Source organism: Callionymus lyra, chromosome 5 (genome assembly GCF_982586985.1).
Source record: "Callionymus lyra chromosome 5, fCalLyr1.hap1.1, whole genome shotgun sequence".
NCBI classification, from domain to species: domain Eukaryota; kingdom Metazoa; phylum Chordata; class Actinopteri; order Syngnathiformes; family Callionymidae; genus Callionymus; species Callionymus lyra.
This window is the reverse complement of record NC_141822.1, coordinates 33,297,875-33,441,645: the sequence shown is the minus strand read 5'-3', so window position 1 is coordinate 33,441,645 and position 143,771 is coordinate 33,297,875. Positions and strand designations below refer to the sequence as shown.

At 40.7% G+C, this 143,771-nt stretch overlaps 9 protein-coding genes, 1 non-coding gene and 1 pseudogene across 12 annotated transcripts in view; 4 read left to right on the top strand and 7 right to left on the bottom strand.

Annotated features, from left to right (window-relative positions):
- LOC148080399 (neuronal membrane glycoprotein M6-b-like) overlaps window positions 1–13,170 on the top strand; it is a 19,791-nt gene extending 6,621 nt beyond the window's left edge. Inside the window, exons 2-7 of one of the 2 annotated variants that reach the window (XM_087792089.1) lie at window positions 4,750–4,936; window positions 5,342–5,501; window positions 5,605–5,767; window positions 8,564–8,637; window positions 8,712–8,777; window positions 11,018–13,170. In XM_087792089.1, coding sequence (XP_087648215.1) covers window positions 4,750–4,936; window positions 5,342–5,501; window positions 5,605–5,767; window positions 8,564–8,637; window positions 8,712–8,777; window positions 11,018–11,167 — 800 coding nt within the window. In that variant the 3' untranslated portion in view covers window positions 11,168–13,170. Of the gene's footprint in view, window positions 1–4,749; window positions 4,937–5,341; window positions 5,502–5,604; window positions 5,768–8,563; window positions 8,638–8,711; window positions 8,778–10,299; window positions 10,996–11,017 lie in introns of those variants that run through there. The other variant, XM_087792090.1, reaches the window with a different exon arrangement.
- A 1,302-nt stretch (window positions 13,171–14,472) lies between these two features.
- On the bottom strand, window positions 14,473–17,068 carry LOC148080398 (ras-related protein Rab-9A-like). The gene is made up of 2 exons (XM_087792092.1): window positions 16,935–17,068; window positions 14,473–15,584 (listed from the first exon to the last, which is right to left on the bottom strand). The coding sequence occupies exon 2, from the start codon at window positions 15,562–15,564 to the stop codon at window positions 14,950–14,952; it is 615 nt and encodes a 204-aa protein (XP_087648218.1). The 5' UTR covers window positions 15,565–15,584; window positions 16,935–17,068; the 3' UTR covers window positions 14,473–14,949.
- Window positions 17,069–21,126: 4,058 nt separating this feature from the next.
- Window positions 21,127–22,592, bottom strand: tceanc (transcription elongation factor A N-terminal and central domain containing). The gene is made up of 2 exons (XM_087792091.1): window positions 22,528–22,592; window positions 21,127–22,466 (listed from the first exon to the last, which is right to left on the bottom strand). The coding sequence occupies exon 2, from the start codon at window positions 22,459–22,461 to the stop codon at window positions 21,583–21,585; it is 879 nt and encodes a 292-aa protein (XP_087648217.1). The 5' UTR covers window positions 22,462–22,466; window positions 22,528–22,592; the 3' UTR covers window positions 21,127–21,582.
- Window positions 22,593–47,339: 24,747 nt separating this feature from the next.
- On the bottom strand, window positions 47,340–48,704 carry LOC148080396 (thymosin beta-12). The gene is made up of 3 exons (XM_087792088.1): window positions 48,589–48,704; window positions 48,089–48,201; window positions 47,340–48,021 (listed from the first exon to the last, which is right to left on the bottom strand). Exons 2-3 carry the CDS (start codon window positions 48,186–48,188, stop codon window positions 47,990–47,992), a joined length of 132 nt encoding a protein of 43 aa, XP_087648214.1. The 5' UTR covers window positions 48,189–48,201; window positions 48,589–48,704; the 3' UTR covers window positions 47,340–47,989.
- Window positions 48,705–49,280: 576 nt separating this feature from the next.
- LOC148080395 (ribose-phosphate pyrophosphokinase 2) lies at window positions 49,281–57,994 on the bottom strand. Its single transcript, XM_087792087.1, has 7 exons — window positions 57,733–57,994; window positions 55,559–55,742; window positions 53,405–53,503; window positions 52,015–52,139; window positions 51,772–51,945; window positions 50,132–50,291; window positions 49,281–50,064 (listed from the first exon to the last, which is right to left on the bottom strand). Exons 1-7 carry the CDS (start codon window positions 57,852–57,854, stop codon window positions 49,972–49,974), a joined length of 957 nt encoding a protein of 318 aa, XP_087648213.1. The 5' UTR covers window positions 57,855–57,994; the 3' UTR covers window positions 49,281–49,971.
- A 2,270-nt stretch (window positions 57,995–60,264) lies between these two features.
- LOC148080394 (histone deacetylase 4-like) lies at window positions 60,265–94,921 on the bottom strand. Of its 2 annotated transcripts, none has more exons than XM_087792085.1 (25): window positions 94,648–94,921; window positions 84,042–84,358; window positions 81,517–81,667; window positions 80,215–80,338; window positions 79,385–79,503; window positions 74,702–74,830; window positions 74,506–74,615; window positions 73,594–73,728; window positions 73,320–73,512; window positions 71,408–71,631; window positions 67,532–67,738; window positions 67,260–67,458; window positions 66,419–66,552; window positions 66,260–66,362; window positions 66,141–66,187; window positions 65,517–65,624; window positions 65,350–65,405; window positions 65,197–65,284; window positions 65,012–65,131; window positions 64,842–64,939; window positions 64,661–64,779; window positions 64,452–64,585; window positions 63,178–63,262; window positions 62,961–63,105; window positions 60,265–62,212 (listed from the first exon to the last, which is right to left on the bottom strand). In XM_087792085.1, the coding sequence occupies exons 1-25, from the start codon at window positions 94,760–94,762 to the stop codon at window positions 62,170–62,172; spliced, it is 3,303 nt and encodes a 1,100-aa protein (XP_087648211.1). In that variant the 5' UTR covers window positions 94,763–94,921; the 3' UTR covers window positions 60,265–62,169. The 2 variants fall into 2 exon arrangements, with proteins under 2 accessions (XP_087648211.1, XP_087648212.1); XM_087792086.1 differs by having other exon boundaries at window positions 67,260–67,455; window positions 94,648–94,920.
- Window positions 94,922–114,086: 19,165 nt separating this feature from the next.
- Window positions 114,087–119,571, top strand: aamp (angio associated migratory cell protein). The gene is made up of 11 exons (XM_087792664.1): window positions 114,087–114,287; window positions 114,443–114,583; window positions 114,644–114,763; window positions 116,086–116,225; window positions 116,296–116,440; window positions 116,520–116,603; window positions 116,695–116,810; window positions 116,883–116,971; window positions 117,029–117,119; window positions 118,730–118,884; window positions 118,988–119,571. Exons 1-11 carry the CDS (start codon window positions 114,206–114,208, stop codon window positions 119,061–119,063), a joined length of 1,239 nt encoding a protein of 412 aa, XP_087648790.1. The 5' UTR covers window positions 114,087–114,205; the 3' UTR covers window positions 119,064–119,571.
- A 3,658-nt stretch (window positions 119,572–123,229) lies between these two features.
- On the bottom strand, window positions 123,230–125,482 carry LOC148080392 (tubulin alpha-1A chain-like). The gene is made up of 4 exons (XM_087792084.1): window positions 125,449–125,482; window positions 124,563–124,782; window positions 124,332–124,480; window positions 123,230–124,257 (listed from the first exon to the last, which is right to left on the bottom strand). Exons 1-4 carry the CDS (start codon window positions 125,449–125,451, stop codon window positions 123,277–123,279), a joined length of 1,353 nt encoding a protein of 450 aa, XP_087648210.1. The 5' UTR covers window positions 125,452–125,482; the 3' UTR covers window positions 123,230–123,276.
- Window positions 125,483–130,528: 5,046 nt separating this feature from the next.
- LOC148080391 (U2 spliceosomal RNA) lies at window positions 130,529–130,729 on the top strand (annotated as a pseudogene).
- Window positions 130,730–131,167: 438 nt separating this feature from the next.
- On the top strand, window positions 131,168–131,332 carry LOC148080390 (U1 spliceosomal RNA). The gene has a single exon (XR_015711386.1). It is a non-coding gene; the product is annotated as a U1 spliceosomal RNA (small nuclear RNA).
- Window positions 131,333–132,289: 957 nt separating this feature from the next.
- On the bottom strand, window positions 132,290–133,638 carry LOC148080389 (gamma-crystallin 2-like). The gene is made up of 3 exons (XM_087792082.1): window positions 133,622–133,638; window positions 132,646–132,888; window positions 132,290–132,559 (listed from the first exon to the last, which is right to left on the bottom strand). Exons 1-3 carry the CDS (start codon window positions 133,628–133,630, stop codon window positions 132,290–132,292), a joined length of 522 nt encoding a protein of 173 aa, XP_087648208.1. The 5' UTR covers window positions 133,631–133,638.
- Between the last annotated feature and the right edge of the window lie 10,133 nt (window positions 133,639–143,771).

Here is a 143,771-nt window from a genome sequence, read left to right as displayed (position 1 = left end):
TTTTGGAGACCAGGTTGTCTTTCTGAGAACAGTATGGCAAAGTGATTTTTCAAAGTGATGGCCAACAGTGGGGTTACTGCCATCTCTGATTAGCTCTTTTCCAAGAATAATAATAATAATAATAATCTTTGCTTAAAGGTTAAGCTGTTACAACTTACAGGATTCATATTATAGGTTTTCTTAGGCGGGTTAGGAAAAACAAATATTTTAGCAGTTGTCTGGAGAAAGGTTTTTTTTAACTCAATAAGGAGGAATTCTGTGATTTTCAAGGTCAAAAACTATGGACAAAAGAGAGAAAAAGATGTCAGAGTGCTGATTCTTTTCTTTGACTGTTTCAGATCACATTCATGTAATAGATCACTGGAGATGGAAAATTATAAAATCACAAATAATGTGACTGACTGCAAGAAACCTATATTGCACAGGTTTTGTGTTCTTGTTCTTTCTGTCCCGACTCAAAAAATTTTGTTAAGGGTTTCCTCAGAGTAGTTGTGCTAAACTGAGCTAAGCTAAGTTGTTGCCAACGGTGTTAACTAAATATCCCCGATCCATTATTCATTCTTGACTTTCTAGAGTCATTTAGGCTCCATCGATACATTGATCCCTCTTGATCTATCCAAACTGGGACCCTTAGTGTCCCTTGAAATAACTCGAATTATTCGAGTGTTCTCAAAAGTCCACAACACCAAATAGTGATAAATACGTTTATAACCCGTCTTCTATGACAGAACATGCTATTAGACTCAATTACGTATGGACAGATGCTGACCTCCTGTCCCACAAATGCTGAAGATTAGGGTCAATACGAAAGGCGGGTTAGGAAAACATGGAGGTAAGAGATAGTTGTGAGTGGATGGCACAAGTCTATTTTTGGTTAATAGTCCTAGTTGAATGCCCAAAGTATTTTTTATAATCTTTAATCTCTGCATCTGTCGTTAATGTCACTGGGTCACTTTCACCTTCGGGGGTTTGTTTACTACGATCTGACTGCTGCCAAATCACTTCAACTGAGCATTAGGCCTCGACTCTGATGACTGATGACAACAGGTCTATATATTCCACCACTAGTTAATTTCATGTATTTTACCGTCTATCTTACCTTGTTTCTGCGCTCAACCAGGCACACATGTTTTTTTTTCTTTTTTTTCTAGAAATTAAGGAATACTTTCCTTTTTATCACCTCATCTGCATTTGATTTCTTAAGCTGTTTGTCTTATTGTACCATTTCTTGATTTAGTAGCAATTTCAGTTTTTACTATAGCCAAACAAATGCTCAATTGACGGTTAATGGTTTTGGTATCTTTTTACAGTTTCACAAGCAGTATCCAAAGTAGTAGTATTAATAAAGTATTGACATTATTCCCAGTATTTTTAGAGAAAAACATAAATGGGGTTGTCTCTTAAAAAAAAAGAAGCTCAATTTGCAAGGGAAAAACATGAGAGAACACTACAGAGGGCAACTTTACCATGTAGGAAATGGGATGATTTGACACCACTGACTGGAACCAGGGAGTTAAGTTGTGACTGTATGAGTGTTAATTGCCGGTTTGTTCCAGCAGATTATCAAAGTATAAAAAATCTTATTCAAACAGGGATAATGACAGAGATTGAATTAATTTTTCCTAAAGAAATGAATTGAATGAGATGGTAGAAAAATGTAATCGTTGCTTTTATATGCACTTATGTCATTTACGTGTCACTGCTGACATATTTACTTTGGTTAGAGTGTAGCGGTCACATCTTTTCCGCTTCTGGGAACATCTTTTCGGGTGAATTGGGAACCTTGTTACAACTGTGCAGACTGACCTCTCATGCCTCTTAAGAATGTTGGAGAGGAAGAGTCACTATAAAGTAGTTAGCTGCTGAACTGGGTCGTGGGTAGTAACATGTTACCATGGAAACTCCGACTTGCCAACTCTGAGGCCTATAAAATGTTTCCACATGCACCTTCTCATCACTTTCTCGCTTCTTTTCAGGTTTATTCTACCTCTCCTCGCCTTCGTTACTGTCACCACTTCTATTTTAACAATATTTTAATTCAATAGAAGCATCAAATTTTCCTGCTGAATTACATTAACAGTAACAATAATAATTTAAGTTGCTTGTTGAATTCCAAATGTGTTTCCATCCATACTTAGCTTTGCTTATCCTGATTGTTGAGATGAACGGGGCAGCAGTGACAGTTATAATTCACATTGTACAAGAGTTTAGTTTCAATGACCCGGTAACTGCAGCTACAGCTTGATCATATTTTATAAGTGCATGCAACAAGGTGGAGAAGGAAGAGTAATGGCCTAAACTCATTGTGTCTCATAAATCCTGCTCAATTCCCTGTTTGAATGCCAGTAGTTCATGCTGCTGCTGACCACCATAGAGGGGTCAAAGTGAGTCTGAAAAGCAGGTTCAGTACAGGCGGAGCAAGCGAGAGGGTACTTTAGCGAGTGAATTCATCCATGATGCTGCATCGAGGCCAAGGCTGAGGCAGCCTGAAGACATTGCTGCAGAAGTCATAAAACATTGAAATGCACTCATGGAGAGTTTTATTTAGAACAGATGGTCCCAGTCTCTTTACTCTGCCTGGATTTATCATTTCAAAGAGAGATGAAATTTTAAACAGAAGGATAACCTCAGAGATTAACCTTTTAAAGCAGGATGTATTGTCAGTGTAGGGAAGCGCACGTCATCTTCACACTTTTCTCGACAATGATGCTCCTCAGGCCCAGCCTGTTATGCACTCTGGATTTAAGATCCATCCATTGCTTTCAGCTGCTTGTCCCCTTCTGCCTACTTCTTTCATTAACATTAATAGGATTTAGATCCATTATGCAACAAGCCGCTGCTCCGTTATGCAACTCTGAGTGTTTGTCAGCACAAGTTCTTAAACATGAAGACATGATCTTTTCATGAGTTCCAGCCATGTTTACAATCAAGTATAGGAAAACTCACTTGTAACCCTTACATAGCACATCCCTCTTTTATTTTCAGTCAACTTTAATGTCTTAGCACATCTACCACCCGGCCTGCTGGGACCGAACATAATAAACTAATAACTTTTTAAAACCTGTGCCCATGGAGAGCATTATATGTTTTTGGTTTTCTTTATATTTGAGACTGATTGGTTTTCATTTTGTGCTTTGAACTTAAATGTGCACATTTGTGTCATTTGGTTGCACCAATTTGAAACCAAAAACAGCTGTTGTTTTGTTTCTGGATTGTTCTATAGTATATATTATATTATAGCACAAACACAGGGGAAGTTAAACAACATCTGTGGCCATTTGGAGTTTGTTTACTATTTTTTATTGAAACTCCAGCATAAAAGGTTTTTTTTCCTTAAAATCTACAATACAAGATGAACACAAAACCCTTTTTAAATGTAAGAATTAATAACACACAAGCACCTTTTGCAACTAATTTCCAAATATTTATTATATATATACAATTTCTGTGCAGACTTTGTTTTGGTGTATATTAGGAATGAGGATATAGCCTACTCACTTTATATCATTGCATGGTGACAAGGACAACATGTGGGTTCAGGGGTTACTTGGTGTTTCCCTTTTACATTTTACACTTCTTTACTTATATCTGTAGAGTTGTGATCTTGAATTTACTGCTCAAAGCTGACGACCAATGTCAAAAGTCAATAACAGCAAGTCATTGGACACATTACTTCTGTATCACTGCATTAAATGATTTTTCATTGTTAATTTCAGCAGAAAGAAATCAATTAATCCTTTTAATTTGTCAATAGATGCACCACTTTAGACATAGATGCCCTCCAGAGTGCCATCCAATATTTCACCGACAATGATGCGTGCGGTAGAAATGGATTCCTGTGTGTGGATTCTGTATCATCTAATATCAGAGCGAAGCTCACCAGTATTTAAGTTTGCATGTCTGCAACACCAAATCTCCGCTTCCATCCTAATAAACCTAATTTCCCAAAGGAGATCTTCAGAGGGATAAATAAAGTCAATATCTGACTGAACTTGTGTGTTTTCCTGGAATCGGATCTCCTGAAAACCTAGTTGAGCCTGTGCAGGTAGAGGAGCTTCCTCCTGGAATACTGGAGCCTGTGAGCTGGAGAGTTTGAATCGGGCCACATTGTCATGGAAACTACATAAAAGACATCCTTTTTTCCTTACTTTCTGCTTTGCTACACAAGCTATTTTTATCTTTGTTATGTAACGTACAACTCTTGTTCTCAATTCAATGTTTTATCCCCTCCTCTTCATCGCTCTTCATCCTCTCAACTCTGATTAGCAGTATCTCCCACACCATAGTCCAAAGTACTGAATTCAACTTCCTACATGATCATTGCCCTCATTATCATGCCCCATTACTGCTCATCATTCCAAAGTCTGTTGGGGATTCGTCCCAAAACACAGACTCATCCTAATCATGTTGTCATCAATTATTTAAAAAATGTCTTTATTTATTCATTCAAGCATTGTATAGCAGTATTCAACTAAAAAAAACCTGAAAGAGATTTAATAATGTGCTGTAGTGCAGCAAACATGTATTATTTAACACTCACATCTCGTCTGCTACAGAAGTGCTTCTGCAGGTCTAATGATTTTCCTGCACACAACATCTTGTCTCAGTTACTTCTTGTTGTTTGAAAGTCTGTGGAATGGGAACTATGTCCTGTCCCTTGTCACTTTTATAAATGTATGACACTCACTACACTGAACTATTGTTTGAGATGAATTACTTGACTCACTTGACTGCCGTTCTCGCCTCCAGGGTTCTGCGATTGCTGCATCAAATGTCTTGGCGGGCTCCCTTACGCTTCGCTGTTGGCTACCATCTTGTGCTTAACAGGCCTAGCTCTGTTTTGCTCCTGTGGCCACATAGCCCTGACTAACACCTTGACTGTAGTGGAGACCCACTTCTCCACCGTAAAAACTGACCATGTCCAACTTACCAAAATGTGAGTACATCTGCTTTCTTACCAGATATGTCAGATATGTCAGTCTGTATCATCATTGTGATGCCTGTTTCAGATGACAGTTCAATTGAACTTAAAAGTTTTTGTAGGCCATTTGTTCACCTTTTTCCAATGAGTACATGGATACACCAAGTTAATAGTTAAGTCAATCATACAATAATAAATGAATAAATAAATACATTTCAACAAGAATAATTGATGTTACTGTATGTTACATAAATGCACTAAATTGTTGTTGTGTGCTTACATACCCCAACATGCAGCTAGTTAACCTAGCTTCTCTTTGTTAGATTGAATCTGTTGCATAAAGTATCTTAAAGTAACCTAAGATTTTAAATTCCAATCTGTAAAACAATACATTTACTCTGCTATTATTTGTGTTTTTAGGATCAAGGTCTTTCTATACTGTATCTATGGAATCGCTAGCTTCTTCTTCGTCTACTGCATCCTTCTCCTGTCCGAAGGCTTCTATACAACAAGAGCCATCAAGAAGGAGCTTCAGAGCGAATTCAAGACCACCTTCTTTGGACGTTTTATCACAGTCCTCGTGTGTACTCTTTAGCTTATTCATATAGTGACACTTTCAAATGAAAATGTTCTATCTGTTCCCTTTATCTTCTAGGCATCACTAACAATTGTTTTGCTTTCAGTTTGTGTTCCTGAGCTATGTCCTGGCCTTGACCTTCATCGGCGTCCTTGGCTTCACTTCCATTCCATATTTCCTCTTCTACAACATGCAGAAATCCTGCAATGCCGTGACTAACACTGCTGTGGCTGATGTCACCTCAATCTGCGTGGATGTGCGGCAGTACGGTGAGAGGAATCTTCATTAATCAGGCAAAAAACAAGACCAAATACAAACTTCATGTATAGTTATTATAAATATATATATATATATATATATATATACATATACATACATATATATATATATATATATATATATATATATATACATATATATATATATATATATATATATATACATATACATACATATATATATATATATATATATATATATATATATATACATATATATGGGTATGATTTTAGGTTAACCAATGAATCAGCACAGAGATAGTGTGGGACTGATCTGAGCATTATTACTGCCCCATCAACGCCCAAGCCTTGTCCGTCATTCGCTCTGCTCTAGTATATTATGACGGGGCATGATTTAGTTCCAATCAATTTGCAACAGGTATCAGCCAAACATCCATCCTCATTCAAATATTTGTCACCCTTGACAAAACGTCTTTGTGAACAGCAGCAGCATGTGGGTGCTAAGAGTATTAATCACGCCAGAGATGGACAGTTCAGCACAGTGTGTAGCACCTCCATTTGTGCCAAACCTTTATGTGAAGTTTTGTGTGAATGAAAGAGTGAAGTACTATCTTCTTCTCACTATAACCACAAACGTTTTTATTATTTTATCAGTGCCGCTATTGGAATCGATATTCTGATGTCAATTTTGGAATTTAAGAACATGTTTGAGTGGATGTGAATCTCCACACGCTAGCTTGCATACTATGAAACCAGCCTGGATGTGTGGGAGTGACAGTGCCTTGTGAATAGATGGATGAAAGGAGGTGTTTAGTGGATGTGTAAATGTGGAAGAAGGGATGGATGACTAGATGGTTGCGATCATGGATGGAAGGATATGAAAAACTGAGTGGTAGATGTGATGGATTACTTGAGGAAGATGAGTTGACAAAAGAAAGATGGGTGTAGATTAAAAGAATTGTGGTGGATGTAGAGGAGGATTAATTGAAAGATAAAGGTAGAGAATGTGTAGGTACGTACATGATGGGTGGCTTAAGGGATGGTGCACAAACATGTGAGTGTATTGATGAGTGCCTGAGATAAAGAGATAAATGATTATCATGCATGGATGACAAGATAGTTGATTGAGTGCTAGATTAGGATGCGATGAAAGGCAAATGATTGTGGGACTTTATAGAAAGATGGATGAGATTATGGATCATGATCAGATGGAAGTAAACCACTCCCCTGTCATCAGTGTGAAATAAGGAGCTGTGACCTACATCAGGGAGACAGCTGGCCTGTGAACAAAGCAGGATGAGGATCACATATGCTTTATTGTCAGTTTACTCCACTACACTGCATTTTGTACTAACCCCAATTATCCTGATGGTAACGATCCCTGAGCTTTTTTTTCTATCACTTAGTCAGACTTATGGATAATAAGCTCCAGATCTTGTTGTGACATCCTCTTCCATAGTTTAGAAATGTTTTCAGTTGAAAGAAACAGTTTCTGGTCAGTGTTCTACAGTGTTGAACTAGAGACATGTCTTTGTCCAATACAACACCCAGGTTTCTCAGGCTCAGTTTGACAGACTGGCCTAAGTCACCCAAGTATTGACTCAACCCTGGAACCTTATCATCAGGCGCAATAACCAGTGTTTCAGTTTTGTCCACATTTAGCTGCAAAGTGTTTTCACTCAGCCATTGTTTCATTTCTAGAGAGAAATTGACTAAACTGTTCAGCCTCTCGGTCTCAGTTGGATCAAATGAGTAGTAGAAGTGTCAGCAAAAATGTGATAAGAAACATCAGGAATGAATTTATCCAGGGAAATCAAGTACAGCAAAAATAATAAAGGACCCAAAACAGAACCTTGAGGGACTCAGATCTGCAGATTTAATTTGATTGGCAAATACACTGAAACTGCGCCCAGAAAGGTATGGCGAGAACCACTGTAACACAGACCCAGACAGTCTCACATCCCTCAGTCTTCTCAGCAGGATCTGGTGATCAACTGTGTCAAAGGCTGAGGACAGATCAAAGAGAACCATAACAGTGTAATGACCAGAATCAAACTTTCAGTAAGGTTGTCTCCGTAGAGTGATGTTTGAAGAAGCCCGACTGAAACTTCTCATGGATGTCGCTCTGATCCAGGAACAACGATAACTGCTCAGACACGCCTTCTTCAAGATATTGGACAAGAATGGAAGCTTAGAAATAGTCCTGAAATGACTGAGGTCAGTCGGGTCTAAGCCTGGCTTTTTGAGTAAAGGCTCCACAATGGCATGTTTTAATGCATTGGGAAAATCCCCTGTGGAAAGGGAGAGGTTCACCATTTTAGTAACCCAGGGGCCAATTACTTTAATAAAGAGCCTACAAGGAAGGACGTCGTACGAGCAAGAAGAGGGTAAATCTTGCTCACCAGTGCCAAAATATCAGCCAGAGTTATAGGCTTAAAGAAAGCCCACAAGGTGGAGACAGGCTCAGTGACAGCAGGGGTTCCAAGCAAAAGTGGGGGAATTTCTATTTGATCAATTTTGTCATTGAAAAATCTAAACAATGCATTGCTGTCAGCTTCACAGAAGACAGGGGTGATTGGAGCAGGACACACGAGGGAATTGATCGTTTCATACAACACTTTGGGCTTTTTCTTATTTACTGATCCATTTTCCGAATGTAATCAGATCTGGCAGTTCGCATCATCACATCTTGATCATGTTAAGGACAAGCTGCATCACATCATCAAACAGCTCTTTAACAGTAGCAGATGACACACACTCACAGACGCACAGGGGTCCAAGCATCAAGAAAGCTTTTAATATATATGTCACTATTCTTCCTTGCAGGTTTCATTCCTTGGAAGGCCACCCCAGGAAAAGTTTGTGGAGCTGTACTAGTAAACGTCTGTGAGAGCACTGAGGTGAGAGGCACTGAGCAGAACCTATTCTGTTCTTCTCTGTTCACGTCACTAACCTGGTCTCTCCTCCCTCAAAGTTCTTCTTGTCCTACCACCTCTTCATGGTTGCACTGGCCGGCTCTGCAGCAACTGTCATTTCGCTGGTAAGTAGGAAATCTCCTGATTCCACTGTGCTGGAAATATGCATGTTACCATGGTGTTTTACCATCGCCATAGCAACTCCTCTCATCAGTCAGTCTTTCACCCACAGTTCAATGTCCTCACTGTGTGTTGTGAGTTAGTGGGACTAGAGGGTCCAAGCATCAAGAAAGCTTTTAATATAAAAAATGTAGGGTTGTCAATAGATTAAAAAAATAAATCTCACATTTTGAATTCTGGACAAACACACCACTATAAAAAGAGCTACAGTATATGGTTTAAAGCCTGCTACTTTACGTGTTACTTTTAATTCTGTAAAAATCAGGACAGAATAAAATCAAGAGCCATTTTCTTATAAATGAATGTCCTGAAAACCCAAAACCAATAAACCTGTTTAATGATGTGATGCAGCTAATCATTAACATGAATGTATTCAAGATATAATAGATAATGTTTATTCATGTGTTAATAAACGTTATGTATTTTATCTTGAACAACTCATTAAATGATTGCCTCAAATCTTTAACACTAGCAGATGACACAAACACAGATGCAGACACTCACAAGGGCACGCACACACACATACACACAGACATAAGCTCAAACACGCAGACACACACCTGGATGAAGACACAGATGCACAGTGACACAGAGGGCGGCAACTGGAATGTCATTGATTCCGACACAAACGGTAGTAACCAGTTAATGGCCTCAACATGACAAATAGAGTGTAACTACCTTTGTAACAACAGGTGTTATAAAGTTGAAAAATTAGATATTCAGACAGAAACATTATTATTAAATACATTTTTTTTCTGATATATCAACGCAGCAGTAAAAAGTATATATTTAAAGAAAAATCTCAATGTCCTTCGTTTACAATCATCAACTGAAAAGTTGCTAATAAAACAATAGCTTTACATGTAACGTTCAAATCCAGCTTTTTTTTATTTAAATTTAAATTTTTAATTAAATTTTATTTAAATATGTAAGCACTTTTTTCGGACGAAACCCTCTTCTCTCAAAGCCGTTTTTAAAAAGAAATACCTGCTCAAGTCAAAGGGTTGAACTTGAAAAAAAGTAGTGGCAATCTAAAAAATTCCGTACATAATAAGATAAAAAATAAGATTAAAAAAGTATTCTTGATATGGTGTAAAGCACTCTGGCACTAGATAATATAACAATATAACAGTATATATATTTTTAAAGCTTTTTGAAGAATGTTTAAGCACCATTTAAAAAAACATTTTCTTAAGAAGCTAAGAAATTAATCAAATTTTAATCTTTTATGATGGTGTCAAATCCAGAAATATTGGAAGACCCATAAAGCACAGGAGAGTGCTTTTAGCCTGATGCCATCTAAGTTAAGAAGTGAGTTTATCCTGCACTCTCCTGTGAAATACATACTATGATACAGCTATTAATTAATGAATAGGAGATTTAAAAGGACACATCCAATGCATTGTTGTCCTTAAAATGTCTGTTGTGTGGACAAAATATAATAAAGTCTTCTTTTTTGTGCTTCAGATTCACTTTTTGATGGTAATGTCGGCCAACTTTGCCTACTTGAAGAGTGCCATTACTCCACAATAAGAAGGTCCTGGGTTTGAACCTGGCTTGGACCATTTCAGTGGGAAGTTTGCATGATCTTCCCCATAATTGTGTGGGTTTCCTCCGAGTACTCCGGTTTCTTCCCACCATGTAAAAACATGTCTGCAGGTTCATTGGAGACTAAGTTGGACCTTGGAATGTATGAAATGGCGACAATGGTCTCTGCCATGGGGCGAAACCTAGCTGCCACTGACTAGAGCTCATGCCAGAGTAGGACAGATTCAAGAGGAGGATAAGAGTAAGAGCAATGCGCTGGTCGTGGAAGACAACCTAATCGTTCAGGCAGGACGTCAGATGTATGCACTTGTCGATTCCTTCTCCTCTCTGAGAGTCGTGGGGAGGGGTGAACAACACTGGCATTGTCGTAGGACTGATCAAGTGTTCATAGAGAGAAGAGTGCTGTGAGTCAGCAACTTTGACCTCCTCCCCACATTTGGACTTCGTGTTTGTCTCTAAATTTTAATCCAACCTGTAACTTCACCTGCAGCATCACCTGCACATTTGTCTTGAGTCATACCATATTTGTATGTATTGTGTGTTTTTGTGCAGCTTATTGTGACACTTCCTCTGCAGAGGATCAATAAATTTTATTGGCGACAGGAGAATGAAAAACTATATTTCTTCTTTGCCTCAGATTCACTATCTGATGATTTTGTCGGCCAACTGGGCCTACCTGAAGAGCGCCGCGGCCACGCACGCGTACCAGGACATCAAGACCAAGGACGACCAGGATGTGGAGGCTGAAGCGCGCTCCAAGGAGGCCCAGAACTCCTCCTACTCATAAGGGCCTGCCACTCGGTCCTCACTTTCCCCTTCCACCTCACAACACTCATTCTCCACCCTCTCTCCATCAAGCCACCGTCATCCCACTCCCACCCTCCTCCGACCCTCCACCCTCCTCCTCATGCTTTGGAAGTGTAGGTGCACTCTAGCGGCAGAAGGGAGGAGGATGGAAGATCAGAGAAGGCTGACCCAGACAGAGGGGGAGGTAGAAAGGGAGAGCTCGCCTCACTCAGGGCTCCAACAATGTACGGCTGTGATGGCCTCGCGCCCTGAGCCGGCACAGCCTCTCCACCCACAGCGCGTTAAAAAATACAAAACATTGTTTACTGTCAGCTTCAGCCACAGGAAGCCAGACAGCGACCAACTTGCTGTTATTTTTGGTGTTTTATATGCATATATGTAAATGAATATATTGTGAGAATGCGTGAGATTGTTGTTGTTTTTTTAATACTCTGAAATGTATGCCAGGTTCTCTTTTTGTGATTTATTTCGTTTACTTCCCTCTTCATTGATCATTTCAACTGCTTAATATGCTGTTGCAACATCACTCAAAAGGGAATTGAACTCAAATGAACCCGTCCACAGAGACTGACCTGCACCATCCCATCTTGAGCTGTCTCGATCTAGGTGTTATCTCTTGCCTTTGAACCAGTGAGACGTTTGGTGAGATGACAGTGATTTGACCACCCAGAGACAGAGGTCACTCACAGCAGAATATTTAAGGCTCTACCAGTTTCCTTTATGATGTTTCCTCAGCATTGGTTAGGATTGATGTCTGCCAACAGACCCAAAGTGATTCGTAGGGCCTTGTAAAAGATGATCCAAGCTAAAGCAGATTCCATGTGGTTCAGAAAGGTGGTCGTTGGCGAGGAAGTCTAGATTTAAACGTACTCCTTCTAGCTGAAGAAGACACAACCGGCAACACCTGCCATGAAGTATCAATATCGCTTTTCTAAATATCTTTTGTTGCCTTCACCAGCGATTGCAGAATTTTGACAAAAACATTCCTTTTAACATACAACATACAAACACCTCAGGTATTAAACCAAATCTATTTTAATTATGCCTTTTCCCACTTTTTTGACATAATAGCACTTAACCACGGTGAGTTGGCACATCCTGTCATGTGACACACAATCAATCTCATTTTCTCTAAATTCCTCCTTTGTTGATGAAACGTCACGTGTAAATAGCCTCATATCACCTCATCAGTGTTTGGCCATGCTCTTATTTTCCCCTCATAAATGTAAATGTACCTTTTGAAGTTCAATACTAGTTCTGTTTGATATGTATTGATTGATTGATTATTGTAGTGTAATTGCTGCAATGAAAGGCAAGCGGTGGAGTGGTTGATGCATTGAGGTGCTTATGTTGTTCAATATAAAAACAGTTTAGGATGATGTCTCTTGTGATTCAGTAACTATAAGATTTTGTGATTTTCTTTTTTTCTAAACCAACTAGTTCCACTTAAATATGAGCCACAGACTGTTCTGGATGTTTACACTGAATCAAACCACCAGGAACATGCACTCATTTTATAACCCAGTATAACCAAACATCAATTCTATTGTGTAATCATGGATGGTTCGTATTTCCTGAAGAAAATTAAGCATGTCAGTATCGTCCAGGTGTGCAGCCGTCTCTGTATAAAAAAGGACTATATTGCCACGTGTGTTCTGTTTGAATCTTTGTTTGGCAGCAGGTTTATGTAAAAAAAAAAAAAAACACTTGAATTTCCTCTAAGCCGGTGCGTGTAAGGGTGTTGTATTTCCTCGTTACTTGCATGAAGGAGACATGACTGTCTTTGCAGTTGTCAGGTGATGTGTAGTCAACTATGATAGGCCCCCCTCTTTTCTAAATCTCCATTGTAATTTGATGGCATTGTAGACCCCTATAGGTGTTCCATTCTGCTTTTACTTTCGGTTTCAATACTTCTCTAATACGTCTTATATGGTGATGATTTTTGTAACCTTCTCTAGTAAAACCAATATTTTTATTATTGTGCCACTGTTGTCGCCTGCTTCTTTATTTGTGTCAAAATTGTATTTGCATCGTCAACATGATTGAAGAATGAGCCTAGAAGAAAATGACTTGAAAAAATGACATTGATGATAACTTAAATTTCAAAATAATTTGAATGAAGTCAAAGCATTTATTTGTTGGCAACTCTCAAACAAGCCTTCAGGCCTGTAAGTGAACCATTTTACCTCTGTATTTATATGTCAAGGCAAAAGTGTTGAAATGAAAAATGCATGGACTATTACAAAATTCAAGAGCAAATTTATCTCTTGATTTAAAAGCTGTTAATGTGAGACGTAAGAGCAATTTGTGCTTCAAGAGTAAACATTTTAGTTTACTACACAAAACACAACATGTCAGATTTTATTGTAGAAATCCACCAGGAAAACTTAATCTGAACTATTGGGTTTCTATGTAGCTTCTTCAACTTAATTCTACATATGTGGTCTAAAAGGTGCAGGTAGAACAAAATGTCAAGAGTGTAAAACAAGAGTCGATTCAGAGTGTGTTTTAATTATCAATGTCTATTTGTCAAATAATTTTCAAATAACCCCAAATGATAAATCCATCACATGTACAGTTCCCCTCCCTTTCTTATATTATTATTTTTTATTGTTATTTTATCTTGACTTTTTTTTTGTTATGTATATTTATTTTTATTTTTTTGTTATGCCGATATTTGTGGAGGGACGGCAAAGAAAGAATTTCATTGCATAGGGAAACGTGTTTCTCGATGTATATGACAATAAACACTTTGAATTGAATTGAATTGAATGATAACTGTGAAAGAACACTGTAGCCCAAATAAAGTGAGATACAATATCTAGAGAATAACATACTTTCACAAAGAGACTTTCATTTTTGGAGAAACTATAAATCCTGTTTATAAGAAAGAGAAAACAAAACTAGATCATGACTCTGGGTGTGGCATGTTGAGGCGAGTTAAATTTGTCTTAAAACGAAAGCAAATATTACCTACATCAATCACAAGACAGCTTGGGGTCATGTGGTGAATCTAGTGCATCATCCTCTGCAACACCACCAGACTGGATCAAAATATATGTCCTGGCAGTGTTCTATTCATAACAGTTCTAAAATTAAAAAATCCTTTTTTCTTTTCCGTACATGGTAAAGTATGCGACACTTTCTCTACCGACCTCTAGTGGACACATTAAATAGTTCTGTCCTGTTGTGGGGAAGCTCAGTAGACCAACGGCCTTGAGCACGTACACCATCTAGTGGACAGTCAGCTGACTGATCTGGAAGCAGCACATTGATAGACAAGCGTGAGGAGTAAAAAGTAAATTTATTCAAACGAGTAAAGGGTCATACTTGACATGTTCCTCGTTCTCGTCATGCTCTGGTGGTTTTCAAGGGAAATGTTATATTTAAAAACAGTAAACAGGTGTTGTTAACAGAAGAGTCACTTCTCCTTCCGTCAGCAGACGTTCAGTTATCATTAGATGAACAGCAGACTCTTCTGGAGCTCATGTTTCTGAACCCGAAGTCTTCACTTCTCCCTGGATTCTTCCACTTAAATGTTAGTTTCTTATCTATCCCAGATGTACATCAAGAGAGCAACAAGTGTCTCCAGAGTTCTACCCTGAGATGGATTCTGAAAGAAACCAAGATCGTGGCTCAATGATTTGGGCTTTGTGATCTAATATTCAGAACCCGTATTGGATTTGGTGTGGCCATGGTGGCTCGACAGTTTTAGCACTCGGGTCCACACCTGCAGCCTTCAGATCATTGAGTGTAGGCAGCTCAACAGCAGCCGGAGTCCGACGGACTCTTCTTCTGCAGCTCCACTGTGTTGGTGTGGATGAGGTGATCGGCTCTGTCGTCGGTCAACAGAATCCGACGCACCGCCTCCTCAAAAGCCGAGGCTACGTTGGTAGCGTCTTTGGCACTGGTCTCGAAGTAAGGAAGGCCGCCATTCTCCTGACACCACTGTTGAGCATCTTCACAAGACACCTGCCGCTCCGACACGTCCAGTTTGTTTCCCAGCACCACGAAGGGGAAGTCGTCGGGCTCCTTGACGTCGGCATAGTAGGCGAACTCCTTCTTCCAGTTGGCCAGGTTCAGGAAGCTCTGGCTGTCATCCACGCTGAAGGTGAGCAGGCAGCAGTCGGAGCCGCGGTAGAACGGCGTGCGAAGGCTGCGGAAGCGTTCCTGACCCGCCGTGTCCCAGATCTGCAGAGTGACGCTCCGACCGTCCACCTCCAGCTCCCGGTTGAGGAACTCCACGCCGATGGTGTGGAAGAGGTGCGAGTCGAACTTGTTGGTGACATATCGGTTCATGAGGGAGGACTTTCCCACGCCACCGTCGCCCAGAAGGATGACCTTCAGGAGGGTCGACTTGGCTGCCATGGCTGACATTTTAGTTCACTTGACTATAACTGAGGAAAGAGGAAATGAAAGATTAAAAGAAGGAAGTATAAAATTGTTTTGATAGACAGCGGGCCAGAACGAGAAGACTTTCATAGTAGCAGCTAATCCAGATCTCTCATGACCGCCACTGGTGAAACCACCCGAGCAGTCCATCACATGCACATGATCACAGGACCAGTGAGTTGTCCACAACAGAAGGAAACTGCATGACTTGCAAGATTAACCCTGGAGAGTTCATTCATAAAAGCTCAGAGTGGAAGACTTTTCTGCCACGAACGAAGGCATAATGGTTAGACTTTGTTTGCGCTGCTGTGTGCTGAACTCTCAGACACGTCGCCAAGTCTCCGCCAGTTAAACTTTACTCATTTGCACTTTGCTTCCCTTGTTTTTCTTTAACCAGAGTTTGCTCTTCGGCTGATCGCTGTCATCTCAAAGTATATCTTGAATATTTTCATTGTTAGCGTGAGGAGCTTCAGATGTGTTTGATCGCTTCATAAAATAAACATTTGTCCACAGGAATATGCTGGGTGGGTTGACTCCTGTTCAACTGTTGGCAAATCAACACAGATATGTATTTGCAGATTTTCCTTTATATATGAAGGAAATATAGAAATATTATTTGATAAAAGAGTGAAGAACGGACTGCAACCGTTAGAAAGACTTGAAGTATAATTACATTAAAGGCAAAAATGTTAGAGAGATTACATTAAGATTTAGCTGAACTAACTCAAAAAGGGCCAAACCAAGTTCAAAGGTAGACTGAAAATATGTTTGCAGACAGTTCAATATCACTTGGGATCACATGTTTAATGTGGAATTGAAATCCTAACATGTCGTAAAAAATCACCAGTTTCAGATTGAAAAGTGTGAGTTATTGCAGGGTAACCTCTGAACTCACCCCTGGATCTGCCTCCTGCGACAGTCTTGAAGTTTGAACGGTTCTAGAGGGAGCTGGACGAATGGATGCGTCTCGTCTGTTAACCTTTGCTTTTGCTCCACTTTTGGATTTTATTTCGCTACTTCTATGATGCTGGCACGTGAGGTCACGCGATAACAACATGTCAGACGGCTCGTACCAGCCGAGACCACAACATCACGCCTGGCTTCACGAGAAAACCTACAAACTCAGTGGACATTTTTAAGGACAAAAACTGCTACGTCGGCAAAAGTTAAGTCAGCTGACTCGCTGCTATTCTCAGCTACTTTTTTAAAATCTGAATCGTTGCTTCTACATTTGCAAGTGAAACACTTAGGATGAAACAATGATTGACATTTGACACTTAAGAGCACGTTTAACTATGATTTCAAATTCCAGTCGACTGAGTAGAACGAGTAAATAAAAACCTTGTGTATGTTACCTGAGCATGAGCAGATCTCCTCCCGATCCTGGTCCACTCTTCATTCACACTCACGCGCATGATATCCGGGGGCGACGTGAAGCTCCGGAATTCCCGAGCACCTCCCGAGCCCCAGCACCCGCCGGTGACGCTCATATGACCGGCCGGAGCCACGCCCCCTCCCTCGTGCCTCACTCGTGCCGTCACCAGGGTCGTCCTGTGGAGCAGAACCCCAAGTCTAGGTGCTTTTCAAACGACATAAAAGCACCTAAATCCCGGGGATAGATGACACTTAAACGCATTTAGAATGTATAGCAAGAAGTGTGTGAACACACACACTGTGTGAAGATAAGATGGTAACTATCAGTCTGAGGAGGAGTGTGTGGGACGAGAAACACAACAAATACAGATAATGTCGAACATTCCTTTTCACCGAGGCGCTCTGCTAAGATTGGGGGGTTTCAAAAGGTGTTCAAACAAAACAAGTTAACATGGATGACATTTAATTTAATTAACAGATGTACTGTCAATGTTGGTGGGTCCTCCTACAGAATTGGTCAATATGTAAAGCTCTGAGGAAATGTTAAGATTAGTAAGAGTATATTTAAAAGTAGCACAACTGAGTTGAGTCACCCAGTTTGTCACTGTCACAAACATGTCTACTGACTCCTTCAAGAAACACCTGAAGACATTTTTATTTGTGCAGGCTTTTCCTTGATCTTCTGGAACTCCTGTGTTGTTCTCAGATTTATCTTGACCTTTAAAGTATATATTTTAGTGAATATTGTTTTGATTGTTTAAGCGCTTTGTGAGCCTGGTCTGGAAAAGCGCTATATAAATACAAATTACTTACTTACCTACTTACAAGTAGTTGATTATTACCAGGGACAATTTCTCCATCATGTACCATGTAGAATCAATACCATCTATTTCGAATTGTTTTCATTTATTTCATAATTAAACGCTTTTCATTGACACAAAACTGTAAAAAGTAAAACTTCTAGTTTAAAACTCATCATTCATGTTGTTCATATAACGCTGTAGCTCTTCTATGTTCTGGTTATTACAAAGACACTATTTCATGAAGATACATGCAGGAGCCAAGGTCTCAGGCTGGAAAGTTCACACAAAAAGTTTCTCTTCTTGGTAGTTAGAGTCTTAAATGTACTCTTGCAACCTTGTAACACACAATAGATTGAGAAATAAAAATAAATATACAGTGGGGCAAAAAAGTATTTAGTCAGCCACCAATTGTACAATTTCTCCCATTTAAAATAATGACAGAGGTCTGTAATTTTCATCATAGGTACACTTCAAATGTGAGAGACAGAATGTATCCAGGAATTCACATTGTAGGATTTTTAAAGAATTTATTTGTAAATTATGGTGGAAAATAAGTATTTGGTCAATAACAAAAATTCAACTCAATACTTTGTAATATAACCTTTGTTGGCAATAACAGAGGTCAAACGATTTCTATAGGTCTTTACCAGGTTTGCACACACAGTAGCTGGTATTTTGGCCCATTCCTCCATGCAGATCTTCTCGAGAGCAGTGATGTTTTGGGGCTGTCACCGAGCAACACGGACTTTCAACTCCCTCCACAGATTTTCTATGGGGTTGAGGTCTGGAGACTGGCTAGGCCACTCCAGGACTTTCAAATGCTTCTTACGGAGCCACTCCTTCGTTGCCCGGGCGGTGTGTTTGGGATCATTGTCATGCTGGAAGACCCAGCCACGTTTCATCTTCAAAGCTCTCACTGATGGAAGGAGGTTTTGGCTCAAAATCTCACGATACATGGCCCCATTCATTCTTTCCTTAACACGGATCAGTCGTCCTGTCCCCTTAGCAGAAAAACAGCCCCAAAGCATGATGTTTCCAACCCCATGCTTCACAGTAGGTATGGTGTTCTTGGGATGCAACTCAGTATTCTTCATCCTCCAAACACGACGAGTTGAGTTTATACCAAAACGTTCTACTTTGATTTCATCTGACCACATGACATTCTCCCAATCCTCTGCTGTATCATCCATGTGCCCTCTGGCAAACTTCAGACGGGCCTGGACATGGAATGGCTTAAGCAGGGGGACACGTCTGGCACTGCAGGATTTGATTCCCTGTCGTTGTAGTGTGTTACTGATGGTAACCTTTGTTACTTTGGTCCCAGCTCTCTGCAGGTCATTCACCAGGTCCCCCCGTGTGGTTCTGGGATTTTTGCTCACCGTTCTCATGATCATTTTGACCCCACGGGATGAGATCTTGCGTGGAGCCCCAAATCGAGGGAGATTATCAGTGGTCTTGTAGGTCTTCCATTTTCTGATAATTGCTCCCAAAGTTGATTTTTTCACACAAAGTTGCTTGCCTATTGTAGATTCACTCTTCCCAGTCTGGTGCAGGTCTACAATTATTTTCCTGGTGTCCTTCGACAGCTCTTTGGTCTTGGCCATAGTGGAGTTTGGAGTCTGACTGTTTGAGGCTGTGGACAGGTGTCCTTTATACAGATAACGACTTCAGACAGGTGCCATTAATACAGGTAAGGAGTGGAGGACAGAAGAGCTTCTTAAAGAAGTTACAGGTCTGTGAGAGCCAGAGATCTTCCTTGTTTGAAGTGACCAAATACTTATTTTCCACCATAATTTACAAATAAATTCTTTAAAAATCCTACAATGTGGATTCCTGGATTTTTATTCTGTCTCTCACAGTTGAAGTGTACCTATGATGAAAATTACAGACCTCTGTCATTATTTTAAGTGGGAGAACTTGCACAATCGGTGGCTGACTAAATACTTTTTTGCCCCACTGTAAGTGTTAAAACATAACTCAGCTTTCTCTATTTGTATATGTTTTCAAATTAGAACCTAAACTCTGTAAATATCCAACTAAATACATTTACATAAATACTATATTTTGTCAAATTGAGAACACGTATTAGTATAAAACATCAAATGTTTTGCATTAAATTATGTTTCAAATTGACGGCATCTTTCTGTTAAAGGGTGGTAAAGATGGATTCACTTGCTCTATGGAACAGAATAGCATGTGTGTTATTCATAATATGAAGGTTTTGTCGAATTACCCAGTAACACGTTAAGAGTAAATGTTTGACAATGTACTCACACTGGTGCCTTCTGGATGTCTGACACATCCGAGCAAACCGCTGGTGGCGAGTATGACTTAAGAAAGATAAATATTAGTTCCAGAGCTTTGTAACATAACACAATAAAGGTTATTTGAAGGATACACTTTCGATAACAGCAGCAGCTACACAAGTACTTGGCTGATGACATTAGCTGCCATGATTCAACTTCTACTCTCGTAAAGAAAACACTTTCACTTTTGTCTGTTATAAAACTTCTCCGTAGGTACCTCTTTCACAGCAGCTTTTCCTTCTAAAGCTATAAACATTTCTACACAAGTGTCACAGAGTTCAGTCAGTTTGCCACGTCGACTAAGTTAGGGCAGCAATGGATGATGGGTATTCCACCACAGTAGGATCTCGGCAGATTACTGACTCACATGCTGACAGAGGTCACATGGCTTTGCTCCAAAGAAGCATTATTGTTGTTGCACGACACAAAATCAGTGTGAAGAATTTATTGGGAATTTGTCTTATACACAACAACAAATAAGTTTCCCCACAATCCCTACATGAGTAAAACATACTAATAGATGCAAGACTGAAAGTTCCCTGGAAGTAACCTAAAGCACCAGGAGCTCCACCTCTGCTGAAACGTTGTCATGTCAGCACAAAAACACTTCATTTAGTGTTTTATTGATCTACAGTCAGACCAAACAGATAGTTGGGTTTTTCCATAGACATGTTACCGGTTTACAATTCTTCCCTATCTGCCGTGGCTAGCCAAGAGATTAAATGATTGGAGATTTTCGAGTAAAGAGAGCTGACAATTTCATTAAATACAAGTAGAAATTGTATTCTTAAAAATATAATAACTTGGTAATAAGAGTGCCACTAATTTAAGAATACAAGTGATGCCTCGTAAACTGGTCTGGCTAAGAAGTTGAAGAGGATTATGACGATTCAAAGGAACATAAGCCTTCAATAATAACATTATAATAATAATTATTATTGGTTTGTTGATTAAAGCCTGACATCTAGTGGCGCCGGAAACAATCACTGGCATGGGTGGATTGTTTTTCCTTTCTCTTTTAAAAAAAAAAACAGGAAAGAAAAAAACAATATTTTGGGATCAGATAAAGCCAAAGGTAGTATGTAGATTTAATAACATTAAATATCAAAAAAGTACCTAGAACACATATATATATATAAAAATTAAAAAAAATACAATTCAACAATTTCATTGTTGACTTATTCATTTTCTGACTGTTATAACTCAAAACAAAAAATGAAAACAAAAATGAACGTTGTCTGCTTGACCCTCAATGTGAGTTGTCAAGTACAGAATCTGAACCCCAAATTCACAATATCAGAAGCATCAGACTGGTCGTCACTCAGATTGTTTTGGACAATTCCATCCCCAGCTGTGAATCTACAGTCCAAAACCAAAGCTTAGAAATTACATTTTAACGTACATTTGAAGTTGGATTTCCAGTCCTTACCAAAGGTCCAACAGTTTTTACTGTAAACATGTGGTCGGCTCCTCAACATCTATTACACCTATTAAGTCTGATTGTCTCCAGTGGGGGGAGGTCAGAGACAGACCCAGCTGCTGTGGTACCATTGCTGGCCACACCCAGAACAGGTCACATAGGTCATGGAGTCGTCATCAGGGCCTCCGGGCCGCACCCACGATGGCAGGAACAGTGCCCCCCGGGACACTTGGGTAACCCTGCAGTCTGTGCCGCTGCATCGTTTGCACCTGATCTTCTGGGTCTTAATACCTTCTGGACCTTGAGGAAGCTGCCTCTCGTTCAGACCCTGAGAGCAGAACTCCTCTCGGAGCTGCCGGAGCTCCGGAGCGGCCATGTCCTCTGCAGTCATCCGGGCAAAGGCTTCAGGAGAGATGCAGGAGGTCAGCAGGCCGTGGCGGAGGTGGTTCTTAGGGTTCCTCAGGTTGGCCACTTTGCTTCTCACACAAGATTTGTACTTGAGTTCACTGCTTTGGTGCAGGTTTTGGATGTGAAGCTCAATTTCTGCAGCCAGGTCAGCTGCCTGGTTCTGGTCCAGAGGGTCCGGTTGCAGGGCGGCCAGAAGGAGCTGCACACATTTGGACCTGATGGGTGACAAACACTCTTCTTTCTCAGATGAGGAGGCTGAAGGTTGTTCTTCAGGACCAGAGTTCTCTTGTTGAGCTGAGACAGTCTCAGCAGACCTTCTTCTTCCTTCATGTTGTCTCAGTTCTCTCTTCCACTTGCACAACAAACTCTTGACCATCCGCCTCACATCAACGCTACAGCTGCTCCTCAGAACTCTGAACAGAACCTGCACCGTGTCCGTCTCCTCCAGTAGCTCTGAGGTGATGCTGGACTTCTCCAGGTTCCTCAGGAGGACCTTCATGTCCCCGTGCTCTTGGTCAGCAGACAGCTTCTCTATTTGACGAGCACAGAGGATCAGCTCAGACGCTTTCATGATCACTGAAGAGAAGATAAATATTATTAACAGAATAAAATGTCTTTCTTTGTACGCAGAAATCACCTGAGAACGTTTCAGACAACAGCAAAACAAGGCGCACCGACGGAAGCCGCCATGTTGTTCGTATATTTTTTGTGTCGTAATATAAACTGACCACTAGATGGTGCTACCGTCTATTTAATGTGCAGGAAAAGTTTAGACCGCAAGTGTAACGGCTCTCTGACGTGTAACATTCATCCAAAGAATTATGTTTGGTTTATTAGCCTTAAACTGTTGGCGTTTGGACACCTTATTAAATATGAAAGATATTCTGACTATTGAACAATTTGTCGATGAAGTGCGTTTTTAGATTTGGCGCGTAAACAACTGTGTAGATAAGAATCTAAAAAAAAACATTTTCACTCCCATGACACATTTTTACTGTCACATCAACGCAATCTTTAAAACAAGATAAAGTTTTATCGTTAGACTTGTTTGGAAGCATGAATTGATGGTGATCTTGTTGTAACCCAGCAAGCAAACACATGTTTATATTGTATAGTGGTAATATAATAATATATGCAATATATTGAATATATAATTGCCATTACACAAGGCATTACACATTATTTCTAGTGTACACATATGTTAGACTTTTATCGAGCTTGTCACCGTGCTATCGTGCCACACCCATATTTTAACTACCTTTTCAGGGCAGTACCTGCAATAACACAGGTCAGTATTTCTTTTGTGTATTGTTACTTTTGTACCTCAGTCGGCATATCACCTGGAAACATGATAATCATTATTAAACAAGCGATGTAATGTTTCACTCATATTTCCAGATGTTTGCACATATTGAGCATACTAGCTCGGCTGCGGTAGGTGACTCTCCCAGACAGTTAGATGAAATAAAGTGTGGAACATTTTTTCCAAAACTAAAACACTATAATTTACATCTGCAGTGATTTTGTGCTTTTCCAAAGTGGGATTAGCTCTTTGGGGGAGGATTTTGGCTTCTCAGATTATTTTATTTAGCATGACAAAACTGATGTTAGCCAGTGAACTGCTACATGGTTGCTGGATTAACCCCAGCCAGGATTACATATTATATAAATATTTGGCATATCAATACTGAAGCTTCAGGGTGGGGGGCTGTGGACCAGGGATTTTCATCTATATGAAGTGAGTTGAACATGCAGAGACATGTATGACTAATACATTCTTACTTCAGGGGCAACATGATGAGACAGGTCCAAATGTCTGAGGCCAGGAAAGTTTGTGATAATAGATGTTTGTGAGGGACACAGTTCACAGCAGCGTAAAAGTGCAGCCCTGGGCCACATTCCTCTGTAAACATAAAAAAAAGTAAACAGTGATCAACTTTAATTGTTTGGTGTTGTGTTTTAATCATTTAGCATTTGGTCTTTTCCTCTTTTACAAATTATGTTTTCATGACAGTTTCAGCTCATTCATTTGATGCAATTATACATCCATGTAATGAATGGGATTCATGGTATGACATTTTGGTTAGTAATATTACCAACAAACTACCCTGCCTCTTGTTGTAAAACATACGGGAACTATAGATAACTATTTTTAACTACTGTGTTTGAGATGATATCATTGGGTTGCTAATCTTTAAATGCTTACTATCCTGACATTGTTTGATGGAAGTTCAAGTGAGTTAAAATCGATAAATTAAAAAGTGAAGAATGATACCACAAGTGTGTAAAAATGTAAATACCAATATCTTCATCTAGAATTGGCCAAATCTGGAGTGTGATGAAAAATGTTGCATTACATCCTTCTCTCGTCTGTTAGCTTTACTTTCAACCACCAACAACTTTACACCTTTTCCAACTCCTCCTGATCCTCATCGCGGCTGCCTTATCAGCAAAACATGTGTAACTTTTGTGTCTGAGTGCAGAGCCGTGATATGTCCTCATAACATGGCTTATCTTAACAAGTAACGATTCAAGACAAAAGTGGGCAAAGTGCATCAAGGGACTGTTTATATGTTGCCCACATGAGGTTAAAGTGGAACTAAGACTGATTATGTTATCATGGTTCTGACAACTAAAATAATACTTTTATTAGAGTTTATTTATTTATATTAGTTGAAGTCAGTTTTCTTTATTTTTATTATGTGTTTGCCCCTCCCCCTCATGTCAAATAAATCTAAATCCAATGTTGTTATTTTATTCTTATTTCTCACAAACCTGCATGTTGTAGAGAAAATAAATGTTCTGTGTGCCTTTTGTGAGATGATGTCTCGTGTGACGTCAGGTGTTACAAGTTAACACTTTGTGCTCTTCTTTGTGCGGTTCTTGTCTCGTGACTTCTGAAGTGTGTTAGCTGAGAGGGAGTGTATCTATAGACGAATACACAGGTTGATGATCACACACGCTTACATAATCGTAGGTATGACATCACTGTCGTGCAGCTGGATCCAACATCTGCAGCAGCACAGAAAGGAACAACATACTCTGACTCTTTACATAAGAGCGGCTGCAGGTCTTCGACTCCACCATTCTCCTCCTTGCTTGTGTGTTCTGACCCGCTTCATGTGTGTTTGTTTGTGTCTTTGCTGCGACATCAATGTGTCTCTGCTGTGTGATGTGCTGTTTTATCAATCGTGTGTCTGATTTGTTGTGTTTTCTCTGTGTTGTGTTGCATTGCCGTGCGCCTGTGTGTCTGGTTCTGAACATTGTAACGTCTGAATGTCTGCAACCTTTCCTTCAATAATAGCCAGACGAACAGGATCAGTCTCAGATTCCTGTCCTGGGGTCCAGCTTCCTGCCACTTTCCCGGACGCTTTAGATGTAGAGACACTGCATGGATATGGAAATAAGAAGCAACTCTGTGACCTCAAGACTCTTTCCATGCTGGTCAGACACAAGTGGAAGTCACAAAGACGTGTGTCCTCTGAATGATGAGAGGGAATCACTTTACAACAAGTCCGACCATCAACCTCAGCTGCAGAGCTCATTGACCATTTTCACAGCAGTGGAGAGTGTGTGTGGGTGTGTGCGTGTGTGCATGTGTGTGTAGATGTGCGTGGTTCTGCTTTCCTTGAAGAGAATGTATATACACCGTTAATAGTTGCATCAAATAGTTTTACTGCGTATTGTCTTCTTTGTCTTTATCTTAAGCTGATACATCTGACCAGCCTCTGCTCTTACATCCCTAGAGGGGGCGCTATTTTCCATGTGCAGTTTCATCAACAAGGAAGTGAAGTCTTGCAGTATCACATCCTGCTTTTGTTGTTGTCTCCACCCCCTGTTCTTATTTGAAAAAAAAGACTGAGGCATGTGTACATACACACACACACACACATGTGCACACACACCCCTGACAAACACAAAGGAAAGAGGGTCTTCAGGTCAAAGTAGTCAGTTTCTTCATGTGCAAACATCCATGCTGACATGTGTGTGTGTGTGCTCTGTGAATGTGTGTGTGGCAGTACAAAGAATAATTCGATGTTCAACGCTCATGAGCCCCCCACCCCTGAAACACATGCGTGCCCCCCACCCTGACCTTGACAATGATGTCTGGTGACGGCTAGAGCCCCCTAGGACCCCGGGCAGACTATCAGGAGACAGAGAATGATCAGGAAGTTGTCGCACCTCACAAAGGAAGTGGCTAGTAACCACAGAGACTTCTGAATACGTCGTAGAAATGTCAGAATGCCTCCACATGTTATAGCGATAAAGATTTGAATCCCATCAGGACCCCCCTCTAACAATGACGCATACTATGGGCTTTGCGTTCTTGAACAAATGGCAGGCATAATGGGAAACCCCTCCAGCTGAGGTGTGCCCTGATATAAATATCTTCAGTCCAGCAGGCCTGCAGTCATGTGATGACAGTGGACCACAACTGTGCTCCACTTCAGCTGCTGCCCAGTAAGTCACAAGTAACCCCCCAGAGTCCCTGCAGGAGTGGACGGAACAATTTTATGAAAGTGAGTTTGAAAAAGAAGAAAACTAAATCTGAGAGAATATTCTTATTTTAATAAAACATCGTTCTGTGTATTCACAAGAGGAGCTAAAACTGGTCGCTAGAATTTGGGATGTTAGCAAAGAGGATTGACTTATTTACGGCATTTAACACAGAAAGATTCAGAGAGTGGGTAAAGTGCATGTAAAAACAGTCATGCAAGTGTTTCTCATGGCTATCTAACAGTTCAATTTATAGTGCAACTCCACTAATAACTTAAAATCATTTTGTAAAGACCCTATTTTTCCTATTCTCTTTCGACTTGTGCTTTTTATTGGTATTGTTTAAAAAAATGTTTTTAGTGCTTTTATATCATATTTTTAAATGAAATGTCAAAAACCATTTATTTTATGGAGTTGTCATTTTAAATTGTAAAATATATGAAATATGCATTGTTTTTCCTTCTTTTGAATTTCTGAATAAAATTATTTAAAAAATGAAATGTAAAGAAAATGATAAAAGACTAAAGAAAATGTGTGTCTTCTTTTCTATCACTCTATAAAAGTCATTATATTCAATTCTTCATTTAAACCTTCTTTCAGACATTTAATTGAAATTAGACAGTGGGAAGATGTTTGTATTTGGTGCCATTGAAACCAGATTTAGATGGTTTTGACCAGTGTTGTTGAAGATGACACTGAGGACCATGACAAGAGTTGCTACAGGAGCATCTAGAACAAAGAAGAAAGGGTTGAAGGGGAGGGGGAGATGGAGGGAATACAGCAGACTAGTGCCGGGAACTGTTGAGGTTCTCTACTGGAAAATATGAGGGGTTCAAACCTGAGCTCTTGTGTGTGCACCTTGAGGACAAGCTGCTATCAGCAGGGAGTGTGAGATAAGAGCAGTGGGTGGGCACGCCCACCGTGTAATAACTCACTGACACAAAGAGTCTTTGTGTTGTCTGAGCAGCTCCATATCTCACCCAGATAAGAGATGTCACAGTTATAAACTTTTTCACACAACCCTCAACTGACTGTTGTGTAATGACTGTCATCATCTTCCGTTCAGGACTGTGGTGAAATTCCACGTCCTGCAGTCAATATATTCATGTGTGTGTGGACCACCACTCCCCTCACTCCCTGATTATTCCACAACATTCCTCCCCTTCTTCCTGACGATAACACACAATGTTCTTACCCACATTTACTCTTTATACGAGCACTTATTACAGATAATGATCCTTCTACTAGCATACTTTCTTATGTTTATTCTAACCTGCCTCTTAACCTGCCGACTGATAATGACTTACTGACTCTGTCAATGTATTGCTTTCAAATGACCTCCGCTCACTATTATCAAGTGATCACTCCTGACCACTCTGGTGGTCACTCCTACAGAGCTGACGTCTGACCTGAGCGCTTCACCACATCAGCCCTCCTCAGCTGCATACGGGTGACTTCAGTCTGAGGTCCTTTGTTGCTGGTCTGGCAGGAAGTCCAGTGCATACTTCAAAGTGTCAACATTGAGAACAGGAAGTGACCAAACTGTGGTGCTGCACAGTCCTGCACAATCCTGAGGAAACAACAACGAGCAGGAAGCTGCTGCTTAACGCAGATCTGGCCCAGAGAATTTTCTGGGATGGTGGGATGGTGGGATATGGATCGGATATGGATATGTTGTCATCGCTTCTGTGTGCAGAGGAACACTTTTCGTTCGTTCCTGCATTTATCTGGAGTTGAGGATCGTTCATTTCAGTGAGGTTAATTTCCGCAAAATGGTCCATCACTTCTTCTTGTCTTTGTGTCAGAGCTACTGTCTCAACAACACACACTCCAGCAGGTCTTAGTCTGATACTCTGGCTGCTTCTGTCACTGAGAGTCCTTCCACCGTGCCGGCACTCTCCTCTTCACCTTAGTCCCAGTCCATTACTCTCTATGACTGATCCAAGACACTGGACCTCGTCTGTTTTATCCCTTATATTATCTACTTTGCTACAGTAGTAAACAGTACAGATTGACCCTAATGGCCTCCTATAGTATAATACACTTTATATAGACTCCTTTCCACCCACTCTGGTCAAATACAACCCACTTGGGTCTACTCAAGCCAACAACGACCCCCACTATAGTCAAGTAAGTTCCATTACAGTCCAGTGAGGTCCACTAATGTCCATTATGGTCCACTATAGTCCAGTGAGGTCCACTAATGTCCACTATGGTCCACTATAGTCCAGTGAGGTTCACCACTGTCAATTATGATCGACTATAGTCCAGTGAGGTTCACTACTGTCAATTATGATCGACTATAGTCCAGTGAGGTTCACTACTGTCCATTATGGTCCACTATAGTCCAGTGAGGTTCACTACTGTCAATTATGATCGACTATAGTCCAGTGAGGTTCACTACTGTCCATTATGGTCCACTATAGTCCAGTGAGGTTCACTACTGTCAATTATGGTCCACTATAGTCCAGTGAGGTTCACTACTGTCCATTATGGTCCACTATAGTCCAGTGAGGTTCACTACTGTCCATTATGGTCCACTATAGTCCAGTGAGGTTCACTACTGTCAATTATGGTCCACTATAGTCCAGTGAGGTTCACTACTGTCCATTATGGTCCACTAATGTCCATTATGGTCCACTATAGTCCAGTGGGGTTCACTACATTCCATTATGGTCCACTTTAGTCCAGTGAGTTTCACTACTGTCAATTATTGTCCACTATAGTCCAGTGAGGTTCACTACTGTCAATTATGATCGACTATAGTCCAGTGAGGTTCACTACTGTCAATTATGGTCCACTATAGTCCAGTGAGGTTCACTAATGTCCATTATGGTCCACTATAGTCCAGTGAGGTTCACTACTGTCAATTATGGTCCACTATAGTCCAGTGAGGTTCACTACTGTCAATTATGATCGACTATAGTCCAGTGAGGTTCACTACTGTCCATTATGGTCCACTATAGTCCAGTGAGGTTCACTACTGTCCATTATGGTCCACTATAGTCCAGTGAGGTTCACTACTGTCCATTATGGTCCACTATAGTCCAGTGAGGTTCACTACTGTCAATTATGATCGACTATAGTCCAGTGAGGTTCACTACTGTCCATTATGGTCCACTATAGTCCAGTGAGGTTCACTACTGTCAATTATGATCGACTATAGTCCAGTGAGGTTCACTACTGTCCATTATGGTCCACTATAGTCCAGTGAGGTTCACTACTGTCAATTATGGTCCACTATAGTCCAGTGAGGTTCACTACTGTCCATTATGGTCCACTATAGTCCAGTGAGGTTCACTACTGTCCATTATGGTCCACTATAGTCCAGTGAGGTTCACTACTGTCAATTATGGTCCACTATAGTCCAGTGAGGTTCACTACTGTCCATTATGGTCCACTAATGTCCATTATGGTCCACTATAGTCCAGTGGGGTTCACTACATTCCATTATGGTCCACTTTAGTCCAGTGAGGTTCACTACTGTCAATTATTGTCCACTATAGTCCAGTGAGGTTCACTACTGTCAATTATGATCGACTATAGTCCAGTGAGGTTCACTACTGTCAATTATGGTCCACTATAGTCCAGTGAGGTTCACTAATGTCCATTATGGTCCACTATAGTCCAGTGAGGTTCACTACTGTCAATTATGATCCACTATAGTCCAGTGAGGTTCACTACTGTCCATTATGGTCCACTATAGTCCAGTGAGGTTCAATACTGTCAATTATGGTCCACTATAGTCCAGTGAGGTTCACTACTGTCCATTATGGTCCACTAATGTCCATTATGGTCGACTATAGTCCAGTGGGGTTCACTACATTCCATTATGGTCCACTATAGTCCAGTGAGGTTCACTACTGTCAATTATGGTCCACTATAGTCCAGTGAGGTTCACTAATGTCCATTATGGTCCACTAATGTCCATTATGGTCCACTATAGTCCAGTGGGGTTCACTACATTCCATTATGGTCCACTATAGTCCAGTGAGGTTCACTACTGTCAATTATGGTCCACTATAGTCCAGTGAGGTTCACTACTGTCCATTATGGTCCACTAATGTCCATTATGGTCCACTATAGTCCAGTGGGGTTCACTACATTCCATTATGGTCCACTATAGTCCAGTGAGGTTCACTACTGTCAATTATGGTCCACTATAGTCCAGTGAGGTTCACTAATGTCCATTATGGTCCACTAATGTCCATTATGGTCCACTATAGTCCAGTGGGGTTCACTACATTCCATTAGGGTCCACTATAGTCCAGTGAGGTTCACTACTGTCAATTATGGTCCACTATAGTCCAGTGAGGTTCACTACTGTCCATTATGGTCCACTAATGTCCATTATGGTCCACTATAGTCCAGTGGGGTTCACTACATTCCATTATGGTCCACTATAGTCCAGTGAGGTTCACTACTGTCCATTATGGTCCACTATAGTCCAGTGAGGTTCACTAATGTCCATTATGGTCCACTATAGTCCAGTGAGGTTCACTACTGTCCAGAACCGACCATTATAGCCCAGTATGGTCCAACATTAACTGCTCCCAACTCAGCTCAGTGAAGGCATATACATCTTTAAGCTCCTGTCAGTTATGTTGACAGCGTCAACCATCACCGTGGACTTCTATTTAAGGGCATTTCCTTGCGCAAACATCAAGAGTGTTTGACAGTGTTCCTCTGATGGTCAGTGAAGGACAACAGCTGTGGTCAGGGCCGCTGGAGCGAATGCTGGCTGCATGTGGAGCACCAGAGCAGAAACTCTTACATAAGAGAACACGGAAAACAAGAATGAGAGAGAGAGGCGGAGGCATCCATGAAGTCATGAATGTTAGTTTCTGTCAGAGGAATGTAGAAAATTACAAATTCGCCATATTTGGTGTCACAGGGACAAAAAGGGAGGGAGACTGTTGCAACTGGAATCTAACATCGGGTTTGAATGAAATCCTCTCTCGACAATAATGAAGTCAGATGACCATCAGTAGTCGCTTTTTAAATGGACGATCGTCTACACACGACCCTTCAGCCAGACACTGTGTGCACTGACTTTGGGTACAATTAGCTCCTCCCATTGCCCCTGTGCCCCTGCGTGCAACAGGAAGTCAGACCTTTCACTTCCTCTTCAATGCTACTGAAAGAGGAAGTGTAGTCCGTCAGTATCTTTCCCCACTACAGTCTTTACTGTCGAACCCTGACAGAAGACGTTTGTGCGAGCTCATTGGTGGGTGAACTTAAGAGTGTAAAGTTAGGATGATCCATACGTTAGCTGGAGGAGGCCTACAGACGCCACTCAGAACCACTCACCTGGACATGACAAGATGTCAAATGATTCTCATCGACGGACACCACATGCTCAGAGATACTTATTACACGATGCTTCATTGTCGAAGCTCTTACTACACAACAACAACATGAGGCAGAACATAGCATCTCTATAATGGTTTCTTTATGTCCAAGGGCGTAAGGCTGGAATTTTTTCAAGAATGCGGTCATTTTTCCAGTTGTTGAGTTTTCAAATGCCTAATATTAATTGACTGTGCCTTGCTTATTAATCAATTGTTCTTCTGGTTTGTTTTATCATCAAGGTACCAATATAAACAATTAAACTACTTTGAGGGTTGTATTTGAGAGCGTTCCTTAGCCCTGTATTCTACAACTCCATAAACAAATAAATAATCTCACTTTCAGAGGGCTGTGATAACATAAATATTATGTTTTGCTCTGGAATTCTGCCGCTCACTATGAATAATGTAGCACAGCAGTCATCCCCGACTGAGCGGTCGAGGACATTTTCCACTGCGCTCCACAGAATGATTAAATGCTGTCTATAATTTCCCTTATTTTTAGTAAGATTTTCTCTTCGACTTAACATTTGCCTGCTCCTTTGATCTCAGCCTGTAAATGAGTGAAGATGAGAGAAAATCTTCAGATGGGACCATCTTGTTGAAGAGGAACAAGGCCACTGCCTCAACGTTATGGTGACGTCTATTTGTCGTCCAAATAACATGTCGTCCATGTTTTGTTTTTTTTACGGAAAGACAATTATTTAGAATATTTAGATTAAACCAGTAGGTTGATGTCGACCCTGTCAGAGTTCCTAATGTTCTATAGTTGATGGACATTTTTGGACCACGTCATCCTTGACTACACAAGCGTTGTTATATTGGTCACATGACAGATTCAGGGGTGTGTGTTTTGGGGCGTACAGATGCGAGAATCCTTCTGCTTCCACGGCGAGGCATGTGCATGCGGCAGACAGCAGGAGACAGACAAGTATTAAGCTCACAGCGAGCTGCCGTGTCGCTGTCACACCCGGGCGTCTCGCCCACATTCCTGACACAATGGCTGCGCCTGTGTCTCCTGTAGAACTCCTTGAGCACAGGGATGGTGTGAGTGTGCAGGTTATCCATCTTCAGACGGACTACTAATCCTTCCTGTCCTCCCCTGAAATGATTTTGTCCAACTAACCTGGTAATCTAACTCTGGTTACATTTTGATTCTATTGATGAAGCTCAATGGTTGAATTGAACTCTGTCTAAAACTCTTAAGGCTAATGCAATGCAAGCTAGCTATGAAGAGCAACTTTATATTCAAACATGGATCATAGTACATTTGTCCACATTTCTGGCTTAAAGATACTGTAACTTCTACTTCTACTTTGGTTCATAAACATGCTGCCCTGTCTTCACCAGCAAGTAAGAGCTCTGGCTCAGGGACTTGTTTCCTCTTAATCCTCCGCAAATATCAGTTATCACATCCTCATTTCTCTGTGACGCTGCACCAATCCAGACATTCCTCCCAGAAAATGGCAGCCCTTTTTTCCCAAATATGGCAGCATGCGGGCAGTTCCAGATGAGCTCAGGACTGGAGAATTCAGCGTGTTTGTTCCACTTGGAGGGAAGAAAGGTTATTGTCCAGGAGAGCCAGAGTCAGTTCACTGCTCTGAATCACTTTTTCTTCATAAATATTCATCCGCGGTTCTACAGCCTACCTGCCACTTTTCATTACCCCCTCCCTCACACACACACACACACACACACACACACACACTGTCTGGACAACAAAGCGCACTAATGAGTGCCCACAGATGAGTGGAGCAGCAGGACAGCTGCAGCAGCAGGGGGCGTCTTCTGTCGGTGCCCCCCCCACCAGACAATGGCACCGCAGGCGTGTCCCTCCAAGAGTTTCATGCACTGCTGGACGACTGGTGTGCCCTGAGATTTCAAACTTTCTTATGAACTACTTCTCACAGGAAGAACACGTGAATGGCATCACACTCACTTCCTGTCGATAAAACTAACAATGTGTCTGAACAAGCATTTCTTGACACCATGTCAGGAAACGTTTGATGTCAGCATTTCAAACATTCACCATCACTACTGGCAACATGTTGGTCCCTCCAATCTGTTCAGCATCTTCTTTTGTCGCATCATGAGTCAGAGTGATACACTTGTCAGAGTCAGCAGAAATATACAGCACCTGTATATCAACTCTGCAGCGAGAATTCCGACCCGCTCAAGTAGAAGAACTCACATTTCCCCGATCCTTAAATCTCTTCACTGGCTTCCAGTTTCTTTCAGGATCAACTTTAAAATTCTGGTTCTTACTTTCAGAGCTATTCATGGTCAGGCTCCTGCTTACATCAGTGATCTGATCCAGCCTTACACCCCAGCTCGGGCTCTGAGGTCTGTGGATCAGAATCTACTGATGGTTCCACACACACGGTTCAGGACCAGAGGAGAGAAATCCTTCCAGGCTGTTGTTCCTAAGCTTTGGAACGATCTTCCTCTCTGTGTTTGATGGATCTACTGACTCCTTCAAGAAACATCTTAAGACTTTCTTATTCGTGCAGGCTTTTCCCTGATTTTCTGGGTATCCTGTGTTTTTCTCTGTTATATTGAGTATTTTTTTTTTTATTGTTTAAGCGCTTTGTGACCCTGGTCTAGAAAAGCGCTCTATAAATATAAATTACATACTTACTGTAAGTAATAATAATAATCTCTATTTATATAGCGCCTTTCTAGACCAGGGGCACAAAGCGCTTTGACAGCCATTCACACATACTGATGGGAGTAGGCTGCACCACATGGCGCCGAATCTGCCATCAGGAGCAATCAGGGTAAAGTGTCTTGCTCAGGGACACAACGACACAAGCTTGTCTGGAGCTGGGATTGAACCATCTGAGCTATGACGCCCCAACTAAGTAAGTAATGTAAGTAAGTAAGTAAGTAAGTAAGTAATGTAAGTAAGTAAGTAAGTAATGGTTATTTGTAAAGCGCCTAGACCAAGGCCCAGGGAATCATTTTATCTGGCCCACAGTATGGTTGGAAAGGAAACCACAGAAGATTAATGTTCATGTTTATTTGTGACTTAAAAACATGCTTGTGTTTAAGATAAGGGAAATATCTATATCAACAATTACACCGGGAATACCTGTAAGTGAAAACTCATGTTGAAGGATGGGAATTCGATTGATATGTTTAATGGACACAAGATAATTGGATGGATTGAGTCTCAAAAATAATCAATTTCACTTATACTTCCTGTTACAGACAATTTGGTAAATAAACTTTCAAAAACATGTTTAGTCTTTGTGTAAATTCTTTTTTAATAAGAAAATGTAAGAAAGAAAATGGCTACAATCATAAAAGGCAAATATTTTCTTCGGTTGTCAACTTATCTCTTATTTACATAAAATACATTTTAAAGGTCAAGAGAGTTAAGATAATAGACTTATGTAATCTTTGCTAAATTGAACATAATTATTGATATGCTACACCAAAGTAAATGGACAACAAGTCATCTAGTTTATCTAAATGAATAGCTGGATATTTCCTGTGAATTGTGAGGATCACATGGGTCAGGTTGAAGCATAGAAGCTTCTACTTTGTAAGAGCATCAACAGAGCTAAATCTAAACTTATAAAACCTGCAAGATAAGTTTCAATGCCGCCACAAGAATCCATTAAAGTATTTTACAGCCTATAAATGAAGTGAACGCACGTGTTACTTTCCACCGACATCATCACAGACTCCAACATTCTGGGCTGTTCTCTCCACATGTCATTCCTAAACACTCTGAGCTCACGCCTGAGGAATGTAGCAGCAATATCATACTGATGGATGCTGAGATTACACCAGTCACTACGATTGGCTGCTTCTAAGCATGACAACTGGCCGCTGCACAAATGAAGGATTATGGGAAATATTGGGAAGTCGTTCCGAGGGCAGACTGTGTTTACTCAGCCTCCATGAGCTCAGAGAATATTAATGCTCGTGTCCATCCTCGGCCCGCTCAGAGCAGCTACAGGAAGCTGAGCGGCAGGATTCAAGCGTAGAACCACTGACTGATAGTTCATCTGTCGTGACCTCTCTGTGACCCCGAGCTCTGAACCACACCAACGACCTGATCCTCCACCCACATTAGACCATTTTCATTTTTCACTATAAATGTGAGACAAGAAACTAGAACCAACGTTTGCCATTATTTTGAAATACACACACAAACCCAAGAGCACGGAGGTCAGCCCACGCTGGGAATGGACCCAAACAAACTCTCCTGAGTGGAGGGAAAATAGTTCGACGTGCTCATTTGAGTCTGAGCCATCGATATCTAAAGCCATCTGCTCCGTTTAGGCCCAGGCGACAGTTTCCATGGCAACGTAGTGTTGATAAATGAAGAGTCTTATGTGAGTCTGCACCCTGTTCACGGGGGAAAGAGACTTCTTCGTGTTTGTGTTGGTGCAATTGTGATGCGGTGTGTAATCCTGCATGTGTGTATGAACAAATATTTGAAGTGTTGTTATATCAGTGTTTAATGATGAGGCAACACAATCACAGCGCAGACGAGAGGCGAAACACAACATTAGCAAACTCTAGCGGTCATGGACTCACTCAGTGTGTAGAGGACTACACTGGAATGACGTTTAGAAGGGTCAGAACAATTAAGTACGTTTGAGACTAGAAAGTCCCATGTAGAATGACCTAACACATTCAAATTGTTAGACTTTCATTAATTGCAGTAAAGAAGTGACACACAGTCATTAATTCTGTCCGCTTTTTTCCCCTTTAAGCAAAAATATTAACTCGGTTCCAAAATTCTGTCCTTTCTATATTTTCTAAATAAATTGTTGGCAATTATCTCGATTCCTTCCTTTGTTGAATAGCATGTGTCATACCATGATGCAAAATAAGGAGCAAGACCGCATAATGATTGGACGTGGACGGATTAGGCCCCTGCGCCAGAGGGTGAAACATTTATAGTACGTGGGCTTTTTTGCAAATAAAAAAGTGTAAGAGTAATATAAAAATCTTCTTCTTGCTGATAACATATTATAACATTATGATAACATCATTTTACATAGCATTCTGTAACCCATATGTCTTATGGCTCATACAAAGACACCGTTTCTTTGGGTGATATTATTGAAGCCCCTGGAGGAGCCGATTTGTCATGAAGCCGAGTTTTCACACAATGTGACAGGATTTAGTTTCTATTTTTGATAGTAAGATTGAGTCTGTAACCAATTCACCCTGTAACACGCAGTAGAAGATAAACTGATGAGGCTTCATGATCTGGCTTTGGTTGTTTGATGCTGTATCATGATGCAGTGTCTTAACTTTGAAAAAGGCCACTAGATGTCACTCTTAGTTTGGAAATGATGCCAGGTTTCATTGAGTTAGTAGATCAGAGCTAAATATGATAATGCAGAGAGTGACATCTAGTGACTTTTCAAAAGGAAGACACTGCATCATGATACAGCATCAGCTGTCGACCCATCACTAGTTAAAAATAATATTATTATGATTATTTTTCAGATGTAATGTTAAGAGAAATCATGTAACCTCGCAGGGTGATGAATAACATGACGCCTGGGTCATAACACAAAGATTACACTAACAGGTGAGGAATAGAACCATGTGTAAAAAAGGGAAAACAGCAGCAGTTTCATAGAATTGCCCTGAAGTGAACAACACTTCCACACAGTGAGCCGAGGTTTTCAGAGAGGAAGTCTTATCTTGGAGTCTGGGCTCATTGTGATGGTATGTTCTCTGACACCAGATGAAAAATATTAGAACGCATGGCCTGAGGGTACCTTTCTCCTTGCATCTGTCTGTCATGAGTTACATAAGATGCCAGAGGTCTACACACACCCACACACACCAGACACATCACAACATCTATTAAAGTCATCCGTCAAATAAGAGGCTGCTCCTCGTCGCTTCAGAGACTTTTGTTTAACATCCTATCTGGTCTTCATTCAGATCTGTTATGAACCGCCCACAGTTATGTTCCGTGTACTTATGGACGAAGCCATCAGAACCTTCAAGTGAAGCTTCAGCACAGGGATTCATTGAAATACTTCTTGAATACTATCAGAGTGTGTTCTTACTGTGAGACAGTCAAAATAAGATTGGATTCGGAGGAAGTAACGCAACAGAACATCTGAACTGTGACTCTTAAAACTTTGAATCAGCACCAGGAGAAGTTGTCGTTTGTTACGATGCTGTCAGACTCCACACATCATTCATTCATTCATTCATACAGCCGGCACATCTGGAGAACCACTTGTCTTCTGAGCCAGCTGCTCTTTATTTTTATCAACTTTCCACAAGCAGGAGAGTTCAACAGGCCTTGTAGTTCTCAAACAAGAAAGCTCATGAAAACATATCACTATTATTTAAAGAACTAATGTGTTGATTTAAGTGTGTCTAAAATAGATATTGGACTCTATTGTAGTCATCAGTATGTGTCTGTTTGTACAAAACTTGAAAATTGAAATATCTACATTAGAAAATTATTATTACACTTTTTTAGTTTAGAGATTAAATCTTGTTTACTCTAACCACGCCCACTCTGCTGTGGTTGGTCAAGCATCAAGGCTTGTCACACACTGTCATCAATTCAGGAAGTCTCCACCTCCGAGGGGTGTGTTTTAAAGAAGAAATCTGGGTTTAATTCGCTGCTTCAGGAGGAGTGAAGCGCATTATTACCTCATAATGGACAACACTGGTGTAACCTCTTGTTCGCCGAGATTTCAGAAGGGGAGAACTTTATAAAGTAATAACTTCCAAACATCGTCATGATGAGGGACTTACTGCATCTTGGAGAGGAAGACTTTAACATTTGAAACCTTTTAGTGAGTCAGTAGTTTTTTTTCAGTTCATTAGTCCTTAAACTATTAAAAGTCAAATGTTCTGGTTATTAAATACGGTTAACAAGTCTGCCTACATTTCATCAAGATGGGATTTTTGTTCACCTAAATTAAATTAATTTACATTTTTTGTGAGTGAATCCTTTATACCATGAAAGCATTTCATCATAAATACAAGAGTGATTTTATATGGGTTTTAACCAACAACAGTGTGTTGTGCTCTTTATTTCCATTCACACTGCAGCAGTCTCAGAGTCTTAGGTTCATGATTGATGGCTCAAACTAAAACCTGTTCTTAACCTCAGACCAGGAACAATGCTGCGATGACTAAACTCACACCAGTGAGAAACCAACAACCACGTTCTCTGTGAGAGAAGCACGAGGGCCTGCAGGAAGTCAGTGCGTCCAGTTTGGTGAAAATATTTTGGAGTTAAGTGGCTGTGGCTCCAGAGCGACTGCTGGTGTTTTGGGAAAAGAGATGACTGAGGAAGGATTCTGGGAAATTAACCCGGCTCTGACCCGGGCCGAGAGACAGTGGAGAAGGCCAGAGCAGCCCCCCTTTCTTATAGGCGCCCCCAACTCTCTCATCTAGTGCAGCAGAGTGTCCATGAGAAAGTGTCCACAGTCGCTCCTTAATCACTGAAAACAGAGCGGCTGCTGACCCGCCCTCTTGGATCTGGTGTGGGAGGAGCTCTGAGGGTGACGCACCTCCTCCTGCACCTCCTCCCGCATCTTCCCGCTCCCACACAGAGTGGTCTCAGAACCACAGAGGAATGCTGATATTAGGCACAACAAACTTGCTTCCCTCCAGCCAAACTAAACAATCTGATCAGTGCTCATCAGGAGGAGGAGACTTCTGGAGACCAGAGTACAAAAAGATCACCATCAGGATGTTAGTTTATGAGTGAGAAAACACAGTAACAACTCAAACCCTTACAGTAGCCAAGGTCTCAAGCAGGCATGTTTTTTTGTATTCTCTTACTGAATAGTAAAGCTGCTGGCTCAGCTTGTTTCAAGCTGCTAACACTATGAGGTGTTATTTTAGGAAAGTGAAACCTGGGTAACAATATACTTTATTTTAATTAATAGATCCATGCATGAGGTGAGAATATTCTTTGCAGGTTCTAAATAACGATGAGGAAATGGCAGCAGTTTGGTAGAATGGCTCACATAGATTATCATTGTAAAACATTTTTTGCATTATTAAACTTTTAAGAATGATATAAAACATTCTTAAACTTACAGATAGATCATCTTCGTGTTGAGAAAACCTAAAACAAATCGTCAATGGTAAATAGGACAGTAAATCATCATTTAAAAAGTGGTTTGAAGTATTACGACTAGCCTGGCTTTGTGTGCGTTCTATTGCCACGCCCACCACATATCTGCTACTCTGGCTGCTACACGCAGCAGGAGAGCTTTCAACACACATGTTTAACCAATAGCCATCACTAACTGCCACACAGACACCAACATTTCAGTGAAGCCCACACTGTTGTCACCTCTGACTCACCGTGGGGTCTCCGGCTTGGCCCGGTGCCGGCTCTTCTTCAGGGAGACAAATGGGGCATGTGTGGCATTTGGAGTTGGTCCAACGGTGCCAGTTGACATGTGCCAGGTCTACAAAGAGGGTGAGCTGGCGCTGAAGTGGGCAGTGGTCCAGCTGAACTTGGAGTGGGATGGTAGAGACGGGAGGGTGAACGAATGTAAGCACACGTCTGACCGAAGTCTTTATGTGTGGAGGGGCCTCCCTGGACAAAGACACAGAGACGTCTGTTCACGAAGACCCGGCATCTGCCGCTCTATTCACCCACTAACGGCTTTATGTCCGAGCTGACGAGTCGCTCTACAGTAAGGTTACAGTCGTGCCCTTCCTCATTAGTTCTACTTTTACCAGACGATCGGCACAGCGAGATACATTCACCCTCAGAGATGTGCCAGCGATGATGACCCCAGAACAACGTGGCATCACCTTTTGCTTTTGTGTGGGGGAGGAAACTTGGCTGGAGAGTCAAGCAAAAACAGGAAGAGCCATCAGCTGTACTTCCTGCTGTAGACTCAGCACAGCAGAGGCCTTGGACGGTGGCGTGGCTCCACCAAAACTGATCCCTGAATAGAAACTCTTCCTCCAAAACAAGCTGATATGAAGCACTTTAACAGCCTCAATAATAATAAAGAGGACGAACAGGAGTTGTAAAAGTCAAAGTAGGTCTCTTTATCTTTATGGTTCAAAGTTGTTGTCCGTCAGTCTGAAAGTATGTTAGTGGCATGAAGACGAAACACAGAAATCTCTGTCCTGGTTAAGTGATCAGGTAATCATGCTTCAGATCATAATGATTCATTCGCACTCGCTCACCTCCACAAGGGAAGCAACAGGCTGCACAATATTTCAGTCACGTAGCCCTGTAGCACATGCATGTCTGTTGCCATGGAGACAGCCAGGGTGAATGGTGCGAGTGAACATGATAATGGATGAGATCAGACGTGACTTTGCATCTGTCTTCTTAAAGATTAAAAGAAGCCTGTGTTGATCATGCATTGATATGTTTTATATTATATATTGATCAGGTCAGTCTGATCACAGCGTGAGAAAGTCACAAGTCACCGTTGTAGTAACTGTTGAGAGGAAGTAAATCCTTCCACACTTCTGTTTTCACCAGGTACGTAAAAGAGAAGCAAAGGTTGGACTCACTTCTCTTCACTTTTGTGAGTTTGTGTGTGTGTGTTTGTCCGACTTTAAAAAAAAACAAAAAAAAACACGTGATACAATTGCTTAAAAATTGAGAAGTAGACTTCTGACCTCTCTTCAGTAAGCAAAAGGTCACCATTAAAAACTTGAATACGTCCAATTCTGGTAAACAATATTTGCAACATATTAAGTGAGGGAGAATATAAGCTCCTTTAAGCAGTTATATAGGAGCACAAAGGGAGGTAAATGAACCCACCTGAAAACCAACCATATTTGATGCTAGTAAAATGAGCATGGTTTCGATAATTGCACCGTATTTGGGGGACCCATTATCCACCTGAATTCTGTCTCTTCTCTGCTACCCTTTACTTTCTACAAAGCCGGGAATTAAAGCTACAACCAGAAAATAATGAATCATTGACAAATCAATAGCAACAATGTCAAGGGTGCAGTCCTTCCTGGTCTTCTTAAAAGAGCTTAAAAGCTTTGTCGTTACATGAACTGTTACTTGATATGTGACTTGTACATAGATATATACTTCATATGATTCGCATTTAAAGCAGTATTTATTTTCAAAGAGAAATGTAAAGGAAGAATGAACAAATGTCTGAAAAGATCAAATAAAACAAGATAAGAAATCCAAGATGTTAAATATTAACTGGAAAAATATTATACAATAAAGTTCATGCTTGAATTGTGCTTCATCAAGATGAATCCACAGTAACTTTGTGATCATCTTATTAACAACGTTTGCGAGAACTTCTGACAGTATACTAAACAAGAGTTCAGAATGTCTTCGCAGGGTCAGTGTGAAACTGGAGTTAGCGTGTTGCTCGTGACTGAAGGCCTTCGAAAGAAGTAATACAACCAGATCCTTAAGTAAATGTTTCACTTCCACTCTCATGGTTTACTTGTGTTTCGGCACACACACGTCGTGGTCTGAAGGTCATCTTGAGTCATCGGGCCGTGTGCTCAGTTTGTGGCATCATTGTTTCTTGTGCTGGACACAAATATACAGAGTCATGAGGTATGTGACTGTGGGACAGAAACTCCACTGACAGCACAGACAAAGAGAAAGCTTCATGCTGGCTGCAACATTTAGGATGGTGACTAACCGCTGCTCTGCTGAGCCTCCGCAGTAACAGCTAGAATCTCTTTATCAATGTGACGGTATCTAGCTGAACGTGTGAAGCACCTCATCGCTCGCTTCAGTCTGTGGATGTAAAATGGTGAATTGCCGAGAGCGTGTTGGCTGAGGTCCAGCTTCCTTGTTGCCGCTGGCTGACCTTGGACGGTCTTTGCCAGCCGGCCTTATCACGACTGTACCGAGCGCCGACAGGAATCATAAAACAAACACAAAGTCAAACAACCCAAATGAGGTGAAGTAGACGATGGGCGTGGTCCTCAGTGACGGCGAGCAGAACCTCTGAGCCTCATGACTGTCAGCCCACTGAACAACGCTGTCTTTGACAGAGAACCCTGGAGCCAACATATATGATGTAACATCATGAAGACCTTCTTTAAACACCACATCTTTCTCAAAATAGTATCTTTTACTTTTAGTTGCTCTTTATTATTTGGTCTTCATTACCCATGATCACCTACAACAGTGTCAAGAACTACAAATTGTACTTATTTTCCTTCAGGGTCTTTAAATGAATGAAATGAAGATGCAGACAAATTTCAAGTGTTCCTCTTTAATAAACTTCTTTTATTATTGTTCTATTTGCATGATGGCCCCTCACAAGAGTCACAGTATATAACGCGGGCCCTCAGGAAGCGTAATGGCTCAGCTCTGCTCTACAGTGATAAAGATCAGGTCACTTTTCACTGTGACATCATTCATGCAGAGAAGAGTGAGACAGCGAGGGGAAACAAAACATCTCATCCTGAACTCACTAACAACTGGGAGATGTCTTTGTCAAAAGAGTGTTTAGATTCTTGTCATATTTTCTCTTCAGTGAGTTACAATGAAAATGTCTGAATAGTTGTAGTGAAGGAATGATGAATGTTATGTCATGCGTAGTTTGTGTTTTGTTTCTAACCATTAAAACTGCAATGAAAGATATGAGCTCACTAAGAAGTGACTAGAGTTTGGTTTTGTTCTGTAGCGTCATCGGGAAGTCTTTCACTTGTATGGCCTCTGGGCGCTGCTGCTCATTTTACGATAAAATCGAATACATTAATGGACAAAATGTGTTGTTATTGATCACACAACACTGTTGAGAGTAGAGAATGTGTCTAAAGCCCTATTCGCACGGGATAAGTATTACCTGGAGATCTCTGTGTTTTGTAAATGACCCCCCCTCCTCTGTGTTATTTTAAGTGCATTCACACGGGATAAGCGACGTCTGTAAAATATTCAGATATAAAAAGGAGCACAATTGCTGAAAGAGAAAGTTAGTGTAACCAAGCGTTTTTCGTTTAGAGAAGACAAAGTGGACATCCGTTTATTTTCTTATATTTCTCAACTTGTGAAGACCCTCAACAGAGAGAGCGCTGCCCTGCACATGAATTTGCCCCAACATTATTCTTAAAGAAGAGACACAGTCTGTTACTGTAGTGTAGCCGAGTGTATTTGTGTGGGCAACAACGAGCCTGAACTTAGTTTGTAGCTGTGCAGCGCGCACGTCTTCTTTACTTTCGTCACGTGGAACACACTCCCAAAAACGACAAACTCAATTTAATTCCTTTTCAACCCGTTCAAAATAAAACAGCGGAGGTAAATATGAACACAATGGCGAGTGCCTAGAAGTCCGTTACAGTGGCATATATGGGGCATTCACAATTACAAACAAGACATGCGGATTCACAAGGGATTAGTATTATCACCTGACATCTGTGAATTACAGAAAGGTAATTTGTGGCGGAATTATTACATTACAAATCACATACATGGCGCATTCACACAGGATTAAAACTCGGACATTCTCTGCAATTATTAGAAATGACCAGAGTTCCCAAGGAACATGAGTAAGTAAGTAATTTTTATTTATATAGCGCTTTTCCAGACCATAAGCTAACGTTGTATAGGTGCTTCTCTTGTCAAATACGTTCAATTTGATGTATTGAATCTACAGTGCATGTGAGATTCAAATCTGTTGTCATGAACACGATGTGCAGGAGAACAGCCTGCTCATCCGTCCTGTGATGTCATCGCTCTCCTCTATTGTTGCTGACTTGCTGATGACAAATGGCACGTGTGCGCTCACAACTGTGGCTCCACTTACTGCGGCAGCCGTGAGATTAGTTCCTACTAATCCTGGAATAAAAGTGCATCAATAATATCCCACCAGTAGCTCCTTTTTAAAATAATAATTCACCTTAATTCTGTTTTATTCATGGTGACCTACTTCTCTCCGAGCTCTAGGATAAAGGTTGAAAAAACTCAAGACAAGACCCGATTCAAGATCGACTCTTGTCCAACAATACATGATTAGATGTGATTGACAGTCCAGCCTGTTGTAGCATTGGTCTGATTTTTATGTAAACATTAAGAAACTGTCTAAAAATATAGTTCTTCATCAAATATTTAGGGGAGAAGGTTTGGAACATGACAGGACATCTTCAGGTATTTTAGTCTATAACCCCAAATCCATATTATGTTAACTTCCTGCCTCCATCATTTGTTGAACCATGTTGCACACTTTCAAAATAAGAGGCCACACAGGAGCTGAGATTAGCAGCTAATGGAGCCGGTGTGTGGTGCCACGCCCAGATCTCATCCAGCCATCTGTGTTTCCAGGCATTGATGTTGTAATGAGCCATGTGTGGACAGACATTCCCCCACACACAGGATCTGAGCTAACTGCCATTAAAATTGTTCGAGTTGTGGGTTGTTTCCTGTAGTGTAAGAGTGTGTCAAGGTGTGTGTGTGCTATAAAGTCAAAGCCCACATACCACAGGTAACCGGACTCAGGACTGGTTCTTTACGAAGCATTGAGATGAAGAGTGTGGACGTTAGGTTCTTTTTTTGTGCGGTTGAATGTCTGCTGTCCGCTTTCCTTCCCTCCATTCGAACAGTAAATGTTGGTAATATTCACTGTCAAGTCAACACTTCAGGAAGTCATTTTTTTCATTGAACGTCTTCTTCCGTTCATGCAAACCATAGAGACATAAAACCTATTTAAAGATTAAAATGCCTTGTATTTAGAGTGTTTAACTAAAGTTTCCATAAAAAAAGATGTATGTCTTCTTCTTGTGCTGTTGTCGGACTCGTTCCTGTAGAAGACGTATCCTGCAACATCATCAAGAGCTTGGAGCGTCATTATGACCATCGCACAGCCACGCCTCGTGTCCTGCTTCTTTTGTCTTGTCAAAAGAAGCTTTACTGCTTGCTTGCTTTCTCTTTTATTAATCATCCCGTTATACCAAAGAAATATTGTTCTGTGTTTTAAGAGACGGCAAATCAAACTATAAGATCTATGTGATTGCACTATTTAGATGTTCATTCAGCCTGGGACACACGCAAAAATAACCCACTCCTCCTGCATTGCCTTTTAATGCTTAAAATAATCTGGCATAGGAATGTCTGCAGACGCACCCTTCAGTCATCCTGTTTTAATCTTGTTAAAATGGCACTCACAGTTGACCTCTGACCCCACCATTTGTGTCTTCTTCTTCCGACATTGTGTACATATCTTCGGGACACAAGTTCCAGCGTGTTGCTGGCACGCTGAGCTGCAGGGTCCACAACACTTCCCTGACACATGTGTTCACCCCCACAGTTCTGGATTTGTATCCACTGTCTTTTATTGTATTGTTGGCATGACTTGGATCGGTCATGCAGCTTTGTGACCATTGGTCCATTGCAGATGGTTGCATTGCATTAGAGAGAACTGAATGTTGTGTTAGATTCCTTGAAGAGATCACTCATTTTATTCTGAGCGTTACATCATAATCATAACAGTTATCTCAAGACACTCTACGCTTCTAATAACAGTATATAAGAGAAGAGAAAAGCATGTCCCAGTGAATCAAAATGAGCGACAGTGCAAAGACTTTTTAACAGGCAGAAACCTTGAGAAGATCCAGACTCATTGTTAACTGAACAGAACACTGGGTGTTTATCGGTAGACCCCACTTATTAGATATCAATGTTTTTTAAAGTCTTTTAAAATATCTTTAAACTTAAAAAACGTGTTCCTTGGATAGTTGTGGAAAGGAGTTCACTTTAGTGAGAGATCAGAAAGAAAATGGGATAAAGAAAAAGAGGAAACATTTGAGAGTAAATGCCGAAACGAAGGTTATGGAGAAGTGAATTGAAGCTATGACCTTTTATCGAAATACAAGAAATGAGAAGTATGAAAATAGATGTCTGTACAATTAAGCACAAGATTAACTACGTTGTGAGACATTGACTCTGTAGTAAAGAGGGCAACATAAGAACATTAGGATGTGGACAGAGGCGACAGACACTGTCTGATCTCAGTTCACAGATCAATAAAAGTAAAAAACAGCCTCCGTATGTCGAACCATTTTTTTGCTGCTATCATCAGGTCTGTTTCAGAGCATCCACGAATTACAGGACGCGGATGAGTCATCGTCCAGACTGACCAGTGACTCAGCAGATGCTGTTGTCATAGCAACCGGGTCTCTTTCCAGATCTGCTGCAGTGAAGGCTGAGCTGCAGAGCTGGACGCCGGGGAAGCCTCTGACCTCACCCGTTGACCTGCACATCTGCTCCGCCTCCCCGTGGACGTGGATTAATAGCTTATTAAGAGCAACTGACTTAACGACAATCCACTTACACTCACATGGCCAACCTGCGGACGCTTAGACGCACAAGCAGCTCCTCTCTGTTCCTGTTCAGAGTCCACTCGGGTACATCCATGGAGGCCCTCGGGCTCCAGCATCATGCTAATGACATTAAGGCTTTGGTAGCAGCTAAGAAGAGACGCTCATATCCGCTCGTCTCAGGGTCACTCTGTCTCAGAAGCCTTGGCGGTACATCCGAGCAGCAGAGAAAGTGCCAACCTCAGCCCGCCACAGTGGCGTGGACGCATGTTTCAGACAGCCTTCAGCTTAGTCAGCAGTTTGTCTCAAAATAGCTCGGTGGGCGTGGCATCGTCAGCTCAGCGGGCGGCACAGAAGACAAAAGATCTTTAGTAACAAATTTTTTTATTACAACATTTCACAATTCTGGTGGTTTGTGGCAGAGAATCATGAGAGCTGGGATTCATTCACTACTCTTTGGATTCAACACTTTCATTCGCTTTTTTGGGAGAAGAATTCAGAGACAAATTGATCCCGAATCCCCTCGGATAACAAATTCACCACAGATGGTCAGTGATCCCTCGTCGACATGTGCACATACAAAGAAAATCAAAAAGTGACATCAAATTTTTAGGGGTTTGAGATTTTGGCCAGAGTACAAACTTGTGCATCTTTCATGTAAATTAGGAGAAAAAAAGCATGCTGCCTCAGCCCAGGCAAGAAGGCGGCGGAACAGGAAGCCGGGTGTCGGTGGTGGGACCATCAGAAGCTTCCTGGAATGCCGACCGCGCCCCTTAGTCCTCCTGCCATGTTGGTACACAGATGCTGAGGGTGGGAGTCACATGCAGCCCCTCTCGTGGCGAGTAGATGACCGTCACCAGGGGCCGGAGCAGACCACCGGGACGGGGGTTCCATCCGACTGTCGCTTGGTTGTCATTTCAGATTTTCGGTTACAGAGTTAAACAGCTAAAAGAGGTGACTTGAAAACAAGGCAATGCAGGAGGAGGGGGTGTACAGTGCATGTGGAGGGGGGGGGCTTCACGGTGACGCCGCCTTCTCCTGTTCGATGGCTGAGGAGGAAGAGAAGGTTAAGAAACACGCAGGGAGGAGAAGAACGGACTCAGGAATGTGGCTTACTTTCTTTCGTGGGCAGGGGGTTCTTCTCCTGGGTCTCGGTCTTCTTCAACTTGCTCTTGTCAAAGCTGGCCACCTCAGAGATGTCGGGCTTGTCGCTCATGGTTGCAGGTGATCTGCAGGAGACACAGTTAGTCCAGCAGCAGTGAAGGGTGTGGCCAGTCTGACCCGCCGCGGCGAGTCTTTGTGTGCACGCGCACACACTCAAACATTACACAAGAGTATCAGGTGAAAATAACGGAGTTTATCATCCACTGGTTCTCCGTCGAACACGCGCCCAGCTCCGCGTGTCGTCCCCGCACATCTTGTCACGGACTTACACCGCGCACGAACAAGCGCGTCTTTGTAGCAGCAGCTCGTCGTGAGGCCAGACAAAGAGAACACGAGCGTCGGAACAAAGACGTGTTCCGTCGAACCGTCGAACCTCCTCCGGTCCAAACATGACGCTGCTCCCGCCTAACGGTCCGCAGACACACCCCGCAGAGAGAAGAAAGTGCGCTTACCGGTAGTCTTCCGGGCTAGAAGTGTTCTGGTCAGTGTGTAGCTGGGGTTCTGGTCCCGGTTCTGAGCCAGCTCAAATATAGATGGGAATATGCTAATGAGTGACGTCACCCGCGCCACCCTCCCCGCTCTCTCGCAGGAGCCGCGGCGTCAGTGCGTCACTTTAAGAGAAGAAACGTTAAAAACATAAATAAGAGGATGTTTTGACAGCCTTACGTTTGTATATTAAATACTACACCAGCAATTATTTTTCCACACGTTTAAAAAAAATTATATTCTTCAATCACGGACTGCTCTCTCCGCAGACCACGGGCGCCCCCTAGTGGCTCCGTCGACGTTGTTATGTAACATGTGATTAGAATCTTAAGAAACGTTATCGATTGAATCATCGTAATCGTTGTGCGCAACAGACCTAATCTACCCATGAGGTGTCGCAACCCTGTCACAGGTTGACCTTTGACCAGACCTTCTGACTTGCACCGACCGGAATTGCAAGTCTTCTGGGACAGTTATTGCTCTTCATGACTCACTCCAAAGTACATTCATGTTTGTCCTCAATCGCTTTAGGGTCATGACCCTCCACACACCCTCTGGCTCAACCACACTTGTCAACAATGACATGGTCCCTGGAACCATGATCGGTGCATGTTGTGTAAGATCATGAACGACTCAAAGAATGGACACCAACAGTTCACAGGAGCAATTGTCAAAGCTTTATTGTCAAAGTTCAGTTACATATAATAAAAATAAAAAAAAAATTAAGTTTCGAAACCTCCAACAGGGCCAAAATGACCCGTGTGACAGTTCCTCCTCATACACGCACATTCATGGTGCAACTTGTAATACTAGAACCAGACTGTGGGCTCAATTATGACCTTTTGTTGGACACTCTTCTCACTGGATTGATGCGTGTCCACTTATTTAAAGAGGAAAACTGCTTCTTTAATTCTTGGCTCTGACCAAAGCAGAGAGGCAACTGGAATTCAATATTAGCATATTAGCTAGCTATGTTAACTTTGAGCAGCTAGTCAAGCAAACGCTTAGATGGAGGAAAGTTGTGATTTATAATCTAATTCTCTCAGGCACAGGGGGCAACATCATTGAACATGGGGGTGGAATGCATGAAAAGGAAGGTGGAAGTAACATCTGGTGACGAACGAAAGTTTTGGTTAATGGTGAAGGAAAATTGAAAAATAAACAAAAGATCCTTATAAATAGAAACTTTAGAGAGGAGGAGATGTGTCTCCTTCCCAAGGGTGGAAAATGTCAGACAACATGTTGTTGCGACCTTGGTCATGTTTGGCCCACACCAGCCAGCAACTTCATCGGCTTCAGGAGGAATGTAGCCATGAGTGGCAGCTGTGAGAAGAATGTGGTCTCCGTCTTTATAAGGGGACGTGGCTGAAGAGGTAGGACACGGACTCGCCGTTGTGAGTCCTGCGGATGGCCTCGGCCAAGATCATGGAGATGTCGATGAGCTGCGGAGGAAATAGAAGCGAGGTGGTGAGACTCAGATCCATGTTGCTGCGAGTCACTGGTGTGTACCTGGATCTTTGGGCAAGCCTTGATCTTCTCTTCCTGTGGGATGGTGTTGGTGACAACGACCGCCTCAAATGGTGCGTTGTTGATGCGAGAGATGGCAGGACCAGAGAAGATGCCGTGTGTGAGGATGGCATAGACCTTTGTGGCTCCAGCATCAATCAGCCTAAAGACCAAACGATAAAGCAGGATTAGCGCCTGAGCAGACCAGTCATGTGACAGATGATAAAGTTATTGTCTACTGAAAAACAAGTGTTTGGTTGATTCATGAAGAGTTTCTATCCAGGTGTATCCAATGATGTACCAGCAACATGTCTCCAGAAATAGCTAGGATTAATAGATCTCCAGCTTGTGCCCAAACATACTTAGTCTTTCGGTGCCAAGTTTCTACACATGGACAGGTTTACTCACACAGATCAATACATCACAGGGATGCACTTGTTACGTTCGTCTCTGCACCCTCCCCATGATATATAGATCTAATTAATGTCCATGCAAGTCTGAGTTGTACCTAAAAATTCTACGGTTGGGGATAAAACATGTGCAAACTATATGAAAAACGGTCTGCAGTCGTCCACCTCTCGCCATTAACGCCCGCCTAGTTTGATTTAAAGTCTCCTTCACCAGTCTCCCCTTCTGAGAGTACCGACTACTGCACTACATCTGGATACAAAAAGCTAAATTTACTTAATGAAATGCAACTTAATACGTGCATAGCAAGATGGATCAATGTGACCCTAACTTATTGTTTAGTTGTACATTATGATGTTCTACCATCTGCTAGTTAAACATCTAACTAATGTTTATTGTTGTGTTCATCTTCTCTTTACAGTAGCCTCTGGTATCAGTATAGAAAATGTTACTGATTCCCATTCCTATCTGCAGCCCCATCAACCCCACAGAGAGTTGGTGAGAGAAGTTCTCATTTACAGAGATGGATTGGTCATTTCTCAACAGAAGAATGTGCAATGAACTAGTTCATTACAGCATGCCATTGTAGATTAACCATGTAAAGCAACACATTGCACAATTATGCAGCTTTTATTTAAAAATCAATCATAACAAGGGCAATGAGATGTCAGTCATATTACAGCAGATGGCGCCATTGCTGTACAACCAACTGTGGCATCAGCCCTTAGAACCCTTAGTGACTTATGTCACTATGATTTACCACCAACTACTGCTGTGACTGGACGACAAGATCTCTGCTTCATCTCCATCATTATGTAGAGACATTTTCCCACAGCAGACAGAGGGTTTACCAACTAAAGGTTAAGCAATTCTGTGTCTCTCCTCTCTTCCTGCAGGCAGTGGGAAATTGGTTTTGAAAATAAATATTTACTCTCACATGAGATGAGAACTTTGCTCCACTGAGCAACAACCCATATCCTCTGCTGCTGCAGCAGTCGACCAGGAGGCTTCAGACCACTTTCTGCTGACCTTTACTGACCCGCTTTAAGGGCTCGGCTGGACCATGGTATCATTGCTTAACTGCACGTAAACTCACCCTAAAGACGACCCCAGAGAGAGAACATCACTTGATGACGATCAAACATACTAAATTCTGCTGTCAACATGTAGAAACGATCACAGTCTTCATTGTGATTTTCCATCTTAAATGTTGAAGAAGTGACATGAACACTGACTTTTCAGCAGCGTGGCAGATGGTGCCGCACGTGTCGGCCATGTCGTCCACCAGGATGGCCACACGATCCTTCACATCACCAACCAGGACCATGCGGTCCACCTCATTGGCCTTCTTCCTCTCCTTGTGGATGAGGGCGAACTCCACGTTGAGTCGGTCGGCGATGGACGTCACACTGTGGAGACACGGTCGTCATACAACAGCCAGGCTGGACCTGGGGTGATGGAGAAGGTCAGACTCTCACCGCTTGGCTCCACCTGCGTCTGGTGACACAATGATGGAGTTTTTCCACTCGGCTATATTTTCCCTGATCCACTGGAGGACGGCCGGCTCGGCGTAGAGGTTGTCCACGGCAATGTCAAAAAATCCCTTTGAAGACAAAACGGCAGAGTTGCACGTCTGACCCTTGAATTTAATATTCCGTCAAAGTAAGTACAACTTTATTGACACAGGGCTTGTGACGCTCCAGATGAATAAACAGGCCTCGCCATAAGTAATCATTTGTTGAACCTATTTGGATTAACTAATTAAATCGACTCCCTGTACTCACGATTACAAGTGGAGAATCTGGACCTCTAACAGAAACACTCGTCACCATCAATACTCCCTTCCTCTTCCCTGAACCCTCAACACCCTTTGGCTCTAAAATTGTCTTGATCTTTGTCAAAAGAAAAAAAAAGTTCTCCAAAATGTTTTTAAAATGATAAGAAAACCAAATGTATACATTGAATATTGCCTTAGAAGAGTATACATCTTCGACTTTAAGCTTCCTGGTTAAAAGAACGAGATCCAGTAAAACGACGTCAGCTTTATCTGGATATGCACAAATATTTATTATATAGCAATACTTGCTTTACGCAGCGATCATCCTCATCAGTGCACACAATTATGCAGCATCTGAAGTGACCAGCTGTCTTGTTAAAATTAATACACACCTGTGAACTTCTCAAGCTGATCAAATCTTCACAGGTAAGAGAAATTTGTGTTTTCATTGATACAATATACCATCAATGGTATTCTTCAATGTGCTGCCATCCATATTTTTTAAGAGGATAAAACTAACCAGACCATGCAATGCTAATGATTTTTCTTTTTATCTCACGGAGCTTCCGTTAGTTGCAAGAGAAAGTAAATGGCAAGAGTTCTACACTAGCAAAACAGTTTGTAGAAACCCCCTTTGAACCAACTTCACTCTATTCTGGTCTTTGAATCCTAGACTAGTGTTGTTGTTATCACTAAACGTCCTCCACAAGAAGATACTGAACCATTACGGTGTCGTCGTTCGGTAAAACTTATAATCAAAACATGTATGTTGCTGCTGAATCTTTGCCCCTGAATGATTGTGTGTTTAAAATTAATTGTAGAGATGGAGTCAACATAAACTGCCTCCTCTACTTCTATTCTTCAGTGCTCTCCTCGTGTATTCCTTATAAACAAACTCTGGAGGCGTGGCTTAAGGGCCCAGTCTGTACTTCTGAAATCAAAATATGTTTTTCAAAAATCATTCACAAGCAAACAAACCTGCCTTTAACATAATTTCAACACTTACCATACCACAACTCACTTTCAAAACTGATCAACTGCAGTCTGATGGCAAGGGAAAAAAACAAACTTGAATCGTAAATGACCATCACCTGAATCTGCGAGGCGTGAAGATCCATAGTGATGATGTGGTCCGCGCCGGCCACAGACAACATGTTGGCTACCAGCTTGGCTGAGATGGGAGCTCGACTCTGGAATAAGAAATATTGAAGGGTAAACCGCAAAAAAAACTCAGAGTTTAGAGCTAATAACACAAAATTAATCATACGAGGTACTTTGGTGGTTCATGCAGGTGAAGTAAACAGAGAAAAGAAAAGTCTATTTTGCGTGTTGATAGAAACGATGAATACACACAGAACTGACAGCCAGCATCTCTGCGACACTTTTATTCTGCCTGCTCCTTAAACAATGAAGAATGTTGTTAGTGTAACCAACGGGTCACCCTCTCATCTCTCACACACTAGGCAGGTGTGTACAGGTACATGCTTTGACTTGGCATTTCCAATGTCACCTCACTCTGAGCTGAAGAGAAAGACTGTATGATTGAAAAAATAAAAATAATAAATACATTTTAAAAAATCACATGGTTTTAGGTCATTTTTATAGTCTTTGGTGCCTAAGAAAAAATGTCAATGATGAAATGGATTCATGCATTTGAGTCAGCTTTCAATTTCTGGAAAGAAGCCTTCCACAGTTCCTAAGTTTTAAAACTACAGTAAGCATCATCTGGAACCTTTAATAATCATGCTCCAACAATAGCCAGAGCTCACAGACATTCCCAGGTTTATTGAGAAAGTTGGGACATCGTGGCTCAGTTCCATGTTGCACGCAGACATAATAAACCCTGGATTGTGTCAGGAAGTCAAGAGATGAGGATTCAGTGCCGGACATTCAGGTAAACACTGAGACCAGGAAAAAGTGTTACTCTTTGGGGTCAGGAGTAAAAGGTGAGTGAAGGAGGGAGCAGACCAACTTAATGACCTACGAGCACTGTGCTCCCAACCCAAAATATCTAGGCGCACCACTTCAGTAAGTTGGGAGCACAGGCAAACCATTGGCCATAACATGTAATACTCAATCAATGTTAAAAACCTGGAATAAAGTATTTGAATAGATTTTAAGAGAAAAATCCTACATTGATATGGTATATAATGATCGTTTAGCACAATGTTCACTTTCTTTGTTTTCCTTAATTCTATATTTAAACGAACTATAACTAAAACGATAGTTAAATGATAGTTCACCTAAAATTTTAACTTCACTCTTTTTCTACTCACCCTTATGTCGACTGGTGTTGGGATCACTTTCAGAGTAATCGGTTCTTTTTAAGAGGTAAAGTCACTACATTAAAATGAAAAAACATTTTTTGTCTCCAAAAATAACCGATTACTCTGAATATAATTTCAAAACATAGTCGACATAAGGGTGAGTGGAAAATAAATGAAGTTTGAATTTTAGGTGAAATGTAACTTAAAGCATTGATAATTACCATAACAATGTTTCTTATATCTACTGCAGTTTGTCCTGAAGAACTGACTCATGTTTGTTTTTAACTCTTTTTTATGTAAAGCACTATGTGACTCTGAAAGGTTATGTAAACATTAATATACAATTACTTGCATCATGATAATTGCATCACCATTATCATAATTTCAAAAATGCAGAAAACTAAATAATTGGACAATCAAAATGACACTATTTCTAATCAAACTTAACTTTTTAATAATGTAAAGGTCTGTAACTGACCATTTTCTATGTAGGCTGACAGAAATTATAGTTCACCGGATCTTGATTTTTTTTAGGTCTGCATACATTTGGAATTAAATGAACCAAATAAAGTAAAATACTCTAACGCTCAATCTTGATCGTGTTACTGTTCCTTTAAGAGTGAGACAGGTGAGGGAGGGGGGAGCGAGGAGTTCTGCACTGATGATCTTGAAGAACTAATGTTGTTCTTATGCTCTCGTATCTGCCAAGTTATGTCTCACAGTAACTGGTTTTCATGCACAAACATTTAAATAAAATACTCTCACTTATACCAATACTTGATAAAACCTGAGGAAGCCGCATTGGGGGGTTATTTGATCGTTTCTACACGCAAGGAGGCTGGACTAGGTTCTGGCGCTTCAGTCAGCAAACTCCTTTGAAGTGAACACATCTAAAGGTAGTTGAGACCAAACCAAGTGTGACCAGAGCCCCGGATCTGTCACAATAGCAGAAAGCAGGCAGGAGACGGCGCACCCTACCTTGTCCTTCTTGTCCTGCCGAGCATAAGGGAAGCAGGGAATCACAGCAGTCACGCGAGACGAGGACGCGATCTTGCACGCGTTGATCATGATGAGCAGCTCCATCAGGTTGTCGTTGATTTCGCCGCAGCCACTCTGTACAATGTAGACATCCTCGCCACGCACACTCTCCCCGATCTCCACACTACAAAACACACAGAAACTCTTGAGAAGACTCAATTACTGCTGCCACCAACGGAGAGTAGCATCATGTGAGGCATTAGAACAAGTTTGTACAGAGACCACTCGTATGATGGACGGAATATTACATAAGTGGGTAGCATGTATGTGAACATTCCTACCTTGTGCCTGCTTCTGACTGTGGTCATGTGACCATGCCTGGACTTGCACTCTCAACCATGACTACCACTGCAGCAATTCAACTATAGTCAGACTGAGGCAGAATAGAAAAATATGAGGCTGCAGATTTAACTACCTGCAGTTGTTTTGGGAACTACCAAAAGAGACAAGATTGCCTCAAACACTTCAATCCAACAACGTTCATCACACCCAAGTTTATCTGCACACATTCCTACTGATCCGTTAACTCCAGTCACTTGCTCTTCGTGTGTGAGAGACGCAGAGGGAGCTTCCCTGAGAACACGAGCTTGTTTTGCATTTGCTGTTCTAAACAGACCAGTTCCCATCCTGGAGACGTCAGCACAGATAACTGGTCCTTCATGAAGTAGTACATGGAAACATTTCAAAATCAAACATTCAAACAATATAAAGGGAGAAAAAAAAAGGTTGTTAGAAAGCAGCTTATGGTTTGGAGATGATCAAGAGTATTTTATTTTAAAAATCTATAGTCATATAAAAGTATAACAATTAACTTGCTGCTCTAGTTTGGAAGCAGACCTGGTATTTCACTGAGGGAAATACAACACTGTTGTTCGATTATTGAGTAAAGTCCAAGATGAGGAGGACTTAAGTAATAATCTCGATTGACTGATTGATTTGTTCTGTACCATCATATCTTTAGCTTAAATTATTAACTGACTCTACAGTCGACTGTGGAATATAACAAAGTGTGGGACTTCCTCTTCTCTATAATCAATGTTTTTGAAACTATACTAAAATTCAGTTTCCGATCCACAAACATAGTAAATAATTCCCTTCATGTGACATCCTGCTTAATTATTTTGGGGAAAAGGGCCTTTGAATGAAGCTGAACAGAGGCTGTTAAATGTCTAATATAATCGTCAATCCATTATTATTTGTGTGCCAAACAACATGTACTTAACAAGTTAAGTTAGGTAGAACTTTATTGATTGAAATTGTTTTAAAAAAAAAAGTCTAAAAAATAATTTATTCAAAGACACAGGTCAATCTTTTTATTTCTTTTTTGCATGATCAAAAGTCCAAGAAATACTCTAGTCAAGAGAAAACTAACCGGTTTATGTTTGTACTCAATACTTGAAAATTGGCTCAAACTATGTGCATGTGACTCGAATCCAGGCAGTTAAACTTAACTTACCAGAGGAATCAGATCACGCTCGCAAAGCAACTTTTCACAACTTTGTCGAGCTTCAGAATGTGAATTAAAATGGTATCTCAAATAATAAATCCGGTATCAGGCCATAGCATGAACCAGTTTAATCTTTAAGATAACTGTGAATAATGACCACACAAACATTACAAGTTAATTCAGTTAGCTCGCGGGCTAACCAGCTCACAAGCTGCCGTGGCAAATTTGTTCAAGAACATTTTGTTCCAAATAGTGAATCCACGAGAAAAACGGACTAGTTTTCAAACCAGACATTCCTTCTGTTGTCTGTACGGTTCGCGGGGAAGACTTTTCCTGACGTACAGAACTTGGCCTGTAAATCACCAGCAAAAGCGTACGTTGAATAAAACGCATATTGAACTTAAGACAGTTTATGTTGTTCGGTGTCTTTAACAGACATTTTTATTTTCACAAAACAACGCTTTTATTGTGAGGCATTCATGCTAAAATGCCGCGTAATAGAAGTTAGCATGCTAGCCTGTGTTTACATGTGGCTAGCTAGTCACGTGTACAGTAGTAAACTATTGTTAGCGGCGAGCTAATCCTCACACACTGGCGCCAATAAAGGGGAGATTCCACCTGCATATTTTGCTCATGAGAAAACATTTCACCAGAAGAAAGTCCTCACCATGTCTCCTGGTTGCTGAATTTCTTGGTGATGACTTTGCCCAGCTCCAGCCCCAGACGATCCGCCACTTTCTGCGACAGATCGCGGTGCGAGCTCCCGCTGAAGAGGACGATGTTGGGCATTTCGACGGATCCGACGAGAGAAGCGAATAAACGGGGGGATCGGGAGGAGAGGAGCGGAGCGAGAGGTGACCCCGCGGATGGGCTGTGACAGCAGGAGGATGAGCTACTGGTGGACGCTGGTCATCGCACTGGTGCAGCCGCGAGAGAGAGAGAGACAGGGGAGAGAGAGAGTCACCTCCTCTTATTACATCTGCAGCTCCAAGATCTCTGTCGTGAGAGTGAACACCACTGTAACCCCCAATATCATATTGAAGTCAAGAGTTCCACATATAAAATACACTGTTAATCAACATACATTTGGAATTCTTTAACCTAAGGTTTTGTGGAGTCCTTTTGCTTATTTTCAACCACTCCAGATTGAAGAAAAAGGAGGAGAAACTTATTGAACCATATAATTGCTGAGTATTTTGTGAACAACTGAACTTATTGAAACTAAATCACGTGAGATCATCCATTTAGGAGGCTTGAATTGAAGATTTGATTTGGTTTATCGTGACTCACATCTGGGCTACAGATGAGATGGAAAATAGTTTAAAAATGATTTGATATCCACTACTTATATACCACTAGTGACATACATATATCCATTAAACCCTCAAAACTGTTAAGATTTTATATTCATTTTGGATAACATTTTGGTCTCAAATAAAAATAGATTCAGACCTGAATCACGAAGACATTAGTGATGGGATCCCATTATATGAAAACAAAGTAGGAAACAAATGTTTAAAGAATACATTCCACAGTCTTTTTAATGTGCATTATTTGTTGCCAAACAAAATGATGTCAATATTTTCTTAAAGCCAATCATGATCAAACATGTGAACTGTGGCAGGTCTTTGATGTTGGCTAAATTATTGTTAAATTGTGAAGCAAAAGTAAGACTAAAATGTCTTATATTTCTAACTCATATCCACATAATTTCCCTTCTGAGATTTTCCCACAATATTCCTGAATGTTTTTCCAAACAACAAACACCTGGTACTCGTTGTCAAAGCCTGTTGTCATTTTGTGTAGAGAAAAAGACATGAATGAAGAAAACTATAAGAATGTCAAAAATATTTTTTTTTTCCAGGGAAAACAAAAAACACTTGGGTACTTAAGTAATGTTTTAGAATTAAAGAGACAGACACATGAAGGAAAAAGCATGACATAAACATTACTTACTTACTTACACAGTGTAAGCATGATCAAATATTATGAATTAGAATCAGTATCTGGTGTTTTATCAGAGGATTTCTATATTTTTAGCCTTAAATATTAAATTATATCTATTTATACGATACAGGCCAAACGTTTGGACACACGTTCTTTGGACATACATTTTTCAGACTGACTGATCTTCATTTCTTAAAGTAATGATAATCACTCACTTCTCTTTACTTCCCTGATTGGTTCTTTTCATAAACAAATGATAAGGTGGTCCAATATGGCTGTATCAACCTGATTTCTGCACAAAACTATTAATTTATTCAGAGAAAAGGGTGGCTTCTTTGAAGAAACTAGAATATAAGACAAGTTACTTCACACTTTTTTGTTTAGTACATCATTCTGCATGAGGTCATTTATAGTTTTGATGCATTCAGTTAGAGTCCATTTTGTAATTAATGAACTATATGTACTATATATCAACAAGAGAATATTATTGATGATCAATTGATGTTACCTTGGGTCCGCCTTCAGAATAGGAATATATGCATTTGCTTATTATTGAGATGCCAACCATTTACCTCATAACAACAAATAACATTTAATAATGTAAAAAACATATTTTACAAGTTATCATTAAATCTGATTAAAAAAAGCAAACATTGTATTGAATAAGGTGAATGTAATGTGTGTACATTAAGTATTTGTCTCCGATGTCAGTTCACCATTACATTAACTGTCTCTGAAAGATTTAAAACAAAATACGGTTTTCATTTCCTGAACTGTTGTTTCAGTGCTCCCAGGTCACTTGACCTACGATGATCCGATTATGAGATCCAGCCATCAGAGGAGTCAGCTGAGCTTCCCATCGTGTGACCGACGCTCCAATTTCTTCCTGGTCATGTGCTGCTGCCGTTTGGTTTGCCTTCTCACTGCAGCCAATCACAACCTGCACAGTGGAGCAGTACACAGAACCAGGGGGAGAAAATCTATACCATTTGGACTTTGTTGGAGTCAGGACAAAAGAGAGACTGCTGACTCGGCACCAAAAGTGCTTGTAGTTTTAAGAAATAGATTTTATAGATGATGGCCAAGATGAAATGTCCAAAGCGTAGGTCCCAAAGAAAGAACATTTTTCATCAATAGAGACAAACAAAGAAAAATAAGTTTGTTTTTTTCATTTACATGTAAACCAAGCCTTGCTCTGGAGCCACAGTGGTTATATCAGGACTGGCCAAGGTGCTGCGACAATCTGATGCCCTTTAGAAACCTGCTTCAACCAAAGTCACTCAACTCTTTGATAGAGAAACATTCTTTGGGAGTGTGTGATGATGCAGATGTTTGGCAGAACCAGTGTCCCTTCAAACACAGTCAGTCTTTTAAGTGCTGCGTCACGGTAAAATCACTTATCGGAAACAATATTCAATAAGAACAATATCAAACGTTTCCCGGCCCGGTGGGCAGAGTCTGTCAACTGTTCGCACAGCAGAGAGGAAGAAATCCGCCAGGACTCCGAGCGGCTGTGGGAGCCTCCAGTGTTCTTCTTCTTTTGTGCAAATACATTTTTTGTCACGTACACGAGCAGGCATGCGGACTCACAAACCATGCAGAGAGTTAAACGCGAGCAGACGGAGAGAAAGGACGTGAAGGAGTAGTAGAGTTCAAAAAGCAAAATGAAAGCAGTGGAATGTTCTTAACAGGAGCTTCAACAAAATGGTCATAAAATTATTGGATTCAAACAAATAAAAAGCAGGAAGTGGTGACGTTGAAGTCAACATCCTACGACCTCCCGAGTGTCTCGGGCGAGGCGTCCATGTCACAGTTGAAAGGTTGCACCAGAGGAAAATGCATCGATTAGGCAACAGAGTGATTCGATTGACGTCCGGGTGTCTGATGCGACGACTGGACAGTGCAGACCACGAGGTGATAACTTACATCACCACACATTGTTCAAACACAAGTATCCACTAAACACCAGAGTGATAAAGACCTGCAGATCTCAATGAGGAGAAGAGGTGTAGAAATACCAGGGACAGTGTACGGCAGCCCTAGAACCATCCAGAAAATGGATAGAAAACACCAAACTAGTGGGTTCATGGTAAAAAAAAACAGCAATAAAACTTATGGACCTCAAGAATCTGATGTGGAAATCAAACTACAAAATATACTGAATCCAATTTACACTCTGATGATCAAGGTAGTTGCCAACCAGCAAATCAACGGGTGAGGAACAGAACAAAAGCTGTCTGTGGATGCAAACATGCTTTGGCTTTTCTCGCTCTGCGTTCTAGTTCGGGTAACATTCATGGCCCAGAGCGGCGGCTCCGTCACATGCGCTGTTTGTTTTGGGATAAAGGGAAGCTACATCGAAGGCTTTGGAGCGTCGCACTCCAACTTCCTGTCCTGCTGAGGCTGGCAACTACCTTCACAAAGTTAGATTTGTACAGAAAAATAGATCCATCGAAAAGTAGAGTAACTCTTCAGAACATTAACATCGTCAAGTTCCAAGTAAACATGCTGAACGACTGTTTCATCATCCATCTTTGTGACTTAAGGCAATCTTTCTGGAACAATCCTCAGATCCAGCGGACCCTCCCCAAGGCACTCCTCCCACCCCCTTCAAACTTCAGGCTGGTCGCGCGAGGCTACAGGTGTCAGCGCACGGACGTCCACGTGGCCTCGCAGCATCCACAGTGTTTGCACGTCTCAGCAAAAAGCCTTCTGTAGTCAAGAAAAAAGTTTCCAAGAAAGAGCTGTGATTGACAGCTGGGACACTCGCTGCCCCTGGTGTCCATGTTGTGAAGCACCTAATGTTTCTCCGTGACGGAGCTAAACCATGCTCCTGCAATCGCACCCGCCCACGGTCGGGGTCAGGGGTTCGTCATCGGCAGGTGCAAAGACTGACAGAAAATAAGAGTCTCTGTACGAGTGCCGCCACAAAACTCTTGAATGTTAAAATTTCCATTTCAGTCCTCCGTCTCCTGATTGGCTCCCTCCTCTGAGGCTGAGCCCACCCCTTTCCCCCTGTATTGGCCAGTTGGCCGCCAGTCAAGATGACTGACAAGTTGGGGTCTGAGGGACTAAATGAAGAAATCAGTCGAGACTCTTCACAGCTCAAGGAGACAATCTCCTTTGAGGTCAAAGGTCACCTGTGCGTTTCCCTCTGTTACAGCGGTTCCTCTTCCTCCATCGGCTCCTCATCTGGCCGGCTGAAAAAAAACAAAAAAACTTGAGCTTTTATCCACAAAAACATCATCTGACTGACATTTTATCAAAGCCAGAGATTTTCAAATTTAAAAAAGGATATTTTTTAATTATCTTTTCATTATATAGGACAAGAAAATGGTTCCTTGTGTCATTTTTCATAGAGAAATTATACCATAACGGATGTGTCAATTATGCTGAAACATTCAATATTTTAACGTCATAAAATGTCCTCAATTTGAAAAAAATTGGGTGAAGTCCTGGAACCGCAGCAGCTCGGAAGGCGTTTCTGTAGCGTCGAGGAAGATATAGGGAAATAATTGTGATTATCTCGAATGATTATTAAATTTATATCAACAATATTGTCCTTCTGTGTCATTATTAGCACAAAATGACCATGAATCAGACACGGTGATAATGGTGGTCCAGATGACCCTGCCTAGACTGCACTGATCTGCTTCATTCACATGATAATATTGGTGTGAAGTTTTTCTTGATAGTGTGGTGTCATCCATGCCATCGCTGCTCATCTAGTGTCTACAATAGTCACTTCCATTTCATTGTCTGGCACTGATTCGCTAGCTAAACCTAGCACTCGACCAATCAGATCGACCATTGAACATATTTGTAATATTTGTAATTTTATGATAAGTCTCTGAGTTTCAAATGCAGTTTGAAATCTTCCAGACTTATGACTGCTTTGGTAGAATGACCCATTGACTTTAAGCACAGTTTGAGCGTGTTCCTGTGTACCTGTGCTCCATGGCACTGGAGTTGGCTACAGAGAGAGAAGCCATAGCACTGACTGCCTCAGCCTCTTCAGAGTCGCCTCTCTTGGACTCCAGCAGCGACAGACCAAGTTGTGGTGAGCTGCGGTGCACAGAGCGCCAGTACTTGCCTGGTAAAGAGACAGAATTAATGAGGGTTCTATTCTGGCGGGATCTCACAGAAGGGCAGGGAAGTGACTCACTGTGGGTTTCCAGAACCTTCTCCAGAGAACGAACAGCGTTAGGGTTGGGTCTCTGTTCCAGCACCGACTTAGGAAGCGAGTCCAGCTGCAGAAACACATGTTTTTAGATCACAGGACTAGTTCTAGAAACATTTTTAAGTGATGGAAATCGAAGTGCTAGCTAACCCATTAGCCACATTTAGGAAGACCATGTGTGATATCAAACCAAATGTTACTTTTAAAACCTAAAAGTTTTAAAATCAAAGCTAAAATTCTGACCCAACAGTCCAACATTGGTCTACATTTCTTTGATCCTTAAATCTCTTCACTGGCTTCCAGTTTCTTTAAGGATCAACTTTAAAATTCTGGTTCTTACTTTCAGAGCTATTCATGGTCAGGCTCTTCCTTACATCACTGATCTGATCCAGCCTTACACCCCAGCTCGGGCTCTGAGGTCTGTGGATCAGAATCTACTGATGGTTCTTCGCACATAGTTCAGGACCAGAGGAGAGAAATCCTTCCAGGCTGTTGTTCCTAAGCTTTAGAACGATCTTCCTCTCTCTCTCTCTGCGCCTTATGGAGTCTACTGACTCCTTCAAGAAACATCTCAAGAAAATGTTATTCTTGCAGGCTTTTTCTTCTCCGAGACTCCTTTGTTTGTCTCAGTGTTGTCCTGATCTTTTAAGCATACTGTATATTTTGAGTATTTAGGTATGAATCTATATCGTCGAGCAAATGAAGATGATTGCCTTCTAGCTCAGCTCTTTCTTTACTACCTTAGGACACAAGACGCTGTATTACTTTTTCGCTCTCTCTGCACCAAGAGCAAGTGACAAGATTTATTAGCAGCAATGTAGACCAGATGTTATCTCGTATATTGAGACAGAAATCTGCAGCGTGCAAAGAAAAGCTCACTGTATTTTATCGGGTATGGTTTTGATTGCTTAAGCGCTTTGTGACCCTGGTCTGGAAAAGCGCACTACAAATATTACTTACTTACTTACGTTTGTATGCGTTTTACAATGTAGTTTCAAAGTGTGGTTATATGAAAATATTCTTTTCTAATATTCCTATAATATTTTGTGCCTGTTTTTTGATAGATATTCCATTTTAACTAAACTACTCTGGGGAAATATATAGGCAGTTTCGTGAAACTTGTACAGTTTACATGATATAAACTGGATTGTAATTGATAGTTGTGGTAATATTTGAAATTCTAAATTACTTTTACTTTTATTATCATCAATCAACGTCTAATCTTAAGACCGTTTTAACTTTCCAAAATTATAATTTACCTCCTGGCCCAGCAGGGCGGCGACACAAGCTTCAGAGGCATCACAGATGGCGGTGAGATCATGCCCCCCCTCCAGAGCGAGGACCACCCTCCCTCCAGCAAGTGTCATCAGCTGCTTGGTCAGATACCCGAAACCTGAGGGAACGACACGTGATCAGCGTGGCGAGGAACGGAGGACGAGGAAAGACTGTGGGAATGATTTCTACACACATTTGGACGTCAGGATGTAGCCCCCCAGCGGTGGGGGGTGTCCCTCCACAGCATCAAAGCCAGAAGAGACCAGCACCAGGTCCGGAGCGAACTCATTGGCAATTGGCATGACAACCGACCTGAGGGACGACACCGTCATGAGGTCTTTTCTTAGTGTGCGCTCGTGTCAAACATCTCATACCTGAAGGCTGCCAGGTACTCAGCATCGCCCATGGGGGGGTCCAAGCCGCCTGTGAAGGCAACATTGACATTGAAGCCCACTCCAGGACCACTGCCCACCTGCAACAATATATTAAGAGGATACATTATATTGATGTGTCAACATTCGTCGCCCGCCTTCTGTTGCCTCACCTCGTCTGGCGCGCCGCTGCCAGGAAAGAAGTTGCCGTCATCGTAGCGATGAATGGAGAGATAAAGAACGTTGGGGTCATCATAGAAGGCCTGCTGCGTGCCATTTCCGTGGTGGACGTCCTGCGAAGCGTCAAGAAAATAAGACGTGTGATTGGACTGAAGATGTCACATGACTGGACACTGACCCAGTCCACGATCAGGATTCTGTTGATGTTGAGTCGCTGCTGCAACAGTTTGGCTGCGATGGCAACTGAGTTGAAGTAGCAGAAGCCCCTGAAACAAAAGTTGAAATGTCAGAGATTGCCTGCGAGCTCATCGTGTTGTTGCTTTATCCTTACATTGGTGTGCTTTCTTCTGCGTGGTGTCCAGGGGGCCGCACCACAGCAAAGCCATTCTGAGCAGACAAATATGAAGCAGGTCAGAGATTTATCTGGACATCCACATCTGAAAGATCATTCTACGATTCTAAACTCTTCCTCAATATTCTTCCCATCATTAAGTGTACCTTTATCTCTCCAGTTGCCACCTTGAAGACCAGCTCGACCACAGAGCCCACGGCCAGACGAGCGGCACTGGACGAGTGGACCTCATTCCAAATGGTGTCGCTGTCCACCTGAGAAGACAGTTTTTGTAAGATTGACCAACATTAATACGCTGGAATTAAACTTCATGGATTTTTAGGTTTGCCCATAACTTGACTAATCATAATGTTCCAAAGATGAATTTCAAACGCAGAAAGTAAAATATTAATTCAGTTAATATTACATTTTCGGTGTCAACAACACCAGTCCTTGTTATACGCCGCAGTAATGCTAATTTACCGCAAGGGGGCAGTACGAGCTTTTAGCAGTATATTATAAGAGCTGAATAACGTAAATTAAACAATTTGTTCTCTTTACTGAATACAATATTTTCTTCTAGCAATTATGACAATATTCCAAAACATTCCAGACGATAACAGTTTTCCACTATGTATTATACACAAGCAGCTCGGGTGGTTGGGTATTTGAACTGAAATTATTTTTTTGGGGGAATTTGTGTCATTTTAAATGGATTTCAGTTCGCTTGAGCGTTAACGGTTCTGTGACCAAGTCTTTTCAGCATCATCAGTATGAGGGTCCGAACTCACCCCGACTCCTCCACAGGGCAGCCGCACAAACATGGGTGTGATTGTACCTGGTGAGGTAAGAGGGGAAACGTTGAGCTAACAATACGTTGAGGAGGATGATGCTAGAGGCCTTTACATACAATCAAGCTTCTGTCGAAGGGGGTTCGTTCCGTATAGCAGAACATGAGCCTCAGAGTGAACCGTCTGCAGCTCCTCCAGCGTGGCTTTTCTCCCTCGAATGCACTGCAAACACACCATGATCAGAACCAGCAGTGACAACAGAGTCAATGCTGCGTTACCTCGCATTGAGAACGCAAACCAGTCTCCTGCAGACGGGACCAAATGCTCTGGATGCGTCCTGCGTGCTCCGGGTGACTGTTGGTGTTCCCACACATGCACTGGTGCTTCTGCATCAGGGAGTCGTACACCAGACCTGCAGAGAACTCAAGATGTCACCTGACCTTCCCAATCTATCACAACTGAAGCAAAAGTAGGAGTAAAAAAATAAATCAATCAGATTTATAGTTGATAATTATAAAGTAAAAGTTACGTTCTAATAACCCAATGCATGAAACACTGAAGTAGTGACAGTTATATTTTTTACTTGTCTTGCAAATATGCAAAATTGCATGTAAGGTGCGATTCCTCTTAACCTCCTTCTCAGTAACAGTGACTGTAAATGCTCCCATAATGCCTTGCCGCCCAGCCAACTAATCAACGGCTGTTCACTTTTGACATAGCAAATGAGACGTAAAATTAAAAAATATATATATATTGTAGCGACCAGTCAGAAGTCACAACAAAGAGCTGTTTAAAAATGCATCATAGGAGTTTTAATTGTTTCAATGGCACCGTAAGTAAGGTGGGTGCAGTAATTAGTGCCAGCAACTAATTTCTGCTGTTCAAATAATTCAGCGGTTTGTAACAGAGCGAACAACGACAAGGAGCTTTCCTTTCCCAGACTATAGCTTGCTACAACATATTCAAATATGCAGTACAATGTGGAAAAAACGGAAACGGCGAGACCACAGAAGGTGAAGTGTGACATGGAGAGAGTCCACCATCAATGTATGTTTGGAACAACAAGGTGAAATGATTATATATGCTGATGCCAAATGACCCGTTTTATGTGACACTGACCTGTGGTGAAACGCGTGTTGATGGGCGGGTCAGGAGCAGGGACGCTCAGTGGGAACGAGGAGGCCGATGCTGGCGATGACTGTGCTCTGGACAAAGGACGGTGACCTGGGAAGGAGATGGACAGTCCAGCCGCCTCCATGGAGGCCTGATAGTTTCTCAGCTGGTGAATCCGCTGCTGCTCCAACAATAATGCCTGCTGCTGACGCACACACAGACACACAAAGTTACCTCCAACTAAAGACAAACACTTGTAACTGAGGTAACTATCCAACCTGTCTGAAGAGAAGTTCCTGCTCCCGATCTCTGTGTTGCAAAAGCGTCTCCTCCTGCAGTTCCTGCAGGTCTGGGGGCTCCTGCTTGATGGTGACCCCTAGTGGCAGGACTGCAGCATCCTGGTGCTCCCTCAGCTCCTCCTCGGTCTCTTCCGGGTGGCTCTGGTGCTGGCGGCCCACCGGCGACTCACTGGGCTTGGCCATCATCTTAGCAACACAGAGGGAAGTCGGGGTGACGATGTGAACCCCAGTGAACAATGAAACAGTGGGGTCCGACAAATCGGCTGAAAAGTGTGCGTTCAGAGCTGCGGCAGATGAAGTGGATACAATTCCTGGCAAATCCCTCTTTTCACTGCAGCATTCTTCCTTTAACAAGCTTAATTTGGACTCTGCAGCTCCACTGGTGCTTGTTTCAAGCCTCTCCTTTCTAATTGAACATAAGTGGTCGCTCCGTCCAATGCACTGCCCCACAGAAATAACTCGCACTTCCTGTTATGCTGCTTTTCATCGACTCATCCCAGGTCCTGCTGTGATTCACTCGGCTGCTCACTCACCATCACTGACAGAGACACATCAGAGTGTCGGTGGGTTCTGCCGAGCCAGGGCTGTGTGCGTGTGTTTGTTTAGGATGGGAAACCGAGCCGCAACTGTGGAACCGACCTGTGTGTGGAGCCACGGGTTCGCTTCTCACTTCTCTAACGCTACATCCGAGTGTCTCCCTCATGTGCAACACACACACATTGTGTGCATTTAAACATTACACAATTACTCACTGTAAACAGCCAAATCTTAAGACTTCTATATGTTAGTGAGTAAAAAGTGTTCAGCAGTATTTAAACACTTGACTCATTTTATCTGAACTTTTAATATTTAATCTTTTATCTTAGTGTCATTCTTCAATATATACGTCAATATTTGAACATTAACACTGGCTTATCCTATTGTGCACCAGTTGTGGGGATTGATATTAGAAGTGAAAGAATTGAAAGAGCAGAATTCTCCTGAGAGCAAGAAAGGGAATCCCATGTTCCATCCGCCCACCTCTTCTCAACGCCGCTTCATCCAACAGGTGAATCTTTGACAACAGCAGCGATGGATTTCGTTCACGACCATATACGGTCGGGGCTTCCGCTCCCTTGCTATGGCAACAACACAAGGCTCCGTCACAGAGACTTGGATGCAAACACACACTCTGATGCAAATGTTAACCTGATCCGCCCTCCGCCAACACACAAACAAAAATACTATAGAAGAAGAAAAGTTTCACCATCTAGAGAGGAGAGCTGCTTGTCCTTATTTACCCTCGAGTTAGCTCAAAACACCTTTTTATTTACCTCAAAATACTTTAAATCAGAATCCTTTTTTTATTGCCATTATTAGTGGAGGGGATCCACTAATTAGGAAATTGTTTTGGTACAAGTTTGCAACATCAAACATAAGAGGTACACAAATAAAATAAAAAAAACATCTAATTTTATGAACATGAGCCTTTTATTTTCTTACGTTGTACTTTAGACAATTGATCCTCCATGAATCCTCTTAGAGCCTTGGAGAATGATTCAGGAGACATGTTTCTAAGAATATTAAAGCCAAAACAACACATTTGTGATCTTAAGTATTATGGAAGGTGCTCCAGTACTTCAGGAATATAACATGGTGAAGATGTTCATGATCGCATAGCTCAATATCGTGTTAGCTCTTTAAATATGTGGTGAATGGATGTTAACCGATCAGAATATGTATTTTTGCTGTGACTCACTCATTGTTGAGTCGCTGGGATGTGTTTTTCTTTTCTCCAATATAGTCTTATTAAACTGGAAAGTGTGGAGAGATCATTTTGCTACGATAAGACACTTGAAATGCAATTGAATTGATTAACCGTTTACAGTTGTGCTTCGTGGGTGGGTGGGAAAGAAAAGGACCACAGCCTTCATGATGTCTGACTAACGCCATCTTAGCAGAGTGGTTAGAGGGGGAGATTTAAAAATAAGTGAAGTTACATTGTGGATAGCATGGAATCATCTTTCTCAACAGGGCCTTTCAGCGAAAAACAACTAATTAGGGCTGAACAATTAATCGCATTTGGGATATAATCGCGATATCAAAAAATGTGATTATTATATCGCAGAGGTTGCCATTTTTATTTAATGTTCATTTAATTTTCGAGCCGTCAAAATGCCTTCCGAGCGGCGCTGAGCACAGCAAGCGGAGAGAGACGCTTTAAGCCATTGATCAGTCACGTCTAGACTAAAGAGCAGCAGTAAGAAACAAACTAAAATGTTCGACAACTTTGACTCGGTTCTTACATTTGAATCAAGACGCGCGTCTGCCTGATCTGTTATTGACTCATAAATATAAATGTTTACATGACACTTTTAGTACGTTTTTACAGTAGTCTTTAGTATTTGCAGTGAATATGTTATGTTTGTTTACAAGTGTTATAAGAGTAACTAAATAAAACTTCTCCATTTTTTTTAAGGTATGCTTAATTTGCCTTCATCATAAAGATTACTTAATAACTTTATCTTGAGAGTCAAAGAGAAATAAATTTTAAATAGATTAAAAAAATACATAAAAAAGAGGATTTATTTCTATATGTTTTTCAATAACCGTTCAGATACAAATGGGAAGGGTTTTTCAACTCTTTTAGTATAGTATATTTTTTTGGCATAAAGTTGTCACTATCTGTGATGACTCTGTAAAGCAACTTTACGGCTGGAGTAGCTTTGCTTTTTTTCCACCGACGAGACATGGACCTGGGTCAGCAATGGATCGGTCAGCCTTACAGATATGTCAAAGTCAGTCCACTGGCATTAGGATTTTGCAGCACATTTTCATGTGACTTTCTGTGTTTTAAGATGATCTCTTGATCAAGCTTGTTTATTCCACTTCAACTATTTAGCCTGCAAGATCTCCAGTTTTCAGTAACGATGTTAAGGAGGTGTTTTCTTTGCAGACATTTTTTTTCTTGATTTTTTTTTTTTTTAAGGCTGTTCTTAGGTGAAGGCTCAGCAGCGGCCCCTTACGGTTCGACATTACAACCTTTATTATGTTTGGGGAATCAGCTTTGTTGAACAGCTAATTTTATTATATACATGTTTTAAGATGATGATGCCAAAAAACATTTTCCACAAAGCTATTATAACAAACATGTGACTGAATTATTAACAATTATGAACATTGTGAATTTTTTCTCTTTTCTTTTTAACTTAATTTAAATGTCACCCAAACTAATGCAAATATAAGCAAATGTAGGATTCAACGTCACATCATCACAAATAACGATATTTTCTAATTCAATAAAAAACAAACGTATATAAATTATCAAAAGTAGTTCATCTAACTTCCAACATGAATATTGACCACGATAAATAAAGTTTCACAACATAAATTGTATATCCAAATCTGGAGCTGCAGAAATACAATGTTGAGAAAACACTGAAAACCCAGCAACGAATATAATCTCACTTTAGTCTCACTAGCAGAATTTGGGAAGATTACTGCAACAGCTGCTAGAGAAATGTGTGAATGGAGCTCTGCAAGCACCAGAAACAGCAGGTCCTACCACGCGCCTTCTGTTGAGCCTTAGTGGTGGGTCTTTCATGAAACATTTGTAGTGTGAGATGACTCTTTCTCATTAAAGGAAGATTTTATAATTGTTTTGTTGGCTGCACAAACAAAGCAGCAGGTCAATAATTAATAAGAGCTGCTCTCAAATCTTTGTTGAATAAAAAAAAAAAAAATTAAACTAAAAGATGTGCACGTTAATCCATACACTTCCTTCTTGGATCGGTTAAATATTTGAATCCTCCTACATTTCTAAATATTAAAAATTAAGGGTTCTCCTCACTATTGTGACCTGAGGAACTTCTTTACCTTGTTGATGTGGAGCTGCTGCTGCTGGAACTGCTGCTTGTGCTTCTCCAGGAACTGCTGGTGCTGCTGCTGGACGACCAGCTGCTGCAGGGCCAGTGCCTGGGCGTGGGCCTGGGCTGCACTGCCCTGAGGCAGAGGGGCCGACTGGGTCCGTCCCAGCGGCCGATGCTGACGCTGCAGTTTGGCCATCGGGGCGGATGTGGACATGGTCAGACCACCGACACCTGTGAAGAGGTGAGAGATGAAGGTGAAGGAGTTTTCTTCAGGTTCAACTCTTGATGTGTTGCTACCATTGCTCTGGACACTCAAATTTATCTGAAACCGAATCATTTAAAATATGTCAATATTGACCGTAGCTCCATTGTCCTTGACTAAGATGATACATTTATCATTTTAAAAATAGTCTTTATTTAATTTAAAAATTAATTACATGCATAGGATGATTTATTTTGATTATACAGTTGACACCAGAAGTGTGTGTAAAAATACCTTCTTTTTGTATTGTCCACGCAGATGTTATAACTTTGGAAGTATCTAATGGGTAATTGACAAAACTTAATCTACTAATTGTATTAAAGGCACACAAGGCATTTCTAAAATAACCCATTGAGAAGACTTAGAATGTCATGCAGTATGTAAAGCATGGTGGTTCATGTTTGAGTTGTTTTGTTGCAGGACAAACTGGTGAACATCCCAGAAGAGATGGGATCTAAACTTCTAATATCAAACAGAATGATAAAACTAATAATGAAAAGAAAAAAAGTTCTCTCCATTATCTTGCATTCAGTAGCTGGAACAATCTGACGTGAATCCAGACAATGATAAAAATAGTGTTTGTCACTTTAACTCACAGGTTTCAACTGTCCATTAACAAGTTTTGTATTTAGGTATGAATCTATATCGTTGAGCAAACCAAGATGATTGCCTTCCAGCTCAGCTCTTTCTTTACCACCTTAGGACACAAGATGCTGTATTACTTTTTCACTCTCTCTGCACCAAGAACAAGTGACAAGATTTATTAGCAGCAATGTAGACCAGATGTTATCTCGTATATTGAGACTGAAATCTGCAGCGTGCAAAGAAAAGCTCACTTTACTTTATCGGGTTTTGTTTTAATTGTTTAAGCGCTCTGTAACCCTGGTCTGGAAAAGCGCTCTACAAATATTACTTACTTACCTTAGATTAATGAAATTGCTGCTGCCATTTCTCTACATTACATTGATTTAAACGACAGTTGAAGAAAGTTTCTTCTAAAGGCCGACCTAGAGAGTTCTTAGACAGTTGGTATCCAAGTGTACAATTTAACTATTTTTAATAAAGGTCATACAATTTGTTGATTTTTAATCTTTGCAACTGAAAACGGGAAAGTCTAAAGAAAGAGGTAGAACTTGAATTAAATTATGCCTCTCAAAAACAACTCCCCCATGCAACACCCTAAATGCTGATAAGTAACGGGTTAACAAGGGATCATCTGATCTCTTATGTTGCATTCAAGGCATTCTAAAATAAAGGACTTAATTCCGACACCAAAGTCTTTACGTCTTTTCGGAAAACTGAGACACATGCGTCTATGCATGCGTCATCGTCCATTCAGTGCTGATGTGGGACAGTCGCCGTGATGTGTCCACCCCTGAATGAAGTGATGGGAAAAAGCCCACAATGCATCCATGTTGAACTTGCCTAGCATATGCTGACAAGTGAAAGGGGCTCATTAGTTTGAGCTAATGAATGGACGTCTGTCAGTGTGAAGAGGCACACATTGTACCGCTAACACTCATCTCTGTGACTGATGCCGTTTTTCCCTTCTGTCACTTCCCTGCCAGGACGCATCAGCAGAAGAGCTAAAGTCGCATGATTCACCATAATGTTGTCAAGCTAGCCAAATGAGTTTTAGCGATGCCGTCATCCCTACCTGTCACCAGGGGGCTCTGTGCAGGACTCTGCTCCATCAGCACCATGTGTTGAAGCAGTGGACTGTGACCACCGTGCCCGCCTGTTCCTGAGCTGGACTCTGTCAGGAAGGGACTCAAGTGACCTCCGGAGAGGAACGGCGGGCTGAGCGAGAGCGCGGGTTGTATCCCTCCGTCCTGCTGAGCAGACGTCACCTGGAGGAGAAACGGAAAGAAAATAGTAACATCCCTTGACGTCGTGATGGAGGGAGAGGTGGCGTCGCCGTCTCTGCTTACACTGGAGGCTGCTGTAGCCGTCGCTGTGGCCGGCAGACCCAGCGTGATGTTGGGCAGGGACGGCGACGTGTAGAGGGACATCTGGTTAATGGAGCCTCGCTCGGCTCCACCGCACAGCTGCTGGGCCAACGATGCCTGGGAAGCACATTCACATGATCTATCTAGAGTTGCATCCTGAAGAAAACACATCAACATCACCCCGACACAAGTGTGGGGATGTAAAGACTTATTCTCTTACAAATGGATTAAAGTGCATCTAAAAAAATCCAAATTTGTTGGCAGTGGTCACCGTACCTTTTAGAGAAAGTTCACAGAAAGAACTACAAAAGGTTTACATTTTTTCTTGAATTTATCATAGGAGTCTTATTTTAATTAGATTTTATCAGATGCAACATTTGCAACATGCAACTTTATTTAGTCATTTAAGACGTTACTTAAATAAAACATCTGTCAATGTCTACATCGGCCCTTAGTGGAACCATCTTACTTAACAGAAAAAAAGAGCATCCACTAGTTCAGCATTATTGTGAGTATTTCCCTTTTATCTGCCACATATGGAAGCCGTCAACATAATTCCTACATATTCTGGGCACCCCTGTTTATAGAGTTTATATTTTTCTTTTACACACAAATTTATTGACATGACTATTTTATGGAAGCATTATCAAAATCTAGCTCTGTAATAACAATACTCCTAAATATTAATTGTGGATAAAAGTTTTAATAATGTGAATTTATTCTGACAAAAAAACGATTGTCTTTTGTAACATTATGCAATTATAAACCTCAAATTATACAAATGGATAATAATCAAAACATATATATATATATATATATATAAGCACATTTACAATATTTGTTTGTGTAGTTTGTAAGTGCGTAAGCTTGTGCGTGCATGTTTGTGTGCGTTACCTCGGTGCTGTTGCAGACTGATGCAGCAATGCCATTCTCTTTGGGAATGTTGTTGGAGCTGTTGTTCGGGGAGCTTGGGCCGGAGCCTGGGGCGCTATTGCACGCCGAGTCTGACACATGCACAAGCACACACCAATATAGTAAACTAAAGCATGAAATAAAAACAAAAACAAACACAAAGAGAAAGAGTCGTTACCGGCCATGTCCAGGGAACGTTTCTTCGCTGAGGTGATGGGAGTGTCCCTCCGTCGCAGCAGTGGACTGCTCCGGCGCTCGCTCACCTTCTGCTTCAGCCTGGAGCGCAGCTTGAGGTTGGGTTCAGATGCTGAAACAGACATCCAGCAGTCAGACAAGAGTCATGAACGTCCCAGTAGAAGTGTTTTTTGTAATCTCGCTGAATATTTTACACTGTATAAGGAGCTTTACATCCAGGGCTGAAGTTCCCTCTGTGAGACTTCAAATAAAACACTTGTAATGTGCAACAGTGCGAATAGGAGAGATGCTGTGAATCTTCCCTCTGCAACGTTCTCTCTGTGCTCAACATTAAACGAAAACCTTTACATTCTCTTAGCTAAAAAAAAGTCATTATTAGTCCTTTTTTAACTTGAATAAATGATACATTATCATATAGTTATAACTTCTGGTTGTCTTTTAATATTTAGCATCTCATCTAAAATATTAAATGAAACAATTGTTAGGAAATATTCATTTTCTGCATGTTCAGATACTTCCTGTTTTCCACACTGTGAAAATGTGTTTTATTTCTATTTCCAGTTGGGATTGTTAGGTCAAAACTTTGAAAAAGAAATGATCTGATAGAATTAGTTGCGTTTAAAACACATTTTAAAATGGAATTATTATTGTCTATCTTGTTCTTTTACTCTTTTCTTAATATTAACTCCTACAGATGTCACAGAGCAGTAGGATTCGAGTGAAAGCAGTACAGACTTGTGACATGATAGCTCTTCCATGGAAATATCATACAGCACTTTCCAAAGAGCTGCTTTGTTATCAAACCTGTTTGCTAGACAAACTGTAACACGCTGCTATTCATTAGTGTCCCCCCTTTTTGGATGCTTTCTGCACAAGCCAAATTCTGATCCAATTTCCCAAAGACAGTGCAGATGAGAAGCATTTAGCTCCAATTTGGGAGCCATGTTTGATTGCCCAAAAAGCCTTTTGGTCCTTTGTGTGAGCTGTCACAGACTTGTGAATGGAGACAGGGAGAAGGGAACGCTATGTCACCTTGGCGGCGGCGATGGATGCTAATGCAGTGTTTGCTAAGCCCTGCCATTCATCAGCCTGACATAATTACATCCGCTTCATTTAAACAAAAAAACTAACTGAGAAATTACACATCACCTGGTGAAAATATACACACAATTTAGAAGCTTTATCCCATGCCATGTGAGAACACACTTAATACTGGCAGTCTTGGATAAAAATAAATGCGTTGAAGAATGTGGAGTGTGAAGGTACACTCGCACCGAGTGGGAGGAAGCTTTCTGTCCAGACGATGGTTAGAGAAGTGAGTTGCTGCATGTATCACGAAGTTGACTTTCTCAACTCTACATATGCGACGGTCGGAAATTTGATTAGAGTCGAGAAGATTCTGTGGAGGCGGTGAAGTAGGACGTGGGGAACACTCAGACGACCTTGTTTAAAATAATTGCATTCTAACACAAAAGCTTTTATCAATATTGATCCTTAATTGACTGAACACTCGGATTGAGAGATGAAACGTTGGCAGACCTGTTTCTTTCATCTTGCAGACAAGGCCTTCTAAACCACTGATCTGATGGAGAGGGAACCTTACAGAGGACCAGAAGTCCAATTGGAATCAAATTGAAAGCTTTAATAGATAGAACTTTATTCTAATAACTCTTATGTACTACAAGAAAACAACGTTCTCTAAAACACGTGGTGGCTTCTTTTTTTCATCGAATTAGATGTTTTCTAAAGAGATTTGTAGAAACATCTTATTTCCAATTTATTTTTCTTACACCACAACAGAACTGATATTTAAATACATTTTTATTAATTTAAAGAACTTAAATGGTAACTAAACCAACTAAAATAGTTATTTTAGCTGGAAATGGGGCTTGGAACAGGGATACATTTGGCCCAGAGCTAGAACACAAACAACGTTATCCCCTTAGCAAAAACAACAGTAGTGGTAAAGGTGAAAATGAGTAGCATTATTCCAAATTAAGTCAGTTCTCTTAGACATATCATGATAAAATGCTTGGTGTTTAGTTTAAGATGGAAATGATTTCTACTCTGGACTCTGGTGGTCCATGCTATGCGAATATATACTCCCAAATAATTAGACTCAAATTTCAAATGAGCGCGTCATACTTGTTCAAGGCTATGTTTTGATCAATTATAACACACGATTAAAGCCATAGAACAGAGGCATCAGTATTGATGGGCTGTCACATGACTGGACATGTCACATCATTCATCTTATCAATAAATTGAAGGGATTTTGTTCTGTGTGTAAAGGGTTCACTGTAATTATTACAACAACATTGGATGTTGATGCACAAGCAATGCATTGTTAAATCATTACAAGGGAGCATGTCAGCAAGAGGTGAGGCTGATTTTAGAAACAAGCCCACATCAAGGTTGGCTGTGCAGTGTTCCAGTGTCTCTATTAACTGACTAGTCTGCCTATGTGCCATTGTGTCGTCTGAAAGATGAACTGGCCCACTTTCTTGACATAACTCAATAGTGAGAAAAATGGAAACCAAGCGGGCCTCAAACATTCCCAGTCCGTTCACATCTTTGGAGGCACTCATGCATGATCCAGCACATGCGTCATATAATTGTGATTGTGATGCGACACTCCTGACCCTTTAGTATGTGGGGCCAAGACAATGATAACTAACATTACAGCTAATGATTAACTCATTTTCCAAAGAAAGCTTCCCAAAATATTAATAAAGTACTATTTACACATCTTTATGGTTTCCGTAGGTTTTATTTAGTGTTCCTAAGGGGAAATAACATAATATTCATTATTGCAAACCCATCCAAACATGTGAACATTTAAATTAAATTAAAATAAATGCTGTGTCTGTTATTCTGAGATTACAGAGGAACTTCAATCTAAGCCCAGTTGTCATGTATTATAGTTGGGTTTTTGAATGTTGCTTTCCTTGACGATAAAAAATAAGAAAGTCCTGGAACCAAAATAAAATAAACTACAGTGTTGGCAGTCAATACACTAATGAACAGACCCGTCCGATGGCCAGTGTATCAGTGGGATGTGGACCAGCACATTGGAAGACCTTATTCTATCGCCGTCTTGGACTTTATGGCCAGCATCTGATATAAAAGAGCCTCAGACCTCTGACCATTATTACCATAAGTAAATCCCACAGAGCACGTCATGGCTCAGGGCAAACATTGGGGTGGCTAAGGGGCACTCCTCTCTCTTCCCAGCATGCCCGAAAAGAGAGAACGATGAACCCACACCACAGGGACCACCACTGGTCTTAGAAATAATTATTTTTGAGTTTCAGATCCACTCGTTGATCCTCATTTAAATTTGGGAATATTAATCCATGAGATTTACACATTTTCTGCCAACACTTTCTTTCTGGTTCACTCCTGCTCCCAGGACTGGAATGTGGCGCTGTGGGCCAGAATCAACGGTGGTCAGGGCTGTTGTGGCCCGCCGCCTCACAGCCTAGAGTCAACACAGGCCATGTGCTGGCTTTCCGAACCTGCGGCTGCACTAAGTGAATAATTGCAATGTAAGATGCCCTCTGCTTTATGACTACACCACCACACACAGACTCATATTTAGACATGCTGTACTCGCACAAAACACACTCTTTCTGTTATAAGTACAATTTAGGATTTCTTTCCAAAACACCTGTTGTCCAATGTTGGCCCTAATTTCTACACACATGTATTGATAGAGCCGTAAACTCTTTTTAATTCAAGGTTAAGCAAACTATTGGAAGCTAGTATTAAATGTGGAATCTGTTTTTTTTGTACACTCTCTGTTTCTTGTAAAAACAAAATAAGAAGGTCTTAATTCCGTATAGATAAACAAGGCAAATAATAATCTCAAACTCAGACAAATAATCCTGTCCAATTTACTAAAAGGTCATCCAGCAAAAACTTAAGGAACTGCTGTGTTTAAATTAAATCAGTAACTCTGAAACTGGAATAACTTAGCTGTAGATCATGGTTAAAAGCATTTGCAAAAAGTTCATGTGCATCATGGCATTAGCAAAATAAGTAGGAAAAATTAACTTGCATGCAGTCACATGCTGCGTTTCCCATAAATTGACAAAACCGCAGGTGGCTCGCAATAGTCACCCCCACCGTCAGGTTGTCAACAAACAGGACAGAATATTTTAGGGAATAAGGCTTTATCATGTGAGGAAAAGACGAGACTAGTGACATCACGAAGATGGTGGTGATGAATAAAACCTAAACTAAATGTGTATCACAAAATAAAAACTATGCTAAAATTATTTATGTTTATTAATAGCATGTTCATTGTGGTTTTAAACAAAAACCAAAAACTGGTTTCACCGCATCGGATTGACGCAGGCTTAGAAATAGCCACAGCAATAATAAACAACAACAGAAAACGGTGTGCTGGTATAGTTTAAATTGAAATACAATGTTCTTGAGACTATAAACTAACCAGAAAAATTAGGTAACTTTTTTTGACCTTTGCAATTTTTTAAAAAGTAAAAAGTTATTATACAGGTTTATAATACACAAACATTAAACTTTGACGATATATAAATGAAAAAACAAAAACCCAATGATATTGAAAACCATTCATTTTTGTATTTATTGTATCTGTACGATGAATGCATTTTACACAAACCAAAGAGAGTGGAGGACTCACCCGTCTTTCGAAGTGGGAAGTCGTCTCGAGGGTTGTAGACGCCGAGCACAGGGTGGTTGTAGGCCGACACACCTGTCTGTGGAGGCGAGCTCTGGTCCAAAGAGCTGTGCTGAGTTTTTCTGGACAAAAAAAAGAAAACAGTCTGACTGCCGGCACACAAGTATGAACATGTGACCCGCACAGAGCAAGCGTCAGATCTAGATCTGGATGATTAAAGAGCCTAGAAAATCCCTGACGAGGCTGCCGATGAGAGTTGCCATCTGTCCAACACTTAGAAAAGAAGACCCAGTTCTAACATAAACTTCTAAAAGTGGATGTGCAAAATTTCAGATGAAAAGTGAACAATTACTATATTTTTGTAGAAGTCATGCTAATGACAGCCCTCACTGGACTTTGGTAATTCCAGACCAAAATTGGGAATAACTTTCTACAAAACCATGTCCTTGATATTCATCACTTGATACTTGATGTGTGGAACTGAGTCGGGCCTAACCAGCCCTAGTTACTATAAAGAAGCACTTGTATGTTTCATTTTGTGTTCTTTAAGAGTTAAGCAGCCGGTCAGCTATCATAAAAAGCTGAAGCTGAAACAGTCTCTGTCCTCCTTCTGTCATCACTTTCCAATATTTTGCTCACACAAGTCTATTTTTTCAGACAATGTTTTCATGAGCCAGCTGTGTTCTTCCCTCCATCAGGACATTAGTCAGGCAGGTGAGAAAGAAGACATTTGCTTGTGGACTCAGAACCTAACAGGGAAGGTAATTGGCATTGCGTTGTGGGAGCACAGAAGTGAAAATTTCCTCCTGCATCATGTCTCTCGCTCCACTCACCTGTACCAGTAGGGGGCATCATTGTGGGGGCCTCCCTGATTAAGACTTCTCTGGGCTAAAGCCTTTTTCTTGTTGAGGACAAACTCCTGCAGACGCATCTTCACCTCAGTACTTGCCACAGCACCTGAACAATAGAAAACAGTTGTACTGAAGCAGAAACTATGGAAACAGAAGTGACACAGCACATGTCTGAACACATTTAAATTCTAATATAATGTGTCTCATCAGATGAAACCCTCTGTTCAGATAAGAGATGGATAGGATAATGGCAATAGTTTGACATACATGGAATAAGACCTTCACAATACCAATGTCTACTGATCAATGATGAAAATCAAAGCGATTACAACGCAATTACCAACAACATACACAGTTTACGCCAATCGAGTTGCAAATGGAAGAAAGATGAAGTGAGAGTGAGTGAGTGATAATTGTTAAATTAATCCGATAAAAACCTATTGACTCGTTTCAAACCTAATTCTGACAAACAAGCCTGAGAACCAGACACTTCCTTCGCCAGTTATCGCGCCGACCACAAAGAAGTTATGGTAGTTTTTGTGGGGTTTAGGTATGAGAGGGACATTTTTGTTTTTGAAAAGAGAAGAAATTCAACTACAGTATATTTAACAAAATTTTCCAAAATGTTTCTTGGCCTCACTTCGTATATTAGCAAGATTTCACACTTTATGTCTTCAACTCTGAGGCTCATAGAAACAGCTCTGACCTGAGACTAGTTTCCATAGTGTGTAAACTTTGCTCAAGGACTCGTGTCCACTCACACTCAATGAAGGGTTGAGAGACATCCAGCTTCAGCAGTAAGAACTCAGGCCAAGGCCACCAGCTAATACAGCTCCTTCACCACAGTAAACATGTCGCTTCTCCAAGCTAAATGGAAACAGCAGCAAGCAAACACACTCGCCACTCATCTTACTGCCCCCTCATAACTCACTGGGCGTTTGAGCAGAAAGATTCTTGTTAGTCGGAATCTGCATTTATGTCAGAGTTTTTGAAAAAAGGCAAACCTGTCCACTAGATGTGAATTGCTGAACTTTAAGCTTTTAAGTCTCTCAGATTTTGTACTAAATCTTGACATGTGAAAAGCAAACTGTATCCCTACAGAATATTCGTACATGATTCATGTGCGACAAAAAATTGATGAGAGTTTCAACCTGATCTGATAAATTAAACTGGTATTCTCTTGTAAGAGGAAAGGTATTTTGTGACTGAAGCTGAAGACATCATCTTATAAATTTGGCATTGGCAGAAACGTGAGGAAAACTCTGCTGAGAAAAAGCCACTCACTCTCCTGTCCTCTCTCCTTGTTCTTGAGCAGCAGAAGCTTCTGCTCCCGTTGCTGCTTCTCCAGCTCCTGCTCAAGCCGGTGGTTCTCCATCTTCCTTTGGTGCTCCAGCAGTTCCTGCTGATGCTTTAGAGCCAAGAGCTCTTGTTGCTGCTGTGGGAGGAAAACATGGATCTGTGAGTAAGAACAATTTTCCCGGACTCATGAATGAAAACATAGATGAATGAATATCCTTCGCTCCAGTACAAATATTCCAAGCATGTTTACATATGAGGGCAGATTACTGTTTGTTTCATAATTCCCGTCATACAAGAAAATGATTTGACTGATGTGTCAAATACAAACAAAGGAAAGAAGAGTCAGCCTGGAGCTAAAGCAGCAAGCTAGAGATAAACAATTGAATTGATCTTCTAAGCACTGAACATGAAACAAAGCCGTGTCACTTTGGATTTTGTGACTGTGGTTGAACCTCAATTGTTTGTTTTTTGCTTTAGAAGGATAAAAATAATCCATCTCAAGGCATTATGTGCACCGTCAGTCTACTCTCCATTACTTTTACTGTGCCCTAAATGTATGATGCAATGCACAACTAGAGTTTTATGCATACATTTAAAAAAATCTAATTTCAGATTACATTTTTTTATTTGGAATCTGTAGAATGGAGTAAGTTATCACCTCAGGAGTTTAAATTAAAAACCTAAACAATTGCTTAATGCAATTTGCTGGTTAAACTAAATGGGTTTGCCATTACAGTCGCTATGATGTGAACATGAAAGATGTTAGAGTCCCTCAGGAGGTGACACCTTAAGACAGGGGTGTCAAACCGGTCCAGTAAAGAGCCAGGCCTGATTGGTTCAACTCATGTGTGCTTGACTGGTTGGAACAAAAACCTACACCACCCTGGCCCTTTACTGGACCGGTTTGACACATGTGCCTTAAGATATCATTTAAAACCTACAATGAAGAATGTTCATGTTATCTTAATCGCCTTTATGCTTCATGCATTTTATCGATAGAGAAAACATAACTTCACAGAATGCAAGGACGTGCCTAGAATTGAAAAAACCCAGTTGTGCTAAGTGTCGAAGGACAAAGTATCTTTAAGATCCACATTTTTCGCCGTCAATAAGGTCGTACATATGAAAAACAGGCGGAAACTGTGACTCGGTCCATTAGTACGCATTGCTATCGGAATTAAGGGAATACATATTTTCTTCTAAAATATTATTTGGAAAAGTTAGTTCTTAAAAGTAAAATTCTCCGGTCGATCCGTGTTTAGGTCTTGAGGCATTGTGAGTCGGGTGCAGGCAGGAAATGGTCTGTGGTTCGTCCAGGTCTAATATTAGTGCTACTTTTGCTATTTTATCAAGGCTGGCTGAAGGAGAACCAGTGGGTGGGGGGCGGCAAGGAACCTGAACGTAGATGTGTGCACACACAGATGCATGTACACACAAGAACACAGCAAAAGAATCATAGCAAGAAGACTGCTGGAAATGTTGGTCCATGAGTAGAAAAGCAAACGGACAGTTTAAAGGATTTGTATTTTTTAAAGCCTGCATGACTCCGTGTGTGTGTGTGTGTACACAGGAGTTGTGAATAGGTCTGATTGAGGCCCTTGCCTCCCCGGTTGCACTGTGCGTCATCAGCTTTCATTGGAGCGGTCCTGCAGCCCTCCCACAGGCCAGAGAGGCCCGGCAGCAGCAGAAGTCAACCATCACTTCCACCAGACGGTTAACAACAGAACATTGGAGGAAAAGTGTCACAAGAGTACCACCACCATAATGGCATGTATGTGGAAAACCAAAAGATGGAAGCCCAGAAACCCATAAAGCAAATCAGTTTGCAGGGGATGAAACCAGATACAAAATTGAAAGGTTTGAGCTGATCGTCTAATCATTTAGGTGTAATTGATCGTCGACTGATCCAGCAGGCCAGTTGACAAGTGAATGTAAACACCACAACACTGAAAACTCTCTGGCAACACTTTGACACATTTGTCACTAAGATTTGCAGTGAATTATGGGAATGAGGAGATAAAACACAGATGCACTGGACACCGCTCAGTACTCCGGCCACGAGATACTGAGGAGGTTGTTGAAAAGCAGATGTGTTTCAGGTATTTGTGAACTTCACACAGTTTCATTGGTTTAGGTCTGGATCGTTCCTTATCCGTATCCTAACTTTAATTTTTGTTGAGCTTGAAACACCTGAAGCAACAATCAGCGGGTTCATGAAGTTCTAAAGTTCTGGTTCAGAGTATATTTAAGCTGCTCATCTGTCATGCTGTATTTATTGTTGTATTGATGTGTGCTGTTTGTACTTCAATGTCTGAAATATCACTGCTCGCCACCATTCGATTCCCAAAGCAATTTTCTGATCAAGCATTGTGGGAAGTGAATACAAATCTTCCACAAAGTAGACAATGACATGAGGAGGTTTTTCACAATAGGACTTACACTTGATGATCAGAAGAGTGTTTGTGTGTGAAGCTTTGAGCAATAGGCAGCCCATGGGGAGGAAAGAGTACCTTAATGTGTTCCTGGAGCTGGGCCTCATGCTGGCGGGACAGCTGCTCGTGCTGCCTCTGGAACTCTGCGATGAGGATCTGGCGCTGGAGCTGCTGTTTCTGCTTCAGGCCAAGCAGCTCCTGCTGTAGCTGCTGTTCTCGCAGAGGAGCAGAGACCACGCCCCCTCCACCCGTGCCCCCCACGGAGCCGGGAGAGTGATCATTGGAGGGGGACAGCGGAGACACCTGCTGATGCTGGTGGTGATGGTGGTCCACACGCAGGTCCATTGGGATGGCAGCCGGAGGGAGACGTAGAGGCAGGGCCGAGTTGATGTCCACTGCAGGGGAGACAAGGTGGATTAGTTGGGATATTCTTTCTCTCTCACTTCATCTCAGACGTCAAACACATTCACACTTCTTGACTCCTTGCATTCATAACTATTATGTTATGTTTCCACACAGAGTTAAAAGATTTGAAGCAAGTTATTGCATTTTTATTATTATTATTATTATTGCATATTGCACTTATTACACCTTTCAATGAGTCAAACTTTCATCCAAGTGAAAACTTTGAGATACTAATTTGCACAAACAAATGTAAAGATTCCATATTCTAAATGTGTGACTTGTTGTTGGGATTATTATTGTTGGGATTTTGTTCCAGTAAGCAATTTAAAATAAACTGTCCATGTATTTTGGAGTCACAGACCAAATTCCGATCGAACTTGGAAAAGCAGTTTGCAGTTGAAGCATTTCAATTTTGTGTGGTTGCCAAGTCATGCGACGGTACATTTGAATATTCTTTCCAACACAAACATTCTTTTATTGGAGGAAGTCACCAGCGATGATTTGATCAATTCCTTTTTTCCAAAGTAGAATCATTGCAAATTTTTATGTATTTTATGAATGTGTGACATGTGTGTAACTCTTCTCTCACTGTATTTCCATTTACTTTGGTTTCTAAGAGCCTTTATTAGATAAAATAATGATTCAATTTAGCAATCACCAGCTTCATGCTACTATATTTCAACATAGTATTCAATGCTACTATATTTGATGACAAAAAATACAAATGACGATAACTCAACAATAATTTAAAAAATGTTTTATCCTCAGCTTAACAGTAGAGTTCTGCCAATGAACCACTGCAACAAAGGAGGTGTGGTCTGGAAGAGGATAATGAAGCTGAAGAAAAGATACCTTCTACTGAACAAAATTAAATATTTATTAACATATTTTATTAAGAGGTCCTTCTCTGGGACTATATAGAATTCTAACCTACTGAAATAGGACTTCCAGATTTAATATCTGGAATAATGTGAAATAACAAGGTAACATTAACATATCTATAAAAGACAGCTTGGTTACCCTCTTAAAGTTGCTACAGGCGTCCTACAAAGATTCTGCTCTGTGTCTAGACTTTTTCTTATTTGGTATTAAAAGGCAAAATGGCTGAAATAGTAATAGACAATAGCGTAGGCTGATTTGCCTCATCTCATTCATTAAGTTACAGCCTTTTTAAGTCCTCCAATATTTTGGGCCTTTTTTTAGCCCTTTATCTGCTGCGGTCAGCCGACCAAAGTCCAGGCAAGCATGTTAAAAATGATATTTAAAAAATAATGATATGGCCTTTGCATTTTTCCTTTAAAGTATTTTTCGCGGTTCTGTATCTTTTAAAAATCCCTGGGCAACACCAGGTAAGTCAGCTGGTTAGTTTTATAACCTGTAATGTAACTGCACATTGTCCTTTTAAAATAAACTGAAATCCTGAAACAAATAAAGCATTATTTTCAATTATTGAAATATTTCACTAACCTTGTAAAAAAGAAGCAAGCTTACATCAAAATCAATGTAATTGACTATTGATTTAACCGTTACCTTGAAGTTAAAAATATATATTTTTCAGTTATTAGACAACCTGAGCTGAGACTACTGCAACACCATTGCCAACACTGTGGGCGTCCCACAGGCCAATTGCAAGTTATGAGCTTATAAAATATGACAGGCATCAGTCTTTGATGGGGCACAGAGAAATGTCCCTTTTTTATAGTAAAAAACTAATAAAAAAATAGCACCACCATATGCAAAATGAATGACTTAGATCCCAAAAGCCATATTCTCCCTTTAAGAAGTGAACTCCACGTGTGTGTCATAGAAACACAAACATGCATGTACATGTCTAACCATCTTCATCTGTGACACAGCAGAGCAACAACTGCTCCTTAAGGACTGTCCTCATGCAGCGTGGACAAAGATCTGATCATTAAAACGGTTGAGGCTGACAAGAGCAGTTCAGGCACAACCTTAACACACTCTCCTCTTCCTGTTACCAACATATGTATCAAGTGGTGTTTCATCCATTCTCTTCCAAAATATCATCATCTTTACCAAAAGTGAACAGATATATTGATTCTATGAGTTGAAAGACATCAAAATAAATGGAGTTTATAATGATTTATAAATCCCATTTTTCTCCCTGATGTCACACTGACAGTGCTTGTGAAAATTATTTATAGCCAATAGCTATACATTTGAGCTGTATTGTGTAAGGAAGTCATACATTTTACAATTGTTTTTTCAACTTTAAAAATGACTGATATTGAGAACTGTAATACATGGATTTAAATAAATATCATAAATACATTTTAAATACTCAACTTTGAAAAACTAATCTCCCAGAGAAAATAGAATGACTAGCTACATTTTTAATTAAATCAAGAATTTTTCCACAATTGTCAATCAACAGCTCTTGTTGATGACCCTATGTTGAATGTAGTTGTGTTTGTTTAGTTTTTACTTAGTTTTAATAGTTATTGATAAAGTTTGAACATGAGGCTTGCTGCAATCCTTATAGTCAGGTACATCTCAAGGCCCAGGGGCCAAACCCGAAGTCTCGTAATGTGACCCCCAACCTATAAAGAGGCCAGTAATTTAGATAAGGTCGGGGAAAGAGATTTTCCATACCAACCAATGCTAAAAGACCTTGGCCCCTTGTGTGATTGAGTCTGGTTCTTTCAAGGTTCCTACCCATCAGTGTGAGCCTTTGATATTTGGAGAGAGATCACAGTTTCATATGCTGACGGGCTCATTTCTGAGCCTAGAGCTTGCAAAAGTGGAGGAGGTAGCAGTCCATATTAAGTCCTGGGTCAATTTGAAGAGCCCTCAGGGGTCATCCGCAATAGATCTACCCCGATTCTTGGCTGACGCAAACTCAAACTGCTGCAGAATATCCTGAGTGAATCACAGACTCTCAACACTCTCACACCTCGGTGTGCGTCTCTGTCATCGCAAATAGACGAACACAAAAAACACTGATGTGTGCGAGAGAAACAAACAGCAATGATACAACATACCCATCAGGCCAGTCTTCCCACTTATCGGTGTTGCTCCTCCTTCGTCCCTCAGTCACAAGAAGCTCTCTCCTCCCTCCTCACTGCCTGTTACCAGTCTGTTTAAACCTGCTGGGTGTCTCCTCTCCTCCCTCTCTGATCTGTTCTGCCTCCGCCCTCGTTTTTTCCACTGGTGACATCACAGGGCAGTCTCAGGCATGCAGCCCGTTTATTCTGCAGCTCGCTGCTTTTCCAGGAATAATCGTCACGCACTCACACATGCGCTCTTCTCTATGCATTCCCACGTACAGTAAGTCTCTCACCTACATAAGCGTATAAAAAAAACTGAGGTGCATAAATCCAAGTTCCTCCTACTTTTATTTAGTATCCGTCCATGTCAGCTTCCCCTCCTGAATACAATAACCATCTACCTCTCCCTCACTCTCTCACTTTTGTGGTTTAATACTAGGAGCTCAAATTCCAAGCTTGGAATTTGCCTGCATTTCCCAAACAAATAAAACCACAAAATGGTTTCAGGTGAAGCAAAGCAAGGACATTCCCTGCAGGGAGTCTTCCAGGATAAAAAAAATGGAGGGATGGGATTCCATTTAAGCTGCCTTTACATGGATTTTACACCTTCCATGTTGCCCAAAGAAAACATCTCTTTCCAAATTTAAAGTAGAACCACGATATACATGCACCGTTTGATTTGTTTGTTGTTGGTATTGTTAATGTGCTTAAATTTATAACTAAATGTTACCAGATATTTTAGGATTTTTAAGACTTTTGAAAATGTGGTTTAAGACATTTTGATGCCAATGAATGCCTTATTTGCATGTTTAAGTATCACATTCCTTTGAGGCATTTTTAAGGATTCAAAGAACTTTAAAATAGTATCCTAAACACTATCAATTATTAATTGCAGTATTTTTAAGTCTTTACTCCGTCTGGCCTTTATTGATTTGTAATCAATTAAATGTGAAAAGACTCAAGAAGCAGGTTTCTTAGGTAGAAAAAGAGATCTTGCAGCTGGGCTAGACCTCGGTCAGAAGGGTAGAGTAAATCATTTGATTATCCTCAATTCAGCTCAGAGGAGACGGTGGGATTGAATTATAAAATGTGACAGCCTGAGAGGGAATCTCCGTGACAGGTGCTGATTATTCATGATTTCAATCGTTTCAACCGTCAACCGTTTGTACGTGTCCCCGCTCCTTTCTTTCCTCATATTCTTTTCAAGCATCATATTCTCTCTCTCCTGCCAAACCCTGTCTCTCTTTTTCTTTCCCTCCCACTTTTTCTCCCCTTAACAAATCACCAACTGTTTACAAGGCCTGAGGCGCGCTCCACAACTCTCCTGGCTCCGAAAGCAGATCTATTTATACCAGACAATGCAGCGGCCTGGCGTCTCCCATCTGAAACTGGGTTTGTTACATGTTTATCCCACGCTCTGAGATCCCCACTAATCAAGGTGTACAGGTATCAGCAGAGCAAAGGGTCTTAGAAGTCTCTTTCCCCAACGAGGATGTACAGGTTCCTCTGCGAATGCAAAGATTTGAGCAGGCACATCTGTAGGTGATAGGAGATCGAACAGATCCGTCTCCAACGTCGTCACCATTCCACTCCCTGCCTCCACGGAAGGAGACCAGATCCTGACCCGGTTAAAGGGAGTAACAGAATGACACGCCGAGCTGCAGCACGCCCGCCTCTGCCAAAAGCAAGTCTGAACTTGTCGCAATCTCAATGACATTATTCAACGGTCCGCAGCAGAGCAGCAGTAATGTGCAAGGCTGCCGAGGGAGTCAGAGACACTACGAGAGAGATGGTGAAGATAGTGTGGTCCTTTCCAATTAAGTTAACAACTATAACTCAGGTATTTAGTTTCAGTGACAAAAGGATTACCACATCTTGCATTGGTGAAGACTATAAACAGACAGATTCAAAAGACAAATACTTGGTTTTGTTTTTTGGAGTATTTTGTTGCCATGTGTTTTTTTTGTCTTATTTTTACAATACAAATTAAAGCTCAATCATCATCTTTAATTCACCATTATTTATATCAAGAAGAAGCAATGTTTCTACAGCACTTGTCGAAAGAAAATTAATTACATTGCAACAAGTTCCCTGTGAGGTAAACTTCATAACTAGCATTAAGGATAATACTATTTAATTCATACCAAGCTTGATACAGCATAATCAGGCCACAAAAACAAATTATTAACATAAGAAAAAGTTTGCATAACAGGGCAGGATGTTGGATTTGTGGTTAGTGCCACAGGCTCACAGCATGAGGAAACCCTTGGATTGGGATGAAGGAGGTGGGATCATTCTGTGGGAGGTCTCTAGGTCCTCTCTGTGCTGGAACTGTTTCCTTCGTATTCCCTCACATACAGACATTAATGGATGACTCCTAATTTTCAGCACGTGTTACTCAGTGGCCTGTAATGGACTGGTCACCTGAACCTTTACCTAGAGTTATAAACAAATGAGATGAGCAAATCTATTTGTACTAGTTTGATCTAAGGGATAATGACACTTTCTAAACCTATAACTTCTCATTTAATTTTACACTCACACATTTTACACACTGCATAAATTAAATATTTAAACAAAACGATGAATCAAATTGTGTCAAAGTTCATGTATCTAGCTACTACTTGGAGTTAGCTCACCTTTGCAAGTTCAAGCAGGAAACGAGTGAGAATACACAGTGAGTCCAGACAGGTCACTAGACCATCACAGAGTCGACTGGGCTACATGCACACATTTACACAGTGGAGGTGTGCTGGGTTGCTAAGCAACACAGGCAACAGAGAAAACAAGTGCGAGTCCAACTGTGACTTCTATGTCCTGATAGTCTCTGGGTTTACTGAGGGTCGGGAGAGAACAGATCTTGCTCTCCAACCATCCTTGCTTGAGTAACCAGAGGGAAACAAAAATCTTTTCAAGAATGGCCATCATCAAATTACTCATGGGATTAATTAGTCACAGCTGATCTGATGGTGAATGGTCATGGACCAGTGGTCACTGAGACCCCGCTAGCTGAACATCAGAGCGTTACCCTCTGTTTTCATATCAGTGCCAGCCTGCTGCTGGAAGAAACAAACATTTATGTATCGCTTTCATTTTGTCTGCATCATCCACATTGAGAGCAGGGTCTTTATGCTAGATCAAGGTAGGGAATTCAATTTTCCCAAGGGCCACATTGTATACAATGGCTGTTGTGAGGGGCCAACAAGCAAAAATAAAGTTGAGAAAAGTGTTAAATTATACATCATTTTTTTCTTCAAAATAAGACTTTCTTATTCGTGCAGGCTTTTCCCTGATTTTCTGGGACACCCGTGTTTTTCTCGGTGTTATCTTGATCTTTTTAGTATATGTTTAATGAGTATTTTTTATTGTTTAATGGCATTGTGACCCTGGTCTAGAAAAGCACTCTATAAATATAAATTACTTACTTACTTTCCCAAATATTTTATAAATTAAATTAATTCTTCTTGAGTGGTAATAAACACATGCCAAATAAAAAGAAAGCCCTACAGTGATATTGACAGACAAGTAAAACAAAATAAAATAGTGAGGGCCACACAAATACAGTTGATGTGGTCCCTGGGCCGTACCTTGCCCAGGTTGTACTAGTCATAGTCAATAGATTGTCAACCACTACTAAGAGAGATGAACTTTTCAGTTCCTGCCATTTCATGTTAAATAAATAGTAAAAGTAAATTAATTAATAATCACGTACTTATAACTACGAATGTGTGCTGGTAATGTGTCCACTAGTTCAGTGTGCAAAGCTACCGTTTATTTGATTTACATTAACAAATTTACTGTAAAAGTCTTTAGAACAAGCACTTTACCCAGAAATATAATCAGAACTGAAGGTAATTATATGTTGACTAAAGTACTACTTTTGTAGTAACACTATTGTAATGATGTAACTGAATTTGTGCCGTTGCATGAAAATAGACTGATTATAAGATCTGATTCTAAAACCATTAAAAATAAAAGGTTAGCGAGCTGGCAGAATAATTGACAGAAATCTGGCTTTGATCAAATCAACATGAAAAACATGGGTCACTCTCTTCTTGGAAAATGAAGGTGTACGATAATCCCTCAGTAGTGAGACATTTTGATTGTTTTGCTTTATAACCAAGGATATTTACTAGATCACTCGTATAGACTTTGACCTCGTACTAGAATTTTGTTGCATTAAAGATAAATAGAATATAGTTAAATAAGTAAAAGTGAGCAGTAGAATTTACAGAGGAGACATGGATGCGGTCTCAATATAACACAATTATATTGTCATGCATGTATATGAACTGAAAATGTGTTCTTGGATTCATAATCATTTTTTAACCATGCATAGTGCACTCACAGGTACATTTTGAAGGGCTTGTTTCTGAGTGTGCAAAAAAAAAAAATGAGCAAGAAAAAAAGAAAAGGGCCTTAATCCTAGATTATGGATTTTCACTTTTTGCGGGGAGTTCTAAAACACAATCCCCACAGTAATCAACGGGCTACTGTATTCCACAGCTAAGGAAACTACGACTTGTACATACTGCAGAGGAGTCTGTGTACATCTAGATCTAATAAACAAATCTGGGTCCCAGAAATGAAAACAAAAAAAAATTAAATCCTGAAAGTTCTAACACCTGAGCGAAGGAATTGGGATCAGCATACATATAAAGAAGGTCACAACTATAAAACGAAACAATGCGACTCATGCGAACATTATGTCGAACAAAAGTGTAATGAATTTCTTTTTATGATTTTGATAAGATTACAATTTTTGTAACTACACTTTAATTACGGTTAGTGGCATATACCACCAGTGTGTTTTCTACAAACTCTCAAAGTAAATTTGCATTAAACTTATTAGACAGTTGAGGTGATAATAATCCGTGGTGTTTTCTTATCATTGCAACGCTTCAACACAGCATTGATTTTGTTTGGCATCTCGTACACCCTTGTACTTTGAGTTAAAAAAAAGAAGACAATTCAGGTTTCGGTTGTAAAGGCGGTTTCTCCTTTCAAGGTACGAGTGGCATAACCCACAGAAGTATCATGAGTCACCAGAAGGGGCATTTTCTTGTCCTTTATTGTATATCAAGTCCTCAACCTTTTTTGCACTGCAGAACGGTTTAATGTCAGCATTATTTTAACGGACCTACATACAATTAAAACAGCAAGAATTCAATGGCTTTCATGTTTATATTTATATTTTTTTGAATATATTGTATATATTTGAGTGTGTATTGATAAAATAATAATAATAATTAATGGCACGAGCAGCAAAAACCTATATAATAAAAATGCATAACGCTGAATCAGCATAAACTGGAAGGTCCCGCATACATTTTTTCTACTTACCGTAAAGCTAGAAACACTAATATTACTTTGGAGAAGAGCCAGTCTTGTTTTCAAAATAAAATTAGTAATAAACACAACCAAGATTTAATCCTTTATTTTATATTACGAAGCCATCCTTAAATTTAAAGGGTACGACCCTTTGGACTTTGGAAGTCCATAAGAAAGAACACATCTGCTTATTGTCTTGCAATTTGGGTACAGATAGTATATTTCAGAGACACCAAACATGAAGATAAAAATAAACCTGAGTTAGGTGGAATGTATACAGTGTGAAATTATATATTAAACATTTACGATGGTTGGCACTGGCAGTCTTTCAGAGGCAATTATCTTGGAGGAAATCGTATAAAAGATAAGAAAATTGAGCATTTGCCATCCTTGGTAAGGAATGGGGAAAATCAGGACAAAACCAGGAGGTTTATCATTATTTGTGTACTTCTTATCTACGGAGTTAAAAAAAAAAACTCCAGTAGATCAGCACTAGTGCTCAGACATCTTCCTGGCCACATGAGCGATGTACTTGAGGCTCCTCCTTACATCACTGATCTGATCCAGCCTTACACCCCAGCTCGGTCTCTGAGGTCTGTGGATCAGAATCTACTTATGGTTCCACGCACACGGCTCAGGACCAGAGGAGAGAAATCTTTTCAGGCTGTTGCTCCTAAGCTTTGGAACAATCTTCCTCTCTCTTTGCGCTTGATGGAGTCTACTGACTCCTTTAAGAAACATCTTAAGACGTTTCTATTTGTTCAGGCTTTTCCTTGAATTTCTCGAACTCCTGTGTTGTTCTCGGTGTTGTCTTTGATCTTTGAAGTATGTACTGTTTTGAGTATTGTTTTGATTGTTAAAGCGCTTTGTGACCCTGGTCTCGAAAAGTGCTATATAAATAAATATTACTTACTTACTTACTTACTTACTTCCAGCACTAGAAGTTCGGAGGATCTTGATATATGCAACTATAGTGTGTCAACATATATACCGCATTATTTGAATTGTGGTCTTTTGTGTGTATTCCATGATCACTACTTTGCGACATGATGATAGTTTTTGATGTTTAAAATTATAGGAGTTATCACAAAAAGCAGATACAAAAGTAGTTCCGTGAGAGAAATAAGTAGGAAAAGTTGTAACCTTGCTAGAAACAGAATATTCTTTATCACATACAAATTGTAAAATAATTAAATTATGTTTTTGACATATATGCAGTTAAATTCCTTCCGCATACATCTTTCTGAATAAACAGGTATCGTTTAACCGGTTACAGTAAAAATCCTGAGAGTTCTACTCACTCTAGCGTTCCAGGGTCTAAAGGTGATATAAAAGTGGCCAATCATTTGAAAAATGTGTGCTGCAGATTAAGCGAATCAATGGAAGTTCTTGAAGTAAGACATTCCAGCACATGGTCCTGCACCACAAACGCTCAACATAGAGTTTTAATATTCACTGCAACAGATTTCTAGAATATCTAATGAAGTGGATGTCAATATTTTATCAGCCATTCTGGAGATGACAGAATCCCAGGAGGAGAGAGAAGATATTATTGTGCATTTATTTATGATGCAGAGCTCCACCAATGCTCATTATGTAATGTTCGGATCAAAATTGATTTCAAAAAGGGTGTTCTTGTGCCTCTTTACAATCCTAGCCGTCTGTTTTCACTTCAATGATCTGAATCGGGTGCTATAGTACAAACTCCCAAGGATCGGGTTGAAGGACTGTAGCTGAATGTGATGAACAATTTTGTACAAAAGGTTACTCTCTCAGACCCGGTTTTCATTCAGAAGACTGGCTGCACTGACAACATGAGCTCAAACAAGTGCCAGACCATACCAAAGAGAGGACGAACAGATGCAAAGTCACAGACAAAACATTTTCCCACATACAGCAGCAATTCATGCCCACATAACTGCACGTAAGGTTCCAACCTGTTGGGATGTGGTTGAGGACCGATGTCTTCAGAACCTCCAGTGGCTGCTCCTTTCCCAGGATTCCCTCTGTGGGGGAGAGAGAACACTCCGCTTCAAATATGGTCCGCAACATTGAGACACGCTTCCAGTGTTGCCGCTGCGAATCAGACGAGACCACTGTCCAGGGCGAGCGGGCTTCAGGTCACTAGCTCAGTGGAGGGCACATGCCACAGTGATGCTCCCGCCACAGCATCTAGCCGAGACATGCTGACCGACGGACGAGGCGAAGAATCCTTGGTGACAGAAGAAGAATCCTAAAATAAGCATGGACCTGAGGGCAGCAGCCTTCATCAGCTCAGTGTGCTTGTTCAGTGTGTGAGAGGAGGGATGTTGGCACTCGACTGATACTGCCTGTGCTCAGCATAGCAAATGTGGCTGGCAGCAGCGGCAAAGAGGGTTGAGGGGGATGGAGCGGAGTAGAAGGAGGGGGGGAGAGAGGTAAAAATAGCTCACCCTTTTGTGTATAACAGCACATGCAGAGCATGCACGGCACACACAAACACATGCAGACACAAAGACAGTGCGGTTGTTGCACTGCCTCTCCGTGCATGTGTGTGTACGTGTGCGCGCGATGCTCTGTATGTGTGTGTGCATGCATGAGTGTGTAGGCAGTAATTATAGTGGCAACATGAAAAGGCTTTTGTAGCAGCCGAGCCCTGGGAAGACATGGCTATAAAAAGCAGAGCGACAGTGAGGGGAGGTGGGAGAGAGGAGGAGGCAGGGGGGAGAAGGGAAGACTGAGGTAAGGTGGGGAGAGAGGAGGAGAGGAAATAGCAAACGGCACTAAGAGAACGGATGAGGACGGTGATGTGCTGCACTTCCATACGTGTGGTGAGAAGCAGAGCATTCTGGATAGAGGAAACAACATGTGAAATCCCTGGTGGAGAACTAGAACATGCTTCTCACTCTGCATCATCTATTTCTGGAAGTCTCTCAGGAACGTGCACGCAGTGCGCACACATGCACACTTGTAATCGGCCAAGGATCTCGGATATGCGTCAAAAACCTTTAAGAAATACATTTTTAAGGGCAGTACACAACTCAAGCAGAAACATCACATTTGGTCCTGTCCACAGAAGGCGGTTCATGTTCTGGACTACAGAGACAAGACTCTACTATCTCGCAAAACAAACACATGTGGCAGTGAGGAGTCTTTAACTTTGCATGATACTCGCTTCATAGCTTTGACCTGCAAATGATAAGCGCATCTGCATGTGATTGAACTTGTGGCCGCCGGTAACTCTACACTTGCTCTACACAAGCTGTTGCTGGCAACTTTACATCTATGACTCAAGTGAAGGGACTGATGTCTTTGTTTGTGGTTAGTTTAACAAACAGCATAGCTCTGTCGGTTCAAGCCAAACCACACACTGATACTAGAGATGCATAAAAGGTGTGTACAACACGAACGCACATAGGCACACACGCGCCCACACACACAAAAGTGGTCCATAACCATCAATCCACAGCGGCACGGCACCCATGCATCCCTCCACCTTGTGTACTTTTCTCTCCATCCTCTCCGCTCAAGGTCCCCGTGGGTAAGTATCGAGAGATGGGGAGCTATAAATAGACTCAGATCGCCTCAGGCGCAGAGTCAGTCAAGTCAAGCTAATGCAGCTCGTGCACGTGTTATAAGAAGCTGTGAACGGTGAAGGTGAGGCTAGTATTGAACATTGAAATCAAAAACACTGCAAGCATATTTAATTTTGACGTCGTCTTTGTGACAAAATTATAAGCATAGAGGAAAAATAGTGCGGCCTCATCACATTCACTGCACTTCCATCCGGATGTCTTCGTCCTGGTTGTTCCCAGCCTGAAGGTGAACAGGACAGACACAATACCATGAATTAAACCTGTCCTTGCTCTGTGTGAAGAACTTAATTTCCCCAAAAGGCAGCGTCTGACTTCTGCCCTGCTTATATAGCTTTAACCTGTCGGAGAATTGTATTCCATCCATCTTTCATATCAATACATTGATTGTTTAGGTTAAAACCTTGTATATTAAAAAATGTTTGAAACATCCAGAGAGCAATTTTAGTATGACCCTGATCTTGATCTCAGACTAGTATAGTATCCAGCATGTTGCTGTGGTAGCTGTAACCAGATCAACAGATGCATCCATACTTGTACAAAGATGACATTATCTCAATGTCACTCCAAAGAACACATCAAAGTGTAGACAATTTCCAAATATTTATTTTTTGTTTTTCACAAAATATATTTCATTTAAAGTGTTCAATGTATGAAAGACTTGCCATTTTCATGTAGGACTAATATTGCTCAATTTATTTAAATATAACATTAAATTAAACCAAAGCCCAAAACATAACAAATCCACCTTTTTGTTATCTTAAGAAAGCACCTAAGTATGTCATTGTGGACATTTAAACAAATTAGGACAATGGGTTATGACTCTGCTGTCAGGAGGTTACAGAAAACAAATATTTGTTTTTGAAGTCTATATGACTTTGTATTCGATTTCTTATTGCAACATTTTTTTCCCCCCATTCTAGGTAAACAGTAGTGTTGGGCACAGTTGCAAGGTTACTGACTTAGTTGAAATGAAACCCTGTGGAACCTATATAAAGAAAAATGATGGATATTATATAGCTTATGGCTACTAGAAAATAGATAAATAAATGCCCATTTGTATTTTTTTTTTATAAGGGGGCAAATGTTTAAAAAGATAAATCTGAAAACAGTCACACAAATATCTTGAATTATTATCGGAGTAGTAGCCTGCTGGGATGCTGAAATGTACCAACATAGAATGACTCTTTAAAAAAAAAAGTGCTGAGCTTTGACTTCATATACTCCATCTAAAAAAAAGATACCTGGTCTACAATGGCAGCATGTCCTTGATGTCCAGGCCATGTCATGTCAAGCATTGTGAAGCATGTCAAAAGGCACAAGGATGGGGATCCGAGGCAGCAGTGTAAACCATAATTGCTGCCGACAGCTCGTTGGCAGAACACAGTGTATCCCGTTTCTCGGCGGGACCGCACAAAAGACAGTGGGACAAAAGATGCGTCCCATTCCTTTCATTAGCTCATGCTGCCTCTTTGCCTAATACCAATTAAAAACAGGGCTTTTCCAACGTCCCAGGACATCCAGCGTGTAGCAAGACTGTGTTGAGGTGTTTGTTTTTAGAGGGGGGCGAGTGCTGCGAGATGGTGTGGACTCTATTTGCACAAGGACAAGGCAAGCTTGTGTCCAAGGGGTCTGCGGATGGACAGGCGACCCTCTCCTGGGTTTGTTCTGGCATCGACTGCCAGTCATGTTCAGCCAAGTTGGTGGCACACTAACAAGGTGTCGGGCTGGCGAGTCCTCTCCACTGTGCACTGGCTTCTGTGACAAAGGAGGCGCAGGCCGTATCGCCCTAACATGCCGCTTGAAGGCGCCTCGCAATCTGCCAAAATGTTTCAACTTATGGGCTTGATCTGGTCAGCACAGGTGGATGGCAGACCAACGTGACCACGAGTCTTGAGATCACCTATGATGAGGCTTCACGCTCGGATCACGATGACCCTGGGCACCAAAGACACGGGCGGCCTGTCACGCATGCACTCCCCTGCTCCTTTTTTTAGCAGGGCAGCACACAGCAGAAAACTGCTCAATCGTGAAAAAGAGAATCAGCACAGAAGACCAAAAATAATGATTTGTTTGCCACGCATGCACGTGTGCACATCTTGTGTGTGCACTTCTAAAAATAAACTCAGGGATACGTCGAGCCCTCGTTATTGCAGCGAGAACCTTTAACCCTTTCACATCCGGAAATAAAACGTGTGGTATGTGTTTGCATGAATGTGGATTTAAGTACATTTATACATTTGAATATTTCTTTCAAAAGAAGATTCACAAGATTCAAGAAAGTCCTTTTATCTTCTAGTGGAGCCACTACTCTCGCCTGCCCACGACTTTGTGGCAGACATGATTTTACATTATGTACAAAGATATACAGTTTGTTCCCCAGTTAAGATGCTCGAGAGTTCCTCTGAAAACAGCAAAGATTCAAGTGCATGACTACAAAATTACTCTATATGTAACATATAGATTCATTCCTAAAAGCAAACATAATCTGGGCTGTTTAATAACATAATTAAAGCAGGCCAAATGTATTGTATAAGTCAATCACATAAAGGTTTCCAACATATTACGTAAAAACACACAGACAGGAGTCGGAATTCATATTTTGATTATAACATTTTTATTTTTATATTTCTGTCCTGTTGCCTTTCCTTATTCACTCACCAGGAAGCATTAACTTTCAATAACTGTTTGACCAGATTTCTTGCAGCAACTAAGGTAATGCAGTAACATTCTTTTCCTATTGGTTCACATTAAATCATAGTAAGAATGAGGGGCAGCTTAATTACGTCTTCACACACACAATCTAAGGATTGGGCCCAGACCAGAAAAAAAACTATTTAAAAAATAAATAACAAGTTCACTTTAAGCCAGCCTTTAGGACCTTGGACAGCACTGCTGAGAAGCGGCTGTGAGACAAATCTCAACTGTAGCTGCACTTAAAAGTCCCTGATGAAACCAAAAGTTAACTTAGAGGCATCATAATAAGTATTAAAAAAGGGATGCCTGTTGTATCCCAAGCATGCATAGAGAGAAATGGGCAGTTTAGGTCCAAACCATTATCATACGATTCAAAGTACATTTCTTCATTCTTAATTAATTAACGTTTGGTTTGGAGAGCATTTAAATTTTACATTTATCATACTAAGGTTTATTCATGGATTGAAATAAAATGTAATATGTCATCTAAATAAATGTAATAAAAATAAGCCATGAGTGGACAATTGTTTGCACCTACATTTGAGATGTGCTAGAAAATACCACCTGAATTAGTCAGAGCTAAATCAATGGATTATTATTTCCTGAACATGCAAACTTACATATAAACAATCTTCAATTGCATATCCTTTGGAAAAAGTCCATCTTTATTTGCTATGTAGATAATTGATGAGTATTTTTCCATCATGCTAAAACAGGTCGCACATGTTTCAGTCCACTCAAATCTTTTGTAAATTAGCTGCTACCCCGTCTGGATCAGCCCGTTTAGAATGTGCCAGCTTCTACTTGATGACACAAAGACATTCAAAATTAATTCACAACCATCTGCTTATCAGTTGTCTAGCCAGCCTCGTCTCACATTTCCATCTTTCTTACTTCACAGCTTTTAACAGGACAACACCATTTCCAAATTCTAAATCTTTTGACAGAGTTGAATTGGCTTGAACACACTTCCTTTGTGATGATTACAATATTTCATTTTATTGTCTTGCAGGGACACGTTGACTTGGTAATTGCTGCGCTTTGTAACCTAGATACAGCTGAGCCTTCGAGGAACAGAGCAATAGTGTCAAGTTCACTGGTTCAGAGCCATAAAAAGGCCCTCACACCCACACAACAAGTGCAAAACAGCAGTAAAATCTCTTCGCAACCCAGTTTATATCCTGCCGTAGATGTGCTTTAGACTGTGTTCTGAGAAAGCAGTCAGTTACTGCTGCAGAAATGTAACCTTTAATTGTCGTTTCTGTCATAACCACTTGATTTGCATTCTGGTCGCCAGAGTTATAACAGAGCATGGAAACTAAATGTAAAGGAGTCATCTGTCCAAAATGTGTTCTAGAGCTTAAAACCTTACTAATTTGTATTTAATGGGCAACAAATGTGTCGATTAAAGTCTCTTAAATTGATCTTGGACCTCTATTGTACTCATCAGTATGTGTCCGTTTGTTCAAAACTATCTTTTCATTTAAATATTTACATTATAAATGTGCTGAAGCCCCACCCACTGAAAAAGCTGTTTTCACATCAGTTCCCCTTTAATGAAATCAGTTTTCTACAGGTATTCTTATATTTATAGAAATATATTAAATACCAAAAACATTTTTTATTATTATTATATAATGAGCTATATTAAGATATATGCTTAATGAGAAGAGTCGTTCAATCCACCTACCTCTATTTTCTTTCATTATTATACTGGCTTCTTTCAAACATCTTCTTTGAGATGATTTGAAGCTAAGGCTACATGTTCCTGTTGAACCAACACAAAATAATTATAGTTTATAGGATTTAAAGATATGATTTTACCTTTGTTATGATCCTTATGCCCCATTTTCGAAGTTAAGCAAATAGTTTCATTCAGCAAACATCAGACACAAGCACAAAACAAATACTATCAGATAATATTAAAGTGCACTCAGCAATTACTACAAGTGTCCACATACTCCAAAGCTTGTTAACTACTTTAAAACACTGATGTGAAGGATTATCAGTTGACCTGCTTTAAATTGGTGATTCCTTTTGCGTTTTAGAGACTTCTTAAATCTCAGCTCAGGCTTTAGCTGTGGATGCTGGAAAGCTTATTTATATTAATTTAAGTGGCGCACCGCCCCACAGTCGCACTCAAACAAGTATGTTTTTTAAACACTTCCTTCTTAAAAAAAACACCCATGTTCGTTTCCAGGAAAGGTTGGTCTGCCTGGGCTCTAACGTCCAACAAGTGTGCCTTCAGCTGTCACTCATAATTAACTAAAGACTTCATAGTGACAGTCACATGTAGCCACAGGGGTCTTCAATCCACTGAAGGATTCTTAAAAGCTCATCAGGCGGTGACTTACACAAGTCACTTACAAGTTAGGCTGGAAAGGGTCAGGGGAGAAAGAAAGAACTTTCCTTCATTTGGAATTATGTATGCAGCCTTTCTAAAAAAAAATATTTGAAGAGACCTCACAAGTTATTATCATTATTATTATTTTTTTTTTTCATCCAAACCTTTGAAAGCAATTAGATTTAAGTGTGTCTTAAATTGATCCTGGACCTATATTGTACTTACTAGTTTGTCTATCTTTAATTGAAATATTTACATTAAAAAATGAGCTTAAACTGTGCTCACTGAAAACTCTGAAAACTGAAAGAATTTTTCTGGGGATTAAATCTTGTCAATGATAACCATGCCCAATCTGCTGTGATTGGTCAAACACCGAGGTTTGTCACTGTGCTTCATCAACTCCATAAGTCTCCATCTCCAAGGGACTCTTTGTAAAAACAAAGTGGGTGTGATTACAGCTGGCTAAAAATGGGCTTCAATCTTCTGACCTCTCGTTTGCCAAGATTTTAGACGGGGAAGACCTTATTAAGTAATAACTTCAAAACATGGTCATGATGAGGGACTTCATTCATCCTGGTGAGGAAGACTTCCCTTTAAACATAAGTAACACTTCTTATTCTTATTATTATTAGACCAACTTCCTCTTCTGATAGTTCTGCTTGCTAAGTAGGCCTGTTCATCATCATAGAAGCCCGACTTTAATTTCTCATTGCAAGGACTTATGTCATTGAAAAAAATGATCTTACCAGTCTTCCACCTGCATAATGATAAAGCTATTGATTAGAGCATCACATCCTAGGAAAGTAGTCAGTGGAAGGTTTTTTTTTATTATTAATAACCAGTCCAAACAATTACACAATGTCTTTTCAAAGACTCAGATGTATTTAAAAGTTAGTGTGAACACTTTTATATTTTGACATAAACACAAAGCTGGAACCTAGAACAGAAAAAAAAAATTGATTTCATCCTCGACTTTGGACAAACTAGTAAAAGGTGTTGGTACCCACCCATGCCTACTACTCTTAATGTTGTGACAACCAATTTAGTCAATAAAGACTAAGAATATATTTACATTTTCCTTGATTTTCTTTCTCTACTTGTTCTCAGTATTATCTTGACCTTTAAAGTATATCTTTTATCGAGTTGTTTTGATTGTTTAAGCGCTTTGTGACCCTGGTATAGAAAAGCGCTATATAAATACAAATTACTTACTTGCATTTTGTGATCAATTCTAATGGCTAAACATAGCTAAAAATGTCATTTTTTTGGCTCTTGTTTTCACATACAGAATGAAAAGTCACTTTTTCTGGTTTACTCTGCATGTATACCACATAAACAGAATCAACATTATGTACAATAGAATATTGATAAAAACATATCTTATACATATTACATATTTTCAGTGATTATAGAACAATTTATAATCAATATATGTAATGTTGTACAACAATTTAGCACGGTTTGTGTTTTGATAGCCGACCACACCCACACCTCAAACAGGTATTACAACATAACACAATGACGGTCTTGTTTTTCCAACTTGATAACGTGCTTCAACAAACAATCTTACATAATGCTGTTTCAGACTGATTCAATAAGATGCAAGGATTTATATTGTCACGCCGCTCAAAGGGAATGATAAATGCTTGTTTACATAAAATAATAAAGGTAAAGGTTGTCTGTAAAAAAAATATTGTTTGGAATAGAATAAAAATTGGAAAAAGACTTAAAATACTTAATTTAATATTATCAACTACACACTATCGAGGAAAAAACAAGGTAGAAAACATTCCACTAGGTTTGTTATCACCATATCATAATAATTCACTCGGAATTGGCTTCTTCTTCATCTTCAGCAATTCTATTATTATATATTCAACCGATCTAATTCACCTCCGTATTTTGGCCAATAAAAATGCAATCGCATTGTTAGCTTGCTCCTGGTTTATTCAAGTAAAACATTCCGTTTCTGTTTTTCTATTATTAAAACATTCAATGCAGGCCGAAACCTACTGGTAGAGAATTACAGCTGAACAACCGTATGCATCACACCGGCTCTCAGCTACTGAGTCACTTCATTCATTTTATTTTTCAAGTACTTTGACGTTCACATTTCTTCACTTTATACGCTTTTTTTTTTTCAATCCATTATTTTTAAAACCTTTTTCCTGACACGAATGATCTTCCAAAGTTGTGACCAAAGACGGAGTTCAAGTAAAATATTCTTCCCATTAAAAAGGAGCAAACAGGTTAAGGTCTGGGAGTCTTGGTGCAGTGAATAAAATGCACAACATTCGGCAACTGCACGTCCACTCAAAGAAGGGTCCCCATGTCATGTGAGGCCCTAAGGGTAGAAAGCATATGGCTAGCTTAACACCTCAGCAGAGGCTTCTTGGACACACCCCCAGGCACATGTGCACATATACAAACACGCACACACAGTCCTGTGAACCAACCGCCTTGATGTCAAGGATGTGATTCGTTCAACTGCCTGTAGGCCAGGTGCTTTTGTAGGTTTATTTATAGCTCACGCAGGTACCTGAGCAACCAGGAGGATACACATTTTGTGTTCCAGCTGCTTACTAAATTATTTATCAGCTCCTGAAGCAGCATCTCTAATCGAAGGGTTCAATAGACAGCTTTAAGGACTGACATTTCTATAGAATAAAAGCTCAGCCACAGATCCTATACCTGAGATACAACCTATGTCCACAAAATGTTTGAGCACATTTCAAATATGTCAAGATGAGAGAGAAAGACTCATTTATCTTCCTCAAAGAAGCACTTAATACTACAGGAAGAAAAAAAGTGATCAAACTGGCTATCATGTTTGATCTCTTATTAAAGATAAAACAGTAAATAAATGTCATACAATAATTGAATGAACTTTCTTTAATAAGAGGAAACCCCTTGGAGTTAAATAAAAAAAAGGATGACTTGCAATTTTTAAAGATAATCCCACACGCTTATAAAAGTATGTTATTGAATAATATCAATAAAGGCATTACATTTTGACGAGTTTAGAAGAAAACCTGTGACCACAACTAAATACCTTTTAACTTTTTGAGGCTCTTGACTTTAGAGAAACGGGAAAAAATACAATGGAATCGCATCATTCAGTTGTTGGTATTCTGAGGAGCGTACAGACACAATCCAAAAGTTCCTACCTGGGTGTCCGTGTGATGTCATAGCTGCCGGGTGCTTGTGAGGTGGGCGCCCACACAGCAGACGGGCCCTCGGTTCTGAGTGTGCCGTTTGCACAGATGTGGTCGACGAGTTGGTGAGAGTAATGTCCTGCCAACACAGTTGATGTCTGGGGTGGATTCAACATGCAGGGCAGAGATCGCCCCAAAACAGTCTCTAAAGTCTGGAAACAGGAAGCAGATGTCCAGTCGCAGCAGTGGCCAATCCCCATGAGCCTTTGTGTTGGATTCTTCGAATCAGTCTCTGTCAAGCTTCAGGGCCAGACTACAAGAAGAGGGGAAAAAAATGCATTAAGTCGTCATCGTTTCTTTCTACCATTCATCTGAGCACTTGGAAAACAAGACAAAAGCGAGAAGTGATAATTAAAATGCAAGTAAATGAGTCATTAGAAAAGATTTTTGAACTTTTTACACTTTAAGATTATATTAAATAGAAAGAGGTAAATGAGATTTGGCCTTGATCTAGCACTTGATAAGTAAACACACGGCAAGCCACAGCGAAACGCCATTCATGTTTTGTTTTTCTTGAGTCTTAAGATTTGTAATAAGATTCGTGATGCATTTTTTTATTCCAGGCGTGGTCGAAGATGCAGTCTTTTTCTGTGGCTCTTATGAGGTCAAAGGAAAACTCATAAGACAGATCATATAGAAACTAACTATTTTATTTTGTATTTAGTTATTATTCTAAATAAAAACTGTATTTAGATACTTTATTGATTAATTATTTAATAAACTTTCTTTAATAAGATATAATAAAACAATCGTTTAAGGCTATTTAACTTGATTTTATTAAAACATTTTTGTAATTAAATCATTTAGTTTTTTGTTTTTTTTACAAGACTGGGGACAAGTTTCATGTCAGTGTCTAATTCAAGTGATTGTTCTTTTCTTTGTTTTCAGACCAGCCTTAATTCACCTGCCCTGGAGCACAAGTGTCAGATGGAATGAAAGCTTCATGCCCAAGTGGACCCAACTACGCAAATAGAAATGGGGTAAAACTGCCCAAGGGTAAAGTGAGTGAGGGGGGCAATTGAGACATGATGGCGAGCATTTATGTCCACGCCCTTGTGTGTGTGTGTGTGTGTGTGTGTGTGTGTTGACAGTGGTCTCTGAAGTGATGCCGTTCGGGTGCGAGGGGGTGGGGTCTTAAGACAGAGGGCCAGACAGTGCAGCCAGCCATGGGACAATGGCTCCCCTCCTTCCAAAAAAATAAAGTCGGTCACTGAACAGCACACACACACTTTTAGATGGAAAAGCGAGGAGTGGCGAGGGGAGGGGGGGTATTGGGGGTCAACATGTTGTATGGGTAGTTGTCGCCACTCCAGGGGGGCTTCAGGCACAAATCATTTTCACAGGGTTGTGTGTGTGCCTTTCCAATGCCATTGTCCCTTCAAAAGTTATTCTAATGCGGGGTGACAGGTCTGGGGAGACAGACCCTGGAGGCCAAACTGAGATGATGCAGACGCGTAGATGGGTTCATGGGAGAGCCAGCGTGAGGATGCGGGGGTCAAACTGATCAAAACACAAATGTTTAGTTCCTGCTGTAATTCCTAGCAAACGATGGGAAGTTTCCTCACTAGTTGCTGCACTGAAGTTGAGGAAGCCATACGAGCTCACCATCTGAAGAGTAGGTTCCTCAGCAGTCCTGCACTTCCTATCACTCCAGGAGCCGCTCGACTGTTGAAACGGGCGCACGGAGCTCCTACACTTTAACGCCCCCATTCACAAAAAAAAGATTGACGCATGCAGAGAATTACCACCGCCCATCTCCAGCCATTCACACACACACATCCACACACACACACACACACTTGGACTGGCCCTCGCTTCTTATAGCCGTGTGTACAGTGGGATAAACGGCGATAGTAAACGACTCTTTCGGCCTGAGACTAAAAATAGCTCCGCAACAATCGGCATAAAAACGCTCGAGACTTCACTTCCCGCCCGACACACAACTGTCCGAATGTTGACTTCCACGCGCGAGAGGCGTTCAAGCTCAGCTCTAAATGTGCTGAACATCCAGAGCTGGTGTTCGAGAACGAGAGGCAGAGAACCTGCAGCTGGACATTGTTTTGATGAAGTGTGAGGATCATCTCTCTCGACTCTCAACATCTATCTATCGCGGCTCGAGCCCAAACTCACCAGCTGCCGAGCTCCAGGGTGACAGCGTGTCCCGCCCGACTCCCAGTTGTCCTCCATGTTCCTCTTACGGCTTCTTCCCGGCACAGGAGAAAGAATGGACGACAATTTCATCTCCTGGCAGATTCCGCCATACTGGATTTTTGTTACAGCCCCAGCAGCGTCACATGGAGCTGCCCTGCTATAGGCGGAGGCGGGGTCAGCCCGCCCAAATTATTATTATTATTATTGTCATTATTATTATTATTATTATAGTATTAAGATTATTATTTTAAATTATGTTTTGTTGTTATCATTATAACTATTAATTATTAGGTTAGGTTAGGTTAGGTTAGGTAGAACTTAACCTAACCTAATAATTAATTATGTTGCCGTTGTAAAGGAAAGTAGATTAAATCGTTTAGAAAAGTAACAGCCTGTACTAAAACGAAACTCACATTTCTCCGATCCTTAAAACTCTTCACTGGCTTCCAGTTTCTTTCAGGATCAACTTTAAGATTCTGGTTCTTACTTTCAGAACTATTCATGGTCAGGCTCCTCCTTACATCAGTGATCTGATCCAGCCTTACACCCCAGCTCGGGCTCTGAGGTCTGTGGATCAGAATCTACTGATGGTTCCTCGCACACGGTTCAGGACCAGAGCAGAGAAATCCTTCCAGGCAGTTGCTCCTAAACTTTGGAACGATCTTCCTCTCTCTTTGCGCTTGATGGATCTACTGACTCCTTTAAGAAACATCTTAAGATTTTTCTATTTGTTCAGGCTTTTCCTTGATTTTCTGGAACTCCTGTTGTGTTCTCAGTTTTATCTTGATCTTTAAAGTATATACTTTATTGAATATTGTTTTGATTGTTTAAGCGCTTTGTGACCCTGGTCTGGAAAAGCGCTGTACAAATAAAAATTACTTACTTACTTACTATCAGTGGGTGTTAAGTACTAACCGGGGTTTCAAACTTGGGGCCCACAAAGAATTTGGGGCCCGACATATGAGATTCTATGGCGTTCTATTTATTGTGTACGTTTTGATGTGGCAAAGCAATGGGACTAAGTTTTGTTGATTTGGATTGTCTAAAATACTTTTTTCCTTTTTTAAAAACCTTTACAAAGTAACAGAAATGTGAACCAACAAACTCAAAAAAACGAATAGTGTTTTATAACTTACCAATGTTAATTGAAAATATGAGCTCCTTTATTGGAATTGATCTCCAACGTCCATCCTAAATCTTTAGAACTTTCCCCCTCATGTCATCAGACTTTACTGTAAGTAAGTAAGTCATTTTTATTTATATATCGCTTTTCCAGACCAGGGTCACAATGCGCTTAAACAATCAAAACAATATTCAATAAAGTATATATTTTAAAGGGCAAGATAAAACTGAGAACACAACAGGAGTTCCAGAAAAGCAAGGAAAAGCCCGAACAATAGAAACGTCTTAAGATGTTTCTTGAAGGAGTCAGTAGATCGTGCGAGGAACCATCAGTAGATTCTGATCCACAGACCTCAGAGCCCGAGCTGGGGTGTAAGGCTGGATCAGATCAGTCTTCTAATGCTGTCTTCACTCTTCAGACATGCTGCAATAATACTAATATGGCCTGAGATGGTTGCTATCACAATACTTTCTCCATCACTTCCTCCTATAGCCCAACAACTTCTTTTGCAACACCTCGCTGGAGGGCCCTGACAAAGGGCAGGAGCCCCCTGCATCATTATCATCACAACCAGAGCAGGAGTTATTTTTAGTCGCAGCTTTGTGCAGCCTGTGTACTATTTTATTAATCAAGGTTGTTTCTGTTTTGGAGTACAGAGGAGGTCTGTTGGGACAGCTGTATCCATGGCAACAGAGGATTACAGTGTGTGTGGAAAAGCTACAGAGCATCAGTTATGTAAGGTGGTGGGTCTTGGAGGCATCTCTATGTTGTTGTGCTTCAGTAAGCTCTTAAAAGATGGACGAAGAGATGCAAACACTCCAGTATGTTTATTTCCTGCATGGAAAATACTAACAATGTCCACCACTCGCTGTATTGCCTTCATTATAATAGTTTCACTGTGCTGCAGCATGAGTGTTAGTTTAGTAGACAATGCTTTATGAACTTGAAAAGAGGAAACGCAGCAGCAAGGTGTGCTTGTTCACGGACGTGTGTTGTTTGGCGGCGAGGCTTAATGAACCTGTGTATGGCTTCAATGCAGATATGTCAAAGCAGGGATTAGACAGGCTTATATTGCCCAGTGCAGCACATTTGCAATTCAGCAAACATCTCGGCGCTCAAGCCAAACTGCTGCCAAACTATGTTTGCGATGAGAAGGGAGAAGCCGCCACCCCTCGTACTGTGTGTATCGCTGTCTTCTGATAGCACTTACACGGCTAAGAACACACAACACCGCTGATGGCGGCAGCAGCAGACCTCTGGCTGTTGGTGGTTTGTGAAGGGAAGCGGTCGTCTCACCCAACTGCGTCCCACATGAGTGTAGCAGGCAGACGAAGGAGCAGACCTCGGATGTCATAAAGAAAATTCGCATTGCCAGCAAAACATGGCAGATGTGATCCCTTAGAAACACACACACACAAACACACACCACCCAGATTGCTTCATTTTTGGATGAATGTGTGATAATCAACCGTTTGTAGCACATACACAAAAGAAAGGTCAAGTAATCATATAAAAAACAATTTAATGAATTAAAAGTTATTATTCACATATTTTAAAAAAAAATCATGTTCGGAAAAGTTGGAAAAATATTAAATTGTAACTCATAATTGTAAGTAAGTAATTTTTATTTGTATAGCGCTTTTCCATTTTACCTGTTCTGTAAACATTTTGTGTGTTTTATGATGTAGTAGTTGCTGTTTACTTTGTGCCAGTCAAGTTTTAAACTTCACTACTCAAAATTATAAACCTTGATGGTCAACCATCAGGTGGTTAGAGGCCACAGCACGGTGGCTCACTGGCCAGTCCTATTATTTGGTTTCTTTCTGTGTGTGTTCAGTGGGTGGGTTTCTCTTTCTCCCACACTTCGAAAACATTTAAGTTCATGCTCTGAATAGGTGGGCAAGTGACTGGTGGTCAATGTGTGTAGGCGCACCACAAACAAGAACTCCAAATGTACTTTTTATTTCCTATAATGGGCAGCAATGGCCTTTAAAGCCTCAGATAACCGAACAACTTGTTCAAATCTTGTTTAAATAAATTCTAATATCACATTCATGAACAATTAAACAACTTTTTAATTTGTGGTTCGTTCTCCAAAGTAGTGACTTCACTCCTTCTTAAAGTGAATGTGCTCACACTACTTTCTCTGCTCTCATCGCAACTATTGCTTTCAGTCCTTTATTCTTGCTGCCTTTTTAGTCCATCCCCAGTTTAAACGTATTCATCTACCTGCAGTGATCCATCGATATCGAGCAGATGACGTATGGCTTTGTGCTCCGGCAAGAGTGAAACAATTGTTGATTGTGAGGCTGATTCTGAGCCTCTTCACATAAGAGTGGATTCAAGGGTCCATCATTTACTTTACATAAGTTTAAATGGTCTATTTAGACCTAATTTGAGTTACATTCACTCTACAAGTCCAGAAAATGAGAGGTTGAGAAAAATGTTCATGTTTAGGCTCAGCATTAATAAATCATTCTTAAAAACAGTAAAAGGAAAAAAACATAAAAATAAAGAATAAACAATGGAATGCTTTTCCACGTGTAAAATACTGTAGACTCTAATTTGGTGAAAATAATATAACTTTAAGGAGGTACCACATACGGTAAGCTAAACAATCACAGTCTGCTTAGCCCAAGAAAAGAAGCCACAGGGAACCTCTCTATCTTTTTTTTTACTTTGAGGTGTTTTATTATTTCTTGGAGAAACCATTTATGATTGTGGAAAAATAGTTTTTCCAGCTTAATAAAATTGGCTACCATGGTGAATTCTGGACTATTGTCCCTGTGGACCCCAAATATAGCAAGCATTTGATCAGAATAAACAACGTGTCCTGTAATAAAGACATTTGGACGGAGCCAGAACATACCTGTATATGCCCGAGAGTGTCAGTGTGCATGTATCACAGATAGGGTCCACATTAGAGTAGATTTTAAGTTAATTTTACCTCAGAATAATGAAGCTGATGTATGATTTTGATCCGTTTATGGCCCTGTCCGAAACAAATTGAAGCAGAATGGATCTTTTTCCAAAGCCTTCTCCCTTTAATTCTCTGAAAGAGACAACCCTAAATTATTCTCCTATGCTGATTTTAAAATGTCCAAGGCTGACTTGTCAATTTAGCATATATAGTGGAAATATCAACCTTTTCTGATCTGATGAATTTAAATAAACATTCTGTAGATACTTAAAACACTTTTGAAACTGATTTTATTGAGTTTACAAGAATAGAGTTTACAAAATATTACATTATGGCAGACATTTGAACCTGTGAAAGACATTTATGGGTTATTTTATCTTAAATGTTTTAATTAAAAATATATCTGGACTGGTGAATCAAGGTCAAATGAGACAAATGTACTTAAAATAAGCACATAAGCAACCGTTTTTTACACTCTCTATACTTAACCAAGTGAACGTTTAAATGGGAAAGTAAGCTTGGATCACTTTCCAAACTATTTCGATTGCCTAAGACAGTGTTTATATTTCACTGTTCTGTACAGAAAACTCATCCAGTCTGTTCATGCTGCTGATTATAGCATTAGACTAGCTTGACCATAAATGAAATATGTTTGATGCATTCTATTGTTATTTAATTGTTTTAATTGATCCATTTTCCTGCCAGTTTTTGTACTGGACAGCCTAGAAGTTGCTTTGAACAGAAATGTAATAATTAAATCAATTAATGTCTTTTCTTTATTCCCTCACAGCTTCATCTCTTCCCGTCCTTTCCTGTTGATTTAACAGATTGCAAAGGCCATCTTTATAATAAAAAAGTGTGTTCTCTTGTCTTGTAACATCATGAAGGTTTGATCAGGGCTGTCGGTTGAAATATGCTGACTAATGTGATCCATTGTGATCATGGATGGATGAAGCTGTGCAGACCAACACGTGCCGGTGTTTATGAACAGACGCGACAGGGAGAGTCAGGAGCAAAGTACTCCAGCACAGCAAGGCAGAGCACGTGGGGATATTTTGAGCAAAGTGAAAGCACTTCCTGTTCTTGTGTGACTCTGCAGGAGGGTTGATAACCTACATAATAGACTCGAGCACAAAAATAACCCCAGAATATCTCAGAACAAGAAAAGCACTACTAAAAAAGCAGGCCCCCTCTTTAAGGAGTGAGATGCCTTGCTCAAGGACTACTGTAGCTCTCTTTATATTGAGGAGTGACACCCCAACATTTTGATCAAGCTCCAGAAGGATACTGACAGTGTTGTGTACTGATCGATGCATAAACATTTATACAGTACAGGTCAAAGGTTTGGACACACCTTCTCATACAATGCTTTCTCTTTGATTTCATGATTGTTTACACAATAGATTCTCACTAAATGCATCAAAAATATGAACGAACACATGCAGGATTATGACTTAACAAAAAAAGTGTGTTATATTCTAGTTTCTTTAAAGGACCTTTCTCTCTGATCACTGCTATGCACTTGTTGAGCAGATTCCTTGGTGATGCTGATATATTAATCGGTTGTAAATGAAGAATGTGAATAAGGCTGTATCTTTATGAGCGTCAAGAGCTATTTGATGGTTGGTCATATAAGTACATTGTGTTTTTGTGTGTCTTGTATTTATGTTTGTTTAAGAAGTTAAACTCAAGAGCTGACTTTAAAAAAAAAATGAAGTTAGCAATTAAGATCTACTTTTTCCAGCATTTGAATTCTTCTTGATAGAACTTGATTAGACAATGGCTGATTTTCCATTTTGTGTTTTTCAGCCCTTCTTCATTGCCATGATTAAAGGTATGCGTTCATGAAAGACACAAAAATACCCCTCCCCCTGGAAATCAGCTCACAATTATTTGCTGAGAAAGAATGAGTCTGGATGACTGGGAGTAAGTGGAGAGAAACATCCTCCAGAGTGAGTTGAAGGTAATTAGGACTAGACCATACTGTACCACCTTACCAGGGGTCTCAAACTTGCCGGGGGGCCACAATGGATAGATTTCTAATGCATGTAATTGATCACCATATGATTCATATTTTGCTGTGTAGTGTTTTTGTGGTATTTTTTGGTGAATTGAAAGATATTTTCAAATAAAGCTCACCACCAGAAATGTGACCTTATCTTGTTTTATGTATTTTCTTTCAGAGATCCAATCTATATATAAATAAAAAATAAAAATAAATGTTAAGTTGGTTGTCAAGGTTTTTGCTATTCAAAGAGGAAGTCACTTGCTTCTGCAGCACACACTGAACTTAAACGTCAAGTGGAGGGCTGGAGGATGTCATCCACTAGGCTGTAATTGGGCTGCAATCCAAGTTGGAGGCTCTAAGTACCTCCAACATATCCCTCATCAGATTCTACTTATACACCCAGCTGCCTTTCTCAGGGGTCTTTAGTAACCCTACGAGCTATACAGGATTCATTTTGCAAACTTTTGAAATGTTTCATCTGAAACAATAATCAGATAAGGACTAAGTATGGGTAAGGGACGTTTATATTTATATAAACCACCTTTTGTGTTCAAATGACACAAACGTTACATGAAGAAAAATCTTCCCAGGCTTCCAGACCGAATTTTATTATTTGAATCACTGCCACAACAAGTGCTCCAAGCGATTGTCCTAACTATAACGCCTTCCTACGTATTCTAATATATGGTAGCTGTGTCTATCTTCTTTGTAACAATCCAAATGTATTTCAGATGTTACATGTTGTTTCTCATCAGTGATCGTTTGTTTGTTTGGACATCGATCAGTCATCATGCCTTTCCATGACTTTGAATGGGCCTTAATGGAGAATACAATAGAGCTTGGTTGTGATGTCATGCTTTGATCTCTGACCCTCTCTGCATGTACCATACCTTTCATGAGCTGGGTTGTTACAACAACGCTTACACTTTTGTTATTTTGACTATTGCTATCTGCTAAAGATGCAGCGCAAGTTGCTGAAGAGAGGAGCAGTGTGTGATGTTTTGTTTTCAATGTCTTCACAATGGTCACACTGAGTCCCACTAAGACCTTCCTCAAGAAATGTGTGATAAACTAAACACCCAACAAAGAAACTAAACTACATACTGCATTGTATGTTTGAGTATTTTTTTAAATAAAACAATAAAGGACACATTTGTTTAAAAAAAATAAAAGTTTCTGATTGTAATATAAGTTTAAATCTTCAAGGTTGTAAAGATTCACGGATGCACTGGCTTGTGTGTTACACTCATCTATACTGCCACCTGGTGGACACTTTCAAAAATATTCAGGAGGCGGGGTCAACTTAATGGCGTCATCGATGTGCGCCACTCTCCTCTCGCATGTGAGCGAGGCAGGCGACGACTGAAGACGAAAACAAGCGTGTTTTGAACTTATGTTTCAGTGGCAATAATAACGTCGACAACACAAACAGAGAACGACGGAGAACAACCCTGAGACATTGCTCATGGACGACAGGCAGCAGGTGGACCTCCACGGAGATGAGGAGATCATCGAGGTGATCGACCTGGACGATGAGCCTGAACCAGGTGAGTTCAAACTCGATCATAATGTAAAGTGTGTACTTTTATTTAACATTTTTCATATTTTAATTGTTTTCATTAAATACTTGTGATGTTGTCTCCATCTTTTGTAAAAATGAAATCATCCAAATGATGATAAACGGTCTCGTTGCTCTTCAAAGATGATCTGGCAGATGACTTGGAGGATGTGGACTTGGAGGAATCTGGAAACCAAGCAGACGATGAAGGCTGGGAAACTGAGGACGAGATGGAAGCCGAGGTGGAACAGGATGACAGTGAGATGACCTTCTCCAAACACACAGGTAGACTCCCACCAAGTCTTCCATCTCTAGTTTTAGTTTAAAAGTCCTGGTCTGTTGCAGGGTCAGTGTTCTGTGTCAGTCTTGATCCGGCCACCAACAGTCTAGCAGTGACTGGGGGAGAAGATGACAAGGCGTATGTGTGGAGAGTGAGTGATGGCGAGGTCCTGCTGGAGTGTACTGGTGAGTGTTGTTTAAAAAATCTCAATGCTTAGTCAATGTTATTTACTACATAAAACCTTTTTTTTTCATGTCATATCTTGTTAAGAACTTTAATCTTATATTAGAATTTTACAGCACCCTTTTTTTAAAAGAAGAAAAATGCAGTTAATTGTTGCTATTCTTTAGGCATTGCGCTTTTCCAAACCAGGGTCACAAAGCGCTTAAACAATCAAAACAATATTCAATAAAGTATATATTTTAAAGATCAAGATAAAACTGATAACACAACAGGAGTTCCAGAAAATCAAGGAAACGCCTGAACAAATAAAAACATCTTAAGATGTTTCTTAAAGGAGTCAGTAGACTCCATCAAGCGCAAAGAGAGAGGAAGATCGTTCCAAAGCTTAGGAGCAACAGCCTGGAAGGATTTCTCTCCTCTGGTCCTGAACCGTGTGTGAGGAACCATCAGTAGATTCTGATCCACAGACCTCAGAGCCCGAGCTGGGGTGTAAGGCTGAATCAGATCAGTGATGTAAGGAGGAGCCTGAGCATGAATGGCTCTGAAAGTAAGAACCAGAATTTTAAAGTTGATCCTGAAAGAAACAGGAAGCCAGTGAAGAGTTTTAAGGATCGGAGAAATGTGAGTTCTTCTACTAGAGCAGGTCAGAATTCTCGCTGCAGAGTTCAGAATCAACTGCAGGCGAGACAGCTCCGTCTTGTTAAGACATGAAAACAAACTGTTACAATTGTCCAGACGAGAAGAAACGAACCCATGGATTACAAGCTCCAGATCATGTTTCGAAAACATTTTCCCAAGTTTAGAGATTTTTCTCAGTTGAAGGAAACAGTTTCCGGTCAGTTTTAATGCTTCTGCTTGTAGAGTGTAGAGCTACAGAGAGGGTTCATTGATAATGTTTTGTTGGTCCCACAGACAGTGGTACGGCCACAGTGATAACATTGTTGTTAGCGTAGCATTGCTGTTTGTCCAATTAGTTTTATCCTCTTATACGCAAATACTTAAAATTAAACGCTCAATACTATCATATATTTAAGTAAATAAATAAAGACGCATTACTCTTTTCACAAAATGACTTTATTTTCCAATCTCGTAGTTTGTTCCAGAGTTGTCTTTGTTTGTGTAGTACTCCAAGCCTTTGTGAACACATATTATCTGTGTGATTGAAACATCATCCAAGTGTCTTAGTTATCATCCTGATATGTTGCGTCTTGATTCATTGTTCCCAGCAGGGTATTCAACCAATGTTAAACAAAATGGAGATGTTCGGATGGTGATGAATCAAATAATGATATTAGTTTTTTCTGAAAATTTGTCCACTCTACAGGTCACAAAGACTCTGTGACGTGCGCCGTGTTCAGTCACGACTCTGCCCTCGTGGCGACCGGTGACATGGGTGGTCTCATTAAAGTTTGGAAAGTGGCGACGAAAGAAGAGATCTGGTCCTTTGAAGTGGGAGATCTTGAGGTAACCTGTGACAAAGACTGCAGTTGAAAAGTAAGGGGCTACTGTCATGACAATATCTGTCTGTCTTCAGTGGCTGGAATGGCATCCCTGTGCTCCAGTGCTACTGGCCGGTACAGACGACGGTAATGTGTGGATGTGGAAGATTCCGTCCGGAGACTGCAAGACCTTCCAGAGCGCTGCATGTCAAGCCACTTGTGGAAAAATCCTGCCTGATGGTATGTACCACTTGGCAGGCTGGATTCTGCTTCAGTCGCTGCTTGAACATGCAGTTTTTGCTCACGTGTGTGTCTACAGGCAAGCGTGCTGTGGTCGGTTATGAGGACGGGACCGTGAGAGTTTGGGATCTGAAGCAGGGCAAAGCCCTCCATACTATTAAAGGTACTTCTCCTCTTACTGACGTGATCTATTGATGTATAGTTGTTATGCCTGAAAGATGTTTTCTTTTATTCTTTGTTGTTTTTTGCGACAGGTCAGGACGCACACCAGGGGGCGCTCACCTGTCTGGCCTGCAATAAGGATGGATCATTGGTGCTGACTGGGTCAGTGGACGGCACCTCTAAACTTGTGAACCCAGCCACAGGGAAGGTACAAATCATGACGAGTATGCTGGTGTGTTGGTGTGTGAGGTCTTTATTCTCACGGTGTGTGTCTGCACAGGTGCTGGCTGCGCTCTCTGTGCAGGGGGCTGCAGCTCCTAAGGAGGAAGGCGACACGAACTCTATAGAGTCTGTGGGCTTCTGCAACATGTGAGTTTGATTCCTTGGCGAGCATGGACTTGAGATGAATTGTCGTCTGTGTCGTAGTCTTCCTCTGGTGGCAGTGGCGTACCTTGATGGAACTCTGGCCATCTTTGACTTGACTTCACAGACCCTGAGACACCGCTGTCAACATGAGGTAAGTATACACAAGTTATCTGTCTGTAGGAGAGGCTGGAGCGCACACCATATCAAATGTATTTAACATTAACATTTAACACCTTTTCTGTGAACATTTATTAATTGTTTTCATTGATAACCAGCCTAAACAAATCTCAAACGAGTGCAGACCTCCTTCAAGAGGCTACTTTTTTTTGCCATTTAATGTATTTACTTATTCATTCTTTTCTATACAATTACAATTTTTTTACATTTGGGATATCACTGAGAGCAAAGAGCTAAATCAAATTAGAAACTGTTTCATTCATCAACTATATATCTTGCTGTTAGTGACTAGTGTTAGAGAATGTACCTTTTGTTCACACAGAATATAGAAAATGAAAATAAAATGTGTGGCTTCCCGCTTCCAACCACAGTGATGGAGGAGGAAAATGCTTATTAATGAATGAATTAAACTGTAGCCGGAGAAGAATCGTTTGTTCTATTGAAACATTGTCTCTTCTATGGATAATTTGTTTGTAAGTATATATCCGACATTGTCAAGTATAAACGAACTGGTTGCGAAGTCTGACGACACCTCGCGGACCAGTCTTCGTGCTGATGGAGTCAGACCAAAGATGGGGTATGAGTCTCTACCCTTATAGAAATTAAACGTCAGTGGTGCTTTAGCGAGCCGTCACCACTGTAATCAGCCTCTAGCTGCACAGCAGGTCCAGCTTGAACTTGACAACAGAACTTTGGAGAAGGCATTCATTATCTAACCAACTTATTAATGGTGCACACAGAACTGCAACCTCCCATGATGCATCCCTGCCCAATAGCAAAAGCTGATTGTCAGCTTTAAATATGTTAATGATATTTAAATGAACCAGAACCAATGATTCTCTTCTCTGTGACCAGAGAATGAAATGAAAACATGATTTTGATTAACCACACTGTTTATTGACACAAATACTTTTAAATAAACATCCATGGGCTTGTTTGAAACATCTTAAGGTTATATTTAACAAGAGTAAAACTGCAAATCAGTAACTTAAAGCGCTGAGTTGTGATGGTGTTGGAGAAGATTGTCTGATCGTCTCTGTGCTTCATTAAAATGTGAGGCCCATCTGCCCAACACACGTGTATTATTGTTATATTTATAGAATAAAAGTATTTCGTTAACAAATCATGTCATCATGTAATGGTGCATTAATATAATCTCAGTTCCGTGTGCACCATTATTTAGGTTAGGTTGGATAATTATTGCCCTCCCTTAAGTTCCGATGGCAAGTTCAAATTGTTACTAATGACATATAAAGCTAATTGTCTATCACAATGTGGCGAAGGACCACGCTTGTGGTCCGGTACTGAATTAGCCACGGACCGGTACCGGGCTGTGCCCCGGAGGTTGAGGATATATTGGATATTGGATATTGGAAGATTTTAAGTGCTCCTTGAAGTCTGAAGAATACATTAGTTTATTGTGTAGGAATTTAATCATATGAGAGTCACGCCTGTGCTTTTCAGCAGCATCATATGTTCAAAACAAAGCTGTGGAGACGTGTAGATGTAACCACTACATGTCGTGTTATAAGGATACGGCAGACTTGCATTGTGAGCATGATGCTACTTCCTGTGCTCCACCAGGCGGGCCTTGTCCAACTGCTGTGGGAGGAATCTTCGTCTGTGGTGTCCAGCTGTTGTCTGGATGGAACTCTTCGATTATGGGATGCCCGCACTGGCAGCATGATATCCGAGTACCGTGGGCACGCAGCCGAGATCCTGTGTTTCTCTGTCAACAGGTGGGAAGATGTGTTCCAGTTTATTATCAGTTTGTCTGCTGCATAGCAACATGATGTCCATGTTTCTCATCAGTCAGATTTGACCTCTGTCTTTCTCTTACAGCGAGGCTTCTCTGGCCGTGACAGCGTCAGGAGACAATACATCCAAAGTCTTTTGTCTCCAAAGACCTGACCGATAGAGGACATAAAGGACACAAGATCATTACATTTTGGACTATAAAAAGCTGCTAGCTTTGTTTTTAATGCTAAACTAAGTCTGTACACCACCACTTGTGTTCAGTGTGAGAGTAGCAACAATATTCAATTGTAAATAGAAATGGAGCAATATCATGAATTTGGCTCTGGACAACATTCAAACCTTTCAATCTATCGACAACACCTTGTTCATTCCTCACTTATTCTACCTGCCCCTGTGAGGTCACGTAAGTTTTAGAAATGTATGTTGCTGTTTAAATGCTGCTACATTCTGTAGCTTGTTTTCATACGGACAATGAAGACTTGCAGCTTCTGTGACCCACACTAATGAAATCACTTCTAGACCATCTGTCTTTTTTTCATATTGCCTCCACTTGCTGTTTGGTAAGCATGTGGAGTTTGATCATTGATGAAGAGGAAAGCCTCCTTTCATCACTCGCTCCGGTCATATTGAATGGAATGACAATAAAATCTTTCAATCCTTAACATGCAGATCAGCCCAGGAATTCCATTTGTACTGTGGCTCGCCTACAGTCCCAGATAAAAGTCTTGTCGCTTATCTGTTTCATAGGAAAACAGCTTAGAACCTCATTAGATATGGCTAATATTAAAATTATGTTGAATATACTAAAACAAATTAGTTTCACTGAGAAAAGAGAGATCATGTAATGAACACAGAAGGGTCATAAAGGAAAAAAGTGTTTACTGGGAATAATGTTAAAATGTAACAAATTATTTATCTGAAATACAAAAATATGTTGCATAACATCAGTGAATTAAGTAGTGGTGCTGCTGGATCCATATTTTAGATCTTTTATGACTTAAATGAGCTTGAAGAACTGCATCCATGTGGTTCAACAATGATCAATACAATTGATTGATAAAGTCATCAGGAATAGTAAAGAAAGCATTTGTGCATGCCTACCATAGTTAATCAAGATTCGTTGGTTTCAACTCTATGCTTCGTCTTTCGTTCAACCCAGACATGCTCAATATTGTTCAAGTCTTGAAACTGAGCTGGCAAGTCCCGGAGAACCTTGATCTTCTTCGCCTTTAGGAACTTTGACAAAGAGATGGAATTATGAGATAGAATACCATACTGCTGCAAATTGTACCCCCCTTTATGTTTGGGAATGTAAGCCCTGAGTAGCCCTTAGCAGGCTATGGGGCTTGGCAAATGCTACATGTTTTTTAATTGCCTTTATTTAGTGTTGTGCTGTGTCTCAAATGGCATACTTCTCTTAGTATACTAGAAGTTAGTATGCATCAGGATAGTGTACATACTAACTAGTACGCAAATTCTTGACAGATATTATGAATCAAATCAAACACTGTTGCTACGCACTAACCAAAAATGATGCGACAGCTTCTTCTTCTTCTATTTAACCAAATGTGGGAACGCTATCATCGACACCTGCTGGAAGCAAGTTTTGCAAGTTTGGAAGAAGAAATAAAGAAACAATATGAGAATCTAAATATTCTCGAGATATTTAAGCTTGTATCAGCACCGAAGACGTGTCATCCTTTTACTGCTGCTGAAAATGAACCTGTAAGTATATGCATATATACAGTGTCTTGCGAAAGTATTCGGCCCCCTTGAACCTTTCAACATTTCGCCACATTTCAGGCTTCAAACATAAAGATATAAAATTTTAATTTTTTGTCATGAAACAACAAGTGGGACACAATCGTGAAGTGGAACGAAATTTATTGGATAATTTAAACTTTTTTAACAAATAAAAAACTGAAAAGTGGGGCGTGCAATATTATTCGGCCCCTTTACTTTCAGTGCAGCAAACTCACTCCAGAAGTTCAGTGAGGATCTTTGAATGATCCAATGTTGTCCTAAATGACTGATGATGATAAATAGAATGCACCTGTGTGTAATCAAGTCTCCGTATAAATGCACCTGCTCTTTGATAGTCTCAGGGTTCTGTTTAAAGCGCAGAGAGAACCATGAAGACAAAGGAACACACCAGGCAGGTCCGAGATACTGTTGTGGAGAAGTTTAAAGCCGGATTTGGATACAAAAAGATTTCCCAAGCTTTAAACATCTCAAGGAGCACTGTGCAAGCAATTCTATTGAAATGGAAGGAGTATCAGACCACTGCAAATCTACCAAGACCCGGCCGTCCCTCCAAACTTTCATCTCAAACAAGGAGAAGACTGATCAGAGATGCAGCCAAGAGGCCCATGATCACTGTGGATGAACTGCAGATAACTACAGCTGAGGTGGGAGAGCCTGTCCATAGGACAACAATCAGTCGTGCACTGCACAAATCTGGCCTTTATGGAAGAGTGGCAAGAAGAAAGCCATTTCTCAAAGATATCCATAAAAAGTCTTGTTTAAAGTTTGCCACAAGCCACCTGGGAGACACACCAAACATGTGGAAGAAGGTGCTCTGGTCAGATGAAACCAAAATCGAACTTTTTGGCCACAATGCAAAACGATATGTTTGGCGTAAAAGCAACACAGCTCATCACCCTGAACACACCATCCCCACTGTCAAACATGTTGGTGGCAGCATCATGGTTTGGGCCTGCTTTTCTTCAGCAGGGACAGGGAAGATGGCTAAAATTGATGGGAAGATGGATGGAGCCAAATACAGGACCATTCTGGAAGAAAACCTGTTGGAGTCTGCAAAAGACCTGAGACTGGGACGGAGATTTATCTTCCAACAGGACAATGATCCAAAACATAAAGCCAAATCTACAATGGAATGGTTCACAAATAGACGTATCCAGGTGTTAGAATGGCCAAGTCAAAGTCCAGACCTGAATCCAATAGCGAATCTGTGGAAAGAGCTGAAGACTGCTGTTCACAAACGCTCTCCATCCAACCTCACTGAGCTCGAGCTGTTTTGCAAGGAAGAATGGGCAAGAATTCCAGTCTCTCGATGTGCAAAACTGATAGAGACATACCCCAAGCGACTTGCAGCTGTAATTGCAGCAAAAGGTGGCGCTACAAAGTATTAGCGCAAGGGGGCCGAATAATATTGCACGCCCCACTTTTCACAAAACACAAGTTTAAATTATCCAATAAATTTCGTTCCACTTCACGATTGTGTCCCACTTGTTGTTGATTCTTGACAAAAAATTAAAATGTTATATCTTTATGTTTGAAGCCTGAAATGTGGCGAAATGTTGAAAGGTTCAAGGGGGCCGAATACTTTCGCAAGGCACTGTATACGTCACTAAGATGGCAGCTGTTTAGGATAGTGTCCATCGAACCATACTCAGTTTTGTGGGCGTTTTAGTACGCCAATTTAGTGTGCATGGCGCACTAAATTTTGCATACCAAGAATTGAGACGCAATTACGCACTAAAAATACTAACTTTGAGTACGCAAGTATGCGATTTGAGACACAGCACTGGTTTCTCGGAACCGATTTGACCATGGAAGCCATTTTAAGACAGAACTGTTCTGAGACACTGGGAGGTGATCTTTATGGGTGCATTATAACACTATTATATATTATATTAATATATATACTATTATATAAACAATTTCCAGAAGGAGACCTCCAAAGGGATCAATAATTTTTATCTATCTCTTCACTTGATTACTTACTATAAGACAACACAACTTTTGTCTGACTCAGTGGGCTTTACCAAGCGGTGTATGTAAGAATCCTTTTCAGTAGTTTCATTCACCAAAACATTTCCAAAACTTTTGGGATTGCCATTTTCTGTGGCAAAATACTTAACTTAAGTCATCGACTGTATGCTAAAATAAAACGCAAACAAAGGCTTTGTCAAGGAAATGTGTTCTGTCTGCCCTACAGAGATAAGCATGCATGCATGATGCATTCATGTGCAGAATATAATAAAACCATACTCAAAACAGTCTCTTAAGTTAAAACTTCAAAGTTGATGGGAGGCGGAGCTTCAATCAACATCAAAGAATCAAAGGGTCTTTGACATTGAACCAGTGTCCCAGTACAGGCAGACTTATCCTGAGCTGTGTCCAGTGCTGCTTGGTCTTCTCAGAGAAGGTAAAAAAGGTTTTGTTTAGATATACATTTGTTCTTTTTTAGGGTTCCTTCTGTTTAGAAAGTTCTCTTATCTTGCCGTGTTACACTGCAGAACCACTACTACTGGTTTATAAAGAGTTAACACATACATGTTTCAAACACTTGAATAGAGAGCATTTACAATATCAAACAGGACTTGATTTTATTTTTGACAAGATTGAAGTTAGTATTCTTCTCCCTCGTCTTCCCCTTCGTCTCCAACACTGTCAGTTCCAACCTCTGCGTAGTCTTTCTCAAGGGCAGCCATGTCTTCACGAGCCTCTGTGAACTCTCCCTCCTCCATTCCCTCACCAACATACCAGTGGACAAAAGCCCTCTTGGCGTACATGAGATCAAACTTGTGGTCCAGTCGAGCCCAGGCCTCAGCAATGGCAGTAGTGTTACTCAGCATACACACTGCTCTTTGCACCTTTGCTAGATCTCCTCCTGGAACTACAGTTGGTGGCTGGTAGTTGACCCCCACCTTGAAGCCAGTGGGACACCAATCCACAAACTGAATGGTGCGCTTTGTTTTTATGTTTGCTATAGCTGAATTAACATCCTTGGGTACCACGTCACCTCTGTACAGCATACAACATGCCATGTACTTCCCGTGGCGAGGGTCACATTTGACCATTTGATTGGCAGGCTCAAAACAGGCATTAGTGATGTCTGCAACTGACAGCTGCTCATGGTAGGCTTTCTCTGCAGAGATTACTGGGGCATAAGTGGCCAGAGGGAAGTGGATTCTAGGATAAGGTACCAAGTTGGTTTGGAACTCTGTCAAATCCACGTTTAAGGCTCCATCAAAGCGCAGTGAGGCTGTGATTGAAGAGACAATCTGAGCCATCAACCTGTTGAGGTTGCTGTAGCTGGGTCGCTCAATGTCCAGGTTCTTGCGGCAGATGTCATATATTGCCTCATTGTCCACCATGAAGGCACAGTCGGAGTGCTCAAGAGTAGTGTGGGTGGTCAGGATGGCATTGTAGGGCTCTACAACTGCTGTGGACACTTGCGGTGCTGGATAAATTGCAAACTCTAGTTTTGACTTCTTTCCATATTCAACAGAAAGACGCTCCATCAGAAGAGAGGTAAATCCAGAACCAGTTCCTCCTCCAAAAGAATGAAATATGAGGAAGCCCTGTAGTCCAGTACACTGGTCCGACTGAAATTTTAGTAAAGGTACAAATGTTACCACTTATTCCTTCCTTTTTTTAATTCTAGGGTGATGCCACTCACCAGCTTGCGGGTTCTATCAAGAACAAGGTCAATGACCTCTTTGCCGATCGTATAGTGACCACGGGCATAATTGTTTGAGGCGTCCTCCTTTCCAGTAATAAGTTGCTCAGGGTGGTAGAGCTGGCGGTATGTTCCAGTTCGGACTTCATCTAAAGAACATTAGAACAATACTGCTATAGTCAAGGTTGAAATAACATTAAAATACAGATGGGGCTCTTCAAACTGACTTACCGATGACTGTAGGCTCCAGGTCCAAAAAGATAGTACGGGGAACATGTTTTCCAGCTCCGGTTTCACTGAAGAAGGTGTTGAAGGAATCTTCTCCTGCAATGGTCTTGTCACTTGGCATTAAACCGTCTGGCTGAATGCCATGCTCCAGACAGAAGAGTTCCCAGCATGCATTGCCAATCTGAGTTCCTGCTTGGCCGATGTGAATACAAATACATTCACGCTGTAGAGAGAAAACAAAATAGAAACGTGTAGCAAACTATGTTTTTCTTTAGAACATGTTGTTGCATCCATGTGTTCATCATTTTTTGTCACTCATGTGAGGTTGGGTATTGTCTACTTCTCCCCGGAAGAATAAAGTTTTGAATGAAGATGCTGCTCAGAAATTTCTGTCCATATCACATCACATAATTCCCTCTTTTGTGAAGAGCTAATGATACTCAACCAGCAGAAGTATCTTATCGTATCGATATGATATTCCAGTGCTTCACGGACCTGACTCGGCTGGTCATACAAGTGATCTGAGTTAACAGGTTTAGTACCACATTCTGGGCTTGCACCCCCGATGCCCCACTAATCCACAATGGAAGACAAATTACTTTGAAATAACTTCTATTATAGTATGCCATTGAAGAGCATACCAGGGCCACTACGATCTCCTAAGAATATTGTGTTGCTGTTATGATGGTATTGTATTAGCAAAAGCAAAGAGTTTACAAGGATATTTGAAGGTGGACTCCAAGTATAATACTCCCAGTCTGTCTCTGTATTTAGTCCCTGTGGGTTCTTGTCCTTATTGCATATTTTTTGTTATGCATTTAAAGACCGCAAGGATTGTCTTCAGTGGCCAGCAAGAGTATTCCAGTTTCTCATAAAAGTCAAAACTCACCATTGTTATTATTTTTTCTTCTTTCTTTACTATACCAGAGATATTTTCCTTACACGTTGGACTGCATCCTACTGCGCGTTAATTTATAGAATTTGCTGGTTGAGGAGAAAAGTCTCTTTGAAATCCTCTTCAAACACATCAAAGATCAGGTGTTTGAAGGACACGAGGAAACAAAGACAATTACCAACATCAAAGAGAGACGTCCATAGAGGTAAATTGCAATTTTTGACCAAAGGAAAACAACTATTTTGTTTTGGGCTGTAGCAGGTAATGTATTTGTGATGATTGCAGTTGTCTGAGAGTCCTCTGAGTTGGTCACTTCACCTCATCTCTCTATTTTGTTTTCATCTGGATCAAGAAGATTCCTCACAAATGAGCCAATTTATTATTTATCATTGTTATTATTCTACTTTAGGGCTCACAGTGGTGCAGTGGTTGGGCGCGACGGGGCCTCCCTCCTCGCAGCAGCTGGCCGCGGGCCGGGCCTCAGAACAGGAAGGGCGGAAGAGCAAACTAGTGTCTGTGGCTGGTAGAAGACGGGACCTGATCAAGCTTGCGCTCCGGGAAACGGGCGCCACAGGAAGGCGGGGCGTCTGATGGAGTCCCTGAGACAGGACACTCAACTCCTGGTTCTTCTGACGCCGTTGGAACCTGAGAGGTTCAATGTTAGAAGTGTGAAGTCGAGAGTTAGAGCCCAAACTGTTTTAACATTCTTAAAAGAGTTTAAAGTAGATGTGTTTTTACTACAGGAGTGTGGGCTACCCTTTTTAAAAAACTACAGAGAGTGGGAAAAGCTATGGCCACAGCCCTCTATATGGAGCGGCTCAAACAAAAAAAAAAATGACGGGGTGGCTATCTTAATAAATAACAAAAATATCTCACTGAAGGGTAGCACAGTGGTGGGAGACGGACGGGCAATTTTAGCATACTTGACTTTTATGGGAACCGACATGAACATTTTAAATGTATATGATTTTAATGACAAAAACGACAGGTATGAGCTGAACACCTCAAAGACCAAGGAGCTGGTCTTGGACTTCGGGAGGTCACTGACAAAGCCATGTCCAGGGTCCATCAGAGGCGACGAGGTGGAGATAGTTGACAACTATGAGTACCTCGGCGTGTGGCTGGACAGTAAACTGGACTGGTCCTGCAACGCAGACCATGTATATAAGGAAGTTCAGAGTAGACTGTACTTTCTGAGGAGGCTTCGATCATTTAACATCTGCAAGAAGCTCCTCTGCATGTTCGACCAGTCTGTGGTGGCCAGTGTCCTGTTCTATGCTGTGGTGTGTTGGGGTGGAAATGTGTCCAAGAGGAGTGTCAACAGGTTGGACAGGTTGATCAGGAGGGCTGGCTCTGTGGTTGGCATAAGGCTGGACTCACTGGTGACAGTTGCTGAGAGGAGATCACTGGACAAACTACTGTCCATCATGGATGATGACAGTCATCCTCTGAACACTGCCATCAGTGAGCATAGAAGCAGAATGAGTGCACGAATGCTCCTACCCAGGTGCAAAACAAATAGACTCAAGGACTCATTCATTCCTTGGGCTATTAAATTGTACAATTCTGAGTTCGGGGGCAGGAGTGGAGTGAAAATATCTGACAGACTGCTGTCAATGTCATGCTCCACTGAAAGACTGAGGAGATCATTCCTCCCCCATTCCATCAGACTCTTCAACCTGCATCATACATGACACAGACTCATCCCATTCTTTTTAACGTCTTTATATATATTTTTTAACTTTTTTTTTTTTTTTTTTTCCTTTTTATACATATGTTTCAGTATATACTAGACTGTACATAACTTGCATGCCTCTTTGTTTCTATTTCTTTGTAACATATTCTGGAGCTGCTGAACCGTGAATTTCTCTAAGGAGATGAATAAAGTATCTATCTATCTATCTATCTGGATGTTCTGTTCTATGTTAGTCTTTGTATCCTTTGTCTTTGTTGTTTTTCTTTGATCTATGTTCTTTGTATTTATCTTTAGACTTAGATTGTGTCATCTTGTTCTTTCTCTTTATGTTCTTGTTCTTATTTTATTTTGATTTATTTTTTATTTTTCATGAAAAATTGCTGTATTTTCTGTGGCTATTGGAAAAAAACAATTTCCCGAAGGAGACCTCCTGTGGATCAATAAAGTTTTACCTTACCTTACCTTACCTTAGAAGACCTGCAGTCCCACATGCTAGGTAGGAGACCTTTAGTTGTTGGAGGGGATTTTAATTGTATTTTAAGTAATAGTGACCGCAAAGGAGCGGGGTTCGATTTTAAAATGGACAAAACGTAGTTTTTATTACAGGATATCCGAAAAGATTTTAAACTATGCGACTGCTTTAAAACACTGCACTGGTGGGAAATGGTGAAAGTTAGGACACAGACTTTCTTTATAAAGGCAGGTAAAAAGACAAAAGATAGGGACGACAGACGCATGATGGGACTGCAGAAAAGACTACAACGATACTTTTTATTAAACCAAAATGGTATCGATTTTAACGAGGAGATTTTGAATGTAAAACAGGAAATGACTGTAATAAGTGAAAAGAAGAGTAAAGGGGCTATAATAAGGAGCAAAGAAAGAGAAATAGAAGAAGGGGAAAAGTCTACACGCTATTGTTTTAGGAAGATTTTAAACAGGGGGGAGGGATTTTTAATTTGAAAAATATATATAGCAAAAAGCAGGTTGAAGAGAATGTTTTAAATAAACTTCTAAAAATGGTGTCAAAAACGATCAACGAAAGTGAAACTTTAACAAAAACGTTTACAGAAATTGATATGGAACAATGAATAAAAACCTTTAAAAAACATAAAAGCCCAGGAGAGGATGGACTCCCTGTGGAATTTTATTGGACGTTCTGGGACATTTTAACCCCCGACTTGCTTGCTGTTTTTAACGACTTTGACACAATGACGACACTTCCCGAGAGATTTAGAGTAGGAATAGTAACACTTTTACACAAAGACAAGACAGACATCCGGAACTGGAGACCAATTACGCTTTTAAATGTTGATTGTAAACTTTTTAGTAAGATTTTAGCATCACGTATGTCTCCTTTTTTAGATGGGCTGATCCACCCGGATCAAGCCTGTGCCGTCCCTGGGAGGAAGATCACAGACAACCTCATACTGATACGCCATCTGTCTGGCGAGAGACAGAAACATCTGGCTTCTAGTTTTAAATTTAGATTTTGAAAAAGCCTTTGATCAGATCTCGCACCAGTATCTCTTCAAGGTACTGCAAAATATGTTTTTTCCAAAAAAATACTTGGATTGGGTGGGCCTGCTATACCAGGATATAACTAGCAGATTTGTTGTTAACGGGCATCTGACAAAAGCAGTAAACATCCGCTGCGGTGTCCTACAGGGATGTCCGTTATCTGCCCTCCTGTATGTGGCTTCCATTGAACCTCTGGCACAGGTCTTGAGAAGGGACCAATGGACCAAAGGGCTACCAAATCCAGGTAGTGGAGGGAGGGAGGCAACATTTTTTTTATATATGGACGATTTTAGTATTCTCTGTACTGACCTCCTCTCTCTACACAGAACCTTAGACCTGACTGACTGGTTTGGACTGACCTCTGGGTCCAAGCTCAACAGAGACAAGACCCATGCCCACTTCTATGGACCTTGGACCTATGGACTACCTTGGACAGTAACCCAGACTGAACTAAAAATACTTGGGGTAAAATTTGACAAAAACGGGGAGGGGGCGACAAATTGGAGCCAGGTGTTAGGAAAAGTTAGCCAAAGACTTGGATACTGGGAACTAAGACGACTGAGTTTTGAAGGGAAGATTTTAATTATAAAGACAGTTATAATACCCCTTTTTTTTATTGGTATGTTCAGTTTTTACTCTGCCTAGGAGGGTGCTTTTAACTGTTGAAAGCTCTTTTATTTTTTATGGCTCAAAAACCGAAAGGTTGAAGAGAGCGACAACAAAAAAATAAAAAGAAAAGGGAGGGAAAGGGGTTCCAGACCTCAGACTGGTACTCGGAGGACATTACACATCCCTCCACCTAAAAATAGTAACCGCCCCATCCAGAAATCCAAAAATCGTAGCAATGACATGTTTCGGGATGGGGTACTACGACGACGACGATGATTAGGACTGGTGAAGTGGGACCTCCGAGTGCCAGTGTCTTTAAACATGCCACCCTCCTATGGTTTTATCGAGACATTTTTAAAGGGTTTTAATCTTGAAGGAGATGAACATGTTTTAAGTAAATTAAACTCTTATGTGTCTCTTGTGCAGGAGCGGGAACCAGTGAGTCCAGTGCGTGGGCTTACCCAAGGTGAGCCCAGCACGGTTTGGAAGAATGTGAACCACCCTGCCCTCACCAACGGACTACGGGATATGTCCTGGATGGTGGCCCACGAGATCCTCCCGGTCAGTTCCATCATGCACTCCAGAGGGATGGCGGTGCATTCAACCTGCCCACGGCCAGGGTGTGGCGCCTCTGAGTCAGTGAGGCACCTCTTCTGGGAGTGCAGTTCTGCTGTCGAGCTGTGGGCACTAGCCGGTTCCTTGCAATTCCCGAACTTGCCAACAGGTGGAGACATGACAGCCCAAATGGTGCTGTATGGGGTGAGCCAGAGAAGGATCCCTGCAAGGTGTTGGCAGGTTAATGGCTCACCCTAGCCGCGATAAAAGAAAGCCTGTGGTTCTCCAGAAACCTGTTGGCGAGGAAGCAGTGGCAGACACCCCCCGTGGTTGTGCTCCGCAGGGCCTCTCTAACCATCACACCTTGAGAGAAAGCGGCGGGCCCTGGACACAGTCGCAAAGAAGCGCTGTCTCTGCTTCACCGGACGAAGGAACCGGGGCCACACGGTGAAGCTCAAGGCAGAGGTGGACCATGGTTCTCTGGGTGTGGCTCATGGGTAGGAGCTATGGGGAGGAAGGCTCTGTTCACCTGGGGACGGACCAGTTTTCCGTTGGAGGTGGAAGCGTTGGGGAACATATCTTGGACTCGCCCTGCTCCTGCACAACAGCCAAGAGAGAAGAGAAAGGAAATGGTTTTTATACCTTGTTTTAGTCTCTCTTTTAACTGTATGTTTTTTGTTTTTTTGTTTTTAAATCCCTTTAAAAATGTGAAAAGACATTACTGAACTGCCAATAAAAAAATCTGTTCTTATCAGTTTAATATCTGATACGTCTCCTATCTGGAGACCATATATTAAATTGATTTTTGGACATGGGAGAAGGGCCAGGGGCTTGCTCCACCCTCTCTGCGCATTGACCCGGTATTGCATTATCTCTGGGAACACCGAAAACCCTAAAAGTTGTATGGAATTTAAGTGTACAAACCGCTCAAGCGGTTGGCCAAGGCCTTTCCCAATTGATGTGGAGTGTTCAAGTGAGGAGAAGGATGGGGGTATTTCGTTCCTTACCCTTCCTGGTTCCCTTCTCTGTATGGCTCCTTACCCTATATGGTTCCTTACTTTCTCTGGTTTCTTTCATAGTGTTGCTCCTTACTCTGCCTTGTTCCTTACCCTATATGGTTCCTTACTCTCTCTGGTTCCTTTCATAGTGTTGCTCCTTACTCTGCCTTGTTCCTTACCCTATATGGTTCCTTAATCTGTCTGGTTCCTTTCATAGTGTTGCTCTCCTTACTAGGTCTGGGTTCTTACTGTGTGGCTCATTACTCCACCATGAGTAAGAACTAGAAATAAAGGTATTTTTTCCAGGCCATCAAGTCTATGAGCTCTACAATTCATACTTACCTGGCAGGGGAGACACCATGATCAGGAAGGTGGTTCACCCAAAGCGAGGCCCGGCCATTGCACTCTAGGTCATGCTGACCTTTGCGAATTCCCCAAATGTGGGAATCTCGACTGCAAAATTTCTGGTAGTGGGGGACTGCGTTCGCGCTCTCCCCCGTTCATCACTTGTTAAAGAATGCTTTAGTTTGATGCAAGCTCGTGTGGAAGCCGGGTAGGTTGGACTCACCTTCTGGGATCAAGTTAAAATCGGGCTCTCATGTCCCGTGTTTGACTCCTGTTTTCGAGATTGATTGTCTTCCCGGTTTTGACCCTGGTACGTTTTCTCGTTTTTCTGCCTGCCTGTGCCCTTGATCTGTTTTTCGGATATCGTACCTGTTTGCCTTTCCCTTATTTTCCTGAACTACCTGTGACGATCCCTCTGCCTGCTCTTAATAAACTGTCAAGTTTGACGAACAGACACTTTCTGCTCCTGGGTTTCCTTTCGCACCCTGACAGGAAGTTCTGTGTTACTAGATAAAGTTAAATTATTCCGATGTTTCATGTAACTAGATAAAGTTTTATTTTGGGTTGTTCAATGGTAATGGATAAACATCTATTGTGTGATGTTCCATGTTACTAGATAAAGTTCTATTAAGGGATGTTCCATGTTACTAGATACATTTCTATTATGGGAGGTTCCACGTTACTAGATAAAGTTATATTATGGGATTTTCTTTTATTTCTCTTCTTCTTTTCTGTTTTCTTTATTTCCCCCCCTTACATTTTATCTCAACTTCTACAAATTTATCTTTTTCCTTTATGCTATCATAACTTTTTACTTTGAATCCTAATCAAACTTCATCATCATCAACATCAATCATAATTTCAAGTATTACAAGTTAAAGATTCACCATTCACACTGCAGTTTCGTCTGGAAATTCTTCTAATAAATAACTGATGCTGATTAATTGTTATCCTCCCTCATATATCCACTGATTTCAGTAATGCATCACAACTGAGTTAAATGCAGTATCAGGACAAATTATCAAATATTCTGTTGACTCAAAAAATAAAAAACATAAATTCTATTGACAATACTTTATTGACAACCCTGAACACAGTGCTGACTTCTCCTTTACATGGTGATGCGGCGGATGGAACCCACTCGTGGGCTCATGCTGCCCCAGTCATTGAACTTCTTGTACTCTCCAGGGCGCACCAGGTACTGACGCCCTCTGAAGTTGGGATGCTCGTAAAAGATCCAGTTGCCATCCAGAACGTTGCAGGAGTTGATGTCATTAAAATGCGTGCGCTCCTGAAGCGAGGAGCGGTCCTCCGCCAGCTCCATCACCTGCCCACGGAACTCTGGACGTTCGTAGATCAACATTTTGTGAGAGCCTTGATGCTGTGAAGGAGACGAAAAGTAAGCAAGTAAAAGGTGGAAGGAAATGATAAACCCCAGACAAAGTCCCATAACCAACTCAATATTACCTTTGGAATCATGTGGCAGGATCGCAAACAGTCATTGAAGCCCATCCATTTCTGGTAGTCTGGATATTCCCCCTTCTTGAGGAAGTATTGGTACCCAGAGAAGCCGGGTCTTTCATAGACCATCCATTCCCCGCTGTCCACTCTGATGGAGTTGCAGCGTCTGAAGTGGGAGTGCAGGTCGGAGCACTCGTTGCTGCACTCGTAAGAGCGCCCCTGGAAGTTTCTGTCCTCGTAAAACGTGATCTAGAAGAAGCACATTAGTTGATTTTTCAATACGATCTATTAAAAAAACAAAAACAAACAGAAAACGGAGGTCGACCTGTTACGAAATTGAAAACTCAGCCAATCAACTTGTTTCCATTCTTTGATTTTGGATGTTAGACAAGGAACATTTTTTAACACAACGAGAGAATACGACCTGAGAGGATTTTTTTAGTCAAAGGGTACAAGTTGTATTTCTAATTGGAGAGATTGTTATATTTTATATTTTTATATAAACCTAATGACTGAATTTATAGGAACATTGAATGAACTGAAACTCTACCGACCTTTGGAACCTTCTGGATAGCCATGGCCTGAATAATTCTATAAGACTCTACACGGAACATTTACACACACACACAAAACTGACCGAAACCGCTAGTTAAGTGTGTTGGAAGCAAAATATTAAATGTACCCAGAAATGGTTGCTGTCTCTGCCAGAAGTTTGCCAACATGTTTTGTTTTAAACTTGCATCCAAAAAAGCCATTTCTACTTCCTGTAAAAATCCTGTGAGCGCAATTAAAAATCTTCAGGTAAGTGAAACAACCTTCATGGTGCGTTACCCAGATTAAGATCAATGTTGGGTTTACGGATCGACTTCCATTTACTTTGCTTGTTTTCAGAATAAAACACAAACAACACAGAATGGAGCTGGGATCTGTAGGGCATACTCTGTGGTCGATCCACACCTAAAGTGCCAAAACACAGCCTTACCTTTCCCATGATGTCGTCAACCTGGAACAGCTGCAGCCATGGCACAGGGCTTTTATAAAGCCACGTCATTGTGCTGGACAACAATGAGCACACTTGTCAGCTCTTTCTGGCTGTTGTGGACGGTCATACAGCGTATCAGCAGGTTTTCTCTGAACAAAACATCCCTTATATTTCCTTCCCTTCTTCCATAAGAGGATATCAGAAGTCAATGCTAAAATATAATAAAAGTCAGTTGAACTTCGTGCTTTATGAATTCATAACCAGAGCATATAAGATCATAAGTACGTTTATGGATAAACATTCTCATGATGCTACCATGACACAAAGTCTAGAGATGGAAACTCGGAGTGGGTTTTATTAATGGTTGGTTCTTTACGGGTCAGCAGCAAGGCTTGAAATCACTCAAGGGTGACGTTACTAAGGCTCTGATGCAGATGTTGTTTTATAGGTTTGTGCCGTGCATACTTCCAGAATCTTCAGTTAAGTTGGTACAATGATGAAATTCAAAAATTAATATTTAAGGATTTTTTTTTTTAAAACACTCCATTCAGTCAATATAAGTTTTTAAGTGAGAGGAATTTGATCAAAACATGATGTAACTTAAAGACTTCCACATGAAAGTTCAAACAAAAAATAGTGTTCGGTATTTTTTTCTGGAGTCCTCTCCACTTTGCTGCTCTATGCAACAGCTCCTCTTTTATGTTTCCATCCCAGTGAATCTGGGTATTATGGGCCTATATGTAGTCTTGGCTAGTGTTTCTGGCTTCCAGTAGTGTTGGAATTGTGTAACTGCAACTTTGCTAATTCTTTAGTTGTTGCTATTTTAATGTGTGTACATTTGTCTACAAAACAACCTTGTTGGGTCAATGTATGGATTTATGTTATGGTAAGAACAAAAAGTCTCTCAGTACTTCATATGAAACTCGGACTCACTTTTGTAAAGCAGTTTGGGGGTCACATGACACTCAGACTGTCCGAAGTTACGTAGTATAATTGTTAGCAGATAGTGTGTTCTACCTCATGAGTTATGACTTTAAACAACATGAATATCTGAGATGATGAAAACACTATTTTCTCAAACGACATCAACTGTAGGACCTTTAACTGCTCTTATCATACACAAAAGATACATGAACGATCACTCTCTCACACAATCACACACACACTTTATCTGTGTGCCTCCGTTTCTCTTTCACACACATGCATTTTCTCTCTCTATCTTCTGTTAGAGCACTTTGACTTTGTAAAAGGTGAGATGAGGAGTGTGTGCCTTCTTTTTAAACTATTAAAGAAACACAATTTTACTGACAGGCTTTTATGTGACGTTGTCTTTTAACCTTCCTTTGGATTCCTTTTATTCTAACCTTTAGAAATAGAAATGAAATAGAAAAGTTGTATTCATCCCCAGAGGGGAAACACACTTTCACAACAGCGCAGTTTAAAAAAATAAAGTGCAAGGAAAAAGAAATAATAAAAGAGATAATATGATAATATAATGTCCGAGCCCTGGATGCTCACCGGTTGATGTGGTGGGGACTTTTTCCTGAAGTCAATCACCATCTCCCTTGTCTTACCGGTGTTTAAGCAAAGGGAGTTGCTCTCACACCAGTCAACAAAGTCCTTGATGACTGACCTGTACTCCAGCTCGCCCCCCCCAGACACGCAGCCCACAATGGCCGAGTCGTCAGAAAACTTCTGGAGGTGACAGCTGCTGGAGTCATAGGTAAAGTCCGCCGTGTAGAGGGAAAAAAGGAAAGGTGACAGCACTGTCCCTTGAGGCACCCCGGTGCTGCAGATGGTCACCTCAGACCTGCAGTCCTGCAGCCTCACATACTGCGGCCTGTTGGTGAGGTAGTCCATCGTCCATGCTGCCAGCTGTGTCCCAACTCCTGCGTCCTCCATCTTCTTCCTTAGCAGCGCCGGCTGGATGGTGTTGAAAGCACTTGAGAAGTCAAAAAACATGACTCTGACAGTGCTACCGGCGCCTTCCAGATGAGTCAGTGCCCGGTGCTGCAGGTAGATGACGGCGTCATCCACCCCCATCTTTGGCCTGTAGGCGAACTGCAGCGGATCCAACGCAGAGCTCACCGTCGTGCGTAGATGGCGGAGTACCAGCCTCTCCAAGGTCTTCATCAGATGGGAGGTCAGGGCGACTGGTCTGAAGTGGCTTGGTTCCTTCGCGTGCACCGCCTTGGGAACCGGAACCACACAGGAGGTCTTCCACTGGACCGGGACCTTCTCCAGTTTGAGGCTCAGGTTGAAGATGTGTGTGACCAACTCACAAAGTTGATCAGCACAGTCCCTGAGCAGTCTGGGGCTGAGTCCATCTGGTCCAGCAGCTTTCCTGATCTTCAGTCGCCTTAATTCTCTCCTCACCTGTTCAGATGTAACAGAGAGAGGTGGCTGTGGGGGGTTGGGCAGCTGAGGCAGTAGGGCGTGTTGGGGGGGAGAAAGGTGGCTTGGAGGTCAGAACAGTTGGGGGGAGGGGGCTGAAGCAGGGGAAAAACAGCTTTGTGAAGAGTGGGGGGCAGAGATGGAGGGGGAGGGGGGTCCTTTAACTGGATTCCTTTATTCTGTTAAATAATGAAACAATGATTTTCTGATTCAAAATTTCCAAAAGATTAAAGACGCTGAAGGCATCAAAAATGTGTGGAATGACACATATTATATTTTATATTTTAGTTTTCTTTTAAGTGGGCTCCCTTTGCTCTAATAACCACTTTGAGTACTCTTGACCTTCTGTATAAGTTCAAGAGGTAGTTACCTAAATTGGATTTAACTTCACAGATGTGCCTTGTCAGCGTTATGTTGCAGAATTTCTTGACTTTTTAATGGAGTTGGTGCCGTCATTTGTGTTGTGCAGAAGTCAGGTTAATACATAGCCGACGGCCCCATTGGACAACCAGTAGAATTCATACTTTTGCAAGTAAAGAGAAACAAATAACCATCTTTACATTAAGAAAAGAAGTTCAGTCAATCCTTACAATTCCGAAAACACTGAATACAAGCAGATTGGCTCGCATGAGCTCCAGGAAAGGAAGGCTGAGAATAAGTTGATTCATGTCACAAGCCTGTGAAGTAACAAGTTAACAGCAGCTCAGATTAGAGACTTTAGGAAACTCCTTCAAGACTGTTGCATTTTCAAGAAAAGGCCAAAAGTCTGCAATGCAGCAAAATATGACAACTAGAACATTAAACCTGTTTTTATTTTTGTTATTTCACACTTTCTTAGTTAAGTAATAATTCCAAATTAATTCCTCCATAGTTTTGATGCCTTCAGTGAGAATCTAAAATCTGTTATATTCATTAAAATAAAAAAGTGCATTTAATCAGAAGGTTCGTCTAAAGCTTTGGCCTGTACTGCACATGCCCAGGTTTATCATTTGTGTGTTTCTCAAACATGGTTGGAGTCTTACTGGATGATAGCCGACTAGAATGAGTGCTGGAGTATTACTATTTTTTAGTTGTTGCGCATAAAAGACGACAATTTTTCTGAAAGATGAACACAGTCAGAAATGTGTCTGAGAATGTGTTTTAGGTAAGAAAAGTACAGATTGAGTCTAATTCAGTGCACATGGTTTAAAGGTGTTTTAGAAATGAGTTCAGATGAATGAGAATGAAGTGCTCTGATAAATTAAAAGAAACAGTGAGACAAAAAAAAGAAAAAAAGGTTGAATAACCTTAAGGTCAAACCGACTGAACCCAAGAAGCCACAACAGCATATGAATAAGAAAAATAAATAGGACATTCTTCTCTCTAGTTGGATAAACCAAACACCCATAGGGGTGGTGTTGAGGAGCTCTCTGGAAGCCACTGTCCACTGCAGACTTTTAAATATATCAAAGATCTCCTTGTTAGAAGGTGAACAAGAAACATGCGCCAACATGTGTAAAGCTAAAAACTTGACTAGCAGACTTTTATACATTATACATTTATGTATGAACAAATGCAGTTTTAGGAAACTACTCTTTGGACATGTGGTGAAATAGTTAAGATGTAGAAATGACCAAATACAAGTAATCATGATTTGAAATAAATTGTTGACATTAAAAATTGTAATTGGAGTATCCGCACAAAAATACAGTAACATGTCAACTTGTAATCCAACTTCCCTCAAACTAATAAGACTTTACTTAATGCTAAAAGAAGGTACATATTGGTAATTTATACTAAAAAGGACAATCAAATGAGCTGGAAATTGTCTAAACATCGGGGGAGTTCCAAAGAACGGAAAATATCTTGTTATATATACTATAATGCATATTTTCAGAAATAATCATTTCAAGAACACATTACAACTTTTATTTACATCAGTGGCAGCCAAAGATACAATAGACAATACGAAAAGTTAAATAAGTAATGGAGAGCTGCTTCTACTGTTCTAAGCCAACTATAAACATTTTATGAACAAAACATGAAGCAGGGAAAAGAATTGACTCAGAAAAATGTAAGACCCATAAGAAATAAATGATGCCTTCAGGAAAGAAAATAGTGAATCATATATTTAGAAACTACAGAATCATATCTTTGATAAAGATAAATCTACCTTAAATCCAAGTTGATCAAAAATAAGAATTAGAGCAAGAGATTGATGGAAAATAGTTCTAAAACTGACAACATATGGACTTGCAAGTGTAATTTGTTGAAGGAATTGAATTATATAAGCATTGGAAATTACTAGTCTTGATCCACATGAAAAATGATTTGATTGAAGTCTTAAAACAAAGAAAACTTTTTTATTAGCATACCTTCACCAGTTACAAAAGAAAAACAAAAATCACAGGGTATAATAGTATTGTGTTCATCCTGTGGTGAGGTATCATTGTCCCACAACAGTTTTTTATAGATGGCTAATTTAAGCTTAGTTGTGGTTGTGGTTCATTAAATATTGGACCTGATAGGACCAGAACTGCACATCCTACTTTTATCTGTGTATAAGTGAGTAATCTTTGTATTATTTACAAAGATTTCATCTGTGGATTCATGGTTTATTATTTACATTGTTAGTTTAAATTTGCTCTATGCTACCAGTGCAGCTCTAGTTCCCTGCCAAGAGCTTATGATAACATCACTGTGGCAAGGAAAAACTGCCTCTAGGAGGCAGAAACCTTGAAAGGACCAGGCTCCCGGCAGGCAGTCTCCTTCACAACTGATAAGACCGATTACAAATGTATATAATACACAGGTGAACAGACTCAATTGAGGGGAAAAGATGCAGAGGAGAGCAAAGGCGAGAGAAGGTGAGGTGTGTGTATGTGTGTGTGTGAGTGTGTGTGTGTGAATGTGAAAAAACAGACAAAAAGTGGACCGACAGAGGGTCAACCGGCGAGAGACAGCCAGCGAACCAGTCAGAGGAGAGTGCATCAGGGCAAGCCCGTGCCCAAGAAGACCCCCCAGCCACCAGGCCACCAGCCCGCCCACAGGAGAGAACCATAGGAAGACAGGCCAGAGGGACCGAAAGCCACCACAGCAGCAGCGGCGCGGTCCACGCATGCCCTGCAATAACACGGCCAGTAGTTGGCCCGTGTACCACCCCAGGAGCCGAGGAGCAGCACGGCCAGGTAACAGTCCAGGTCTTTCGGTGAGTGTCTCCCGGGTCACAGGGAGGCCACGGTCGTGTGGGCAGGAAAACCATAGAACCTGTGACAGCCACAGCCTTCCCCCTCGTCATGAGCACCATGGGGGCCAGCAGCATTCCAAGGGCGGACTACGGTCTCTGTGGTACAAATGTCCGCTCATCGCTCTCGCTGTCCCCCCACCATGTCCCTGCCCATTTTGCGGCCCCACTTCCCGGGTAGCCCCCGAAAGACTAGCCACCCCGGCCATGCACCACCCAGCAGCCAGGGAGGCAAACGCCCCCAACCTGGCACATGCAACACAGGGCACACACAGAGAGTCACAGCCACAACTGCAGCGAGCATCCATCCCATGACCAGCCCACCCATGGCCCCCATCATGGACAAGGTGGAAGGCCACCCAGGCCAGAGGGTCATCCAGAACAACTAGCAAATCCCAAGCCCCACCCCCAACAGTCCATGTGCCTCCCCCAGTCGGCCAATTTAGATTTATTAGATTTTAGTTAGTTAGTATAAACATTTGATTATTTTACATTCAATTAATTCAGTTTTAATACTTGATTTGGAATATTTTTTATTTTAGAGAAATGCTCATAATGTATAACCGTGTTAATAAAATGAAACTGTGTTTGCTCTGTTGCTTTCTCACCAATGTAATCTTTGTGTGGCATTATACGGATAATAGTTTAGCATGATCAGCTTGTGATCAAATTTGCGATTATTATTTTGTAATCAGACTTGTCTTCGTTTTATTGCATCATTACACTTGCTACTAAATGAGTGCTGGAGTATTTCTATTTTTTAGTTGTTGCGTATAAAAGAGAACTGAAAGATGAACAGTCGGAAATGTGTCTGAGAATGTGTTTTAGGTAAAAAAAAAGTAAAGATGAGTTTTTCAAATTGAGTCTAATTCAGTGCACATTGTTTAAAGGTGTTTTACAAATGAGTTCAGATGAATGAGAATTTAGTTCTCATAATGGGGTTTATTTATTTCACAAATGGGAAAAACTGTGAGCAGAAATCAAATAAACTCAATGCTTTCTGTTGTAAGTAAGTAATAGTTATTTGTAAAGCACATTTCTAGACCAGGGTCACAAATAACTTGAACAATCAAAAACAATACACAGTTAAAAATAGATGCAAATTTAAAAATGTTAAAAGGACAAGGCATAAGAAAAACACAGTTCCAGAAGATTAGGAAAAAGCCTGCATGAATGAAAAAACTCTTAAGATGTTTTTATAGACGTAGTACCAAACAAACCATGTCAACCTGAGGTTGACAACTTGGTTGGATAATGATGGCCCTTGTTTTGAACGACAATCATACTTAATGCTGTGGTGAGTCTCTTTTTAAAAAACTTTTGCTGAATGACCTGTAAGTCTTTTTTCTTCTGAAATCTGAATTCACCTATTCCTTGAGAACAATTGAGCTAGAACTAAACACACAATTTTTCTGCATCTTCATTTAAATGTTGTATATACATGTATATCCAAGTTCACACATTCAGACCCTAAAGAAAACAAATGTAAAAATAGAGAGGAAAAAAAAAAGAAAACACATGACAATTATATCGAAATATGCCCAGCAATTGCCTACCAATCCACCAGTTCTAGGCCATAATATGGAAAAACTGGAAACCATCTTCTCTTAAACAAAATATCCTTTAGTTGCATTAATTTTCTCCATCTGTTAAACATTGGAGGGTTTATTTTCATCCATTATATTCTGAGAATTTTCTTCCAGTGAAGAAAAGTTGGTACGGGGTAAATTAATCTTTATTTCAAACATCCAGAAGATACAATCGGGGGTCCAAAGTAATGTCTTTTGCCAGATAAGTCTATTTTTACCCGCTAATATTTCTATTTAGTTAACTCATAGTTTGGACAGTCCCAGAATATGTGAGTGTTCACTAACCATTCCAACATCCTCCAATCAGTGCCATATTTAACTCTGCTGGCCAATCAGTTTTCCAATCAACTAAAATATCCCATTAAAAATTAAAAAGAATTCTGTTCCAAGTGCTGTTTACTATGAAGGGTCTGTATATTGAATCAATCATATCATCCAGTTCCTGTCTCGTAATGTATCTACAGCTACAGGAAAAAGGCACTATTTGGTACAGCATGACTGTTTCTGGCTGTTGAATGATTTTAATAACTTTCCTTCATGAAGTTGGTCAATTATTTTGAATACTTTATCTGCCCATATCTGAAAAGTTATGTCATTGATAGATGGTAAAAAGTGTAGGTTATCAGCGTTATCAATACCTTGGGTATTGTGTTCTGCTCTATCAACACCCTTTATCAGCTCATGCCAGCTGCGCTGCCCTATGGTAAGTAAGTAAAGGCTATTGTAAAGTTTTAGATTCGGTAGGCCAATTCCTCTTTTACCTTTGGTCACATCAATATTTTAATCTAAGTATTTTGTTTTGCCAGATAAACTGTGATAGGAGTTTATTAATAAATGTAAATGTAGTGTTTGGTATAATGATCGGGAGAGATTAGAACAAAAACAGGAGTCGAGGGAGAAACAAGTACAATGGTAGCATGTTCCATCTGTTCATGTCCTTTTTTATTTATTTAATTAAAACATTATAATTAGAGGAGAATAATTGTGAAAATGTATGGGTAAGATTTATTCCAAGATATTTGAAGCCGTTTCCGGGCTGTTTAAATTTAAAGTTGGGATGGCCATTCACTCTTAATCCTCGTGACTTCAGATTTTGTCACGTTACTCTAATATCGTGAAACAGTAATATAGGTTCTGTTTTTTTAATGGTGCTGGGACTGATGTCAAGGGTTCAGCCATAAATAATCTCCAAAATAATGTTGGAGAAACAGTGCCTCCTTGACGTGTACCACAGCCCAAGGGAAAGACTTTGATCTTAAGGGTTTTTGTAGAAAACATCCATTTATCCATTACATTTAATGATTGTTTCACTGAAGCCCATGTGAGCTAAAGTATGCTGGAGAAAAACTGCATTTATTAATTAATGAATATATTTCTGTAACCTGTTTGATATGAAATATGTCGGAATTTTAAGATAAACCCAAACTAGGGTAATAGCTCAATATGAGGCTTATCTTCTAACACTTATTAATGGCTCTGATATTCCACATATTTTTTTTTTTTTTTTTTTTTTAGAATCCCTTATTAGTCCCGCGAGGGGAAATTCAACCATACACACATACTGATGGGAGTAGGCTGCACACTTGCGCCAAGTTCACCATCAGGAGCAATCAGGGTGAAGTGTCTTGCTCAGGGACACAACGACACAAGCTTGTCTGGAGCTGGGATTGAACCTGCAACCTTTTGGACTGCTAATTGGGAACAACTCATTTTTATGTTTAAGAATAGTGTCTTAAAAATTTCATGGGTGAGATCATCCTATCAGCCTCCTGTATTTCAATATCTGATTTTTTTTATAGCATTTTATTTTGTGTACTGCACTACAGCACTGCGCTTTACGTGGATAGCCTGCTCTGTTACCTATGTCAAAGTGTTCTACTAGCAAAACAAAGTGTTCTATCTGCTTTGAGATAATTATATTATATTAATGTATTATTATTTTTATTATAACTCAAACTCTTTTCAGTTTGCCAACTCTACTTCTGCATCAGTTGAGTAAATTCCAACTCCCACAGGCGACGCTGGTGCAGTCACTGCCAGTGTGCAATTTCACCTCCTCTGTCACCGTGTGGTCCTCTGCTGTACTGTCACTGCAGGAACTGGCATCTAGGTGCAGGCAGGAGATCGTTCCTGACGTCTCTCACCCGACACACCCCATGTTCCAACTGCTGCTGACCGACAGGAGACTGAAATCAATACGGACCAGAACATCATGGTTCACTAACTCTTTCTACCCGTCTGCTGTCCGGATCTTGTATATTGTTAAATTAAATGGAATGTATTTTATTTGTATTTTATTAAATTAATCTATTTTTATTCCATTCGTATTTTTTCCTTTTTAGTATTCTGTAATGCCACCAAAACAAATGGCATAAAAGTTTCTGATTATGATTTTCTGATAAGTCATGAAACGACATATTAACGTGTTTAATTATTATAAGCTGTTATGTCCAATCAAAAGTTGCTTTTATACTGTATAAAAAAAAACCTTTCTTGAAAACGCTCAAGTAGCGCCATCTAGCGTCTAAAGTAGACCGTGGCTCGTCAAATTGCCTACAGAAAATACAATGGTATAGACTCGAGGTAGATTTGTTTCCTTATTTGTCAATAAAAAAAATATATTGACCAGGAATTTGGGGAAAAGACTATCGTCAAAAACAAAATTAAGATGATAAGAGTAGCCAAGGGCTCCAATCTTAACAGAAATTGCAGTGAAAAACATTTGAGGTTATTTATGAACAAACAAACATGTGGTTGAACAGCTGTCTCTGATGGCTAGCTTTAAGCAGTAGTTCATCAAGTGTCCACTTGAGGCTGCCTGCAAAAAGACTGCAAGTAACAATCACACTAAGTAAAATAAAACATACTTTTGACTCTAAAAAAATGTTTACAGCCTGGTTCAAAGAAATGGGCGTAACTTCAATCATAATTCAGCTCAACTACA

Excerpts from the sequence above, each read along its gene's own strand:
- LOC148080398 (XM_087792092.1), bottom strand. The coding sequence starts at position 15,564 with ATGTCAGCCATGGCAGCCAAGTCGACCCTCCTGAAGGTCATCCTTCTG.
- tceanc (XM_087792091.1), bottom strand. The coding sequence starts at position 22,461 with ATGAAAGCGTCTGAGCTGATCCTCTGTGCTCGTCAAATAGAGAAGCTG.
- LOC148080396 (XM_087792088.1), bottom strand. The coding sequence starts at position 48,188 with ATGAGCGACAAGCCCGACATCTCTGAGGTGGCCAGCTTTGACAAGAGC. Across the intron at positions 48,022-48,088 it reads CCCCCTGCCCACGAAAGAAA|CCATCGAACAGGAGAAGGCG; the intron begins GTAAGCCACATT and ends CTTCCTCCTCAG.
- LOC148080395 (XM_087792087.1), bottom strand. The coding sequence starts at position 57,854 with ATGCCCAACATCGTCCTCTTCAGCGGGAGCTCGCACCGCGATCTGTCG. Across the intron at positions 51,946-52,014 it reads GACGCAGGTGGAGCCAAGCG|TGTGACGTCCATCGCCGACC; the intron begins GTGAGAGTCTGA and ends GTGTCTCCACAG. Across the intron at positions 50,292-51,771 it reads ATCTGCCACGCTGCTGAAAA|GCTGATTGATGCTGGAGCCA; the intron begins GTCAGTGTTCAT and ends TTTGGTCTTTAG.
- LOC148080394 (XM_087792085.1), bottom strand. The coding sequence starts at position 94,762 with ATGTTGCGGACCATATTTGAAGCGGAGTGTTCTCTCTCCCCCACAGAG. Across the intron at positions 66,188-66,259 it reads CCTTCGACAGAAGCTTGATT|GTACAATCACACCCATGTTT; the intron begins GTATGTAAAGGC and ends TTACCTCACCAG. Across the intron at positions 64,940-65,011 it reads GCAGCGGCGCGCCAGACGAG|GTGGGCAGTGGTCCTGGAGT; the intron begins GTGAGGCAACAG and ends ATATTGTTGCAG.
- aamp (XM_087792664.1), top strand. The coding sequence starts at position 114,206 with ATGGACGACAGGCAGCAGGTGGACCTCCACGGAGATGAGGAGATCATC. Across the intron at positions 114,764-116,085 it reads GGTCCTGCTGGAGTGTACTG|GTCACAAAGACTCTGTGACG; the intron begins GTGAGTGTTGTT and ends TCCACTCTACAG. Across the intron at positions 118,885-118,987 it reads CTGTGTTTCTCTGTCAACAG|CGAGGCTTCTCTGGCCGTGA; the intron begins GTGGGAAGATGT and ends TTTCTCTTACAG.
- LOC148080392 (XM_087792084.1), bottom strand. Across the intron at positions 124,481-124,562 it reads CCTGGAGCCTACAGTCATCG|ATGAAGTCCGAACTGGAACA; the intron begins GTAAGTCAGTTT and ends AATGTTCTTTAG. Across the intron at positions 124,258-124,331 it reads TTGATAGAACCCGCAAGCTG|TCGGACCAGTGTACTGGACT; the intron begins GTGAGTGGCATC and ends CTAAAATTTCAG.
- LOC148080389 (XM_087792082.1), bottom strand. Across the intron at positions 132,560-132,645 it reads CCTGCCACATGATTCCAAAG|CATCAAGGCTCTCACAAAAT; the intron begins GTAATATTGAGT and ends TCTCCTTCACAG.